General features: G+C 35.7%; 19 protein-coding genes, 1 long non-coding RNA gene and 1 other non-coding gene across 51 annotated transcripts; 7 read left to right on the forward strand and 14 right to left on the reverse strand.

Annotated features, from left to right (window-relative positions):
- Nucleotides 1-2,824: 2,824 nt before the first annotated feature.
- LOC122274717 lies at nt 2,825-3,817 on the forward strand. Its single transcript, XM_043083726.1, has one exon. The coding sequence runs from the start codon at nt 2,825-2,827 to the stop codon at nt 3,815-3,817; it is 993 nt and encodes a 330-aa protein (XP_042939660.1).
- Nucleotides 3,818-4,374: 557 nt separating this feature from the next.
- On the reverse strand, nt 4,375-12,426 carry LOC122318989. Of its 19 annotated transcripts, none has more exons than XR_006244975.1 (11): nt 12,126-12,423; nt 11,622-11,708; nt 11,401-11,478; nt 11,216-11,289; nt 10,332-10,390; nt 9,607-10,233; nt 9,241-9,329; nt 8,666-8,822; nt 8,402-8,477; nt 6,128-6,180; nt 4,375-5,091 (listed from the first exon to the last, which is right to left on the reverse strand). It is a non-coding gene; the product is annotated as an uncharacterized LOC122318989 (long non-coding RNA). The 19 variants fall into 19 exon arrangements; XR_006244973.1 differs by having other exon boundaries at nt 11,216-11,276; nt 11,396-11,478; XR_006244976.1 differs by having other exon boundaries at nt 11,396-11,478.
- Nucleotides 12,427-13,750: 1,324 nt separating this feature from the next.
- LOC122318893 (thiol-disulfide oxidoreductase LTO1) lies at nt 13,751-17,608 on the forward strand. The gene is made up of 6 exons (XM_043136627.1): nt 13,751-14,174; nt 14,468-14,724; nt 14,830-14,942; nt 16,105-16,252; nt 17,002-17,139; nt 17,292-17,608. The coding sequence occupies exons 1-6, from the start codon at nt 13,796-13,798 to the stop codon at nt 17,370-17,372; spliced, it is 1,116 nt and encodes a 371-aa protein (XP_042992561.1). The 5' UTR covers nt 13,751-13,795; the 3' UTR covers nt 17,373-17,608.
- Nucleotides 17,609-17,684: 76 nt separating this feature from the next.
- On the reverse strand, nt 17,685-17,838 carry LOC122274863. The gene has a single exon (XR_006228403.1). It is a non-coding gene; the product is annotated as a U4 spliceosomal RNA (small nuclear RNA).
- A 1,512-nt stretch (nt 17,839-19,350) lies between these two features.
- On the forward strand, nt 19,351-20,798 carry LOC122318892 (F-box protein At2g26160-like). The gene has a single exon (XM_043136626.1). It carries the CDS (start codon nt 19,471-19,473, stop codon nt 20,635-20,637), a length of 1,167 nt encoding a protein of 388 aa, XP_042992560.1. The 5' UTR covers nt 19,351-19,470; the 3' UTR covers nt 20,638-20,798.
- A 3,454-nt stretch (nt 20,799-24,252) lies between these two features.
- Nucleotides 24,253-31,387, forward strand: LOC122318318 (protein S-acyltransferase 10-like). Of its 2 annotated transcripts, none has more exons than XM_043135562.1 (11): nt 24,253-24,770; nt 24,908-25,022; nt 25,982-26,056; nt 26,176-26,247; nt 26,368-26,505; nt 27,387-27,420; nt 28,605-28,714; nt 29,443-29,529; nt 29,820-29,903; nt 30,430-30,495; nt 30,902-31,387. In XM_043135562.1, the coding sequence occupies exons 1-11, from the start codon at nt 24,713-24,715 to the stop codon at nt 31,074-31,076; spliced, it is 1,014 nt and encodes a 337-aa protein (XP_042991496.1). In that variant the 5' UTR covers nt 24,253-24,712; the 3' UTR covers nt 31,077-31,387. The 2 variants fall into 2 exon arrangements, with proteins under 2 accessions (XP_042991496.1, XP_042991495.1); XM_043135561.1 differs by having other exon boundaries at nt 24,256-24,747.
- Nucleotides 31,388-31,947: 560 nt separating this feature from the next.
- Nucleotides 31,948-34,968, reverse strand: LOC122318316 (lysine histidine transporter-like 8). The gene is made up of 5 exons (XM_043135557.1): nt 34,452-34,968; nt 34,199-34,335; nt 33,610-34,034; nt 32,769-32,900; nt 31,948-32,675 (listed from the first exon to the last, which is right to left on the reverse strand). The coding sequence occupies exons 1-5, from the start codon at nt 34,874-34,876 to the stop codon at nt 32,190-32,192; spliced, it is 1,605 nt and encodes a 534-aa protein (XP_042991491.1). The 5' UTR covers nt 34,877-34,968; the 3' UTR covers nt 31,948-32,189.
- A 1,188-nt stretch (nt 34,969-36,156) lies between these two features.
- LOC122318317 lies at nt 36,157-41,198 on the reverse strand. Of its 3 annotated transcripts, none has more exons than XM_043135558.1 (7): nt 40,287-41,198; nt 39,943-40,075; nt 37,844-37,947; nt 37,595-37,766; nt 37,309-37,449; nt 37,067-37,155; nt 36,157-36,980 (listed from the first exon to the last, which is right to left on the reverse strand). In XM_043135558.1, the coding sequence occupies exons 1-7, from the start codon at nt 40,376-40,378 to the stop codon at nt 36,341-36,343; spliced, it is 1,371 nt and encodes a 456-aa protein (XP_042991492.1). In that variant the 5' UTR covers nt 40,379-41,198; the 3' UTR covers nt 36,157-36,340. The 3 variants fall into 3 exon arrangements, with proteins under 3 accessions (XP_042991492.1, XP_042991493.1, XP_042991494.1); XM_043135559.1 differs by having other exon boundaries at nt 36,157-36,965; nt 40,287-40,752; XM_043135560.1 differs by lacking the exons at nt 39,943-40,075; nt 40,287-41,198 and adding an exon at nt 38,220-39,907.
- Nucleotides 41,199-41,787: 589 nt separating this feature from the next.
- LOC122318319 lies at nt 41,788-43,032 on the reverse strand. Its single transcript, XM_043135564.1, has one exon. It carries the CDS (start codon nt 42,850-42,852, stop codon nt 41,911-41,913), a length of 942 nt encoding a protein of 313 aa, XP_042991498.1. The 5' UTR covers nt 42,853-43,032; the 3' UTR covers nt 41,788-41,910.
- A 2,360-nt stretch (nt 43,033-45,392) lies between these two features.
- LOC122319206 lies at nt 45,393-46,881 on the reverse strand. Its single transcript, XM_043137162.1, has one exon. It carries the CDS (start codon nt 46,462-46,464, stop codon nt 45,583-45,585), a length of 882 nt encoding a protein of 293 aa, XP_042993096.1. The 5' UTR covers nt 46,465-46,881; the 3' UTR covers nt 45,393-45,582.
- Nucleotides 46,882-51,695: 4,814 nt separating this feature from the next.
- On the reverse strand, nt 51,696-53,750 carry LOC122318253 (squamosa promoter-binding protein 1-like). The gene is made up of 2 exons (XM_043135465.1): nt 53,193-53,750; nt 51,696-52,193 (listed from the first exon to the last, which is right to left on the reverse strand). Exons 1-2 carry the CDS (start codon nt 53,624-53,626, stop codon nt 51,962-51,964), a joined length of 666 nt encoding a protein of 221 aa, XP_042991399.1. The 5' UTR covers nt 53,627-53,750; the 3' UTR covers nt 51,696-51,961.
- A 2,040-nt stretch (nt 53,751-55,790) lies between these two features.
- Nucleotides 55,791-59,059, forward strand: LOC122318907 (isovalerate--CoA ligase CCL2-like). The gene is made up of 2 exons (XM_043136652.1): nt 55,791-56,271; nt 57,063-59,059. The coding sequence occupies exons 1-2, from the start codon at nt 55,942-55,944 to the stop codon at nt 58,503-58,505; spliced, it is 1,773 nt and encodes a 590-aa protein (XP_042992586.1). The 5' UTR covers nt 55,791-55,941; the 3' UTR covers nt 58,506-59,059.
- LOC122318908 (protein STRICTOSIDINE SYNTHASE-LIKE 5-like) lies at nt 58,654-61,279 on the reverse strand. The gene is made up of 4 exons (XM_043136654.1): nt 60,611-61,279; nt 59,532-59,839; nt 59,199-59,331; nt 58,654-59,008 (listed from the first exon to the last, which is right to left on the reverse strand). Exons 1-4 carry the CDS (start codon nt 61,064-61,066, stop codon nt 58,739-58,741), a joined length of 1,167 nt encoding a protein of 388 aa, XP_042992588.1. The 5' UTR covers nt 61,067-61,279; the 3' UTR covers nt 58,654-58,738.
- Nucleotides 61,280-64,314: 3,035 nt separating this feature from the next.
- Nucleotides 64,315-65,992, reverse strand: LOC122319270 (phosphoserine aminotransferase 1, chloroplastic-like). The gene has a single exon (XM_043137261.1). It carries the CDS (start codon nt 65,904-65,906, stop codon nt 64,632-64,634), a length of 1,275 nt encoding a protein of 424 aa, XP_042993195.1. The 5' UTR covers nt 65,907-65,992; the 3' UTR covers nt 64,315-64,631.
- Nucleotides 65,993-67,374: 1,382 nt separating this feature from the next.
- LOC122318010 (G2/mitotic-specific cyclin-2-like) lies at nt 67,375-71,191 on the reverse strand. 2 transcript variants are annotated; one of them, XM_043135129.1, is made up of 11 exons: nt 70,898-71,191; nt 70,670-70,802; nt 70,500-70,556; nt 70,223-70,268; nt 69,939-70,085; nt 69,735-69,860; nt 68,689-68,778; nt 68,359-68,568; nt 68,166-68,264; nt 67,896-68,074; nt 67,375-67,797 (listed from the first exon to the last, which is right to left on the reverse strand). In XM_043135129.1, the coding sequence occupies exons 1-11, from the start codon at nt 70,950-70,952 to the stop codon at nt 67,653-67,655; spliced, it is 1,287 nt and encodes a 428-aa protein (XP_042991063.1). In that variant the 5' UTR covers nt 70,953-71,191; the 3' UTR covers nt 67,375-67,652. The 2 variants fall into 2 exon arrangements, with proteins under 2 accessions (XP_042991063.1, XP_042991062.1); XM_043135128.1 differs by having other exon boundaries at nt 68,347-68,568; nt 70,898-71,183.
- A 5,798-nt stretch (nt 71,192-76,989) lies between these two features.
- Nucleotides 76,990-78,285, forward strand: LOC122274718. Its single transcript, XM_043083727.1, has one exon. It carries the CDS (start codon nt 76,990-76,992, stop codon nt 78,283-78,285), a length of 1,296 nt encoding a protein of 431 aa, XP_042939661.1.
- A 5,825-nt stretch (nt 78,286-84,110) lies between these two features.
- On the forward strand, nt 84,111-98,132 carry LOC122317771 (phosphoinositide phosphatase SAC6). Its single transcript, XM_043134764.1, has 21 exons — nt 84,111-84,332; nt 84,521-84,697; nt 84,819-84,902; nt 85,108-85,235; nt 85,304-85,395; nt 86,028-86,085; nt 86,476-86,532; nt 86,641-86,674; nt 86,790-86,870; nt 87,940-88,046; nt 90,311-90,397; nt 90,489-90,566; nt 94,212-94,282; nt 94,374-94,472; nt 95,380-95,479; nt 95,873-95,981; nt 96,146-96,218; nt 96,361-96,454; nt 96,798-96,890; nt 97,381-97,447; nt 97,705-98,132. The coding sequence occupies exons 2-21, from the start codon at nt 84,550-84,552 to the stop codon at nt 97,830-97,832; spliced, it is 1,788 nt and encodes a 595-aa protein (XP_042990698.1). The 5' UTR covers nt 84,111-84,332; nt 84,521-84,549; the 3' UTR covers nt 97,833-98,132.
- Nucleotides 98,133-98,468: 336 nt separating this feature from the next.
- LOC122317773 (dirigent protein 19-like) lies at nt 98,469-99,315 on the reverse strand. The gene has a single exon (XM_043134775.1). The coding sequence runs from the start codon at nt 99,193-99,195 to the stop codon at nt 98,623-98,625; it is 573 nt and encodes a 190-aa protein (XP_042990709.1). The 5' UTR covers nt 99,196-99,315; the 3' UTR covers nt 98,469-98,622.
- Nucleotides 99,316-99,986: 671 nt separating this feature from the next.
- LOC122317772 (dehydrodolichyl diphosphate synthase CPT3-like) lies at nt 99,987-116,279 on the reverse strand. Of its 9 annotated transcripts, none has more exons than XM_043134769.1 (5): nt 116,143-116,273; nt 103,042-103,163; nt 102,766-102,926; nt 102,379-102,474; nt 99,987-101,411 (listed from the first exon to the last, which is right to left on the reverse strand). In XM_043134769.1, the coding sequence occupies exon 5, from the start codon at nt 101,386-101,388 to the stop codon at nt 100,288-100,290; it is 1,101 nt and encodes a 366-aa protein (XP_042990703.1). In that variant the 5' UTR covers nt 101,389-101,411; nt 102,379-102,474; nt 102,766-102,926; nt 103,042-103,163; nt 116,143-116,273; the 3' UTR covers nt 99,987-100,287. The 9 variants fall into 9 exon arrangements, with proteins under 9 accessions (XP_042990703.1, XP_042990702.1, XP_042990701.1 ...); XM_043134768.1 differs by lacking the exon at nt 116,143-116,273 and adding an exon at nt 104,869-105,106; XM_043134767.1 differs by lacking the exon at nt 116,143-116,273 and adding an exon at nt 103,649-105,106.
- A 1,557-nt stretch (nt 116,280-117,836) lies between these two features.
- LOC122274169 (probable serine/threonine-protein kinase PIX13) lies at nt 117,837-121,890 on the reverse strand. The gene is made up of 6 exons (XM_043083153.1): nt 121,535-121,890; nt 121,062-121,432; nt 119,825-119,960; nt 119,597-119,739; nt 118,724-118,847; nt 117,837-118,507 (listed from the first exon to the last, which is right to left on the reverse strand). The coding sequence occupies exons 1-6, from the start codon at nt 121,602-121,604 to the stop codon at nt 118,092-118,094; spliced, it is 1,260 nt and encodes a 419-aa protein (XP_042939087.1). The 5' UTR covers nt 121,605-121,890; the 3' UTR covers nt 117,837-118,091.
- Nucleotides 121,891-124,045: 2,155 nt separating this feature from the next.
- On the reverse strand, nt 124,046-126,413 carry LOC122319088 (heterogeneous nuclear ribonucleoprotein H2-like). Its single transcript, XM_043136979.1, has 2 exons — nt 126,256-126,413; nt 124,046-125,037 (listed from the first exon to the last, which is right to left on the reverse strand). Exons 1-2 carry the CDS (start codon nt 126,270-126,272, stop codon nt 124,260-124,262), a joined length of 795 nt encoding a protein of 264 aa, XP_042992913.1. The 5' UTR covers nt 126,273-126,413; the 3' UTR covers nt 124,046-124,259.
- Between the last annotated feature and the right edge of the window lie 2,545 nt (nt 126,414-128,958).

Raw genomic sequence — 128,958 nt, forward strand, 5'->3', positions numbered from 1 at the left:
TTTATATTTATTGTTATTTCATATTTTGTTTATATTTTATATTATATATTTGATTTATAATTGTTATTTTTTTAATACAACTCAATTCACCCCCCTCTTGTGTTAGTCATCTGGGCAACACTTTCCAAAGAGTTAAGATGGCATGCAGTACAACAATCTCACATAAATCTGGAAAGAGAACAGGGTATAATGCGTTTTACAATACATTTTTTTTTCTACAAATACTCAACAATTTAAAAGTTCTTAAATCTCAGCTATTCGAAAACTCTCATAAAATTGCCAAACTTTTTACAAGTCCCACAGCTGAATTTAAGAGACTGCAACAGAGGGCATAAAAGATCCACCAAAGATTGAAATTGGCTAGAGATAGAAATTAAGAGAGAGAGTAAACTGTGATGGATTAGAGTATGAGAGAGTGGGGCAGATCTAGACCTCGTGGAGAAGCAACAGAGGGGATGAATTGCAACTACGAGCTGTGACGACCTACGGTGACCATGAACTGTGATGACGAACGGTGACGAAGAACGAAGATGACGAATGGAGAGGCTAGGCTTTGGGGAGGAGACCTGGAGAAGTTGATTCAAAACGTTATTCGGTTTATCGGTTTCGACCGATATTAGGTGACGCCAACCCGTTATTGCAACTTGATCCGATGAACTCGACTTTTGTCGGGTGGGCCACTTTCGGGCCTTGCGGACGAATCAACCCAAGGTCATTTATGCACAGGCCTAGTCCTAGCTAGCTAGCTTAGATAATTTACTTTAATAATAATGGAAACATGCATGAGTCTGCAAATAAAAAGGTAAGACTGCGTGCATCCATGGAGCTGCCCTCTTTCATATGCTTAGACCAACTTTTCATTATATATGTGTGTGTATATATATATGTGTGTGTATGTATGTATGTGTATATATATATGTATAAAAGGAGCGCAGATCATATATGACCTTCAAGAATTATTGGTGGAAAATCAAAGATTTAAGTTGAAATTAAGGTGATAATCATTCATACACACACAACTACCAAACTTAATTCATGTGTTCATCTTTAATTTATTAATTATTAGAAAAATAAAGAAAATTTAAATATTACGTGCTCTGAATGTTGTCAAGAAAACTGATCGAGCAAATAAATTGATTAAAGTCCAAAAGTAAGTAGGGCCAAAGCTAAATATAAAAAATTGAATATGATTGGCTCTCGAAATTCAGCCAAAGGACAAAAAAGAAGGAAAAAAAAAAAGCCAAACTTTCGTAAGAAGTCTAAATTCATTAAAGAGACTGACTTGATGATCAGCATAAAACAAAAATAAATAGAAAACTGTGGGCTAGCTTCTGATTCCTGGCTTAATTTGTTGCCTGTTTTGTCACACCTCTCTCTCTCTCTCTCTCTCTCTCTCTCTCTCTCTCTCTCTCTCTCTCTATATATATATATATATACACATATACACACATGCACAATCCAACGGGCAAAGTCGAGACACAGAACTACACTACCAAGAAGTTCTCTGGCCAAATAAATTCAGTAGATGACCGACGTAGTGATCAAGAGCAACCCTACAAAAGTAGTTGGGGGCTCTCCTTTTCCCAAGGACCCATCTTCCATACCCTTTTGCCACGGCAATATTTGAAAATAAGGAAATATATATTGAAAAAAGGTTACAGTACTCTATATTATATAGATGCCCTTACATATATATATTATTCATGTTTTATATTATCCTTATCTTATGATAAAAGTACAAGTATTAAAATAAACAGAGTTTGTGTCAGTATATTTTTATAAGCTTGTGAAGTAAGTACCAATTGTTGACTAGAAAAGTCCTAAATGGTACAACCCAGCTCACTCCCATATGATATGAGCTGAGACAGACAGAGAGAGTGAGTAATTAATTAGAGACCCTTTCAAAAGCGCAAATCAAGGAATTAAGAAGCCAACGCAACATGAAAGAACTACTATTGTATGTTGCTATCATGACTGACTCAGCAACTGGCCTGTGCTGATGATTGCATGTCATAATCGATCATTCAGATCAGCATATATACTCACCCTTTTTCCACCACCTAGATCGATCATTCAAAGCCAAGATACCCTACCTCATCTGAAACCAACACATAAGGAATGAAAATTAGCAAATTTCTTAATAAATTAAATAAATAAATGAAACCATATACCCCACCAAAAGATAGAGTACTGAGACTCTGAGAAATTGGTCGTTTAAAGTTGCAAAAAAAAAAAAAATGTGATGAACTCTGTTTGATCCGAAGATGAGACATACATATATTATACCAAGTCGATCTATGATATACTCTAATGTCAGTATTTCTATGAACTTTAATTTATTCACTCAAAGTTATGAAATTGTGATGAACATTGTTAAGATTGAGATTAATGGAGTACACATGCATGCCACAAGATCAGGGTAATGCTATAGAAAACCTTGGAGCAAAAATCTTAATTTATTTGCAAACTAATTTCCCCAATAGATTTCACAATATTTATTATTCTTTTAAGAATCAATATTTTAAAAATAGATGATGAATATATATATATATATATATTTTTAATAAATATTCTCAAATCCAACCAGAGATTATCCACTCAAAAGACCAAAGTCAAGTCTGCTCCAAAGAAAGGAAATTAAAAAACAAAAAAAGAAAAAAGAAAAACAAACCAAAGCGCTCCCAAGCCCCCATTCACATTTCACACTCATGACTTCCCTCGTCCGTCATGTCTCTCTCTCATGTCTCATCTCTTTTAACCTTTCTTCAATTGATCTTGAATTGTATTTTCTGAAAAACAAACGCGAGATCAAAGTTCAGACATTATGATTCCAGCATGTTTCAGCCAACCCAGCACGCTCTCGAGCAATACATCTCAAGAGGTGCCTCAGAACCTCATAACCTGCATATTCCAAACTCAGCTATGTGGCTCTCCAACTTATCTCACACTCACATGGTCCAGAACCCTCTTCTCTCATTCCCTCACCATCCACGCCACCGACTTTTTCTCCATCACCGTTTCTCTCCACCCATCAACCTTCTCATTCTTCCGAACTCGACCAGGCTCCAAATCTATTTACCTCACCCGCGGACGTCACAGGAGGATCAAGCTTTACTGGGACTTCACTCGCGCTGAGTTCATCCGTAACTCCGCCGAGCCCGAGTCCTGCTTCTACATCGCCATCTCATGCAATGCTAAGCTCGAGTTCTTTCTTGGTGATCTTTTCGACGAGTTGACTCGGCGGTCCGGGTTGATCATGACACGCCAACTCAGCGAGCCAGCTCTGTTGTCCAGGCGGGAGCACGTGTTTGGACGCAGGAATTATGTTTCCCGAGCTCAGTTCTTGGGAAGCAAACACAATTTTGGAATTGAGTGTAGTGGGGGAGCGCTCAGAGTAAAAGTGGATGGAGAAATAAGCCTTGTTATCAAGAGGCTTGCGTGGAAATTTAGAGGGAACGAGAAATTTTTCCTTGGAGGCAATGAAGTCGAATTCTTTTGGGATGTATTTAATTGGGTCAATGGCAATGGTGGAAATGGGTATGGTGTGTTTGTTTTTCAAGTTGGTGACGGTGGAGTGTGGCCAGAAATGGTAGGTCCAGAGAAGAGATTGATGGGGAAGAGTTTATCATTGTTGCCGGCGTCCGGTAAGATGCTGTCGATGATATCATCGTTGCCGCCAACGCCATCATGTTCAAGTGTGCTGCAATGGGCAGAGGAAAACAGTGATGGTGGGAGGAGCTCATCTTCTTCATCTACTAGGTCATGTGGGAGCAATGGGGGGTTCTCTTTGGCGTTGTATGCTTGGAGGAAGGATTAGGTTGAAATTTGGTTGAAAAAACAGTTTGATTTTGTGGTAATTAATTAATGGAATTGAAGGTGGGAAAAGGAAGGTTTTAATTCGGAGATCATTCTTTTATTAATCACCTGAGTGTTGCAATTTGTTTTATTTCATGTAAATTCAGCTACTTTGTACTTCTTCACCTCTAGCGTTCCCCGCGGCTCACTGTCGTTATGAATGCCAAGTTATGAGTATTCAGAAGTTTGAAACATTCAGTCATTTTTATTCTTCTCTCTCGTTATTTCATGGATCCTTTTACCTTTTAATTTCAATGAAACTTAAATGAAATGCTTGCAGAGAATTATTAAATATATATATTATAGTTTTGATTTTGTAAATAAAAAAGTATATTAGTAAATTTTCAACCATTACCCCATACTAATATAGTTTGGTTTGTTACCAAACCATAGTATACATAGGCAGAGAATTCCAAATGAAAATCTCGTTACAATTATTATACTTGTGCGAATAAGAACAATAAAAATATTGCAAAAATAAGTCAATATTGAGAAGAAACCGAAATGTGATAAATCATGTTAAGAAAAATATAAATAATTAAATATACTTATTCACCCTGACTTGAACTTTTGAAATAAGTGATAATTTTACATTATCTCAAAGCATAAGTCATAATTTCGAATCCTAACTCAACACTTCACTTATTTAATTAAATGTTCAAAGTTCTGATTTCACAAATCATGCTGCAAACATTGTATGGACGAGTTTGGTTGCGTGATCCTCACACAAATGACTCATGCTTCACATAATCTCGTCATATTCCACACAAAGAACAAGCGTATTCCTGCGCAAGCGACCACCTACTCTCCACAATTGAGGTGGACTCAGAAAAATGCTAGACTCAGCTCATGAGCAATGTTGGCAGCCTCCGCTTTTTCTTGGGATTGTATAGCAGCAAGCTTCTTCCGCAAAGCCAAGTCTTCCCCCTCATCACATATATATGCAGATGCTTGCCTACCTGCAGGTAAAGTTGGCCCCTCCATGCTGTCTATGTAATCCCGTAGCAGGTAGAACCACTAATTATTACACTTATATACAAGTTTCTTTAATCATCTCTTTTGTGACAATCAGCTGCCTCATGTCGTATGGATTTCGTTTCGAGGTAAGGTCTCATCGGTGCAGCCACTGGCACCTCCTTATGGAGTTGTTCAGAATATATTATGGACACCTTAGGTAAACATAGAAATAACATCTTCCATGCGAGACATTGTCAGAACCAGTCATCAGCCAGGCACCTTGGGAAAAAGAAAAAGAATCCTAGTTTAGCTCAAAAGAGCTGCTTTTACTCGATTATTTTGGTTAATCCCAGGAAAATATTTAAAAATTCACATTTAACAAAGGTTTATATAGATACATATTTAATTTACCTCCGATTCTTCCATCCCTATACGCTAATTCTAACTAGAAATAAAAGTTGGGCAGATTTTAATGTAATCAGAAAAATACATGGATTTGATATGATGCTTGGAAATTATAGATGGAGCATACAGAGGAAAAGGATTTGATACGTAAAACAAAAAGAATGAAAATGCAGAGAAAGAAAAGGGGCTAGCTTCATCTAAACACGAAACAATCAACCACCAAAAGATATAGAGACATTAAACCGCTGTCCTAGTAATTAACTAAAAAACATTTTCTGTGACCATGTTATTCTCTAGTTCTCTAATGCATCATTACCAATCCTAGATGATTTACATGTTTGAGATTACGGTAGGAAATATAGCTTATAATTTTAGGATTTATAACTTATAACTTAAGTAATAAGTTCTACTATTAAAAAGTTATTTACTGTTTGGTAATCATATGTTTAAAACACTTTCAAACATATTGCGTCTGTTTGAAAACAAATTAAAAAAGTACTTTCTGAAGTAGAAATGACAAGTTTTTAAATTTTAAAAAATTATGACTATATCCTTGGAATTTGAAAAATTGTAATTACCTTAAAGTTGTATGGGTATTTTCATCCATTAACAGTATTTTTAAAATTCAAATTACGTTCCGCATTATCCGAAAAAGCATGTTTCAGGAAAAAATTTTCTCATGCACTTTCTAGCTTATTTAAGATTAAAAGCACTTTAATAGGTAATACTCAAACAACTTAATTTTTTCATTAATGAGCTTTTAAGGCTATTTAATCACTTTTAAAGACTCCTACCGCAATCCCAAACAGGTCCATAACCCTTTCTGAAGGAGATGCTATCACAAATGTTCTACAATTTTATGCAAGTAACAACCAACATTATGTGAGAGATTCAGGGGCTGTAAAGTTACCCGTCTTGTATATGAGCCAGCAAGGAAGAAATTTTTGGGAATAAAGCCAAAACCTGATACCAAAACAACCATGAGGAAATAACAAGGCAATAACTTTTTATTGCAGTTACACTCATAAGACGATAAAAAAAAAACACTTTTCTTTGACAGGGCTTAGGACCAAGAATATGTGGTCAGAAGCTCTGTGGTCAAGTACAGTACATAAAGACCAATTGCATGTTCTGAAAGTAATCATTTTTTCATGATATCCACAGAACAAAAAACAAAAGAACACTGCTAATGTTATCTAAACCATGCCATATGCTATATAATGTGAGTTTTGTCTTGTAAAATCAAGCAATAGTTGTGTCAAGAGTAAAGAAGTCATAAGATTTGATTTGGTTGAGAGCACAGATGTTGGTATACAAAGCCAAGCTCACAACGTGTATGTGCATATCGAATAAGGACAAGCATTCATAAAAACAAGTGTGAAGTAAAACATGCACTCAATTTTACAAGCTTGTTCTCTTTAGGGAACCTTTTGTATTATCTACCCCATGCCAAAGTCGTAACCATCTGCTTCTTTTCTGACCAACTTTTTAATAAACCAAAAACAAATTCGGAAACAAGAAAAGTGGACTGGAGAAAAGTGTAAAATCACCACTTGTTCCAAAAGTTTAAAATGATGGAAAAAAGTAGATTTTATTTTATATCTTAACATTTCCCCCCACGTACAGGCTAAACTCCCCCTCAATGAGTGGGCCCAACATGTAAACTATTTAATTAAATGAGGCAGAGTGTAGAGTCATAGTTCGAACTTAGGACCTATGCTCAAATACCATATAAAATCATCACTTATCCCAAACGTTCAAGCTGATGGAAAGAGGTAGACTTTATTTTATATCTTAACAAAAAGCAATCTGCCCACAGGTTTCACTTGCCTCCAGGTTTCTTTTGAAATTATTTGAGAGTCACTTTTTCTGAAAGTACTAACATGCTTTGCCACTCTTGCTATAATGTCATCATTAGGCAAGGGCATGTATGGGTCACCTGGTGTCAGAACACATCTAACAGGAATTGCTCTTTGACATGGTAGGTGAACAGAAAAGGAAACATTAATAATGGAAACATAAAAACATGAGAAAATCAATTCCAAATTACATGCATACAAAGAGGCACTGCAGCTTAATATAAGGGCTTGCCAAGTTTCAATATTATTTTTTATAAGTAACAAAGTTAGCCAGTCATCAAATGAAATATTTATATAAACCTATGCAAATGTAAGAGATTTCAGCATTGGAAAATGATATAGCCAACAATGAATCCCACTGACAAAAGCTACCAAAATGTGTGTATTTTTTCAGCTTTTGTGTTTGTTTATTTTTCAGTATTGTGTTTAATACTTTTTTGTATGATAAAAAAAAATACACAATAAAATGCTGTAAGAAAAACAAAAAAAGAAAAAAATGCTTTAACACTATTGATACAAAAGCTCAGCTTTTTCGGTGGATGTAGCAGTGTCCTTCAGCATTATAATACAGAAACAAATGGAAAGGTATGATACATACAGATCAATTTATCCATTCCCAAGCATAGGGATCTGATGAAGATGAAAAGATCAAGTAGCAGGCAAGCAAAACAGCCACATGCATTTTTTGGCAAGTTTTTTGGTAGTTTTTCATGTCCTCTGATACCTTTTCCCAAAAGTACATTTTCTTTTCAATATTCGATCGTTGTATTGAAAGCCTTACTCATTTGTTTAGAAACTTGCATGCACTATATTTACTCTATCTCACATTCATTTCCCTAGGATTCTTAGAGAATAATTGAAGCCTAAAAAGAAAATGGTAATACATGCATTCAGACAGACAATACTAGCAGTTTTACAGGCATAAACCTTGGCAACTAGAAAGACCAAACGTAAGATATTTGCATGGGGATCATAAAGATTCATGAGTAAAACAGTTATGTTGATCCTGAGATCAACATTAATACACTGGTTCAGAAACTACCCTGTGGCAACAGACATAGTTGACAATGATTGAGGTAGAAGGGTTGAAGGGTCTACCACATCAGCACAATAAATGTCATTTTAGTCCCAAAAAATGAGTACACAAAGAAAGGCACAAGAAAACCCAATCATTTGATTAATATGCAGCTTAGAACTACAAAAATATGAAAGCAATCCAGTAATGATCATGAATTATTACTACCCTAGTGATTGGAACATGTTGGCAGATCAATAATTCCACAATTTAATGCACAAAATGACAATGATAAGAGCATTTTCCTTACTGGAGCAATGAACCTTGTCCCTCAATGTAGTAATCTTCTAGAGATGCAAGAGCTAGGTCTGCAAAGAAAGAGAAATCTGCATCCAGAGTATAAAGAAAATTATCTAGCCCTGCTGCTTGTCTCAATTGGCTACCAGTCATAAAGTAACTTTTCACAAAGAAATAAAGCAACAAAGCCTTAGACATTCAGAAAGTGAAACAGAAACATATTCTACTATGGTCCTCAAGTTTCCATTTCAATAACATGGATAGCTGAGATAATTACCTCGACCATTGCAGATCCTGCAACTCCGTGACCCAACCACTGTATCTTAGTTGCACTGTGACAACAGGCACTCCTACTAGTTTGTAATTATTATTGCAAATCTCAAATTCCCTCCATTGGGTCGAAAGTAATCTTTTGATTCCACGGACATCATATGCTGCCATGAAAAGAATAGCCCTGGGCATTACACAAAATATACCTGACATAGATAAATAAACATGTACATGCAGACTCCAAGGACAAGCATACCACAAAACTGCAACATAAGCATAAGCTTTCACAATTTGCTTATTGGTAGCATGGGATAAAAAGCACATATTAGTCATTAACTGTTGAAGAAAAACCCAAAAGTCTGAAAGACATGCCTCATAGATAAAAATCCCAGAGTGGCACGGGACATGGAAGCACCTCAGCAGCATTAGTGATAGGCGTATCCAATTCATAAATTGTCAACTAGATTTAAAAGATTTAACCCCCAAGTAACTCATTCTTAGTAATGCCTATAAGGCTATATGCAAGAATGGCCAGAAAACTTCATAAAAATTTTCAAAGCAGCAAGATGAAAAGTAGATCACCTTTGACATTGCAAGTCCCATGACATATGTGTCTCCATGGGCGGATTTATCAAACACATATTTGTCTACATCCCCACCTAAGATGGAATCTGTTCTAGCATAGGAGAGGAATAAATCAATAATATAGGAGAAAGCAAGTTTAGATTCTCAAATATTTTAGGGGGTATTCTTAAATTCTTTTCTTAAATTTTTAATTGAATGGTTCACCAACTCAGCGGTCACCCACTTTAGATGATCCTCGATTTTCAAGAGAGAACTCTGACCTCAAATGTTGGTAAGTTTTCATTAATAGGTTTGCAACTTTGGAAGAGAAAAGTGGAATAAATGTGACCGACTCTATTTTGCCTGGAGTCTTTGCATACATACCATTAGGCCATAGTTGTACAATAGGAAGCCCCCGAGCAAAAAGATCCAACCTCAAATGTTTGCATCTTTGCTTCCAACAGGGTTGCAACTTGGAAGATCAAACTGGCACAAATATGACAGACTATGCTTGGCCCAAAGACGGGGGCATACAAACCACAACGCAAAGATGGTACTATAGGAAGCCACTGAGTGAAAAACTATAAGTTTGCAACTTTGCTCTCAACAGTTTTGCATCTTTGGAAGAACAAAGTGGCAGAAATGCGACCAATTATGTTTGGCCCAGGGATGGGGCATGCATACCGTTAGGCTATGGTACTACCACAGGAAGCCCCTAACCGAAAAGACCCAACCTCAACTTTTCTCTTAATAGGTTTGACACTTCAGAAGAACAAAAGTGATATAAAAGTGACCTACTCCATTAAGCTTGGGATGTGCATAGAAAACAAAACCTCGAGGATGCTAATCAAGGAGGATCAAATAGTCAATGAATCATTATTCCAAAATAGACATATAAAGTTCTCATATTCTACAAATCATACCTGCCCCCTTTGTCTGTGATATACTTTCTGATAGGACCACACAAGTAAACATCTGGAGAACCCTTGAGTCTGCGTAGTAGGGAAGCCTCTGTCTTAGTGGCAAACAATGAGAAAATAGTTAGTATACAACATGCACTGATATTATCACAATCAATAAAGCCAAGGGCATAGGTGACAGGATCCCACATTCTCTGAATACTCATCTGTGTGCCACCTTTTGACAAGAACCAATCAGACAAGCTGATCTGTTAAAAATAAATGAAATGTTCAGAATAATAGAACCATAAAAAAAAAAAAAAAAAAGAAAAAAATTAGACAGACGAAGTGTGAGAATAAAAACAAAATCCACAAAAAGCTAAAAAGGCCAACCTGAGACAGAAAAATACTACAGAAAGGTATAGGTTAATGGGAAAAATCTCTACATGAGAACTGACCACCTCTCTCCAGGAAATTTCATTTTCAGATCTCTTCCAGGGAATATTAGTCGAATCTTAGAGAAAGATGTAAAGGACGTTACTGCTCCACAGATGTGTTCAGGCCAGGGTTCGTCTATTTCGATACAAAAACCATGACTGTGTCTAGTTTGCGGGACTAGGGTGTCCATTGGTAATCAAAAAATAAAAACAAGAAAAAATAGAGGCAATTTATCTGATGTATCCCAAATAGGAAAGGACTCGTACATAACCAGACAATAAAATCTCTCTTTCTTTGATAAATGGTGATAAATATAACTCTTAAACTGTCCAAATCCCATATGTCACTCATTGCACCATCTGGTTCAACAAGGGCCCTCACAACTGGACTCATGGCAAGAGCCACAGCATTTCTTGCTTTATCATAAGTCTGCACATTAACAAAATTTGAAAACTAAGTAGATTATACCATCTACATTTTTGCCTTTTTGTTCCTTTCAATGCCCCACAAAAGTCAAAGTTAAGCTGGACAGACTGATAACCCAAACAATAGAATGCCTCAATGGACTGGAAACGGTGCCTGTGAAGGATAATAATTGGCCATGGCATGAACATATGGTGCAATAAAGGCAATAACAACTGCATAGTATGCACTACCTTAAGCTGATTCGTAGATAAAAATGCACAAATCCCATGTAATGGTGCTCCAATTGGAAATCTGAAATCAAGTTCTGCAGTTGTTAGTAAAGTTATTAGCAAGACTGATCATCACCAAAAGCATTTTGTAGATAGGCGATTTTTAGTTAGTAAAATTTAATTTGAGAAAAAACCTCAAACCTCACCACCAATTTGACCCCCTATGTTTACAAAAGTGTGTGTATGTAATGATCCTTCACAAGTAAATTTTTATCTGCACCCACCTACATCCAAGTATAGATGCAAGAAAACCTATCAGAGATAAAAAAAAAACTGCTTGATACTATTAACTCAACGGAGTTTTTAAATTATTAGAGTTTTTAAGTATTAAAAAAAAATAAAGAAAGCAGACTAGGGGAGAAAAAACCATTTGTTTTAAGAATTCTCATGACTGCACAAAGTCCTACATGTCCTGGAATTTGATCCCAATACCTCCGGCCGAAGTACAATGCTTCTAATCCAATACAACAGAGACCCTTCATAAGTGAACAGAAGTTCAAGTAAACTTTGAAAGATACAACTGTTTCGGGGAAAACAATAAATTGGTAGTCCAGAAAAGATGGAGTCGTTACTTTGCAAGATAGAATATTTATTTTCGTTCTTCATACCGAACTCATAAGTCATAAGATCAAAGCCTACTTAGCAAACAAACTTTCGAATAAATGAACAACCAATTGCAAAAAAACTGCGTCAAAACCTCATCATCCAAACATACCCTTCGAACCACCAACCCCCTCAAACTAAGTGAAAACTTGTTCAACCAGTCAATCAGAAAAAAGGAAATTCATCACCAAACAACAAAATACTAAGTTCAGAAAGCCAAAAAGCGAGCATTTTCCAACAAAAGAATGAAATTGAAATGAACGATTACCATTATACTCATGTCAGAGACTTTGGTTTCCAAAGAGTCCAAGGAGCAGCAAACGGAGGCCCCCTGGCTCTTTACTCGGGCCACCGAACGCCTACCCAAGAATAAGAACCCAGCCGTATCGCAGCGGGGTCCGGTGACAGAACTCCCCGGGAAAAGAGTCCAAAGGTGGAAAACTAGAAATTTTCGTCTGTCTTTTGTCTCTACACTAACTAGCGTTGAGTGAAGTAAGTTTGTACGGAAGGAAAGGAAATAAAATTGCACAAGACGACGCGTGAGAGAGAGAGAATCTCTAAGGTACGAGACAAGAGAGTCGCTCTACGGGCGTAAGTTTGGATAGTAGATGAAAATTAAATAAAATATTATTAAAATATTATTTTTTAATATTATTATTAATTTAAAATTTAAAAAATTAAATTATTTATTATATTTTATATTAAAAATTAAAAAAATTATAATAATTAGATGAGATTAATTCGACAACTAAACGTAATCTTAAACTCAATTTCGTTGCAAATACGAGATAAAATGAGATAAAATATTTTTTTAAAATTAAATAAAATATTATTATAGTATATTTTTTAATATTAATTTTATTTTAAAATTTAAAAAATTTATTATATTAAAATAAAATAAGATGAGATATTTTAGATAAACAAACGGAGCCTTGTTAAAGCCCGTTTAGTTTTTATAATTTTGGTTAAATTTGAGCTAAAATTCACATTTTCTATCATTTTTTAAAATTTTATACATCTTTAAAAAATCACGTACATCTTATTCTCTATTATTTATCTATTTTATTAAAATAATATTTTTTATTCTTTTTTTATTATTATTTTTACTACTTTATTTCTACATCTTTAATAATTTCATATAAAATATATATAAAAATTGATTTAACAGATTAACAATGACTTCTTAAATATAGGGAGTCACTGATTATATCTTAAACCTATACATTAAAATAAGAAATCAGATAAAATATTTATTTTATCAAAAAGTTAAGTTGATTTCCTAAAATTTAACAATTTAAAAAATATAGAAAACTGAATGAAAATACTCTTAGCTATACGACGATTGAAATGGTGGTTCTGCTCAACGATAAGAGGAAAGCTATCATTCCACACTACACGTTTCATATATTTTAAAATTAGTTATTATTATTTTATTTTATTAAATTAATTGAATTATTCTACTTATTATTTATACATCACATATTTATTATAAAAAAATAAAAATAAAAATAAATATAATGTATGGAAATGATGTGTAAAATTAATATTGCTCCAAAATCTGGATAGAGAAAATAAAGTTTTTATTTCTTGATTTATTTACGTGGATATAATAAAAAATGATAGTTATAATTGTAAAATATGCAGATGTCATGCACTTTTTTTAAAGAAAATATGGTAAATATAAGAATTATATAAAAAAAAATTATTTTTTTAATAATAAATTTTATTTTCAAAAAAAAATAAATATAATATTTGAACATTTTACGACTATACAGAATATTAGTCGGATATAATATGCATCAAAGACGGACCAAAGTTATTTGGGCCTGAATGGGCTAAACTGACGTTGGGCTACCACTCAAGTCATCGGGCTGACTTCAATGGCCATCTTATTCAGATCTGTGCGAACCGCCACTGAGCTCTAACTTCCATTCAGCAATGGTGGCGAGCATGCTGAGCTTATCGGCTCCTCCGTTCTTGTCTCGATGTCCGCTTCGTTCCGCTTCCTGTTTCTCCCATGGCAGAATTGATTTCTCCAAGCACCGTTGGGGTCCTCGGAGGCTGCTTGTTCTTCCCGTCAAGTGCTTATCTTCGGGGCCGAATCAAGATGCCGAATCGGAAGCTGAAACGACGACGTCTGCTCCTTCTTCTTCTTCGAGTAATTTGACGTACAAATGGTGTGTGGGGCTTGGAGCTATAGGTTTTGTTGAGACAGCGTACTTGACGTACCTCAAGCTCACCAATTCCGATGCATTTTGCCCGATTGGAGGCGGCACTTGCGGCGACATCCTCAATAGCGATTATGCCGTAATTTTTGGTATGCTTTTTCCATTGTTTTGAGATTATTATCCACCTTTTCTGTAGAGCATACTTGTCTTTCATTCAATCTGATAATTATATGAACTCAATCGAATGGGTTTACTCGTTTTGTGTTGATGGTGAGCAACCAAATAAGTTGAAGAGTTAACTATAACTGACTGAGATTTTCTTTGCGAATGAAATCTCATTTTTTGTATTGAGATGATGCTTTATTTGACTGGATAACTGCATATGGAATACATTGCAGGTTATATGTTTGACAGAGAGTTTCAATCCTTTTGCATTTTCCAGGTGTTCCTCTTCCACTGATAGGGATGGTTGCATATGGATTAGTTGCATCACTCGGTCTACTGTTGACAAGAAAGAACTTGCCCTTTGGAATGGACGAATCTAATGGTCGTTTAATCTTACTTGGAAGCACTACCTCCATGGCAGCTGCCAGTGCATATTTCTTGTACCTTCTGGGCACAAAGTTTTCAGGAGTATCATGCTCATACTGTCTAATGTCAGCATTATTGTCGTTCAGCTTATTTTTTATCACTCTAAAGGTGTGTCCTTATATACCTTTCTTTTCCGTTTCATTACTTTCCTTATTTGGTTGCTGAAATTACTAGTAAAAAAATAATAGCATGTTGTGACGGTTTGTTTTGCAGGACTTTAGATTGGAAGAAATACAAAAAGTGGTGGGTTTACAGCTATGTATAGCTAGCTTGGTATTTGTTACGCTGAACACTTCATACAGTGCTTCTCCACCTATCTCCTCAAGGTGATAATTTTCTTTAAATATTTCAGGCATGTTTTATTAATTAAATGAGCAGGTTTGGTCCCTTTATTTTCTTTTTCTGTTCCCTCAATTCTTGGAGCTGCAATGAGTACATTTTGTACTCAGTCAGAAATATCATGAGAAGAACTAGCAAATTGGCGGCTTCTTTTTTTCTATCTTCTCTTTTTTCTTTTTCTTTTTTTTTAATTGGTAAACAAAATTTTATTGATCATAAAATAGACAAAGTTCCGAGTATATCTCCTCTTCAGTACCATCTACCCATATTTTATTCTTTTGTTTCTTTTAACCCCTTTAACTGCGTGAGATGTCAAGAATCCAGTTGCTTTAGACAAAGGGCAAGTGGGTTCTTTTTTTCCATGGACTTCTATTCCCAAATTGGTAGTTGTTTGTCCTCTTTAAACTGCATTGCCAAAAATATGTTTCATTGCAGATGTTGAATCATGACTATGAGGCCATCCTATGTTGTTTGGGCCAATTCTTAATAAACTTGTTGAATCCGACATTGCAGTCTTATGTGAGCCTTCTACTGGTAAATTGAAATTTTGTCATCGTAAAAGAAAGATATGCCTCACGCTTATAAATTTAAAAAAGAAAAACAGAAAGATATGGCACAAAAGGATCCATGTAGCTGAACCTAATCAGTCGGGATTAACTTGGTTGGGTTGTGAAAAAGGTTGAATTGTGGAACAGAACTGATGTCTTGAGTGATAGTTCCACATTTTATCATTTATATAAAGGAAAGAGATTCTATTCAAAAGTACTCGGTGAAAACAATAAGGTGTGGAAACGGTTCTTGTGGCAGTCTTACTGTTTTTTTATGTAGGTGACTGCATCCCCTCTTTGATTGCCACCCGGTGCCAATAAAAAAAAAAAAAAAAATTTACTTGTTATCTAGCCTAGTATATCAAGAATACTTAATTTCTGTAGTCAAGACGTCAGCTATTAATTGTAGGATCTGTGTGTCTGAAGTGCTTGCTTTTACTGGGTGATTACAAGTTGTACGGATTTGTTGTCACTTGTTTCCTTGTTCAGATGTTTAACTATTATTAAGTACATGAATTAAAATGCATGTTCTCCCCTTGTCCAGATAAAGTACTTGCTCTAATTTTTTTATTTTTTGTTTTGTTTATATCTACATTTACAGCCTGGGTGAAATTGACCTGCCATACTTTTCAACTGAGATCACAACAACATCGAGTCCTTTTGCTCTTTCTCTTGCAAAGCATCTGCACTCCATAGGTGCTAAAATGTATGGGGCTTTCTGGTGTTCACATTGTTTAGAACAAAAACAGGTAAATTTAGCTTCATTTTTTATTTAGCAAAAACTCAAGTTGAAATGCAGGATCTTGTTGTAAAAGGGTGTTAAAGAATATTAGGGCTTCCCCTTCAGCCTCTCTCCCGGGTTATCTAGAATTTTGAAAGAAATTATTGAGCATTTAATGTAGATCCTCAGTGCTAATTTTAAAAGTCCAAAAAGGATTGCTAATGGTTTCCCTCAACAAGTCCTCGTGGTGGCTAATTTTTCCTTTCTATATTTTTTCGAGTGTCAAGTTCTCCTTATGGATACAATGAGAATTTTTTTGTAGGGAGGGCATTTTTGAAATCACTGCTTGATTCTGAGTCTTCAAAACTCAGACCTGTAGGATTGTAAAAACTTAAGAATCAAAATAATCAATGCATGTCTCATTTCTTTGTGAAATTCTTCTTCCCTCTCCTACCAACCTCTCTCAGTTTCCTCAAACGGCACTGGGTACTTGTCCATCACCCTGGCTTTCTGTGATTGACTTTACTTTAGTGAACTTGAATCCCACTTCTGATTCAGGTAGCAGAATGGATCTCATTAGTTTAGTGGGATATCCAGATTGGTAATGCTTATTTTAGGAAGAACTAGGAATGAATGATGTTTGCAGAAACAGAATCACCTTTGGTCTGCCACCAATCAGTTTTGCATGTCTTTGCACTTATCTGCCATACTTTTTGATTTGAATGACAATATGTTAACTTTGTTACTTGTATCGTTTGCTTTGTGTGATTCATACAGATGTTTGGATTGGAGGCAGCAAAGCTGTTGGACTATGTGGAATGTTTCCCTGATGGATATAGGAAAGGAACAAAAATGATCAAGGCATGTTCAGATGCTGGAATTGAAGGTTTCCCGATGTGGGTGATTAATGGTCAGGTGAGGAAGCCTGTTTATTGAGTCAATTGATTCATGGGGTATTAACAAAAGGAAAATTCTATACACCATACTATATTTTGTGACTAGCATCACATTTCGGTCAAATTTCACTTTTAATTTTTCACTCAGCAAAACATATATTTTGTCTGCAGGTTTTGAGTGGTGAACAAGAATTGTTAGAGCTGGCCCGGGAATCAGGGTTCAAGTTTGATAATTCTAGTCAACTCACTTAGATCAATGGATTGTGGTTGTATTGTAGCACTTGTACAGCATATAGATGACTTGTCACTACAAAATATACATGGCCTCTATTGAATACGACCTCAGGGGGGGGCCATAAATGACAGATCTTAGAAGAATAATCTTCTACTTGCTATTTCTTTCAAATTCTGTACAAAAGAAAGCCCTGAGTGGGGACCGAAGACCCTGAAAATGGCCTAACTTAAATTATTGAGAATATGTTTTTGTATCCGGCGTTATCTAATAATTTTGCTTTGATATATAACCAACCATCAAAGAAGGTAAACTTGGACTGAAATTTGTAGGGCTTTACCCCCAATGGGGGAGCCCTTCCAGAAATTCTCGAAGGCCTGGGCCAAACCCAGGCCTAAGAGGGGGTTTGGAAATAGTTTTCAACCAGCAATAGACGCGCCTCGGTTAGAACCTCACTAGCTGCGTCATTGCCCCAAGCGCAAAGATATTCTTCTCTCTAACCTTAGCTTTGATTTTGTATCCAACTCGGCCATCACCTGGTTTCCCTCATTTTCCATGTGGGACTCTTAACTAAAAACGTACGCGTCTTCCACTTCCCAACTTCCAAGTACTGTCGTCCTCTTCCGCTATGTTTCTACCAAAAATTCTTTGTTTGTCAAAGCAAGCACCTTGAAACAATCTTTGCAGAAAAATCCTAGGCATTTGGACGAGAAGGTGCATCCCAGATTGGGGGGAAAACTGGAAAAGGCCATTCTCTGTAGTGTACATACAATCATCTACGAGGGAATTCTTTGGATATTAGTTTTGTCTACGCCCCTTTCTTCCTCCACTTTTGGTCGACTTCTCTTCAAGTGAGGGTAATGGCTCTACAAAATATACTTACATGGATCACAAAAGAGATTATTTAGCAAATACAAACAGAAAGAATACATTGGGAGGACAATCTTGATGCCCCCAATATCAGAGCCTCCTTTTCAGAACTTGGTTGTTGAGTAATAACATCTGTCCTTTTAATCTCCATTTAGTTTTAAGAAATATATATATTTTTCAATCCGTATTTTAATCTCATTTTTAGTGTCCGTATCCACAGTTCCTTCGAATAGTATGAATGCATAATAGTCTAGACAGGGGCGTATGAAAAGAAAGAAATACATTTTTAGTGTCCGTATCCATAGTTCCTTGGAATGGTATGAATGCATGAAAGTCTCGACGGGGGTGTATGAAAAAGAAAGAAAAATACATGTTGTACACGTTCACTGCATGAGACCCTATATTCCAATCACGACTTCTTCTAGTCATCATCCCTATACCATATTTTTTATTTCATTCTATTCATGTTAAACTAGAAACAATTTTCTACTTATTGTGTGTGTATGATGATGGGTAGAATTTTTCTTTTAATCACAGCCCAATATAGACATTCTATGATGAAAAATTTTAATTATCATCCCACATCACATATAATTTTTAAATTTTTTTCTTATTAAATATGCAGTCTATGTATGATGAGTAGAATCAATTAGTTTAAAAAGAATAAAAAAAAAATTGTGATGTATAATATATGGAATGATGATTAACAAAACATTTCTACGATAAAACCTCGAACACCAAATCCACTCTAGTAAGAGTATTGTTATTGGATTATACATATGTAAATGACAATTTTGATAAATGTAAGATAGATTTGAATTTTGACTATTTTATTTACATAAATCTCTACATTGGAATAATTATTTTTTTATTATATAACAATAAAATAATATAAAATTCATCTGCTTTGTAGTTTTTTTTTTTTAAAGCTCATATGCTTTATAGTTTTTTTAATTCATGCTCATATGCTTTGTTTTTCTCTTTTAGTTTACTGTAGCTGAAAGTTAAAAAATTTAATTATAAATAATTCAATGCAAGTGACTTTCCTCTAGTTAGAAAGTTGAATTATTTTTGGATATGGATAATTGAATAACAATGCTGTAATAGGAAAATATAAAATTGAAAAAGAAAAGTCAAAATAAGAGTCGGAAAAAACAGCACAAAGCGAAGAAGAAGGAGAAGAAGTAGAAAGGACTTACCTAATTGGTGGTTACTGCGTCGACATAATCAGTCAAGCTTGCAGAGATTATGGGGGAGAGAGTGGTGGACTGGTCGGATTTTCCAAAGGAACTATGGTCACCGATCGGCAAAAGCCTCGACACCGGCATCGATGTTCTCCGATTTCGCAGCGTCTGTAGCTCATGGCGTGCCTCTATCCCTCCCTCTCACCCCAGCTCTCCTCGCTTCCCTCTTCAATTCCCTCACCCTTACGATGCCTTTCCAACTTATATCTGCCAGAGTACTATATACTGTATTCAACCGCTAGATTCTTCTTCAACTTCAACTGCTGCAACTTCTTCGCATATTAAGGGCGACTTGATCAAGGTTCAGGAGTCGGCTTCAGGCAAGTTGCGTCTTCTAGAGCCACTCGCCAGCTGTGCTATCCATTCGTATCCTCGTAGTGCAAAGACTTTAAATTTGCTCAACTTTCGGATCGTCGAGATAACTAAAGCGTACACGCTTCGATTTGGTTCTGTCGGACGCGCCATGGTCGAAGACGAAAGAAGAGATATCCTCAGTTACAGATCTGTTCCTGGCGTGAATAAAGTAGTGATGTTCCCCAACTCCGCATGGACTAATGCAGAAGGGTGTGCAATTTTTGTGATTTTTCTCGATGGGAAGTTGGGCTTTGCAAAATATGGGGAGGACAAGCTGACCCTTGTTGATGATCAAACATCTGACTACGATGATATAATTGTTTATAAGGGCCAATTCTATGTTGTGGATAGATTGGGAGTAGTCTTTTGGATTGAATGCTCGTCTCTGAAGTTGGTACAGTTCTCACCTCCGCTTTGTGGATTGGGTAGCCGGAAGCATTTGGTGGAGTCATGTGGAGCTCTTTACGTTGTTGACGAATACTTAGACAGGGAACGAGGTAGAATGGAGGGTAATAGATCTTATTTTAACAGGCGACGGGAACTTCACAATACAATTGATTTCAAAGTGTACAAGTTGGATGAAGAGTGGGGTCAATGGGTTTTGGTGAAATGCTTGGGCGACAGAGCATTTATTCTGGGTAGTGATTGTAATTTCTCTGTTTCAGCTCAAGAATTTGTTGGATGTAAACGGAATCGCATCTACTTCATGGAGCTTGAAGAAAGTCGTGCTTTCAATCTAGAGGATCACCGCATTTGTGATTTAGCATTTTCCCCAGATCCCCCAAGTTGGCTTTACGCTACTAATCCATTAATGTAAGTAGGTATGAAGCTGTGTGTGTAACGTCTGCTCTGGATTAATTTACTTGCACTGCTGTAATGTTCTTCTTGGACTCCCCCTTCTACGAGGGATCGCATTTTCTTTTCCCTTCTTCATGAGGATATATATATATATAAATGATCCTATCCTTCAACTCCATACATACATTCTGTCAATTGGTGTGATTTGTATGTATGTATGTTGTGATTTATCCTTTTGTCTCATGCATCACATGGTTTTGGTGACAGTGGTTTTAAGCACATAACAGCCCATGATGGTGGTTTGTATATTTAGAGACAGAAAGTTCAATCATCCATGTTAGATAGGACGAAGATTAAATCTTGGTTTCAAGTCGAACCTTGTATAAATCTAGCTACTTTTGACCTTAAAATCCAAATCATTTCCTGTTCTGGGTAGAAATGTCGGATAGGCAAACACTTGTGTGTTGCAAAACAATTAGAGATGGGGGAATTATTTTGTGTTGGATTCTATATTGAGGGGTCTAGAGTCTAGACGTACTCCCCCTCTAGGGAGAAAGTTCAAATGGATGAAAATCATGGAACTCCTAACTAGGAATGTTATATACAGTTACTTATCCGTTCATTCATTTTAAAAAACAGTAGGTCCATCATTAAAAATTAATTTTTTAAAAGAAATGCTTGACACTTGAATTTTATGCACTTTATAACTTCAAATATTATTTTTCTTTTTTCTTTAGCCCAAAGGGTTTGTGTTGTTGTTGGTATTTGTATGCATGACTGTAAAGTAGATGACAGTAGCCAAATTTTGGAGCGTTTTGGGTGTCAAATGTGCAAGAAATCGCTGAATTTGTTTGATAAATTATAGGACGATTAACTCCACTTACCATTAGTAGGAGAAACATGCAGGGAGTCCTTCGATGGGTATATGTCCACTATTTTAACAACCCAACTCAAACTTCATCAAAGACAATTAAACAGAGACAACTAGACAAGTAGTAGCTAGCGGGTGGCCAAAATATTTTGAAACAGTCTGCGAAAAGATGCTAACATCCCAGACTCACGATCCTTCCGTCCTCCATGCTTGACAAGAAAATGCCTCTGCTACTTGATCCAGAATCCAGGAAATTCCTGAGCCGAAACAAAGGAAGAAAGGTCTACATCCACCTTACAAAACTTGATCTCTCAATCACCACGGCATCATTATTATAATCAGACATCCCTCAAGCTTTGACATTCTATATATTATGTGTTGTTGCTTGCAAACGAAGAGGCCTAAAATCGTCCCAACATGTCAATGCCATACCCCTAAGGCCCTAAGCTTATTATTATTTGATGCTGGACAGGCTTCAACAATTTTTATGTTTTTTTTCCACCAAGCAAGTACTTAGGAAAGAAATGTTCGAGTTATCAAACGGTCCTCAAAAAATAAATGAGTTAATAGAATAAAAGATAGTGTAAAAAAAAGAAGCGTTCTAGCGATAGTGGAATTTTATAGGGGAAGAAACCTTAGTTAGATTAGTCATTGTTTATGCACTTAAATTTGTCTACTCCAAGAATAATTATTAAGTACTTCCGGAGTACAAACGCGTAGTATTTTCATCTTATTATAAAATGTTATGTCAATTAAAATTAATTTAATTACATGATATGTTGTTATAGGATGAAAGTATCACATCATCTGTAATCTATTACAATAGTTGACCATGGAAAAAACATACACCCTAGTTTAAAGAATAGAAGGAGAAACAATTTTAAAAATACCCAAGTTACTAGCTCCACTGTTTTAGGATCACTAGAGGTTTACTTAACTTTTAATTTCAAGATCTCGTGGGATTAGTTGAGGTGCATGCAAATTGGTCTAGACATCTGTTGTCTAGATGACTAACATTAGAGGGGGGGTGAATTGAGTTGTATTAAAAAAATAACAATTATAAATCAAATATATAATATAAAATATAAAAAAAATATATGAAATAACAATAAATATAAAGAGTAAGGGTAAGAGAGAAGCAAACTCAGTATGTTAACGAGGTTCGACCCCACTGCCTACGTCCTCGCCTCAAGCTACCCCTTGAGGATTCCCAAATTCACTATTCAACCTCCTTCAGGTGGAGATAGAAACCTATTACACCTTTGAACAACACCACTACAAAGGATCCGTGTAGAACACCCTATACACTTCCAATCACCTTACACGTGGTGATTTAACTATTCCCCGTGTAGAATACTTTCTACACGCACAAGGGTTATACACACCATTTTTCTGATACAAAAACTGATAGTGGGTAGGTTATCAGAAAACATCCCTCAATGAGTGAAATAAGAACAATACAGCGCAAACTATATCTCTCAAAATGAACAAGGATTAAGGCTCAACGCTTAGAGAAGAGAGAATGAAAGCTTTGAATGAATATTGTATGCTCTTGGTGTTGTGAATGTGAAACTCTCAAATGATCTATTTATAAGCATATGAGAGTTCATATTCAAATTTAAAAAGATTCACATGTCAAAGACAACATCATTCACTTTTTCAAAAAATTCAAATAAAAGGTTCTTCTTTTTCAATTGTCAAAGACAACATTATTCACTTTTTCAAAAAAATCAAACCTAATCTTTTACTTTTGGCATATGACAAAATGAGCACACTTTCCTTTTCAAAAAATTCAAACCTAATCTTTTACTTTTTGTATATGACAAAAGGAGCACACTTTACTTTTCAAATTTTTCAAACAAAATCATCTACCTTTTATATAAGTCCAAAAAAGCATCAATCACTTTTGAAAATATTCAAATAAAACATGCACATGTCAAAGATGATAATTAATCATCTTTAATATTTTCAAAATTCAACCCTTTAATCAAGGCATTCACATGTAAAAGATGACAATCAATCATCTTTCAAAATTTTCAAATTTAATTTTCAAAAATATTCATGCACATGTGAAAAATGTATTTTAATGCTTTATGATAAAATATTAATTTTGAGCATTAATCCTAATTTCAAATTTTGAAGAGATTTACAACATTACTCTATAATTTTAATGTGAACTTGTTTCCTTCTTGCTCATACTTGTTTCCTTGATGTGCTTGATTTCATTGTGTAGACAACTTGAGTTTGAGACTTCTTTATTCTTTGAATTCATTTGTTATCATCAAAATCTATGTGTAAATATATAATTACACAAAACTTGAAATCTTAGGTTCAACAACATCGATAGATATATAGAAAAAGAAAAAGAAAAAAGGGAATAAAGTTATATAGGTATGACATGACTTTATTATCAACCCGCACCATTAGAATAAGAGCAATGCTATACAACCTTTCAACCTCCACACACCACTTTTTTATCAAATTTTTAATTTTTTTTAGTTTATTTTTTTTAAAATTAATTCAATTATTCTATTCATTGTTCATATATTAAATATTTGATAAAATAAAAAATAATAAAAATTAAAAAAAATATAGTGTGTAAAAATTATGTAAATAGTAAGAGATTGTATAGATTTTTTCTTAGAATAACAATATCCAATATGAATAAATTTTGTCTAAATTTTTTCTTAGAATAACAATATCGAATATGAATAAATTTTAGAGTTACAAGATGAAAGATGGGCTGTTGTGGAATGGATAAGGGCGCCCATGGGTCCGATCGGTGCCGTAGGGTCCATATTTGACGTTTTCGTAGACCGGCGAACGACGTCAGTGCTATATTTCGCCTGCTATGCGCAACGCGCGCATCATCCCCCGCACACAATTTCCCAGCTGCGTTTTGCTTTTTGAGTCCTTTGCAATTGCAACTCGATCTTTCTTTCTCTCTATCTGTCTCTCTAAACATCTCGTAGCTGTAATTGCACTTCCCAGTTTGGTGTTTCCCTACTAAGAAAAATAAAGTTTGGTGCTTCCCTAATAAGAAAAAAAAGTTTGGTGCTTTCCCGTCATTTTTCTCGGGAAAGTCTCATCTTCCAAACCGTCGAACTTCCTAGGCAGAAGAGACAGTTACTTATGTTTCGGATACAACTTTCATTCTTTTCTTAATGGTAATAGAGGGGGTTTGCCTCCCCATCCGAGATACCTGGGATCAAGCTATGGACCGATGTTACCGTCTCTTTCCTTGTCTTTCCGATCCTGGTGCGTAAGCTCCCCAATTATCTGTAATTTTCTTTCCATTTTTCAACAAGACAAGCATATCTTTTGAATCTTAACCAACCCCCCCCCCCCCCCCCCCCGGCGGCGCCCCCCCGGGGGGGGGCTCTTTTCATGGATTCTGATATCTGGGAAGTGTTTTCAGCGCAGAGATCTTCGCTGGGTCTGAAATTGGCGATGGTGATGGTGCATCTGGTGTACGCTGGCATTCTTTTTCTGTTTGATGAAGATTTAATAGAAAAGACGAAAAGAGAGCCATGGTATGTTGGTGTCTCTTTCCTCAAACAAATTTGGAATTGGGTCTTTAAGATCTCCTCAAATTCTTTGGTGAAAAGCTATTTCTTTAGTTTAAGTCTATGATAGCATCATACAATTTCACAAAATTGTATCTAGCTCGTATGAGCAAAAAAAAAAAAAAAAAAACTTGTGACTTGCTGAATCGTATGCTTTTCGTTGATTAGTGTCGCTGCTCCGAAGGGGAAAGATATGTATGGTCTGAACTATGCTTACCAAATCTAAAACTTCAAGTTTGAGGAAATTATTATGAGGCATTGCTGAAGACGTATTACCCGTGGATTGTTTAATGTGATCTGTGAAAACATTGGTAAGAGAAAATAAAATAAAAAGAAGAGATGTGACAAAATTGGTTTCTTGAAAATGAGATTATAATATCATTGATTGCACACGAGTAGTCAACATTATATTCTGATTGAAGAGCCATTTCGGGCACAATAGGAAAGCCAAGAGGCGCTGCTGACCTGTCGTCAAGCATGGAGCTTTGTTATCATTTGTGTAGAATTTATCACTGTTGGTTTAAATTTCAATCGCCTCCTTGGACTTGGCACGCTTCTGACCAGCGAAAGTGTTTGTTCACGTTCTGCAAGCAACAACTTGTAAATGCAGTAAGCAAAATATTTGTTGTTGCTATATCCCCCCAAGATTTGCATCCCATTTCCAGCGTCCATTTTCCCTTCCCAGCATGTCAACATGATTTTTGCTTCTACATACTTTCCTTTTGGAGTCGGAGAACTGATTCTAGGCCCCTAGGGTTAAACTAGAAGTGGAATTTAGTATTGGTCTTTTGAGATAAAAATATAATTTTCAAGATCTGACTATAGATGAATGTATACATATGCACAAGTGATCTTTTCATAATATTTAAACTGCTTTTATGATTCTTTTATTTCTCTAACTTTCCTAATAATTGCTTTGTTTTCAGGTACATTGCTTTATATTTGTTGTTGTTTTTTGCCACGCTGGTTCAATACTTTATTGCCTCCTGTTCCTCTCCTGGGTAAATATCAATTCTAATTGCCTCAAGACTGAGATTCTGGGTTGTGCTTATAACACATGATATCTATAATTTATTTTAGTTTAACATGATTCCCTTTTTTTCTGTTATTTTATTTTCAGCTATGTCATTGATGTGATGAGAGCTGTTAATGAGAAATATTCAATATTTCAAACGACATCAGTGGCCTCAAAGTAAGCGATAATTTGAAAAAAGTTTTGGTTTACCATTAAAAATGAGGAACTTAAAATAATTGAAGTTTACAATTTATGCTCATCTTACGATTTATTTTATTTTTAAATGTTTAAGCAAAGACAACCTGCTTCAAGCAAAAACAGAAGCTTGGTTGTTACTGTGGATGGAAGTCAGTTGGGAAGAAATCTTCTAGGAAGTAACACTACATCGTGGTCAAAGCTTGTTATGGACTTGTATCCCCCTGGAACATCTGCAAGGTAGGCATCTATTCTACAGGTTTCTGAAGTGTATTTATAGGTGAAACCTCTCTGAAGAACTTATTTTATACATTCATATTTATTTGTAAAGACAGCATTAATGGGGTCGTAAAGGACAAAAGATTGTACTAACTACATGTTTGGGTACAAGAAATTTTCATAAATTTTAGAAAAAGATTTCAACTTCAATCTAAACATCTTTAAATCTAAAACAAAAAATCAATTTCTCAAAAAAATAAAAAAAATCCAATCATATGCCTTGTAAAATAAAAAAACACATAAACAAAAACAACCATAAAAAAATCATATTCAAACAAATTTTCAAATCTACTGACCCGCTTTCACAAAACTCAAGACAAAACATATTTTTAAAAAACTCTATACAAATTTTCCTGTCTACTTTCACAAAACCCAAAATAAAAAACATCAAAACTTTTTGTAAAAGTTCTCAAACTATTGTGAATTTTTAGCTATCAACTTGTGATCTTTTATATGACATGAATAATTTGTTTTTCTTGCATTACATTAACTAGATCAATAACTTTTGTTTAAATTCACATAACTTTCATTTCGTTTTTGCATTATATGTAGAAATAGAGAAATTAAAAAGCCATATTTGGAAAATTCTTAAATAAAATTAATAATATTGATTTTTTTTGCTAGTCAGATTAGTCAACATATATATGTTAATGAAAAAGCCATATTTGATTTTATTTATTTTTTAAATAAAACTAATAATATTCATTTTTTTAAAAGTAAAAACTTATTGATATCAGTAGGCGAAGCCAATACACTGGATGCCTACAAGAGATAACACCTATCTTGGAAGATGAAATAGATGCAAGGAAATCATACTAACTACTTCCTTTTGGTTCTTGCAGAACTTGGACTTGCTCCTATTGTAATGTTGAACAGGTAGTACCATCTGAGTTAAGATTAAATCATGTATCTCTTGCCTATCTCTAGAATGCTTGTTCTTCTAAAATTTTGCATCCTTATCCTTACGTTTGAGTTGCCTTTTTAGTCCTACGGTGTCATTAGCGATAAGAGCCCTGATATATGCTTATTTGTTAGTAATAAGCTTGGGAACTTATATTGTTCTATAGTTTATAACCTGATAGACTAGGGCTAACCTTAACAATATTCTGACAGAAAGTGATTCTTCAAGACTCATTTTTTCGTACTAAAATCCAAAAGATTTTTTCCCCTTTATGCTCGCATCTATTTATCAACAAATAGATGAAAAAAGGAACACAATAAAGTTATCATCAAGGAAGTTGGAAGATCAAGAACGGTCAATGGTTGAGTTTAAAAGTGTCTTTTTTAACACTTTATTCCATTTGTAGGTAGTAATAGATTTCAATAGGCTGAACTTCCATGAATTCTTGTATCTCTAGATAATAATTCTTAGGTGTCGATCTATGGAGGAACTAAAAGCTTTCTTTTTTAGAACTCTTTGTACATGGGCCATTGCAGTTAATTTTAATGGCCAAAATTTCCATGATTTTCTTGTATCTATTGAGCCTACGTGGTAGGGCATTCATTGTACTGAACATGGCTTTTGCCTATTCTTTTCATTAATATACTTTGATTTTACTTATCAAAAAAAATTCTTAGCTGTCACTCTTGTATATGTCCTGTGTACTTGGGCTATGCCTATTGTCATCAATAAAATTCTTGTTTACCAATAAAAAAAAATAAAATCATCTAGGAAATGAAAGGATACCGGTAACAAAAACACTGCTCAGCATAGAAGGTGATTGAGAAACTTTAACTATTTCTCGTCTGGATGCTTATAAATAAACAACCATATTTCATTGGGATGCTTGGAATAAACTAGATTCCAACAGCAGAAGTGTTTGAATAGTCAGAGATAAGATTCTATTCTTTAGTTGTTTAGATTTTATCTGTTAGACATTCTACTTTTTTCCTTCTCTTGGGTTATGTTTCAAAATATTATATCATTTATTGTCCATATTTCATTGCATATGGTTACTGAAATAGATATGTACTTTGTTGCAAACTAGCTGACATTTTTGGTGTTTATTACTTAGATCTCTGTCCACCTTGCTTATGGTGATTATTTCTCTTATATGCAGCCTCCACGGGCTAAGCATTGTCATGACTGCGATAGATGCGTTCTTCAGTTTGATCATCATTGTGCTTGGCTTGGAACCTGCATTGGCCAGGGCAACCATTGTCGATTTTGGTAAGTTTATGCCCTTGCTGAAGAGTTCTTTCTCTTGCTGAAGAGTTCTTTCTGGTCATTGATGTCAGTCTTCACCAGCATTAAATCCATGTTTATAGTGATGCTTTTTTATGAATGTGGAAATGCACATCTCAGATGTTAATCATCGTGTCTTTAGATCATCAATGTTCTGTCTCTATGTATTTCTGATATTATTCTCTTTCTGTGTTTCGCGTAGAATTCATATGGTTAGACTGCTATATTTTATGTTGTTTTCGAATTTGAAAGTTATATCTTTTATATTCACCTAGTATGTTTCGAACCTACGACCTTGTCCTCCACCTTGTTCTTACAAGAGGATGAAGCATCCTTTGAGCGATAGCTTATTGACTAAAATTGGAAGTAATATGATTGGAAGTTACTTTACTTATAAACAAATGATTGGAAGTTAGGTTGCTTCTGCATTACCATCTGATGTTGGTTGAACAGTTATGCTTGTGCATGGCTGTAGTATTGATAATTGGTAATCTAAAGCTTGCCTCACATCATCAAATTGATGCTTATTTTCCATAGAGGGCTCTGTAGCTGTTGACTGATCAACAAAAGAAATATATGCTCTATATTCTATAATTCAACCTTCTAAAGAAGGAATGTAAATGATATAAATGCATTACTAAGTTTTACTTATATACATATCAAAAGTATATTTTCAGCTAAGGATATCTTTGCTTTTTGTCTCAAAACCTCAGGTGGTACATTTGTGGAGAGATGGCACTGTGTATCTGGACGGGCATTTTGTACATATCATACCTGAAGGCTAATATATCACGGGCTTGGTATGTTCTTTTTTTTTTTTTCGTTTTTTAGCTTCTTATTTTATGATAAAGTCTCAGTTTCTTATCTAACTCTTGATGGACTTAATGTCTATAGTGTTGTTCTGTTAAGATCACTACCTAGAGTGTAAGTGAGAAAAGTGGGAAGGTGAAAAATAGTCAGTAGTTTGAACAGTTGTGGTTAGTGGTGTTGTTTTCTGTATTATAGCCATCTATGGGTTAAATTTTAGTTCTCGTAAGTTATTGTGTTAAATTGAATCTGAAATTGGATCTGGGAATGATGTCATTATCAGGTGGAAGGATGCGATCATGATACTGCTTTTGATTGCTTTGTCAATCGTCCTCATCTTTCTTATGCTTCTTCTCCTATTTCATAGGTATGCATTGTTTGTATACAATTTTAGTTATTTCCTGCATGAGATTTCTTATGTTCATTTGCCTCCTGCATCTGCCTGTGAATATATTCATAATTTGATGTTTTTCTAGAAACTCATAATGCTTTCACCTGATACAAGATTGGAAATATTGATGGAGCCAACTTACCTAGGATAATCCAGAGCCAAAATAGCATCACCAACGCAGTGTTTATAAGAACATTATCCAGCCTAGGGAATCAGTGACCTGAAAATTAGAAAATGAATTCATGCTAGGTATTGATGATCTGTCATGGTTAAGGTCCTGAGTCTAATATAGTTGGCTTGTTGTGTTACTTACCTGTTAGCATAAATTGATTTCAATTTCGTTTGGTCCAGACCATAGTACATGGCTGAAAATGAATATATGGAGTTTTATTAGTAATATGTACGCTTGGAGTGAGCAAGTAGCTATTGGTCTTGATAACATCAAACATCCATAATGATTGGGTAGCTTGTATCATTTGGTTTGGACTTTGTTTTGCCGCAGTTATCTTATTTTGACAAATCAGACTACCTATGAACTCGTGAGACGCAGACGCATCCCATATCTAAGGTTAGTTGATTCATTTTTCACTCTTCTAGCCTATATTATTTGTTTAAAGTTGTTTGTTCCTTCCAAGATAAGTCACTTCGTCAGGCTGTGATATGTGTACTGAGTTGCAATTGGATGTTCTTTTTATTTGTCATTACATGGTTTAAAGTGCTAGAACAAGTTGTGTGATGGAAAGAGAGAATAAAAAGCAAGTGAAAAAGAACGTACGCGTACATTGTTGTCATGAATCCTGCTTAGATGGTTGGACAATCTGTTGAATAAGAGTTATCTGAATCAAGTTGATATATTCAACCCAAGTATGTGATTAATGGGTTGGAGACATCTGAGATAAATTAAAAAAATAACAGGGTTACCACACATCTTTTATTTCTTAGCTTATTCACTTAATAGTCTGTGTTCACTGCAGGAGTATTCCTGAAAGAGTATATCCTTTTAGTAAAGGAATTTGCAAAAATTTGTATGGCTTCTGCTGTGTTCGAAGCAGCATGTACAGCATGGAACCGCTACCCACACCTCAGGAAATTGAAGAAAAGTTGAGGCCATACACTTGTGTTGAGGTTGTGACCTGTCGATGCTGCTGACCTTGCTTAACCGTACAATGAACCTGACATTCGCATTGTGACCTTTTTGAAGAATTGTGCCTCTGTATTCATTGTGATCTTCATGAATGTTATCCTCAAGCTCTTTGTTGGATATTATGCTTCTTTTTTTCTTTTGTTTTTATTTTTCGAGTTTGTAGGTTTTGTTAGTGATATTTTGTGGTGATATGGTCCTTGCGAGTGAAAGATTGTGATACCGGTAATAATGAAACAGCCAACAAGAGTGAGATATGGTTAAAGGATGAGAACCACCTGTATTTGTGGAGATAAAATTTCGTAAAGTTTTTGTTTTAGTGTAGACCCAATTGTCTTCTATTTGAAGGTTCATTCCATGCCAAAACCCTAATGTTTATTCTTCACACTTTGAGATTGCAGCTTTAAGATGTTAGCTTTAGATCAAATTTCAAACAAACGATAAGTAGTGGCCAAAAGCAGAAGCCCTTTATTTTTTGAAGAAACCACTTGCTGTTAAGAAATCCTTTTCTTATTACAAACAGGTAGAGTTGTGGCGGTAGGTATCATTAAACTTGTCCATGCTCAGAAATTATTTTCAAATGTGATTTATTCAAACCTAGTGTGCCCAAGAGTTGTCACCCTATCACAAGTGTCCAACCCCCCGACTAACAGCAAATGCATAGTTTTATTTGGCATGCCATCAAGAAATTTTGGTGCATTTCAATCTGTCAAAGATTCAAGATCTCTGCCCCTTTTTGTAGTTCACCTACCAAGTACCCATAGAAGAGCAGCCCCACGTCTAAAACCAGATGACAGCTTGGACTACGGAATGAGTGACATTAATATTAAATGCGGGAAAAAAAAAACTTAATTAAAGTTAATTGATAGAGAGAGATTGTTTAATTGAAATAATAATCAATATGATATTTTACCTGCACCTTTAGACTTCTTTGTCATCTTACCACACAAAAAGGGAGAAACATAAAGAAAATAAATGAGGTTGTGTCGCCTTTCCCTTGGAGGTATGCAGCACAACAGCAAACTACCACTACGTATAAATCAACTGCGTATATATATATATATATTAAAAAAAAAAAAGTAGCTCTGGTTGGCTTCAACTTGATTGGATTCTGTAACCGATTACTGAGGCTTGAAGAAACTGGCTTCAATACCAGTGTCAATGACAACATAAACCCCAGCAGCAACCAATGTACCACTTAGAGCCATCCCCAAGACCCCTAGTACCCAATTGAGCCACCACATTCCGCTATACATCTTAGGCTTCTTAATCTTGAGCCACATGAAGCATGGGTACGCCAGTGTTACCGGCAGTGCTAGTCCTCCAATCAAACCAGCTAGGCTTCCCAAAAAGGGAACTGCCACCGCCAGGAAGAAGCAACCATACCCGAACATAGCCCGGAAAACTGCACGTAGCCACCATGGACACGGCTCCTTCTTTCTGATAGTGTAATTGGACTCCATGTAATCAAACATTGGCATGGCATAGATTTGGAATGAGCTTACTGCATTAACTATGACAAACAAGCTAGTCAGTCCTAGCACCGCCCGTGACACATCTCGTGAATGGAATGCATAGAGTGCTGAAAGCACTCCACTTTCTGGGATCTGTCAAGACAAAGATTCTCTTGCTTTAGGATAAACATGATACAAATAACTAGGTCATTTAATTTGGTTTATGAGGGTGCAATATATATATACCAGCTGCCCATAAGCCCAATAGCCACCAACTGCAAGAGGAAACAGGCATGCAGCTATGATTGTATAGGAAACCCTGACTCCTTTCCACATTGGTACGCTCGAGGGATGCTTCTCATCTGATGGCATAGTGGCCTGCAACATACGGATATTGAATTGTTGAATGTGAACATAAGACTAAGACATGATGGGTTTGAATTTAAAAATAATAATAATTAATTAAAAAGGTGTGCCATAATTATATAATAGTTGTGTCCATATCATTTCGTTTACTCAGAGCCTATAAGAGGAATTGTCTACAACAGATCTACAATTTTGACAAGTTGATTAACTACAGTGAGCTTTGGAACTAGGAGGTTTCAAGAAGTCAACGTGCGCCCTCTTCTTCTTCTTACATTCTAGTTAACAGTTCCTTTTTTCATCAAAGAAAAGTAAAGAGTAGAGAAAAGTAAAACGTGAAATATTGACAGAGGACTTACGGTTAGAGGATTCAACAACCAGGCTTGAACAAGGTGATTCGAGGGTTAAAGAAAAATTCTACTCATTATCTTTTACACTATACATCATACATAAATTTTTAATTTTTTCTCTTACCAAATATGTGGTGTATGGATAATAAGTAGAATAATTCAATTAGTTTAGGAAGAATAAAACTAGAACTTAAAAAAAAAATGAATAAATAAAAATAAGTATAGTGTACTGGGATGATGAGTAACAAGGATCCAGAGGATTAATTAAGCTCGGGGTTGGTCCTTTTCATTTTTCATTTTGAATGTCGTACGTGTTTATTTCTAAAATTTCCAGAAGCACAAACATGTGAGAGGGAATTGGTAGCATATAATACCTGAATCTCAAGAATAAGATTGTGGCCCCTAAAAGCAAAAGCAATGATCCCAAGTGCATTAAGCACACCAAAAGAATGTTTAATCTCGGTGTTTCCCCTCACGGGATCATAGGACACCCCCGAAAGCCTGCCCTCTGCCACTGACACTACCCATATCAAAGTGCAATACGCAACCGCCGTGACGGCTCCGATCAATGACACACCGGCTATTGAATTCAAGTTTGGCAGCTGTGATAGTAACACTGCTGCGCAGGTAAACACCAAGTACCATTCCACGGTGGTTAGCGGCTGGGAGCATGTGGGCCCGCATACAATCTGGTAGAATTGTTTAGTGGTTGATCCACCAATAATGATCAGAGCCATACAAGTACCACCCGAGAGATACATGATTGGGAACATAGCCAGCCACGTTCCAAGCTTTTCACCTTCAACATTGGAGACAGATTGCAACCCCAATAGTTAATAATATATCTAGACATCTCATCCGAGAGAAGAACAATAGAGTAATTGTTGAGTTTTTCGAGTGTAGAATCGAATCAAGCAGAATCAATAAGAGTCATGAGTTGTTTGTTAAAGACATCAATCATACCAAAGGTAGCACAGGAGAGTTGTTGGTATCGGCTGTAGCGCATCCCAGTTTCAGTTGATTCGTGGAGCTGCACGAGTACCCATAGGGTGTAAAGCTGCCAGATGAATGCTAGGGTCAAACCAATTATCCCCCATGTCCTGCAAAAACAATCACAAAGTTATATATAGAAACTTAAAAGCCATGCATTGAGCTGATAAGAAGCAACTTCAATGAAAATACGATTTCAGTTCTGATGGAGTTTTGAGTGACTTACCAGCCAAGGATCTTGAAAGCCACAGGAAGCACAAGAGCCTGAACTCCAATCCCAGAACAGAGAGTGTGAAACGCAGCATAGTATTGGTTACCATTTCTGGACTCGGTGATGGGAAGCCAAGCGTCCTGGGGATCAAGCTTGGTCATCCTGAGAGCCTTCCTCATTGGGCTTCCAAGAGGAGTAATGAACCTTGGAGTTAGAGAGAGTCTTAATGGGGTTCTTGGGGTTTTGGGTGTCTTGTTTCGAGGGACTCCTGCTGCACCTGCTTGCTTCCCATGAAGCAGCGGCGACCTTGACAAAGATGGTGAGTGGAACTGAGAGGGTGGACATGACACAGGCGGAGTTAACACAACCGGAGGTGTTGGGGCAGCTGATCGTGGTCTCGGCGTTAATGGTGCCGATCTAATCTCGTTCGGCTCACTCATTTTTTAACGTCGCTCTCCTTTGGTTATTGAATCATGCAATTTGCAAGCTGCCCCCTCCCTCTCAGTGTTGCACAAAATGTTATCAAGTCTAGCACGTTATATATAAAAGCATCTAGCTAGGTAGGTTGAAGGAAAGAGTAGGTGGGAGCTTTTGATGACCAGCTTGTGGAACCTTTTAGAATAATTTTAAGGCATTTATTGCTGGACAATTTTGGCTGGCTCTGTCTTTGAATTGTCGAAGAAATACGAGAAACTAACCTTATTGCGGCGGACGTTGCACCTTGTTTTCGAGGAGTTTGCCCGTTTGTCAAACTAGGTGTCCTTACAAAGTGATGATAGTCCACGGTCACCGGTAGGCCATGAAGAAAACATGGTTAATGATTTTCATTCAACTATATATATATATATATATCACATGATGGCTACGTATAAAGAGAGAGACCATAAGATTCAAAATTAATAGTAGTATTGCTATAATCTAGAATACATTAATTCTTCCAAAAACAGACCTTTAAAACACAATTATAATCCTAATTTAGAAAAAAAAAAGGGGTATATTGTAAAACTGATTTGAGAGTTTGACTCTTGCAAAAAGTTCTTTACATTTTTTCAACTTTTGTAAAAAATTCTTTACATTTTTTCAACTTTTGTACATCATCTCTGGATTTTAACAAACTTGTATTCATCTTTCTGTCAATCTCTAATTAGCCTTTCAACAACAGAATCATTTTGTGAGAGAATTAGCATGTAACATAAAGATATTACCTGTTAGAAATTGCAACATGTCAACCAATCAAAAATGGACATGTGACATTGAGGTGCGTAGCCAAATATTCGATTACAAATCGTAGAGAAATCTCTTTCAATGCATATATCATTTTCCCTTTTTTAAAAAAGAAAAGAAAAAATAATAATGAAAATAGCAAACCATGAAAAACATTTCTAACGAAGTAAAGGAAATGATTTTTGCAATTTTAAAAGTCTCCCGTTTTTCTTTTTTGAAAAAAATAGGCATATTGGAGACTAAAAAACTTGTTAATGGTGTGTCCTACTTTTCAAAGGGCGGGACTCTGAGATTTGAGAATGTATATATCTAGCATTAGTCATTACAATTAATCAAATGAGTGTCAAACCTACCACCCTGAACGAAACAGAAAAAGGTGAATTGAGTCCAAAGATGTGGGCTAGAATTTTAGTTGCTTCCTTTGATGACCAAAATCTGATTTCAGTCTCCGACCAGAAACAGTTCTTTTTGTATATGTGGGAGGGGGTGAAGTATATCCGTTAAATAATCACACAATTTACATATTCTATGACAGTAAAGTTGACAAATGACACTCCCCTTACAAATTTAATAATTCTCGCATATGCGTAATTTAGCATCTATGAGATACAATTGCATACATAGACCATCTGAATATGATTATAAAAGCAAACAAAATTTATATCCAAGAAATCTATGTTTTATTTAGGTAGTGATTTGCGATACTTCAGTGCTTCAAAGCGAGCAGCAAGTGCATCATAATCTGGCAATTTGGGATGCACGCGAAGGGCTGGATCTTGTTTATCATGATATGAAGGTACCAAAGGTGGAGGCCGCTCGGGCGGTGGACAAATGCCACTGGGAGGTTCTTCCATCTCAATTTCTTCATCACAGTCTGATTCATCAAACTTTATGTCTGAATGTCCAGAAGGTGTATTGTTGTAGCTGTGCCTCCTATAAACCTTTCCACCATTCATATTGGTAGTCAGTGTCTCCTCACTGCTTACACAATGAGACCTTCCAAAACTCTCCGACTCATATTTGCTCCCTGTAGCATTTAGCTGATGATCCATATTCTGTAGGTTAACTGCAGAATGGTCATTTGGCATAAAGGAGCCAGTAGATTTGCCCGAAAGGGTATCAAAGGCATGGTTGATATTTGAGTCATTCAACTTGTTAGCAAGGCTAGATGCTCGAGTGGCTGGATTGAAGTCTCTGTTTGCCAAATAGGCAGCAGCTTGGGCAGCAGCAATTGCTTTCTTGGCAGATTCCGCAGCTGCTTCAGCAGCTGACACTGTGTCCTCAAAATGCATATTGCCATTTTCTCTACAACATGTTGATCTAGGTAAATAACAAGAATAGAATACATTTAAAACTAAGATTTTTATGGTGAATCAGAGGTGAGAATAACATATTGGGTGACATACCTGGTAGTTGGCTTATTTGACCCAGCAGACTGAGTCGGTTCAGGCTTCAGGGGTAAGCTGGTAGCACTAACGAAAGTGTTTGGTCCTTCCTGATCAGTGAAAGAAAAAACAGAATTTTGGAGGAAAACAATAAAAAGTCGAATTTAACAAATGTGTGCAGCCACAGAGAGAGAGAGAGAGAGAGAGAGAGAGAGAGAGAGAGAGAGAGAGAGAGAGAGAGAGAGAGAGTACGAGGTACATACTATATGCTCTTCTGGAGCCTTGAGAAGCTCCAACTCAGATTCTGTTGTATCCCATTGAATATTGTGTTCTTTTGCTATTTCCTTCATGATTTTAAACTTCACTTCACCAGTAGGGGTTCTGACAGATAGCTTGTCTATTAACTACGAGAATTTGGAGGGAAAAATGTTACAAGAGAACATGACATTCAGAGTTCAACAGGAAATATAACTAATGTTTGACTCACATATAAGCTAATCAATGAGTTTTTGCATGACTTATGATTAACAAAAGGAAGATGGTAATTACCATGCGGTTTACACCACTGTTAGGTCGCAGATCAGTAGCTGCAGATACAAAATCTTTCCCATATTTTTTCTCAAAAATATTCCTAATTGCCACTAGTTCTGGAATTTCTGAACACCTTGGGGCAGCAAATATTAAACTAGCAATCCCTTCTTTGAGATCTGCTGGGCATTCCCTGAAATAATTAGATGCATATCAGAATTCCATGTATTCAAGCTTTACAAAGTATTAAGGATAATTCAATTCTTTCACCTTTGCTTGGCAATGATCGGAAGTCTGGACACAACCAATTCACAGAAGAGCTCAATGAACTCATTTGCAGCCAAAACATTCTGTTCTCTGATAACATGTTCAACCTGACAGTGAAATTATTGGTGGTTATGAGAATTAGTGGTCACAATGTTTGGCGAATGTAAATAAGCCTGACAGTGAAATTATTGGTGGTTATGAAAATTAGTGGTCACAATGTTTGGCGAATGTAAATAAACCTGATAGTGAAATTAGTTTTTACTTATTTATCAACATTCTCTTCCTTTCTGAAAATCCTTAATTACAAATAGGAAAAAATAAAAAAGAGCACTGGTAACATGGAATTTAAGAAATAGAACCATCTCAGGCGAATGCTCACTGATAAAAGTAGCTCCCAGGTCCTTTCTTCGAAACCTTTTGAGTCATAATTACATGTACACACACCAAGTTTAATGAAACTTTGCACTTTGACATCAAAAGGCTGATCCAAACCTCTGATAGCAGTTGTTTGACCTTGTTTTCTCTTCTGATCCAAGCTCGGCCTAATCATAGTTTTATTTATGAAGTTTTTTGAGTCTCTGGGAACAGATCGCAGAGGCTGCCTCTGAGGAGAATTCTGGAGGATCCACAAGTAGATCTTTCAATTTATATTGTATGGTGTGTTGGGGAAATATCTGACAGAGTTTGAAGGGTTATTCTTGATAGGGTGTGCAAATTGTAATACTCATCTTTTGATAATGGATACTTGCAAAAGTGCATCATCCATGGATGTAGGTTTTCAAAGCTCATTAATCTCTGGTGTCTTCAGGCTTTTTCCCCTATGTTTTGTTTAGAACTTTCACATAAAATACATTTTTATACTAATAAAATTTCATCAATACGAGCAAAAGGCACACCCATGTATATGAGAGAGTCGTCTATCTAGATACAAGAAAATCATGAAAAGGGATCCCCTCAAAGTCTCTAGACTTGTGCAAAACATACTAATTCTAAAAAACCACAACATAGTGGACCATCCATGAACTTGGTAAAAGTTGTTAGTATGCCCTTAGTAAAATACAGCTTGCATAATGAGGAGAAAAAAGGAAAAGAAAAGAGAAAACATGATACGCCATTTCCATTAAGGAATACATTAGAAAAATGCCTTAAACAGAAAGCACAAGTGAGGTGCCAATTAGAAATGGTTTGTATATAAAGCCAGACAACAAATCACTTTTTTTTTTTTCAATTTAGATATGATCTTCCAATAACTGCAAAGACAGTAAGGCATAACCTATACTAGTTTTGGCAGTACAACTGCACAAACCAGTGCGCAAAAAAAAAAAAAAATCTCTGTAGATGAAATAGAAACAGAACTTTGAGGACCGGAAGAATGATTTCAAGTTAATTATTAGGTGTGAAAGAATTTTTCTTGTAAGGATGAAACTGAATTAGGGTAAGTCCATCCCCTTCTAACAACTCCTGTAATATTTTCAAAAGACACTGCATCTTAGCAAAGCATCAGAACGACCATAAACCTACAAATGCTTTACTCACTAGTCCCTACCTTACAGAAAGTTATCACGAAATTCAAGGGCGTGGCCACTCTGGCAACGTTAAAGTGAAAGTAAGTCCTCATACCAACTAATTGCAGCCAGCAAAGTCAGTGGACTCCTTTGAAATTCTCTAAAAGGTCAAAACCACCAACTCATTCAATACCAGATGTCCAACTACCATAAACAACCCAATATAAATCCAACCAGTTCCATTCCCCTTTTTACGATGCTTAAAAGACAAATTTTATTTCCTCTCATAGTAGTGTTCTCATTCTATTGCAGACTTTCAGCAAACATAATATATTTTGCTGATAGTGACCCCGAGGAAATGTAATAAAAAAATTCAAGAGCAATATCTTAGCACCAACGTGGCAACACCAATATAAAAATAGACGATAAACAAGATTCTACCACGCCCCAAAGCCAAAATAATATCAATGCGGGCCCCATTGGAAAAACCGCCCAAAACGCATTTATCCGCAAATACTGAGTCTTTAACGCTCGGTTTGTTTCATCTCAAAGTTCTGTGTAACACCCAAAATAGAAACTTTTAAGTTTGACAATTACCCGGATGCGAGCAGTGGCATCTTGACCGGACTGTAGAAGCAACGCAATGTCTCGCCGCATCTGCTTCACCACCACCTGTCTCTTGTTCCTCAGCAGCTTTATCCTCGCCACCGCCATCTTCGCCGCTGTCATGCTGTTATGCATTTTCCATTTTATTCCAAAGGAAAAGAATAAAGAAATAAATAAAACACTAGCCTCTGCTCCCAAGGAACTCAGTACCCAGAATCAATCACAGGAAAAAAAATAAAAGGAAAATTTTTTACACATTTTCTTGGCAACCAAACAAAAAAGGGTGTGATCAACTGGGAAAAGAAAAGCAAAAATCCCCAGAGAGAGAAATGTACCATTTGGAGGAGTTGAAGCCACGGCGGAAGAGAGAAAGGCTGAGCTTCATGAGATTCCTGGCGTGGGTCGTGGCTATCCTTGTGGCGGTCATGGTCGAGAGTATGAGAGTGAGCGACGTTGTTTTAGGCCTTCTTCAAGAAGTGAACGGTCGCCTGAGTTGTAAAGTGGATCTGTTCGGCTCTTGCTAGGATCCGATGGTTCCACTTTAGGCACCGACTTTTCCCTATTCTTTTTTATTATTATTATAAAGGTTGGTTTGTCTTGAATCTTGGAGGATATCTATAATCTATTCTATACCATCTTCGTTCGTGTCGCAAAGGAAAAATGTAGCCGTTATGAGGATTGACACGTGGAAGAATAAGGGGAGGATTTGATGATTGTGAAGGAGCAGGGTATCCGATGCTCATTGAATGGGCCTTTGGACCTCGGGTGGGGAGGGGAAGTACTAGCAACTTGTAACACTAAAAACACTAGCAATTAGCATTGTTTGAAATATAGCTTGTGGGATTGTTTGAAATAAGGGGAGGATTTGATGATTGTGAAGGAGCAGGGTATCCGATGCTCATTGAATGGGCCTTTGGACCTCAGGGGTGGGGAGGGGAAGTACTAGCAACTTGTAACACTAAAAACACTAGCAATTAGCATTGTTTGAAATATAGCTTGTGGGATATTGGGTTGATTTTGGCACTACGTTCAACCCTCTATACGGGGTGCTGATTATGAGGATCCATGGTCTGATAATGTACCATGTTTTTTGTTATCTATGGATGGTTTGGGGGATTCCATCCTCGAGTGACTTGGAGGCCCCGAAGGTGGTTCGTGAACAATAGGGGGCTGTGATTTTTTGGGAGTTTGGAGAATGGAGATCCCGCAGAAGCATCATTTTGGGGGTGTGGGGTGCCTCCATTTATGCTCAGCTCATGCTTGTAATTTTCTTTCAGCCTATTTGGTTATTGAGAAAATCCAACAAGGGATCAGGGAACAAAAAAAAAGTGGGCTGAACCGGCTAAATAAGAGGCCATAATATGGTCGAGTCAGAATATCCAAAGAACATGAAACATGAGTTTTATGCCCGATGGATGCGCTAACATAAGAAGCAGACAAACTGACAGAAAATCAAAAAACCTGGCCGACCATACACAAATAGCCGACCCACATAGCAGTTTGCACAACATTAACTACAAAAATGCCATTCAATTGTCGGCCACATAATCTGGACGCCAAAAGTGGATGCAATGTCTTCAGTCTATATACACAAGGTTACACGACCGTGAGACAAGGGTTAGTTTCATAAAAGGTAAAGGGGTGCAGGAATCCTCACATACTTTTCCTAAACGTTTCCTATAGATTTTCAGGTCCCAATGAGCAATTGATAAAATCACAATTCAGTCTGATCCATTATTGTATTCTTGTGTTTTGTTGATAGCATCAAGTAGATATATAAAATTAACTTGATTGTTTAAACAAGAAGGGCAAAAGAAAAGGTAATAAAACAAGGGCTGATCGAGCAAGAACAATGCAAATCATATTAAAATTGCGATGTGTTTCTTTACATTTTGATTCATGTACATGGATAAACATTTGAGAAGGTGATAAAAGGCTAAAGCCAGAGTATGGGATCACCTAGTTAGAAATTATATTTAGGATCAATACTCTTGCTTGGATCAAGCGCCTAAACAAGCATTCCAAACCTTTCTCAAGGCCTTCCATGCTAACATCCAAAGCACCCAACCTAATCTGTGCAGATTGTATCTTTTGTGCCTCCATATCTTGGCTTGAATTGTGCATCAAGAGGTTGCCAACTGCTGTATCCACCCTCTCTAACTCATTCATGTTTCCGGCCTGTTGGTCTTTGCCTGCAAGTACACCTTTCTGCAATTGTTTGAAAACCAATGACCACCTGCTACTGCTAGGCTTTGGTTTAAACACTGGCACCGAAAGGAATAACAACAGCGAGTGAAAGATTGAAATAGTACTCAAGTTTGTTTCTGCAAGCACTCTGACCACTGCGGGGAGGGGATCATCTTGATCTGACATGGGGAGATCCCCGAATTGATTATCTATCGGCTTCAAGGATGCTAGAGACTTGGCAATCTCCTTTTTCATCAATCTTCTTGAGCAAGTATAAGAAGTGACAATGCTTTCAACACTCAAGTCTCCTGCCCTTTTTCGGCGAAGAGCTGATTGAAGTTCTCGAATGGCTTCTTGCATTGAGAGAATAGCATCCCTGGTTTTGCCACACACATCCAAGTATCCCAAGGAACCTTCAAGCAAGTCATTGACCCATTTCTGGTGTTTCTGTGGGGCAAGAGCTTGTTGGGTCAATGGCAAATTCAGAAGATCATCTATGCATCTATACAATTCGCCTAGCAGGGATAGACCGAGGCATATTGTTTCTACCCTTTTTGATGAAGAAGTTGATGCCTCCCAAGATTTAATCTTGTTTAGCTGTTCTTCAACTCTTAATGTGCTCGGATGAGATCTAGCTGGCAAGCTAATGGATCGAAGGCTATAGCGTTTAGATGGCTTGGGGGAAGAGGAAGCCATTGTTGATCTCTTCACCATGGAAAAGTTCAAAATTTAAGATGGACTCAGTGAGTCCTACGATTCATTCATAACATGCTTATACAAAAGCATTTAGGGAATCTGGGAAGGGACAAAAAAACAAAACCCTATAGGTCCTCAAAGTCAATGTGATCAACATGTGGAGGCAGCGTGGGCTCTCTCTTTATGGAGTGGATTATGTTCTCACGTAAACCAAGACACTTTTTTTCAATACAATCTTAAGGTATATTTCATCGCAAGAAATGTTGGGTCTACAAAAGTAATCATAAAATACTATTTTGTAATTTCAAATACAAATACTTCTTTATATAGATAAATATATTATAAAGTAGATATATATGACGGTCACTTTGCTTGCACCAAAGACTAGATTCATTCGGCTTTTCTTCTACCGTGACCCACCACTGCCAACATATGCTTATCATGATTCAACGTCATTGTAGCCATATATAGAGAAGTGTAGCCGGCCAAGGTCCTCTGGATGTCAAGAACCTTGGGCCTGCAGAAATCAAGATCTTCAGGGATGCTGAACCATATTAATTTATCAAGGATGGGGGTTGAAATAACATATAAACGTTATATTATTATATGGGTGCACGAGTGGCATGCTGACAACATGTTCCCCTTAAGGTTGCCTCCTGATATTGCTATTGTGAGGCACAGATCACATGCATGTTTAGTTTTTAGTCCATGAATCCTCCTAATATTTTCCATGATGATCTTCACCTTGTTGATGTGAGAGATCAGGAAATGGAGGCTCACAAATGCGTAGGAGGCTAATCAATTTCTATGAGAATGGAATCTGAGGAGAATAGATGCCATTTTTGTCTCTGTCCTGAATTGTCGTGCTTAGTTCTTTGACTTCATTGTCTTCCTTTTCTGGGTATTAATGTAGGTAGGAAAATGACTTGTACCGGAAGGATAGGATCCTAGCTGTTGCAGGTTCTGAGACGTTGAAAGTCGGGAGCTAGAATGGAGATAAATCTTTGGTAAATAAGGCCCAGCTTTTAGTGTAAAAAGACGAATATTTCGAGTTCCTTCCAACTGACTTTCAAACTTCCATGGGGCCAAGCTTGGAGTGAATTCAAAATTTCAAAGAATAGGATTGAGATTAAATAAAAGTTGGAGATGATACAGTAGCTAGAAGATAAAAAAAAAAAAAGGGAGCTCACATGCAGAATTCAAGATCTTAAAGAATTATTTACATCATAAGTTAAAAGAATTGCGGGGGGCAAGAAAAGAAAGAAAAACACTTGGTTGCTTTCAAATCAAATATTCAAAGATAAAGTTGCTCTATATATGTAGCCAAAGAGAAAGGAGGCTTGATTCTCGGCGTGAGATATGATAGAATCTGATGATGATGGCGTAAAGAGTAATAAAACAACCCACAAACAAACAACTCATCATCAGCTTTTTTTAAGGATTTGGACTCAGATTTTGTCTCCTCAAAGATATTTTTATTTTTTTAATAATTAAATAAGTGGTTATTAGTGAAATTATTTATTTTTTATTTTTAAAAATATATAAAATTTAAAAAATTAAAAAATGTAATTTACAGTACTAGTGGTAAATTTGAGGGAGTAAACTCATGGGATTGAATAGTAGCACTCATTTTTTAATCATTTAATTGGTTTCCATCATGAATCAGCCAATTTGTAAAAGAAAATATCACTTAACCACTCCAATGTAACTTAGTTACCGTTTGATTATTTTAATTTTTTTATTTAATAGTTAAGGAAATAACTAAAAGTAAAGTTATAATTTTTTTAATAATTAAAATATTAAAAAATATATATTTTTGGATTGGATTGGGAAGTAATTTCACCTCATCTCATCTCATATTATTTCATCTCATTATTACAACATTTCTAAATTTCTACACAAAATATAATAAATAATTCAACTTTTTCAAATCACAATTCAACCTTTTTAAATATTAAAATAATAATAATATTTTATTTAACTTCTATTTTTCTTTTAAAATCATTTCATCTCATCTCCGAATGCATGCCAAACCAAAAGACACATCCAACTATACATACTGAGCAGCCCCAGCATTATCCATTTGTAAAAGGAATAACTATTAGTACTGAACACTAATTAAGGAAGGAGGAAGGGGGTAAGCCTGCCCATCAAAGGATTACTCACCATGGATCCAAGCTTGGACCACTCCACGTCTTAATTTGATTAAATGGCAATGATGGAGTATTATTAATTTTAAATGTCAGTAGTGTTTAATATAATAAAGAATGGTAAGGAAGGATTTACCCATTGATCATCATCCCTCCCTCATTTTGCAAAATAAACAAGTATATGAACATGTAGATTATGCATAACCAAATTGGCACTTCCAATGCAAAGTGTCGTTTTGTGTGTGTTCAGTATTCAATTGAAGGCCATTTTTGAAGTTTCATTGCCTGTGCTGGTTGTCTTTCTGTTTTTTTATGCATCGATACTCGAGAAATTTGGAGTCTAGGAAAGTACAACTTGAATGTAAAAGCAACGGATAAAAAATAAGAAAAGAAAATAAAGCCAGAATGTAGAGCTTGAATTTTCTGTTTATATTCATTCTATAGCAATCCATATTGCACATGTACATAGTTGTTGATCAATAGGAAAATATCAATCCTTTGACACGTACATCCTCTAAAATTTGGATGTCCTGCACCTATGATCATGGAGATCAGACAAAAATGGCCTTTTTATTTTTTTATTTTTGGTGATTCTGATCTATTGAGAGATTATGTTCAAAAGAGAGGCTCTTGTTTTGATCAAGCGCCTAAACACACACTCCAAACCATTCTCCAACTCTTCAATGCTAATCTCCAAATCCTCCAACCTTTTCTGTGCACTTTGCGCCTTCTCAGAATCAACCCCCTTACTTGAGGCATAACTGCATAGGGTGCTTAGTGCAGCATCAACAACTTCCATTTCATTCACTTTCTCTTGCTTTTCTTCGCATGCTATTGCGCCTTTGTGCATCAACTTTGAGACCAGTGACCACCCACTAATTGGCTTTGACACTGGAGTTGTCAAGAACATCAAGAGGGATTGAAAGATTGAAACATTCATTAAACAAACTTCTCTAAGCACTCGAATCACCGCAGATAGATGGTGATCTAGATCTAAGATTGGTGATGCCCCACATTTGCTTTCCATTTGCTTTAAAGCCGCGATCAACTTCTTGGCATCCTTCTTCATTTTCTTTCTGAAGCAAATATAGCCGTTGATGCTGCTTTCGATGCTTGAATCGCCCTTTCGCCTTCGGAGAGCAGATTGAAGAACTTGAACATGTTCCCTAATCTGCAACATGGCATCCCTTGTAATGCCGCAGATATCCAAAAGCCTTACAGATCCATCCAACAACTCCTCGACGTATTTCTCATGTTGAAGTTGGGATAGGACTTGTTGGGTCGATGCCATATTGAGAAGATCATCCACGCATCTGTACAACTCTTCTAGACCAGCTAGACCCTTGCAAATCGACTCTGATGTTAATGTTGATGTTTCCTCTCGGATTTTGAGCCTGTTCAGCACTTCTTCGAGTCTGACAGTGCTGGGATGGGATCTGGAAGGCAAGCTTATAGATCGAACATTATATTTCCCGGCCATGGCTGCTTTTGTTTTTCTTCTTTTTCCCAGAAAACGCTTAACGTTGAGATGCTTCTACTAATTCTATGATTCTCTATATATAGGAACGTGCACACAGAGATGAAATAGAGACATGACTGTTCAAGTTAATGCGATCAACATGTGGTGCCAGAGTGGGGTTTTCCTTTGTATTCGGTCGCCTGTCACAGCTTTGGCCAGCATTGGCTTCAATGATTTGTTAATTATTTAGGTCACGATGTTTGGCAAATGGTGATGAGGTGAACTACTATTTTTGTCATCTTGTGAGCTGTGATGCGCAAGTAACAAGAAGAGTCATCAGTGCCACATTACCCTCAATTGTTAGAGTTTAATATTCAATCTGCCTCACCTTCACAGAGTGCCCTGTCTGGGATGTCTCAACTACCACAACCTTGCTCTGCACAATTCATTAAACAAAAGCTTTAGAGAGATCGAGATCCAGATCTGTGGCGTTTAATTAAGAAAATGAAAAAAAAAAATTGATAAATTGGTAGATATAATGATAAGAATTCCAAGATCAGTACACATATCATAGCTAGCTCAATTATCAATACTAACCTTTACCTTGTTTATTATGTGCACGAGTGGCCTGCTCTGCATATGTCTCCATTGCATACCTCTATTAACTAAATTTCTTTTATTGTCCATCCTCGAGATTCTCAGTAAAGGAAAGGTACGCATAGGTAGGACACGTATCATGCTGGTTATGGTTATGCGTGTACTGATGCTGACAATATTCTTTAGATATTATGGGGCATCAGAGCAGCAGGATTTGGCATGTGGCTGCTGAGACATAAGGGCCCTCTCAGAGAAGGATGTGGCTTGCAGTTGAAGCATGCAAGAGACACCAGGCATCGAAACCACTTCAATCATTCCAGAAATGCACCCATTTTGCCTTTTTAGCAGAGATCAATCATGAACTTGAAACATTAATGGCTGAGAGAGAGAGAGAGAGAGAGAGAGAGAGAGAGAGAGAGAGCATATTTCGAGGAACTCTTGAAATCTGTTTTTTAATGGCAAAGAGAACATCATCATGAAACTCAATTCGTCAAGGTTTTGAGCTGACGATGAGAAGTCAGAATTAAATGTTAGTGCAAGCAGAACCATATTTATTTATTTATCAACCTGCTGTAACCATGCATCAGGGCACATTTGTTTCTCATAGGCATCAACAAAGTGGCAATTGGCTAGCATGAATGTTAGGGTGCTCCTCCACCCTCCAAGCACAAGTCTTTGGGCACAAAGTAGGAGACTGAATCAAGTTTTAATGTCATGAGGATGTGGGGTAGTACTCGCTTCTGGAATAAGTTGTGGTTTGGCGATCATTGACACTTCTGGTTTTGAGGACTTACGCAAGGAGTTTTATAAAGTCGATATCTATAGATGTAGAGCCTCGTATATATGAAAGGGATCGAGAGACTTTTTGTTAATATATACGTATATATTTGAATTTTTAGTCCCACGTACGTACGTACTCAACATTAACAAAGAAGGATAACGACGGTCGAGTGGTACTTAATTGATATATATGATCTAAACCTAGGTTTGATTGGCACTACTGATCATCGATCAACACCTTAAATATTTTTTTTATAAAGTCATGACATTTTAGATACAAAAAAGTACTACTAGTACCGTCTCGTCATTTTAATCGCCTATATATGGTCGGGAGATCACGGGGGAACGTATGCATGCCTTCGGTAATTATTGTATTTGGAATAATTGATCTGAACATGATGTATAGTACTGGGTACAGCTAGGCCTGCCATTGTACGTCTTGGCCCGTTACCAGTCTCTTAAATAAACATCAACATTTAGAACTATTCTTTGAATTATCATTTGTAATATATAATAAAGATCAAGTACTTAAATTCCCATACTCAAAGTTCGTGACTCGTCATGTCTTATTTCAATGAACCATGCATGCATATAATATATATACAAGAATTATATATGACTCGTATTCTATCCTGGGGCCGAGAATCTGGTCGTGATGACATGCAGTACTACAGTAGTTGGTGTCCTCGGGAGACAAGGAAAAACATAATTAGGAAGTAAACATTTGGTGTACCAGCTTGGATCGAAATTCATCATGTTAGCCTAGCACAAACATATATTTACTGGGCGCATATATATATATATGCATTCACAAATATGTATTTAACATATATATATACATATATATATATATATGAATGAGTTCATAATTCTCCTTGTCCCCTACATGAGCATTCTACATCACTGATCAAGTCACTGCACTATCATCAAGCGCAATTCACGATATATATCTGGTGTGTAGGCTGGCCTGGATAATATTAATATCACAATATCTTCCAATATCTGGCATTGGAATTAAGGTAGCATCGCCTTCCACGTTACAAAAACCATGATAATTTTGCCCGCATGCATGCATATATATTGACGAATCCAGTACATATTATATATTGGTTAACGTGATCATAAAAGTTCATGATCATGCGTCGACCATATTAATACACGTAATGGGCGAGCTACTTTAATTTTTGTTTTTGGGGGTTTTTGTTTTTAATGGTCAAATTAAGAGAATCAAAATAATTGATCGAATCTGGCGCATATACACGTCGTAAGCCTTAATTTGTAGGTTTATGGACGCCACCCATGCACTGCGCGCAGATTAAGCTAGCCAGCTTCCACGTACAATTGCTGTTGTTTTGAAATTGCTCAAAGTGTGATACTTTGGAGGACAGCTGCCGAGTCCTCCTCGATCACAATACGTTTGTATTTGTATTATTGTACGTGTCCGGCCAACTACAGCGTACCAACTGCGACCAAAGTGTCGTTTCTCTAATTTCGATCATGGCAATCATGAGATCGGCTACGTTTACAGCTTCCACATATTTTAGGTAGTGATGACATCGATCATGAGTATGCCTCCAGCTTGCCTTTGCCTCCCCCAATCATTATTAATTGCTACTCTTCTCTTGACAAAACTTAATTGTATTTCGTCTTTAAATTGTTTATAAACAAAAAAGGCTGGAAATTAGGCATCATCATGATTGCCTTATATATGTATAGTTCAAATAACCAAAAGAAAAGTAAAACGACATATCTCAGACAAGATTTAGCATAACACTAGACCTTCAGACCAATAATCTAGCTTTGCAATCGAGAAAATAAAATAGCCGATCTGAAGTTGGCCAGTGAATTCCGTATAGGCCTGTACCATACGGCATCATTGGATGGTTAGATCTTTAATTCCCATCTCTTGAAGAAACAAAACATGACGTAATAGGGTAAAGCAAACATTAATATTGGTGAAAATTGGAATAGCCTAATGTACATGAGGAAGCCCATGATTATCCCTGTCTACTCATGTTTACTACTACACTACTACTATTACTTCTGTATTCGTAAAAGATCGACCTCAATCGACATAATGCTAATTAAATATTGAAACACTATATTTACACGAAATTAGTGGGGGTGGCCGGATGCATGCAAGCATTTCTCCTGTGCCTTGCCTTCATGGGTGTTGCTGACTGATCGAACACGATCCTCACTCCTGCATACATTGGCCTCGTGTTTGAATAATTTCATAGCTCTTTGATTTGACTCCTAGCTAGCTTCGAATACACTTATTTATAATATGGTTCTCTCTTAAATTATATATGTTGATGTGTAAGATTACAATATATAACAATCAAAACTCAAAGAATTGCATGCAATAAACCAATTTAATTTGGACCACATGCATCCATTACATATGCAAATTAGTAATCATATAATTTGTTCAATCTCTTACCCTTGGTATCTCATTCAATATCTAATTCAAACCCAAATCCTTCTCATTCAAACGTATAATTTGTTCAGCTTTAGCTTTCTTCAGCCATTTAAGTGTACCTTCCCATGTTGTGTAAGCAGCAACATCTAGAAGAATTGCCCTCAAAACCTTGTAATCAAACACCTTGTAAGCTTCTGCTATATATCCTCGATCCCTTCCCTACAAACCTCAAAAAGCAGGTATTTTAAAAAACGAAAAAAAATAATGGAACGACAAGAAGAATTGTCCTGGTTGAAATATTATTTTGCTGATTATGTTCCATGCAGGGGTAATCTTGAAGGAAATGTCAAGGACCGACCATGCAATCTTTGAGCAAGGCGCATCAGCAGGGAATGTGGGCAATGAGAAAGCTGTGGAACAAAAGAAAGCAAACCAAATACTTGTCAGGTTTGTGGAGCATGGATTTGTTAGTTTGTCAGCCCGATTTGATGACCCAACCCGATAAGGCCGACACATTGTAATTTTTGGTAAATTTTCAAGGAGGCTTGGGCTGATACCTCATGAGGATTCGGGGGTAACGCCTCAAAAAAGTTTTTGAGCACTATTTGCAATCAGAAAAAGCACTAGATAGAAAGTTCGCTTGACAATTGTTCATCATGTTGCTCGAGCAAAATTAGGATAGAGAGTTCACTCGATACGCGCTCTACACTCATATCAAGTGAATACTGTAGAAAAGTAAAAATTAGATTTTCTACCGTATGATACTATAAATATATACTTAATGAACAGTTTAGCACAATATTCTAAATGTTCTGAACAATATGATTTCACCCCAAAGTATATTTTGTGATTTCTCAATATAATAAAATTCTCTACAACTCTGTGGACCTAGGCACGTTATCGAATCACGTTGATTTTGTGTCGTGTGATTGATTTGTTTATATTTGCTTTGCTTTGTTTGTCCTCGTTGTTTTCACAACGGTAGTACTGAGTTGCAAGAAAAGAGGGTTCGTCTGTTGATCTGATTCCTTATATCAAGTATGTTGGAGAATAAATTCTGTGCCCTTCCTATTACATTTACAATCTAATGAAATAAAAATTCAGAGCTGAGTATTGAACCGCAGCAAGGATGAACTGGGGACTAAAGGGCTGTGTTTGGGGCCTTGCTCTGCGGATACCATTTTGCATCCATAGTTTAATGATTCATCTATTTAATACATATCTTTTAGACATTGATTTGCACATGGACAAGGGGGAAATACAAAATGGGATTGATGCTCTTAGCACAGCTTGTTGATTGTAAAATCCAGTCTTTCAGGCAGGGACAAGTCAAGATGAGAGCTAGAAATCAGAAATACACAGTGATGCAAAGATTTTAGTTGTTTTTACCAAACACAGATAGGCATGAAGTTTCACATATAGTAACTCTGGCCTCTTGCCATGTGGAAGAAGGTAAATAAATGGATCTCTCTTAAACCAACTATATTATCAACTACACATTAATGAATAACCCCTGATACCAAAATAAAATCACTTCTGTACAGGACTCAGTAACATGACAGATAAGAAGCTAAAATTATCCCATGCTACTAAAATTAATAACCCTTTGACTTGGGCTGTTATCACTAGATTGCTCAAGGCATATAGGAATCTTTCCTGTCAAAGATAATACATAAGAAGTTATAAATGTTCTAAACAAAGTTGTAGGCCAACTTGCAGTTATTTAATTCGAGAATGCTTCATATTGGGGCTTCCTCGAAGATCACTCATTTCACCAAAATTTGAATTTCTCGTGGCTTTCAGCAAGCTTCCATTCATTCTGCACTCTGATGGCTTCTGTTCATCCTCTGCTTTAACTTTCGAATGGGTTTTCCTCCGACGCTCATTATGACCAGCCAACCTTTCCCGGCAACTCTTTTTGTTATCATCAAACTCTGAAATTTCATGAAACCTGCACCACATATTCATATCCCAACCAAATACTTCAGCAGAGACCATATGGAAATAAAATGAGGATGCATCAATTCTGGCACATGAACAAAAGCGTTTACAAAAAATTATTCATACATACGACTTCCACTGCATGGAAAGCAAAAGTACTATGGCAACTAAGAACACAAATACACTACCCCCGCAATGTACATGATAAACAATTAGAAAACTGACGATTTCTAATGTCAATATTTCTACTTGGTGACCACAACTGAGCTATTCCCACCCCACGAAATAAAATGATAGCAGAAGTTCTTGAATTGCATAATAATGTCATAAAATGATCATGAAAAATACAATACGGATTTCCAGTCGATTGCAATTTGTGGCAGAAAAGCTAACTTCTACTTACCAAATTGTTATCTGCAATATGAGGGAGGAGCTCCCAATGAAAGTACATATAAATTTATTGAATTAAGGTTTACTTGTTAATACAAAGTAGAAAATAATTCGTAGAAGCAAATCCATAGATATCTTTATTCTCAATGCTTCAGTTTTGAATGCAAGTGTACTACACATTGTGAAGCCCAGGAGCTGGTTCAAATTAGGTCCGGTAAGAAGACAACACTATGACACAAGGTAAACAACTTAGATAAAGACACCAAAGATGCATGACTTGCCTAATTTTGAAAAATCAGACCCCACTGCTCGCCCATAACTAAACTTGCAAGTTGCAAGCTCTTTGGTCAATTACAGAAAGGCTAGTTCACAGTTACCCGCAGATTAATTCAGTTATAATAAAAACAAATAGAGCATGAAATCACGCAAACCTTTCTTTTCCTCCTTGTAACTCAACCAGAAAAGGCACTGGAAATAAACAGTCGAACATATTTTGGGCAAAAGAGAACACCCAATTCACTTGCTATCCATAATTAGACAAAAGAAGAAAAATCACAAACACCCATTTGCGTTACAAAATTATATAAGCTCTTCTAACACAAAAGAAGAAGTTAAATACTTGCTACACTGCTGGCAAAACCTCTGGCCGACGCCGCTGACTAAAACGACTGCGGCCCTAGAGTGGCGCTCGCAAACCTTATGTCGCTTGTGATACGTCTTCCCCATTCTCAAGTCCACACCACATTGATCAGCCTGGCAACGTAATGAGCCAATGTCACTGATATTGTTACCACTACTACTACTACCATTAATAAAGGGTACCATAGCACTAAGCCTCTGTCCAGCTGACACTACCCTTATCATCACCTTCTTCCTTCCATACTCTAGTCCCAGCTCATCCTCCTTTTCAACTTCTTCTTCTCCCTCATTACCCTCATCGACATGGTCTTCTTCATCTTCGTCATTATCATGATGATCATCATAACTTTCAGTATCTTCTTCTTCCTGCTCTTCTTCTTCTTCTTCTTCTTTCTTGAAAGATCTTTCGGCCATCGAAAACTTACGAGGAGATACAGAAAGAGAGTTTCTGGGGCTCTATAGGAGAGAGAAACTTCTGAGAAAATTGGGAGTTTTGGATGCGAGAGCAAGAGGGTAATGACAATGGGTTGGATCCATGGAGAGGTTGGGACAACGAGGTGATTGATGTCGTAGCAATATGTACGGCGAAGGCCCATTGGACTCTTGCAAAAGAGGGAAAATGGATTAACTTTTTCACCCCAAGCATTTCCTAACAGATAGTACAAATGCTCTTGGATCGGGTAAAGTTTCTATATTTAGAGCACTTCGGATAAATTTTTTATCCAATCTTTTAAAATATATTATTAAATTTTATTTTTTATTTTACATATTAATTTTTATAATATATTATACATCAGCTTATCTATTTTTTTTATATTATTTTAATATTATATCTTTTAATATTTTATGAGAGAAAAAATACAATAAAGAAAATTAATTTTAGAAAAAAATATAAGAAAAGATAGAAAATAAATAAAAATATATTTACATTTTTATACAGTCGCTTCTACGTCAACACTGTACACAAATATAAAATAGAAATAAAATGAAGCATCCGTTGGATGCACGTTTTAGATCATTTTTTTTTTTAAATTTTACATAACAAACTCATTGTGAGTGCAATTAAATAAATCTTTTTATATATATTTTAAATTATTAAAAATATTTAGATAAAAATATTATGAAAAATAATTTAATCAGAATGCATATATTGAGTCTCACAAAAACAAATTACTCATAACATTAAATTATTAGAAAATATATTTATTAATTACTTATCTGAATTCACATCATAAAATGATAATAAATAAATAAATATTAATTAAGGGGCGGCTCTACAGCTATCTAGGGCTCCCAACAGTGCATTTCATTTTTATTTTATTTTATTTGTATTTAAGTATTTTTTAATATATTTTTTTTAAATCGCAATATCATTAAAAAATGATATGATGGAGCGTGGAGGTGGAGGTTGACAAAATGGCATTGATTACACATTTCCAGTAGATGATCGATCGAACCTTCAACTGTTGGGCAGCAAAGTGTTTATCTGATCCAAACAGAGAAGCTACTTTATCTTCAATTATAAAAATGTCATGATTATTGTTTATATTTTGTGATGTTGATTACAAATCTTATATTAATTAAAATAATTTTCTAATTAGAGGTTGGGAAAACTTGGGTATCTATCCATCTATGTGGAGATTATTACTTGTCTGTCTCTAAAGTCTGTCTGTATGTTTGTGTCTTGGTTATATAAAATTAAATTATATTATTTTATATAATTATTATAATATTTTTAAATTTTTACACAAAATTTAATAAATAATTCAATTTTTTTTAATTTTAACATAAAATTAATATTAAAAAATTATATTATAATAATATTTTATTTAACTTTTAACAAAATATATAACCGGATTGAACTGTCTCCACGATAATCCTACTAAAAGCATTCTTTAATCTTTAATTGGCATCCTTAAAAAAGCCAAAGAGAGCGTGACGCTACAGTAACGAAGTTGAATCAGATCAAACTTAGCAACAGAATCAATTCAAACATCCCAAAGATAAGGATAAGAAGTTGAAGGCAAAACATCAAACCGAATCACGACAGAATGATGACTGTAATTATTTAGATAAAGATTAACATGCATTGTGATAAATTCTTGTACATATTCATCTGTAAATATACAACGACACTCCTCAGCAATCAATTGAGGAAGACCATTCAAATAATTGATGATATTATATTCTTTACGTTGTTGGTTTCCGAGACAGGATGAAAGTAATTAAGCAGTCTTGTAGGAGTAATATCTGTGGATCATACATTCATCTAAAAACTTTCATTAATTTGATATTTTCAATTTCAAGTATTTAACTCATCATATCCTTCTTTTGAGTTTTGTTATGCTTTCAGATTCATGTATTTGTAGTTTAAGGTTCAAGGAAAAATCATCTGTCGTGCATCTCTTCTTCTCATCGGAACACTTGACATTGAGTTTCATATGAAAAATCCATCCATGTGTTTTTTTTTTTTTTTCTACTATATATTATATGCATTTCTCGAGAGAAACAACGAAAATTTCACCAGAGTAGAATTTTATGCTTACAAGAAAAGAAAATTAAAAAGACAAAAAGGATGACTTCAGCAACTATTATTTGGATTTTCCCCTCAGAATCGTGGTTGTCAATCCTTTGAACACGAGCAGTTTTCAGTCCGACACACAAACCAATAATTACTTATCATATTATCTCCCCAAACTTCGCTGTCGAGTCTCTGTTCCTCCGCCACCATGAACCACCTGTTCCGGAACTCCTGGACTCGCTTCGTTTGTAGTTTCAATCGCTTTCAATTTTCTATCGCTCAAAATTCTAGTAAATTCTCTCACTTTTCCGGGAGGTTCGAGCCAGAGTCATGGAGATCGATGGAGGGTCTGGTTCATTGCTCAGCAAATCACGTTCCTTTGTCTCCCATAAGCTTCTTAGACCGAGCGGCAAAGGCTTTCAGAGACAGAACCTCAGTTGTGTATGGTTCTGTGAAATATACATGGGGTGAAACTCATGAACGATGTCTGAGACTGGCCTCTGCTCTGACACAGCTGGGAATTTCTCCGGGGGATGTGGTGAGTTAATTTATTTAACATGCATTTCTTTTTGTCAAGGTTTAGTGGCCTTGATCATTGTTTTCTGGAGTCCTTTATTTATTTATGTATTTATTTTTATTTTTTTGCGACTTCGTACTTGCTGCGGTTCCTTGATTTATATCCAGTGATCCATATCCTCTGAATTTATGTTTATTTTTTGTGGTATTTATGGGTGTTATAAACTTTGTTTGAGGTGAGGATTCAGGAATCAGGATTAATACAAAAAACAGAAAAAGAAAACAATAAAACAAAAAACAGTAGGATGCACGCACAATTTCTATGTTCTCGTAGTCTCAACTAGTTCCTCTTTCCACCGTATGTGGATTTCTATCAAGTGATCTGGTTTGGTATAGAATGATTTTTTCTAGCAAGCACATATATTATTTCTTCCGTATTGAAGGGCCCCTAAACAAGAATGAGAAATACAAAATATCTTTTCTGTTGTGCTGGGTTATTTTGTTGTGGTCAAAGAAGATATATATTTTGTCTTATGTTCCCTTGTATAGTTGATTTCTTGATGCTTGGTTTCATTTTTGAAAAATTAACTGAGAGCTACCTGCAAAATTTATCATTAACTTGGTCTACCGTGAGGTTTTGAGCCTTGAGATAGAGAGAAATGGAGTTTTTCCTTTAGGATACAATAAATATGTTTGTCTTTATCCAGTAAATTCTATGGAAATTGTTCTTACTCAAATATGCTTTACCCACATGGTCCTGACATTCAGTTCTATCCCTTTTTCCACATTTGTAACTCTAGCTTACTTTCACAGGTTGCAATCCTGGCCCCTAATGTCCCGGCAATGCATGAGCTACATTTTGCAGTTCCAATGACAGGGGCAGTTCTCTGTACGCTTAATGCACGCTATGATTCAGCAATGTTGTCATCCCTACTAACACATTCAGAAGCAAAGATCATTTTTGTAGACTACCAGTTACTTGAAATTGCTCGTGGAGCATTCCAGCTTCATGAAAAGACAGGAGCAGAGCCGCCACTCCTAGTGTTGATATCTGAATCTGATGGCCAATGTCCCATTGACATTACATCTAACACTTATGAATATGAGAGTCTTCTGGAAAATGGACAGAATGGATTCCAGATAAGACGTCCAAATTGTGAATGGGATCCTATCAGCCTAAATTACACCTCCGGCACAACATCTAGACCAAAAGGAGTCGTATATAATCACAGAGGTGCATATCTCAATTCATTGGCAACAGTTCTTCTTCATGGAATAGGCTCAATGCCAGTTTACCTTTGGACCGTGCCTATGTTTCATTGCAATGGGTGGTGCCTCATTTGGGGGCTGGCGGCTCAGGGAGGCACCAATATATGCCTTAGAAAAGTTACTCCAAGGGGTATATTTGACAGCATCGCTAGGCACGGTGTCACACACATGGGAGGGGCACCAACTGTCCTGAACATGATTGTGAATTCCCCGGTCAGTGACCGAAGTCCACTTCCTCACAAGGTGGAAGTGATGACAGGCGGTGCACCACCACCTCCACAGATTCTTTCCAAAATGGAAGAGCTGGGTTTTGGTGTGTCCCACTTGTATGGCCTCACTGAGACATATGGCCCAGGGACCTCTTGCATATGGAAACCCGAGTGGGATTCTTTACCTCTTGATGAAAGATCTAAACTGAAAGCCCGACAAGGGGTGCATCATCTTGGTTTGGAGGAGGTTGACATAAGAGATCCTGTCACACTGGCAAGCGTTCCGGCTGATGGTAAAACTATGGGTGAGATCATGTTTAGAGGCAATACTGTAATGAGTGGATACCTCAAAGATTTGAAAGCCACAGAAGAAGCTTTCAGTGGTGGATGGTTTCGAAGTGGGGATCTTGCAGTGAAACATCCTGATAATTATATAGAAGTGAAGGACCGCTTGAAGGATATAGTAATTTCTGGTGGGGAGAACATAAGCACAGTTGAGGTAGAAACAGTTTTGTTTGGTCATCCAGCAGTTCTTGAGGCTGCAGTTGTTCCGCGGCCGGATGATCACTGGGGCCAGACGCCTTGTGCATTTGTGAAGTTAAAAGAAGGATATGATCATGTCAGTGATCAAGAAATAATCAAGTTTTGTCGGGATCATTTACCACATTACATGGCTCCTCGGACTGTAATTTTTGAGGATTTGCCAAAAACTTCGACCGGAAAGACACAAAAGTTTATTTTGAGAGAGAAAGCAAAGACTATGGGCAGCCTTTCTTGACCAAAAGTTTAACAACATGTTGAAGCAAGCCAATTTCTCTTAAATATTATTATTTTTTTCTTTGTTATTCTGTAATTCAAGAACAAACAGCCATCAGGTTCCCTAATTCATTATCTAGTCTCCAAACCACGTCCAAACACATGCACCGAGAGCCAGAACCATGTGTAGTTACAGGTTGATCAAGAGCGATTATTGTCAAGGTGCCAACTAGCAAGAAGTACAATATCTTGTTTTTATACGGCAGGATATTGTTTCAGGTTGAGGCTGATAATGTAGGGGGCAACAAGGGAACCGCAATACAAATGATCTCCTATCTTCATCGCACTTGTGAGCAGAGGCAGTTCAGGATCATAGTAGTGAGCCATTGGTTTTCCTGCCAAGTCAACGACCAGAACCCCTCCAGACCTCCCCAAATATAGTCGCCCTGTGTACTTTAGCGCAATTGATGCAAACTTTCTGATGAGAGGATATTTGAATGTTAAATGCCATGAAAGTGTATGTTCCTGCCAGCATTGCACAAAAAGTGACTCGTTAGAATAATGTGCAGAGTTCTAGTATCGTACACCAAAGGAATTGTATTCATAAAATCTTTTGATCGAATTCCATCAGTGGAGTGGATAACAAAGAAGTAATAAACAAGATAGAAAAAGCAGGACAACTTATATATTAAAGGGAAATTTAGAACCAAACTACCCGTGCCAGTGCAATCCAGTAGTGGCCTTCTCCATCATATCGGATGTTATCAGGCATGCCCGGTAGATTTTCTATGAACTTATCGACTTTTCCTTTTTCATTGCCACTAATATGATATTTTCTACACCTTCTCCTGCACCCATTATTGGAATCATCAAAACCTTGCCAATTCTCTACAAGGTTAACTGGAGGACTAACAAAACAGGAACGGAACAAGATTTCTTGAAGTTTTCTGAACTCGAGAGCTTTTAAGTGAGAGAGGAATAGATATATTAAATAATAATCTTTTTCCAGCAAAATATGTATGCAAAGAAGGGGAATCAGCAAACATACGCTGTGGTTTCGCAAAAGATGACATAATTTTGATCAGGGGAGACAGCAACTCCATTAGCAAAGTAGAGGTTGGGGAGCAGCACCTGGGTGGCTTTGGTAGCTGGATCATAACTCAGAAGTCTGCCATGGGGCTTACCCTCCAATATATCCCAATCCAATTCATCTGAACTATATTTGTAGGAAGCATCACTAAAATAAACCATGCCATTCTGTGCAACATCTACAGCATCTGTGGTTCTAAACTTTTGTCCCTCAGCCTCATCTGTCAACACCTCCACTGTGCCCTCTGCCGTCACCTTCAGTAGGCCCTATTATTTTGTTTTATATACACACACCAAGCCAGATTTCATTAAACATATTTCAACCCCAAGCATGCATAGAAAAAAACACGTTTCCAAACAAGTCATTGCCCTGATATTTTGTAATTTGATAAATTTCAGAACAGATAATATGGCGTGATGGCATCGAATGTCTTTCAAAATATCTTCCTGACCAGGTCAGTAGGGTCATCCCAATCTCAAGTACTGGAACTTTTTGTCTTCTTCATTTTGGATTTTTCACTCTCTCTCCAATAATAGATAGTTACAAGTAGATAGTTATCTTAGGAAGTATGCAGTGAAGGCTATGAGTAAAACTTTTAATAGGAATAAAATAATTAAAATAAAAAATATGTGTGATGTAAATTATGATAAGAAAAATTAAAAATAAATTAAAAATCATGTATAGATATATTAAAATGAATAAAATATATTAAAATAGATAAATCATATATAAATATAATATTTAAATAATATAAAAAATAGATAAATTAATATATAATATATTTTAAAAATCAATATGTAATAAATGTGTCTACCAAATGTAGACACTAGTATAAATAATTTTTTTTTATTTTTTTCTTTAAGCATATTTTAAACATCTTTAATTCAGAAAAAATAAAAAATATATATATAAATTTCACTTTCTTATCTATTAAGAAAAATATATAAATATATAAAAAAATATAAATATATGAATGACTCATGCTGTCATTTTCCTTCGTAATACTATTAACTGTACCAAAGCTATGCGAACTTTACCCTTTTTGGATCGGCAACGACAACTTCCTGTTTAAGTTCGTCGACAGCTATTCCTAAAGGTCTGCCGCCGATGTTGATCCACTTCTGCACCTCCGAGTCGTTCACGTTGACTCGGCTTATCCAGCCGTCAGCACAGCCCGTGTAGATGACTCCGGAACTGCGATCATAAGCAACATCTTCTGGTCCCTCCAAGTTCCCCACGCCCACCAGCTCCGCTCCGCGGAGCATGTGCTTGTTGATTGCCGGCGCGACTATGGCGTGCCGAGTCAACAGGTCGGGGGGCAGTGGAGCCGGGTCGAACGAGTCGAGGTTGTACAGAATGGTCGCCACCACAACGGGGACCAGTACTACAGTCAAGAAAGGGTGGAAAAGCCATGAACATGAGGTTTTGCTGTTGGAAGTAATACGAGAAGCGTTGGGAGTGGAAGCTGAGTCAGGGTTCTTTGACTCAGACATGGTGGGGTACTGAGAGTGAGGGGCGTTAGTCAGTGTAGAGATCGACTCGGTATCAGGAAAGGATGATTATGGCGGATTAACAGCGCTAATTAACGAGAGCAATATATATGTATAGAGAGAGAGAGAGAGAGAGAGAGAGAGCATATCCTTGAATAGGTACTGTTGATGATATTTTTCGACATGGCCGACGGCCGAGTCCAAAAATACGGTCATAGTCCTCGATGATGGTATGGTAATTGATACATGTCTCATGTCTGCATGCTTATCTACGTAAATCTTAAATAAAGAGACTTATTTAGGTGGTTTTGCATGAAAGTCTCCCTCGAGTCATTTGGAGTGAAGTCCATTAGTTTTTTATGATAGTGCACTTTTTCACGTGAATACAAAAAAAATAATAAATAAATAAAAAAGAGAAGAAGAAGAAAGAAAGATCGAAGATGTTATCCCGTAGAAATCTAGGGAGAGAGAGGGGATCTGAACAGAAGTGCCTAGGTTTGTGAAGATTTTTTCTTTGTATTTATAGAGGTCTCTGCTGTGTTTAGTTATCAGATTCATTTCGACTCATTTAATTTAATTATTACAGTATTTTTAATTTTTAATATAAAATATAATAAATAATTTAATTTTTTTAAATTTTAAAATAATAATAATATTAAAAAATAATATTTTATTCAACTTTTAACTTTCATTCAACTCAACTCACTGTTCAAATCGGCTAGACTCTTTCATGCTAAGTAGTTATTTTATTTTATTTTTTCATTTCATCCTAAGTAGTTGTATCTTACTTGTTAAGTCATTTTTACCTGTTAAGAGTACTCTTTACCTATTGCTTTTATACCCGGCAATGGGCTTTCAATGAGATAAATATTAATACCTTATTTAGTTATACAAATAAAATAATATGAAAATTAAATAAAATATTATTTTTATTTTAAAATTTAAAAAATTTAAATTATTTATTATATTTTATTTAAAAATTTATAAAAATTATAATGATTAATATCTTATCATGATGATAGCTGGAATAGCAGCAAAGGTGATTGGATATGCAGATAATCAAAATCCATTAATATTGACCATGAAACATGGTATGTGTTAGTGAAATACATAATAATATAATAAAAATTACAATAAAATTAACATTCAAACGAAACCAGTTTGAACTAAAGTACGGAAATTTTTGTAAAGAGATTTAAGTCATCTACAGTATATAAAGTCTCATATTAACCGATACAGTAAAATTCTTCTTGACTCTTTCAAAATATAACATTTTAACTGATTGTCTTATTGTTCAAACTAACTCTACACAAGTGATTGAGCTCAATCTATTAAAAAAACACATTTATTTTATTTGAAAATACTCTCAAAATTATTTAGGTGCAATTCTCTTTTATTCTCTCTACCAATTTTTGTCTACACTGTATTGTATAGATAGACAACACCACGCTCAAAAACAGAAAATTGACACAAGACGGACGCCACCTTCTTTTCAAAAAGTTAAACCATTCAAAATAAAAGGGTAGTAGACTTTAATCTGGCAACTGAGCAATAAATACTAAATAGAATTAAGGCAGCGTTAAGCAATAAACCTCACAACGTCCAAGAACTTGAAAGCTTAAAACCGCTTGAGAGAATTTATCCAATTCTACGGAACGTTGAAGACCATAAATGGTAGGAATACAATTCCAAAAATGAATGATGCGTATAAGTCTTTCTCCAACGGTAAAACAAATGCTGGAAATAAAAACATGTTGTAAAAGTTTTCTTCAAGAATTCAAGAAGAATAAAAAATTAAAAAAAAAAAAACTGAAAGTTAATGACAAAAGGAACGGTAATGATAAAACGTTAATAATAAATATTATTTATTAAAAAATACCAACAGTATGTCATGCATATGAACAGATCCTGCAAATAAGAATCTTTTCCATTTAGCTTGGGACTTGCTTTTGTTTCTCATTTAACTGGAAAACAGCGATAGTACTGTCCTTTAGAAAAGCAGCCATGAATCAGCTTAGAGGAAGGATGAACCTTAAATTAATTAAACCCAAGTTGGATCGGAATCATGTAAAGCTTGATGATCAGTTGGGTTGAATGTCCGTCCTGCTTGTATAAAATTAATCCTTTGTACTCAAATTTAACATCTTATATGTACTTATGTGGTGGTATTCATTATCATGCTTCTTGCTATGTGCAGATGCTACCAAAGAATTTTCAAACCTGCAGCTGCTAGTTTCAAATATGGTAGGAAGATCCACTGGTTAGCATTATTATATGAGAACTACAACAAATATAAAGAGATTATATAAAATAAACTCACAAATTAATGTAGCTTTCTAGAATCTGTTGAATCTGCTTGATAATAAAAATAACTTTACAATTTAACGTATTATATCAAGTCACATAAATTTATAGATTTACTTTTATGTAATCCTTTGACTAACATATTTTCCTTACTATATATCATTTTCTTTTCTTTTTTTGTAATTCATTTTCTGGAAAAGTGAAAGTTGAAGTCGGATTATAGAGTCTAGACCCCCAAGCTGTATGGATGCCGGGCGCTACTTAGCTAAAGGTCGGTGGCCATTATTAATTTGATTTGGATGTGTTCAGGTTTTGTTGGTGTTAATCTTAGGATAGCAAAACCAAGGGTGCTTTATCGCTTTATCGTAACTTCATATAATCTGTTAAATATATTTTATAATAAAATAATCTTATAATCTTATAATCTAATCAATCATACGAAATTATGTCATTTTATAATATTATTTTTATAATCTGACATTGGAGGCTCCCCAAACCACCCTGAGCCGCCCCTTTTCTCTTCTTTAGTGTTTGCAAGTGACCCGGCCCGAGTCTGAACCTTGTCCAGGCATACAAATACAACGTTATCAACTTAACAGCTCAGATCTAACACTTTCAGATCAACAAAAGTATATGATATATAGATCAATCTTAATGGTAAGTTCTTGATTGATGGTGTAAATTGATTGTTATTGGAGAGTTTCCTTTCCTCCTCTAGCTGGGGCCAATAATTTTTTACTCGACCTTTGAACTCAAGACAAATACAATACAAAATAATAGGATTAGAGTCGATCTTAATTAGGTTTGAATTAACTGATAATTTGGTGGTCATTTTCAAAATCAAAACCCTGTAACCTTCTTGAAATACCAACAAATAACAAGAATGGAATTGCAAGAATGTAAAAAAGCTTTCTTTATTTAATCATTAAAAAAAAAAAAAAAACAGATATTCAAACAAATGCTTTGCAATTCACTAATTCACGTAACAAGAGATTCAAACTCATCAACTTTATGAATTTGCATTTTGCAGGACATAGTAATAATCTAAAAACCCATAGTAATAATCTAATAACCTAAAATATTACAATTTCTCTTGCTGGACATGAACATCAAGATGGAAAACAGACCTGAAATTCAACAGAAACACAGACCAGCCCAGTCACCTTCAATCAACAACATACAAAATAGCAAACGAAACAAGAAGACAAAAATTGCTACAATGTCTAATAGTCGTCAGCCTCACCCAAAAAGCCATGTAAATCAATCAAGCATGCCTTGCCTGAAAATCCTTCATGAAAGCAACCAATTTCTCAACCCCAGCCAATGGCATAGCATTATATATGGAAGCACGCATACCTCCAACCGACCTATGCCCCTTGAGCTGAATCATCTTCTCCTTAGCTGCCTCCTTCACAAAGTCAGCCTCCAACTCCGGCTTCTCCAACGTGAACGGTACGTTCATCAACGACCTCACCGACTTCTCAACCGGGCACCTGTAGAATCCATTGCTCAAATCGATCGCACTGTACAGAAGTTCGGCCTTCTTCTTGTTCTTCTTCTCCACCTCCTCCAACCCCCCTTGCGCCAACAAGTCCTCGAACACCAATCCGCACATGTAGATGCAGTAACAAGGAGGTGTGTTATAGAGCGAGTTGTTGTCTGCGTGGATCTTGTAGTCCAGCATAATGGGTGTAATCTCCTGAGCATTCCCAATCAGATCCTTCCGGACGATCACAATGGTCACCCCAGATGGCCCCACGTTCTTCTGAGCCCCAGCGTATATGATCCCGAATTTCGACACGTCGACAGGCTTCGAACAGAAGTTCGAAGACATGTCGGCGATAAGTATACCATTCTTTGGAGTTGGGTAATTCTTGAACTCGACCCCATGAATGGTTTCGTTGGCGCATATATGCAAATACTTGGCGTCCGGGCGCTGCTCCAACCCCTCGAAGGAAGGAATTCTCGTGTAGTTGTCCGATTTGCCGGACCAGATCACCTTGGCTTTGCTGAACTTCTTTGACTCCTTAAAGGCCTTGTCCCCCCACGACCCGGTGACCAGGTAATCCACTGGGTCGTTGGGTTTAACCAGATTTAAAGGGATCGCAGCGAACTGCGTGGTGGCGCCGCCTTGGAGGAAGAGGATCGCGTATTCGGAGGGGATATTCAGAAGGGTACGGAGATCGGACTCGGCCTTCTGGATAATGGAGAGGAACTCCTTGCCTCGGTGGCTCATTTCCATGACGCTCATGCCGGATCCCCGCCAATTGTAAAGCTCCGACTGAGCCTTGAGGAGAACGTTCTCCGGGAGGGTGGCAGGCCCGGCAGCGAAGTTGAATACTCGATCTTGGGATTGGGTCTGGGTCAGTGGGAGCTGATCCTGCGTTTGGGTCGGAGCGGCGCATCTGATCGAAATGGGTTTAGTGGGGAGCTTGAGGCTGTTGAGGTGGGTGGTTGTGGGGAAGATGGGTGGTGAAGAGGTTTTGAGGAAGGGGCGGTTAGGGTTCCGGAGGAGGATAGAGTGGGGTGAGGCTGCCATAGCTATGGCGGCTCAGATTTGGGATCTCAGTGGAAGAGAGCTTTTGAAAAGCGTATGCATTTAACAGATTTGGAAAGTTTGGTGGGATTTACAAATAGAGAGGACGAGGGATTTTTTTTTATTTTTTTATTTCTTGCAAGAAGGATTTATTTGATAATATTAAGTATGAGAAATGATATTTATAATTGTAATTGTGTAAATGACATGCAGTTGTTTTGAAAAAAATGAATTAATATGAAATTTACATAAAAAAAAAAGTAACTTTTTAATCGTAAATTCTAATCTTTTTCAAAGCGATTGCGCGGTATTTATAATTTTACGACTATATATAACATTGCTCATTACATATTTAGCACTAGTTTCACTCAAGTTGAGGTTGGTGGTAGGTTTGATTTTTGTGAGATGATGGTTACAATTTTGATTACGTAAGTAATGTATAATCATTTTAAAAAATATGAATATATAGAAGATTCATATTAAAAAAAATTAATTTTTTAACAATAAATCTAATTATTTTTTAAAGTAATTACATAATATTTACATACTTCACAATTATTAGTAATATTACACTTGATTTTTAGAAATTACGTCCCTTTTCTAGTTTGTTGACTTGTCTTTTAATTTTGTTTATATTAAACATTAATTTTGTCATTAAGTTTTGCTATATACAAGTAAATTCACGTACAATTTGTATATCGATATTGTTGTTTTCATATTCAAAATTCAAAGTGACACAATTTTCATTAAAGTTTGGTTTTCTGACCAATTACATTGGATGGATACGATTATTAGTGCACAAAATCGCTTACAATCAGATTTTTTTTTAGTAATAATACATCAAAAATTATATATGCAATCACTGTTACGTACTCTTTTATGCACTCCACTAATGTGATTGATTGTGTATTAAAAAAGAATTAATCCAATCAATCATATCAGTAAAGTGCTCAGGAAGTATATAAGAGTGACTGTATAACATTACTCAAATGTTGGTTTAGGTGGTGATGTTAGGATGAAATTGAGGCAGCATTTGATTCCTGAGGTTGTCCTGCTTATCCACTCTACCCTCACTAGATAGTTCAAAGAAGATACGATATATAACTTGTTTGCCTAGAACTGAAGCAACGTGTTAACTTTTCTGTGTGTTGGAATTCTCTATTAGCTTCCAACAATAGGGGAAGATTTGAAGAAAATGGGGAAAATATTTGATCAACTTTACTACAAAAGCCGTACAATCTGGCTTATCAACCTTGTAAGACTTGTTCTAATAAAATTGATAGTCCCCCTAGCACATTGAAAACTAAAGATTTTGGATTTTGATGACCGGGTTAAAATAAGGTAGCATCCTACAATTTAGACGAGTTTAAGTATCATTTTTCCTTTGATTTTCTTGACATATGATTGCTTAACGATCTATACAATCATATCACCAATTGCAGTGTTCTCCAGGTGAAGCATTCATCCCATGTGAAGATAACTATTTTAATAAAAATTGAAATATGATATTGTCATTACATTATTGTTCAAAGGGAACAACAATAGAAGTACAATTTGAAGGGGGAAACAGATGAGTAAGTTCAATTAGAACTTGGGAAAACAACCATGGCTGTGTGCAATTAACAACCGAGGTTGGAAAGCAATCCCCAGTGCAACCCACGTTGCTGTGTTATGATGAGTATTCATTCCCCATCTCCAATCAACCCAATTACAAAGTCATGTAATGAGTTAGTAGCTGTACATGGTCTGCTATAGTTGGGTATCCAAAAGAAAATGAGCTGGTTCAGATTTTGCAGTATAGCCAAACTTAGATGTAGAGTATTTCCTATGTACCCCTGTGAGTTTCCCTGTTGCTGCCTTTTGATGGAAACCTACCATTAGTCTTGAGCAGTCCCTGTGAGTAAGCAGAGCAATGTGCATCTCTCATCAATGAAAATTTTGTGTACTCTGTTAGTATTGTGATTCGTGAAGTTAAAATGGTAGGAAACTCACAATAGCTTATCTTCTGAGTAGCTGGTATGCCATTCACAGGTCTTACTCCACTGCTTGAACCCGTTAAGAGTACATTGAGCAGTATAGATGGCAGCAGCTGCTAATAAAGATGGTGGGAACCTGAGCATCTCATACTCCACAAACGAAAGCTCAATTAAGAAGAAGGACAGTTGCTCAAGCTGTTTCATAAAGTCATGAGAAGTAGTTATTTTAGCAAATATTTGCTGATACAGAAAGCATGCTGAAGTATTTTCACAGAAGACTACCGACCGTTTTGTCCGATTGAGCAGCCTTGAGGAACCTTCGCATGAAAACATATGGGGTTGGAACTGACATGTTGAACTGCAATGTGTTTAGCATCAAGCTCTCCTGCAGGTTTATTAAGACCAGAAAGTCATTTATCGGTTGGAAGGATATATTATAGCTTAATCACAACAAAAGAAAAAAGTACCATATCCAGAACCTCCTTCCTTGTGTAAGCTTTGTCTGATATAAGAATCAAATCCCCAACTATAGGAACAGAAACCTCCTCGTACTTGCATGCCAAGAGCATGGCAACCAAACCAACCAACTGAAGTTTCTTTCTTACCACTGTTTGCTGGGATAAAAATCTGTCTATAATGTTAACTGTTAGGAACAATGTCTCGTTCATGAGTTCAAACTTGTCGTGTACCTGTTGATTTGAACAAGCAGAAATATGACTCAAAATTGAAATCAATTAGGAATAACAAGCAATCAAGCTAAATTTTGAACCGGAAGCCCAATTTATTACCACTTTAGGCATTGTGTATACCTCAATAAGCCAATCAATCAGTATGGATCTCATCCTCTCATTAATGTCACATTGTTGTGCCATATAGTTTGGTGAGACGCAACTAAAACTCTGCATCAAATTATTGGAACTTAGTAACCAACCTTGAGTAGAATTTGATGCTTTCCTTTTTCAGTTACCACATTTGTAATCAAAACGGATTTCGAAAATTTAAAACACAACGTAAAATCTTGCTAAAGCAGTAAGTGAATAAATTCTGTCTGGAAATTTGATAATTTGAAATTATATGGTGGTATCCCAACCTTGCATGGGAAATAAATTATGGAAAACATTAGTAAGGCAAACGTTTCAAGATATCCAGATTTAAAGTAATTGCCGACTTCTTACCACCGCATCAACTTAACCTGTGTCCATAACTACAAATGTGAGGTGCTTAACACATGTAGCTAATGAGGTAAATGCTGCCTTGTGGACGCGTGTAGATAATGAAACCCACAAAATACAATTTAACATGTAATATATGTGGATGATCGAATTTTATTTTATTTTATGTGGATGATTTAATAGTAATAAATTATGTGTGCTTAATTTCATGCACTTGACTTAAACACACTACGTATCTAATAAACCTGACAATTACAGTCAAGCAATTAAAACTTTCTTAATTTAGGGAGCTTGAATAGTACCAAATGGTCCAAATCTGCAAGGGCGCCAATTACATGACAGATGTGTGTTTCTAGATGAAGTTTATTCAATAATGACATAAAAGTTGAGGTGTACACTCTATTTTTGGCAGGTAAAATAATGAGCCTGGTTGGTCATACCTCACCAATCGCATTTGTTTTAAAAAATTAAAAAATTATTAAAAATAAATAAATAAAACTCGTGCGGCTCACACATCCATTATGGGTGGAACCTTAGACCTCCCTTCCTATGAAGGCATAGATTGAGAAGTACTACAACTGTACATGACCATTCTACTAAAAGCATGTTACTTCAAACTGAAAATCTAGTTAGGGAACTTCTTCTTCGAGTGTCAAGAAGTATAAACTAAATTTTCAATTTACCTCCATTTTTCTGTAATAGGCATACAGATCTTCAATATAGTCCACAACTGCAAGTGGATTCTTCGCATCGCAGCTGTCAATATCCATGAACGGGTCCTCAGCTATATCCTCCATTTCAACCTCCTCCTAGCAATTTAGCAAGTTTTTTAAAATTTTGAAAATCGATCTACAAAAGTTTCAATAGCTGTTAAGAAAGAAGGATACCGTCTCATCAGTTTCACTAGGCATTGCTTCCGTTTGTTCTAAAAACATGGGCACTGGTTGGTCTTCTTTATGTGAGTTGTGTTCCTCGTCTACAAAGATGGAGGCTCCAAATCCATTCGAGGCTGATTGGTTCGCTTTCTTGGTTTCCTATCCATAGTTAGAGAAAATAAATAAATCCGAACAAGACCCAAAAATTAGAGCACAGATATAGGTCTAGATCCATATTTTCGAGAGAGAGAGAGAGAGAGAGAGCTAAGGAGGGAGGTAGAGAAGAATAATGATACCGGGGGACAAGCTGGCTGCGTATTTGCAATTTGTGCGGCGAACTTCCTAGCGAACACAACAGATCAAAACCAGGGTATGAGAATTTGAAGAGAAGCATTGATGAAAATAGCAAAAACAATAAGATCTTTTATTTAGTCAAAAGGTTTTTTTTGTCCCAAAAGCTATCAAAAGATATCATATTCAAATTTTGAATTTTATTTCCTCCTACGACCTTCAGTCAGCAGCCAAAAACATTAAAAAAAATGAAATTACAGGACTACATTCCAAGTTCCAGACCTCGTAATCGGTCGATGCACTGGATCAGACTGCTTTTTTCCGCAGATTTCATGTTTTCTAAAACAGGAGCAAAAACACACAAATCAATTCCAGAAACCAAGAAAAAAAAATACTACAAAACAAGAAACAAAAATGCATTATAACTTCAGATTGAGAATCAATAACATTACTCTGACAAGGCTCTTTTGTTGACTACATAAGGGTATGCTCGACCTCCCACTAAACCCTGATTAATGACATTTAAAGCCCTTCTGTTCTGGATAATCTCCTGACCGAACTTTCTATTACCCATCTCTATCCCTCCTACCATTAAAAAAAAAAGACAAAAGAACCATGTCAGATCTTTTGGTTTTACAACCGAAGTCAGTCTTGAATTGTCAAAAAAATCTCAAAATTACCTTGAAGATTGGTGGGCTTGTTCAAATCGGGATTGTTCTCGTCAGTAATAACCATTCTCTTCGATTATCAGAAAGAACAATCACCACCAGAGAACAAAACTCCTGGATACAAGAGAACAAACTCCTGGATCCCCAGACCCACCCCACCCTAAAACGTTAGAACATCTAAGGACTGAGCCCTCCCGAGAAAATACGAACAAAGGTACAGAGAAATATAGAGCCCAAAAAACGCAAACGAGGGGGAATCGGTGTGTAAAGTGGTCGCGGTTTCGCCTTTTTTCAAACGCAACGGCTACTGAAATATGGCCGTTGGATGAGAGGGGGGTTTTTGAGAAATGAGACTTGCACCATGTGTTTGTCCGAACAACGGTCAGTCGGTCGGCATGTCATGTGGAGTGCTGCATCTGATTTCAAATTAAATTAATTTCTTTTTATATTATTTTTGTTTTTATTTACGGTAGGTGAAAAATTGAAATCCTCTCCTTTCCCATCACTCTCTCCTCCGGGGTCGGGCCTCTCCTAAACGCCAACTTGGATTGTGTTTGACCAATTAAAGACTGACAAATCAGCATTTAAGGAATTTTATGCAGCTTTGGTTAGTACAGCATCACTCCGATTTTATGAGAGAGAAAGAGAGATATAGTCCTGTTTTGGATTGTAATGAAGTTTTAAATTCAATTTATAAAGAAAGGGGTTTTTATGTATTTATATATGAAAAAGCAACGCCCATTTTATTGAGTGATAAAATTGATATTGGTACATTAATGATTCTCCCAAAGGACTCTGATGATCAAGGGGGACCAATAAATCAGCCATTGAACGATCCTCATCCCCATCACACACACACACACATACACATATACATATAAGAAAACATTAGAGCTATAAAGAAATCTCACATAATTACGTGACAAGTCAGTTTTTATTTATTTATTTTCTTTGATCTCCCCTCCCCTACTCTCTATTTCCAGACAGTTCTAATTTCTTTTTTCTCCTTCTCCTACTGTTCTCCCTCTTTCCCCCGCTGCTATCTCTTCCTCCCCCGACTGCTTTCCCTTCCCATCTCTCTCCTCTCTTTCTTTTTCAAACCCCGTTGCCGTTGCTGCCACCCACAATGAGGATGATGAAACTTAATTATGTATTGTGGTTGAAACGAGGATGATGGATGAATTGATGAAACTGATCTGTGTAGTGATAGGTTGGCTAAATAGGATAACAATGAGCGATGGAAGCAAGAATACAAGGGTGGCACACAAAGTTGTTATGTTTTCAGCCTTCTCACAAACAAATACTCAAAGAACTAAATTAATGTAATTGGTTGTAATATGCAATTAATTTGAACAAGAGACAACCAAAACTTCAAGAAAATATATGATTAACTTGATCAGTTTAGTTTTCTATTTTAAACACTTTAGAAATCCGAAATCACAGTATATACTCATGCAAGATCAAAATAAAAGCAAGAATAATAAAAGAAATGTGAAATCAACACAAGAAATTACGTGGTTCGACCCTAATGGTTTACATCCACGGCAGGAACAGTCTATGAGTATTTATTATTGAAGAATGCATCAAAATAGAGTTTTACAATCACTTACAATCATTTCTCACCACAAAATAGGGAGTGGCTTTCTCGTATTATCCTCTAATGAAACCACACATTTCTTGCATTTGATGTTCACCTTAAGTGCTAATTTAATCTTGATGAAACTAGGATTTGAAAACTCTTTGTTTCTCTCCAGGATGATGGCGGCTCCAAGAACGTAAAGTAAAAATTTCGGACTCTACCCTTCACGAAAGGCACACTTGCCTTTATATATAAAACTACATAATTACAAGTTTGCCATTTAACCAATATTATAAAAATGCCATTAATGAAATAAAAATACATGAAAAAAGGGCAAGTTGTTGAGGTAAAAACTTGGCATATCTTCAACAAATCTCCACCTTGTCAAGTTTTTTATTCTTACAAAGTGATCTTCTTCTTCCTCTAGACTGTTCCTGCAAAGTAATCCGAACTCTAATAGCTCCTCATATTAATCAAATTTAGGCAATGCCTAAACTTGGTAGCTGGTAGGGATTTTGTCATCATATCATAAGGGTTTTCCTCAGTTGAAACTTTTTCTACTTTAACCTCTCCAGATGCTATTACATCCATTACAAAATGAAATCGAATGTCTATGTGTTTAGACCTTTTGTGGTATACTGAATTTTTGGCAAGATATATAGTGCTTTGGTTGATAACCCCTATAAATATGCCTAACTCATGTGAAAAGCCATTTAACCACATAGACTCTTGTATTGCTTCTGTCATAGCAATATATTCAACTTCAGTTGTTGATAAAAACAACTACAAATTGTAAATTAGCTTTCCAACTGATAGCCCCTCCAAATGCTGTAAATACATACACAGACAAAGACTTTCTGGCATCCAAATTAGCAGCATAGTCAGATTCCACAAAACCCTCTAACTCACTCTCCTGTTGCACATTCCCTTCAAAACTCAAACCTAAACACTGTGTTCTAATTAAGTACTGTAATACCCACTTTATAGCATGCCAATGTGGCTTCTCATGGTTACTCATAAACCTACTTACCATGCTAATAGCATAGGTTAAGTCAAGTCTAGAGCACACCATAGTATACATGATACTTCCCACCATACTTACATAGGGTATACCTTGCATAAATCTAATGTCTTCCTCGGTTTTAGGGGCTTGACTTATGAATAGTTTAAATGGTGTCCTATTAGTGTGCTAACAGGTTTTAAATTAGACATTCTAAACCTATTGAGGATCTTGGTGATATAGTTTTTCTGAGATAGATAGAGAAGTCTTCTTTTCCTATCTCTAACTATTTTCATATCTAATATCATCTTAGCTGGCCCAAGTTCCTTCATCTCAAATTTTGTTTTCAATATACACTTGACTTCTTCAATTAGATTGGCATCCCTACATGCCAATCTATATACAAAAGAGTAGGTAGATAATGTGGTTCCCAGAATGCCTAAAATACACACAGCTATAATAATGACTCATTTTAAATCCATTGTCCAACATATGAGAGTTAAATCTTTTGTACCATTGCCTTGGGGACTGTTTAAGTCCATACAATAATTTTTTAAGTAAACAGACATGATCAGTGTTGGACTCATTTACATAACCCTCAGGGGGTTGCATGTAAATAGTCTCATCTAGTTCATTGTGCAAGAAAGCTGTTTTTACATCTAATTGCTCCAAGTGTAAATTTTCATAAGCAGTACAGAATAGAATTAACCTTATTGAACTATGTTTAACAACAGCTGAAAAAATTTCATTAAAATCTATCAATTCCCTTTGAGTGAATCTCTTTGCTACCAACTTAGCCTTATACCTAGGACCGGCAACTCTTGTTATGCCCTCTTTCCTTTTGTAGATCCATTTAGACTCTACCAGCTTAGCATTTTCAGGCTTAATAACCATTTTCCAAGTATGATTTTTTTTCAAAGAATCCATTTTCTCATCCATAGCCTGTTCCCATTTATGAGACTCAATACTTTCCATGACTTCCTTGTAGGATCTAGGATCCATTTCTACAACTTCATCTGTTACGGTCAAAGCAAAAGTAGTCAACTCAGCTTGACCATACCTCTTGGTGGGTTTTATAACCCTCTTTTTTCTATCCCTGACCAAGTTGTATGAACTAATTCCACCTTGGTCCTCATCATCTAATGTGGAAGTTTGGGTCTTGGCGTCCTGGCCTTCTAATTTCTTCAAATTATTGTCAGGTTGCTCCACCTCAAGATATATCTTCTCCGGGTTAGTATCCTGAGTGGGTTCAAGTCTTTTAGTTTTAACCCAAGCCATTTCATGTTCATTAAATAGCACATCTCTACTAATGATACATTTTTGTATCCCTGGCTCATCAATTCATAATTTGTACCATTTTACTCTCTCAAGATGGTATACTACAAACAGGGGCGGAACTAGATGCATGCTAGCCCCCCCAAATTTTTTTTAAAATGTAAAATAGTATATAAATAAGTATAATTTTTCTTAAGTTTTAAAATTTTTACTGCAAGTAGCCCCCCAATACTTAAGATTTCAAAATTTTAACTGAAATTATTTTTCAAATCTCAAATTTTATTTTAACTTATCGCATTACTTACACTCAAATATTCTACGTTGCTTACCAATACACCTTTAAGATGAAAATACTCAAACTAGCTCTTCGTGAATAGACTTTTCTCCTTTAGCACAACTGCACCTTTACGTGATTTGACTTTCTCCTTTAGCACACTGCACCTACAAGAGCAGCACGCCAGCACCTCTGCTTGATTAGATTTTTTCAGACTTTCAGTACACCGCACGCTACATACCTTTCTCCTTCAGCATACTAGTGTGGCCTATACGCAAATAGAGGGATTTTTTTTCATTGAGGAACTAAGGAAGTGCAATTTCAAGATAGAAACAGAGGTAGAGAAAAAAGAATCAAAGATTGCCTATTTGCCTTGGTCGTCCGTAGTTGGTTTCAAAGGAAGAGTGTGTACTGTGTGTGGGTCATGGCTTTTACGGAGATAGAGAGATGAATCACTTGAGGACCTGAGGTTAGCTTTCAAAGATAAAAGAGAGTTTTTTTCAATAGCCCAGGTGGCAGGTAGGCTCTGGCTCTCTATGTACTACTAGCAAGTTCTTTATTTTTTTATTTTTAATTTTTTTGTGTTGATGCATTATGCAATGATGTTGCCGTTGGTTTTGGTAAATTGCCTTTTTTTTTTTTTTGTCATTTGGATTTGGTGAATTGCTTCTGTTGGATATGTTATTGTCGTTTGTTTCTAATTTTTTTTTCACTTAGTAATAAATACAAACTATGCAAAAAAATCTAACAACTCTATATCATTACTTATTAGGTACTTTTAGGTTTATTCTTGATCTATAAAGTTTTCTTAAAATATAGAAAAATATGAACAAACCAAGAACAATTGATTCTTTTTTTTAAAAGAAAGACGTGGACAATTCGGAGAGTAATATACATTCAGAGAGCTTGGTAACAACGGAACGTGATACTTCTACCACTAACAAGTGTCCTTCTAAAACTTCAAGAATCCAATCTGAAGAGATGGATGCTACATCTTTGGAACGTGATCCAGGATTACGTCCACAAATATGAAAATTTCCTTCTAACCTACAAGACGAGATTTGACGTGCCTATCTTAAAGCTAGTCCATATCAACCTAAACTTTTAGAATATCCATTTTCAGGAATAGGCAATCAACGTCGTCGATTTCAATTTTCTTGGTTTCAAAGATATTCAAATTGGTTGGAGTACTCGCCATCGAAGAATGCTATATTTTGTCTTCCATGCTACATTTTTTCTACGAAATCAACAGGCCGTCCAGGATTAGATGCATTTACCAATAAAGGTTTTGACAATTGGAAAAAAGTGAATGATAGAATGAATTTTCTTTTAATAGGATATGTCGGGAGAGATCCAAATTCACCACATAAAAATGCTGTAAAATGTTGTGAGGATCTAATGAATCAATCAAGACATATTGACAAGTTAGTTGAAAAATAAGTATCACAAGAGATGGAGAATAATTGGTTGCGGCTCAAAACTTCGATAGAAAGTGTTCAATGACTTACGTTCCAAGCTTGTGCCTTTAGAGGTCATGATGAAATTAAGCTCTGACTCAAAAAATCAAGGTAACTTCATTGAACTGATAAAAGCTTTTGGTAAGTTATAATGATCAAGTTAATTGAGTTGTCATGGAAAATGTTCAACAGAATGCCTAATATACATCACCCACAATTCAAAAGGAAATATTGCATATATTTGCAAATAAAGTGCGAAATGTGATTCGCAAAGACATCGGAGATGCCAAATTTTGTATTCTTGTTGACAAAGCTCGGGATGAGTCTAAAAGAGAACAAATGGCTATCATTTTGAGGTTTATTGATAAAGATGGTTTTATTATAGAGCGATTTTTTCATATTGTGCATGTCAAAGATACTATGGCACTAACTTTAAAAAATGAGATATGTGTTCTTCTTTCTCGTTACAACCTTCAAATTGAGAATATTCGAGATTAGGGATATGATGGAGGAAGTAATATGCGCGGTGAATGGAATGAATTACAAACTTTATTTCTTAAATATTGTCCCTATGCATATCATTTGCATTGTTGGGCTTATAAACTACAATTAGCTTTAGTAGCAACCTCTAGAGAAGCCAAACATGTTCATCAATCTTTTGTCCATTTGACATCCATTATCAATATTGTTATTGGTTCTTCTAAACGCCATGATGAATTACAATCTGCTCAAGCTGCTGAAACTGAAAGTTTGATTACTTCTAATGAGATTGAGACTGGGAAAGGGGCAAATCAAATTGGCACGCTACAACAAGCTGGAGATACTAGATGGGGATCTCATTTTCAATATGTTTGTAGCTTGATGAGGATGTTCAATGTTATTTGCTCAATTATCAATACTATTTCAAATGAGGGATCAAATTATTCTCAACGTGGTGATGCTGAAGCGACTTATATGGTATTAACATCTTTTGAATTTATTCTGATATTACATATGATGAAAAAAATCATGGGAATCACTAATGCACTTTGCCAATCTTTGCAACAAAATTTTCAATATATTTTGAATGCCATGAGCCTAGTTTCAACCACAAAAGTGCTCATTCAAAATCTGAGAGATGATAAGTGGGAGTCTTTGCTTACTAATGTTAAATCATTTTGTGAAAAACACCAAATTGATATTCCTGATATGAATGACCAGTATACTAGAGTTCGAGGCAAATCTCGTCGTCAAGTTGACAAGTCAATGGAGTATCATTTTAGGATTAATATATTTACTGCTACAATAGACTTCAAGTTACAAGAATTGAATAATAGATTTAACGACCATACAATGGAACTTCTCATTCTTAGTGCTGCTTTAAACCCTAAAGGTGCATACAAATCATTTAAAATTGATGATATATGCAAATTGGTTGAGAAGTTTTATCCACAGGATTTTACTGAACAAGAAAAATTTCTTTTGAGAATTCAATTGCAGCATTATGAGCTTGATGTACCGATGCATTTAGATTTTCAATATATGTCTACATTATTTGAGCTATGCAGAGGACTAGCAATTTCAGAAAAGTCGAAGATTTATTATTTGATTGACAGGTTAATTCGTCTAATATTAACTCTTCCTGTTTCTACTGCTACTACTGAGCGAGCATTTTCTACCATGAAACTTATAAAGACTAGATTGCATACTCGAATGGAAGATGAGTTTCTTGCAGATCATTTGTTAGTTTATATTGAGAAAGAAATTGTCAAAAATTTCATTTCAGAGATGATAATAGATGAATTTTATTCCATAAAAGATCGTTGTCGAGCTTAATTTGAAGGAGAAATCCTAAATTAATATTTCATTTTCTTTTCTTTTTGTAATGGTCTCTAGCAAACTATGGAAATATTTTTGTAATGATCTCTAGAAAACTATGGAAATCTTAAGGAAAATTATCTTATAAGATGATTTATAGGCATGTATTTTCTGTATACAATTTTATGACATATGATTATTGTTTTTTATATAGTCAGGTGCAAAAAATACATATTACTTATACTCACACATACCACACACTTTCTCAATCGCCCCCCAAATACTAAATCATAGTTCCGCCCCTGCCTACGAAGATACATTTCATAGCTCTTGGTTCCAGTTTGTTAGTTCGGGTATGAGCATATGCAACACATCCAAACACCCTTAAGTAGTCATAGTTAGAAGGTTTTCCAGTCCACATTTCTTGAGGAGTCTTAAACCCCATGGCTGATGAAAGACTCCTCTTAATTAAATGGACTGCAGTTGTGGCAGCTTTAGCCCAAAATGACTTAGGGAGTCCCGAGTTTGACAATAAGCATCTAACCCTCTCCAATATGGTCCTATTCATCCTCTCGGCTAGACCATTCTGTTGAGGGGTTTCCCTTACTGTTTTATGCCTAGCCAAACCCTCCTTCTTACAGAACTAATTGAATTTACTTGAGAGATACTCAAGCCCATTATCAGTTCTTAATTTCTTAACCTTCTTTCCTACTTGAGTTTTTAGCAATTTCTTCAATTTCTTGAATTTCTCAAAAGTATCACTCTTATTTTTAAGAATGTAAAGCCACACTTTTCTAGAATAGTCATCAATTATAGAGAGGAAATAACTTTCCATCCATGTGAATTGACCCGAGCTGGACCCCAAAGGTCTGAGTGCACACAGTCCAGGGTTTGTTTTGTAGTGTGAGTGGCTATTTTTAAGCTTACATTTTTAGCTTTCCCAACGATGCAATCCTCACAAAAAGGTAAATTTTTCAGTTTTTTCTCACCTAACAACCTCTGTTTATGGAGTTCTAATAGTCCTTGTGACTCACGTGACCTAACCTTTTGTGCCATAGAATAACCCTATCCTCACCCTTCTTTAGGATAGAAGAAACCTCACCTATAACCATTTTCCCAATGAGGGTGTACAAGTCATTTTTAATGACTCCTTTCATCACGATAAGTGAACCCTTAGCAAGCTTTAAAGATCTAGATTCAGATATAAAAGTGTACCCGGATAGGTTTAACATACCTAGTGAGATTAGGTTCCTTTTTAATTCAGGTATATATCTAACCCCAGTTAAGAGTCTTTCAATACCATCATGAAGCCTTAGTCTCATCAATCCTATGCCCTGGATTTTACAAGACTTATTGTTAACAAGCATCACAAACCCCCCATCTAAACTAGTGAAAGTTTCATACCATATTTTATTAGGACACATGTGAAAAGAACATCCTGAATCAAGGATCCATTCTTTTCCTGAATCAACATCGGATACATTTAGAACCTCGACATTCTCATACACATCACTCACAACCGAGGCATCCCCCTCCTCTTTAGACCTATTTCCTTTGTTAGATCTCTTATCAGGGCAATATCTTTTGAAATGCCCATCTTTGTGACACATGAGCATTTTAATTGCTTCCCTTTAGATTTAGACCTACCCCTCACATTGTTTTTATTATTCTTTCCCTTTTGACCTCTTTTTTCAGCTCTCCCCCTCACAGTCAAGCCCTTCCCAGCTTCAGATTTTAGTTCAAACATGGCTTGTAATTCCTTGGAGTGTAATACGGCCTAAACCTCATCTAAGGTTAGTGTTTCCCTCCCATACATCATGGTCTCTTTCAAACTAGCATAAGAATTATCTAAAGAACTCAACAATAAAATTGTTTGATCTTCATCATCACTTTTAATATCAATATTAGCAAAATCTAAAATAATTTTATTAAAAGAATCGATATACCTGCAGACATCTTGAATGTGTAGAGCTTTATTTTCTTTCTTGTACAGTCGGTTGGCCAGAGATTTTGTCATGTAGAGGCTCTCTAATTTCAACCAGATTCTAGCAGCGGTGTCTTCGTTGGCTACCTCCCTCAGAACTTTGTCTCTGAGAGAAAGAATGAGTGCGCTGTGAGCCTTCCTCAAGATTTCTTTCTTATTCTTTTCTTCAACAAATTCCATTTTCTTTTCTGCAAGAAGAGCTTCTTGGAGACCCTGTTGAGTGAGAAGGGCTTTCATCTTAATCCTCCATAGCCCAAATTCATTTTTTCAATCAAACTTTTCGATATCGAATCTCGCAGTCCCCATCAAACCAAGCTCTTGATACCACTTGTTATGTTTTCAGTCCTCTAAAAAACAAATACTCAAAGAACCAAATTAATGTAATTGATTGTAATATGCAATTAATTTGAAAAAGAGACAACCAAAACTTTAAGAAAATATATGATTAACATGATCAGTTTAGTTTTCTATTTTAAACACTTTAAAAATCTGAAATCACAGTATATACTCATGCAAGATCAAAATAAAAGCAAGAATAATAAAAGAAATGCGAAATCAACATAAGAAATTCTTAAACTAATTCAAATTTGCTATTTATTATTCATATACCAAATATTTTATAAAAAAAACTTAAAAAAATTGAAAAAATAATTGGTGTGTGGTGTATGGGCTTATGAATAGAATTTTTCTATATATATATATATAAAAGATAGATAAGAGGTAGGAGGGGATTAATTAAAGAAAAGAAAAGAAAAAGGAAATGAAAGTTAGATTTCAAAATACTCGGGAATGCCAGTAAAAGTAGAAAGATCCAATCCTTGCAACCATCATATCCTATGATCCAAAAATATAATGGGAGCGACTGAGAGTTAGATTAGGTGAAAAATAGAATTTTATACCATTCAATCATAATTTGACACGTATGGATTTCAAGAAGTGTAAAATAAAATGGTTTGTAGGAAAAATAGAATTAGTTGCAGTGTTTCTCCCCTTCTTTTGATTTCCATCTATCTCTCTCTCTCTCTCTCTGAGAGACCAAAATGAGAAAGCTCACCCTTTAATCAATCTCCCTCTCATCCTTCACTAAATCATAGGTACATGCATTGAGCCTAGCTATGGCTGCCAAATGCTAGCTGCAACCTATACTCATGGAGCACATCTTTGTGCATATATATTAAAAATAATGTGAACTGAAAAAGGATTAAGAAAAATAAGTGAGTGTTCATTTAGGCCTCGTTTGGATTTGGAACCATTCTCAACTCATTATCTCATTTCATTTCATTTATATATATATATATATATATTTAGACTGAAATTCACATGACCCATGTCGCCTAGTAACTAATTATTTCTGACAATTTAAGATTTTACAAAGATGGATTACGGGTTGGAGATGAGAGAGAGAGAGAGAGTGAAAGGAAAAGGTAACCAAAAGAAAAAAAAACATATTGAATGTAGAGTGTTAACCAACCTAAATCTGAGCATATCTCGATATATATTGAAGATGAGGATCCTTCTATTGTGGACTATGTTGTCGCTGTTATTGAAGATAAATCCTCATCCAAAGCTACATTTGAACTCAAGTTTATATGAGATCATATTCTGTTGTACTTATCTTTAATGTTTATCTTTATCTGTATAATTCAAACTCAAGTGTATTCTACTATTATAATTATAAGATATATCCTATGGGTTGATTATTATTGATCACCCCTCATTTTGCAAACTCTTTCAACGAGGATTGTGAAGATTGTGGGGAATGAGACAGAACATATGGTAATATTATACAATCATACTCATAATAAACAATTTCAACTTATCTCATCTAATCTAATTATTAAAAGTTTCTTGAATTTCTAAATAAAATACAATAAACCATTCAACTTTTTCAAATTTTAAAAATAATATTAAAAAATAATTTTTTAACAATAATTTTTTAACTTTTATCTCATCTCAACTCGCTACTCAAACCTCTTTCACATCTTTCACAATTATTGATCTATATATAATATATTATAGTTTACAAAATATTGATCTTTCCAACCACAACAAATTGTTGAGGAGCGAGCATATAAATTATAAAAGCGTCGTATCACTTCAAGACTATATATTTGTCAATAATTACCCCCAACAAACTTTAGAATAAAAGAGTCTTATTATTCATTATCTCCATACACCACATAATATATATATATATATATATATATATATATTTTTTTTAATTTTTTAGTTTTTTTAAAATACTTTTTTGATTTTATTCTTCTTAAACTAGTTGAATTTTTCTACTTATCATTCATATATTATATATTTGGTAAGAGAAAAAAATATAAAAAAAATATAATATGTGGTGTGTGAAAATGATGAATAGAATTTTTCAAAATGAAATTGATCCTATTGTATTTTTTTTAATTCATATATTCTTTTATGCCTGTAACAATGCATTTGGTTTCTCCAACCTTAGAATAAAAGACCCTAAAATTGTGTACAATTTTTTTTTCTTTCTTCTGCTTTCACTAATTTTATACCAAATTATTTGGTGTATATATATTTTTTATGAACTTTTTGTTAGGCAAATTGGGTGAGAAAGGTAAGACTACTCACCAAGATATGGATTCAGGTACTTAGGTATATTCAGACCCGAACCCCGAGTGTCTAATGCGACCTAAGTACCCACCTGGATTAACTTGGGCCACTAATTGGAAGAATCCACATTTTTTAAATTCGAAAACCCGAGTATCCAGGTTGTATCTGGATGGACCAACTTTTGCAAAAAAACTAACATTTTTTAAGATTTAAAAAATAGAAAATTCTAAATACGCAGATTGAGTATAACTTTTTTTTTTTTTAAAGTAAACCTAAGTTGAAGATATCAAATTTTAAATCCAATATCCACTTCATAACCCGTATCCACTCTCAAATATAAGTGGGTGGGTAATCCGATTATCGACCCAGATGAACTGTTCTAACTAGGGGATTGAAGAAGAACCCTCAATCATGGACTTTATCTTCTGTCATTAAGGATGAAGAGTTTTGACACTCATCATCCCTAGACATCACATTTATTTTTATTTTTTAAATTTTTTAATATTGTTTTTAGTTTTATTTTTCTTGAACTAATTGAATTTTTCTACTTTTATTATTATTATTATTATTATTATTTTATGTTTTGAATTCTTCTACTTATAATTTATAAACTGCAGATTTGGTAAGAAAAAAAAATTAAAAAATCATGTATGGTATGTGGTATGAGGATGGTGAGTAGAGTTTTTCTCGAAGATAATACAATGTTCATGTTTTATAATTTTATGTAAGATAATATTATTTTTATAAATTATTTTACCAAAATGTCTTTTATTTAAAACATGATTATATAGATGATTGTAAAAGGAGTTGTATATGTATAAATTTTCCATGTTTAAATAGACATGCCAAATATAATTTATGACATGGCCCAAAATACCCATAACCATAAGTAGTTGTTTTATTTTTAGGACTTGCAAATGTTAAAATTATGAGTTTTGCTACATACAAGTACAGTCACGTACTAATCTGTGTACCAATACTGATTTATTCATATTTAAAATTTAAATTAACAACGTTTTTAATAAAATTTACTTTTTGATTAATCACATTACATTAGTGCACAGATTAGTACACAATTATATTTATAATTATATTTTTCCTAAAGTTATATACATGGACCTCAAAGGGGAACACAAATTGTAAATGTTCCATTAAAAATGTGCAAAAAATTACTTTACTTTGGATAATTATTGAATCTTGAAGTTGTTTTGTGTTTTGACTGAATTAATTGTTTTTTGTTTTGTTTTTAAGACTGAATTTATTTGTAAAAAGCATGTTTAGGAAGGATTTAGAACATGTGGACGTTTATCATCACCCATCCCCCGAAATACTGGATCACCAGCAATTTCGTCCACCACTCCGTTGCCAATTGATGCGTTTGGTACACACGCAAATACGTACTTAAGCTTTAATTGCATTTTTTTCGTTCTTCTTTAAGAGTGCTGTTGGATCTCGTTCTTCTTCTCCAGCTATTTTTGTCGCGTGATCCTCCCATCTGGTAAACCTCGTCAACTTTATATTTTTCTCAGTTTTTTCTTTTTATGATCAAGGATTGAAATTTTTGATGTCGAATGTTGTTTCCACTCTGTTGGTGGCCAAACGGGAATCGAAAATGAAATTGGGTTTGAATATCTTAATGTAAATATGTGGAAAATTTTTAACGTTTATTGTTGTTGTTGTTCCCAGGTTGGCCTTTTGCCCCTTTCGTTTCAATAATGATGGAGAGGGCTGATTCGAGTCAAAAGCTATATACATCTATGCGGCTATGGGAATTCCCAGATCAGTATGTTGTTGAGCCCACGGATGGCTCTTCTGGTTCCTTCTTGGCAATCAGTCGTAATGACGGCTCGATGAATCTGATTGGTGGGCTGATTCTTCTTGCTGTTTTGTTTGTATATATTTATGTTCTCTTAGTTTTGTATTGCCGAGTGGGATTAATGGAAAATGTTCTTCTTCATCGGTGTTTCTTTGTTTTGTGCTGCAGATGAACTTCCAGAATGCAACTCTGTTAGGGTTCCTAGAATTCTGACAATTTTTGGAGTAGTAGGGATGCTGAAGCTCTTGGCAGGTAAAAAGTCTTGTCAGACAGTTAAAAAAACCATATTCTTTCATGTTTGATCATGTTGAACCATGACTTATTACATGCTTATCTTTATTCCCCCGCCCAGTAGGTAGTCGAGCTATTCCCCTTTTCGGCTCATGATAAATAAGATACACGAATCATCTGCTGTTTGATTATATTGATTTTTGTTTATATTCTACCATGCTTGTAGGGTCATATTTAATAGTGATTACAGAGCGTGAATGCGTTGGATCTTACTTGGGGCATCCCATCTTTAAAGTTTCATCCCTAAAGATTTTTCCCTGCAATTATTCTCTTGAAAATTCCCCCGTAGAACAGGTAAGCTGTTGCTTTACCATCTGTTTGGTATGGAAATTGAACTCTAATTGTTCTGTGGACTTTGGCAGAAAAGGATGGAGACTGAGTTTTCCGGGCTGCTAAACATTGCAGAGAGGACCTCTGGTCTGTATTTCTCATATGACAACAATTTAACACTGAGGTGAGCATTTTTTCCACAGTAGCGGCATCTGTCCATTCTCAATGGTGGTTGGAATTCAAACAAACAAATGTACTTTCATGAATTGGTTGAGTAACAATAGGGCCCTGACCCTTTCTCAGAAAAAACGGTATTGTTATTTGAGTTATGCTATTTACAAGTTTGGCGTGTAACACACTACATACTGCGGCACCTGCATAAAAGAGGCAAAGTACCAATATTTCTAAGTAAGCTAATATGGCAAGCTTTCATATCAGCCTTGTATTTAGTGTGTCCCAAAGATGTTCGCAAATAGATTTATTCTTATTATTTATACTTGCACAGAAGCTTTATTCTAAAATTCACTCCTAGTATTATAGCAGCAGAAGCATGTTTCATTGTTCCACGAAATTTGACCACAGGATGGAAGAAAGAGAGGTTTAGTGTTAGGCAGAAAAGGCGAGCCAGATCAATGTACAAGCTATTTAAACGGGGTTTCAACTTACAACCAAGAACATTTTAATTTAAACTGATGGAGACATCAAATCACCATATAACATTGGACATTTATAAATGCAACCTTAACTAATCATTAGTGATATTCATTTGTTTTTTATAAGTTATATATAAGCCATTATCGTATATTTGTGGCACAGTGCACATCGATTACACGATCTGGGTGACGAGTCTAAATTGCTTCCACTTTGGAGACAGGTAAGCCTTGATTTTAGAAGTAGTTACTTTTAATATATATTTTATTTTTATCTTCTATCTAAGCAAGCCCTAAATCTCTGATAGAGAGAATACTCTATTAGAGAGGTTAGAGATCTAGGCTTCTTTGGATAGAACATTTTTCTGGAAATTTCTGAAATCTTTGAGAAAATTTTTTAAAGAATGTTTTGTGAAAGTGGCGGGGCCCATAGAAACTATGTTTGGATAGAAAAGTCTTTCAGATATGTTTTTGTTGGAGTAAAATATGTTTGGATTGAAGGTGAAATTTTATTGTTTGTGATTTACGGTTTTCAATTCATTGATGTTTACTTGTAATTTTATATTTCCAGTAAATAGAGAGTTTTGCTAATGTTGGCAATCGGTTTGTCACAGGCAGAACCTAGATTTCTTTGGAACAACTATATGTTAGAATTGCTCATTGATAAAAAGGTCAGTTTGATGCCAAAGCTATTGTTACCGCTACGTGCTTCATTTTCTTATATTTTTAATGTGTATTTTACTGTGACTGCTGAACATTTATGTGGTTTCCTTTTGCAGCTTGATCCATTCTTGCTACCTGTTGTCCAAGGGAATATCCTTATCGCATTGTTGATTTCAGTTTTTCATGATAACGGATTTTAAATATTAAATGGTGGTTGGGTATATCATATGTCTCCATTTGAAGTTTTTCCTTAACTGACCATCAAGCTTTCATAACTTTCAAGCAGCCATTGAGAAAGATATCATTGATGTTACTCTGATTGCTAGAAGATGCTCAAGGAGAAATGGTATTTAAAGCTTGCATTACCTGTTTAATTTGTTATTCTGTCAGTCTGTTTATTTTTAATTTTCATTTGCTTTTTCAACAATACTAGTTCAGAATTATACTTTTTTGGGAAGAAACTAAGGAAATGAGCAATTCACTAATGATTATATATATATGTATGTATGTATATATATATTTTGATAAGTAAAGAATTTTATTAACAGAAACTAGGCAAAGCCTGAATACATGGAAAGGATGAGAGAGAGAGAGAGAGAGAGAGAGAGAGAGAGAGACACACACACACACACACACACACACACACACACACACACACACAGAGACGCACACAAGGATCAATGATTAATTTATTGTTCAACATTTGACTGGCATTCTTCATTTGAAGCACCCAACTGACAGGGAATGAGTATATCAGTTCGAATTATAAATGGGCTAAAAATATGTTAGGATGGTTTTAATTCTAGTGTTGTTTGTGAAGCTTTGTTCAGGATCATTTGTAAATTCTTTCTTGACGGGCAAAGGGAGAAAAATCTGAATTTATATGTAAATTACTTACCTAGAAGTTAATTCAATTCTAAAACAATGTAATCTAGCAACTACAGCAGGAACTGACACAAGTTTATTAACTATAATGGGGCCTGATAAGTGTGCTTTTCAATTTTTTCCACTACATATTTGGTTGTCTTCATGATCATTATGGAGAACACAACCTGGGAAGTGGTTACAATATTTATCAGAATAGAAACTCGTAGAAAGGCCCATTACAAATAAATTTGAGAGATACATGCTTCATGGTTTGATGTGGCATAGATGATCTGCTCTCCAAAGAAGTCTTGAATTATAAGTCTTAACATGCTGACTGATTTTTTCTACTACTTTTAACAGATTCTGGCTGACTGCACAGTATTATGATTGAAAAATGACCATAGGAGTATGCTAGAAAAAGAAGCACCTAGCCTTATCCTGCATAGTTGCACTGTAAATTGCATATCACTGTATTCTCTGTCAAGGTGGCGTTATGCTGCCTTAGTTTATCCTTTAGTCTACTTGATACTAGTTACATTTCTTGCAAGGCACTCGGATGTGGAGAAGAGGAGCTGATTCCGATGGTTATGTTGCTAATTTTGTGGAAACTGAGCAAATTTTACAATTTAATGGGATTTCAGCATCATTTGTTCAGGTAATATTTGTACATGCCTAAATAGGAGAACAGTCATGTTATAAATCTGGTGTCTAGTTTTTAGTTTCTTCCCTTTTTTTGCCCATGTGAATACCCATTCAAATATGAAAGGCTAAGGCCATACATAAAGACTAAGCAATATTTTGCATAAGGCACTGTGGAAATTATATTTTGTGAATGTTGGAGCGATTGCATGGCTGACATACCGGCGCCAATTTTGTGGAGGAAGCAATTCTTGTGTTGTTAAATTCCATGGAACGGAATAAAAAGGGAGTACCATGTTAAAGATGTACTTTAACAATCTCTGTGAGAAAAGATATTTGCAATTTGCCAATAAATTGAAGAATGTGATCAAGTATTGAGAACTGAGTGCTACCAAAATTACAGGTCATTGATTCTTTGCAGGCAAGTGGTTGTAAGTTCATTTAACAATGCCTTAGTGATCTCTCCAAGGTTTTGAAAGACCCTTAATTTCTTCACTTTCAGATTGCCAAAAGAAGCATGAGTTGGCTGAATTTGCTTCCATGTTTTGTGATGCTAAGACTTCAATATTTATGTGACAAATGCAGAGAGGCCTGAATATCCCCAGCGAGACAGATGATAGTTCCAAGCACAATGAGAACATGTGGGTAGTGAAAATGTAACTACCCAAGGAAAGTGTTAGCCACATCTGCACTATGACTCTAAAAAGGCTAGTCCATTTTAAGCGTCCTTAGAATCACTTATAAAACCCAATTTCAGCTAGTATCTAGTCAACATAGGATTTAGCACCCATGACTACATTTATAACCTATCCACTCCATGTGGGTTTTTCATATTTTAAATGTGGCTTTGGGTATTACAAGTTCCCCCACTTAAATTCCTGACATCCTTATCAGAGCCAACTCATACAATCCTCTACTATCATATAGTTGGCCTTACTACGTGGCTCTAATATCATATGAAACCATTCCAGTAAAGCACTAGGTTTACTTGAGAGAAGAATGGGAGTGGGCGTGTGGCAACTTGCATCTAAGTTTATATTTTTCAAATTTATACTTAGTTATATGCAACCGGGCAGACGGGTGGGGTACTCACCAACTGATTACATGTGTTTAATCTACTAATCCCTCGAGTGAGTGCGAGTGATGGGAAGGGTGGGCTGGTTACGGGGTGGGTCCAACTTTTTTTTAGGGTGTAGCTTAGTGGTCAAGGGCGGGCCTAGAATGAATTGTTGATATGGTTGGCAATTTTTTGACATGACCAGTGAACAAGATCTAAATCCAACACGAAATTTGCAGGTTAGGGTTGAACAATTTGACCCTTTTAATTCAATGGGTTGGGTTAGGATTGACTCATATATGACTTGAACTCAATTTGACACGACTTGAACCTGGCATGTGACATTCAGAGCTGACCATTTGTCTCACAACCTGTGAACTCGACACAAAATTAGCCAGTTAGGGTTGCTGGAGTTGACATGTTTAGTTAAGTGCCAGGATAGATTTGGTTAATATATGACACGGACATAATTTGACAAATCTGAACTCCACACAACAATACAAATTGCCAGCTTAGCCATAGACACAAACATCCTGGGTTCTATTCCACACAAGGAGTTACCTTGCTTAACTTTTGATACATGGTTCTGGTGCATGGGGTCATGTAACTAGGGTTTACTCCCTAGAGGAGGGTCCAAGACACTACAATTTTTTTTTAATAGTTAATCAAGAAGTTTTATTCATAAGAGAAATAGGCATAGCCCAATTACACATGAAGTATACATGAGAAGTACCTAACTAGGGTTTACAACCGGAAGTAGAAAATGGACATTTAGTCCATTAAAATCAATAACCCCCACTCATAAGAAAAAAGTTTTAAAAAAGAGAACTTTAAGCTCATCCATTGTCCTATCGTGATAATCGAAGCTTCTATCATTTCTTTCCTGCCAAATGCACCAACACATACAATTTTTTATTTTTATTTTTTATAAGTAAACAAATTTTATTGATCAATGAATAGGCATAGCCGAGTACAATACAAAAGTATGCCCTAACTATGTAGGCGCAATAGTTAGGGTACCAACTCATACATATTGGAGGTATTTTTCAAATGCACCGACACATACATATAGGCATAGCCCAAAGGCACTGCATTTGTACAGAATGAATAGTTTTGCCTATGGGTAAATGGTAAAAATGTTGTTGGGGATTAGTACTGTATTGTGCTTAGATGTTTTATTTGAGCTGTCTCATGTTATTTTTCCCTTTAATTTCCTCTTGCAGGTTCGGGGGTCAATTCCATTTCTTTGGGAGCAAATTGTTGATTTGACATATAAGCCCAAGTTTGAAATTGTGAGACTTGAGGAAGCTGTGAGTGTTATAGTTATTTGCTCGTTGATGGCATTGTTTGATTGTAAATCAAATGCTCTACTTGTTTCTGACTATATTACATGATATGTAGCCTCGAGTAGTTGAGCGGCATTTTTTGGATTTGAGAAAGAAATATGGGGCTGTGTTAGCTGTTGATCTTGTCAACAAGGTACATATTTTCTTCCCTTGGGTAATGAATATTGTTGATGTAAGCAAGCAAGAGGGATAGGCTAGAAAGGATGAAGTAAGGGGCTTTCTAGGATAACTTATCTGGTTTCAACAACTATTGTTTTACATAATTTCTACACCTCATTGAAAGCATAAAGGAATGTTATGTGCTACGACATTCTATCCATGCACATTTATCTATATGAATGCTTGTGAGTGCATCTTTGATTTGAATTTGGTGGACTTACCACTAGCAGGGGGCGCTTGCACGTGGTCCAATAATCAGACATGGTCTAGATTGGATAGATTCCTTATTTCACCAGAGTGGGAATGTCATTTCCCAGATGTGTGGCAAAAGACATTGCCTCGTTTGTGCTCGGATCACTGGTCTATTATGTTGGATTGTGGAGGAGTTCTAAGGAGACGTAAGTACTTCAAATTTGAAAACACGTGGCTAAAGGCAGATGGTTTTGAGGAAATGGTCAGGCAATGGTGGGCATCATATCAATTTCAAGGAACCCCTAGCTTTATTTTTGCGGGTAAATTGAAAACTCTAAAAAAAGACTTAATGGAGTGGAATAGGCAGTCTTTTGGTGATATAGGGGAGCGCAAAAAAAGTAAGGAAATGGAGATTCAAGACCTTTAACTCAGGAAGAAATAGCTGTAAAATTGGGGCTGGAAGCGGAATTGGAAAGAATTATAGTTTTAGAAGAGACTTCTTGGCGGCAAAAGTCTAGAACATTATGGTTGAAGGAAAGGGACCGAAGCACTAAATTCTTTCACAGAATAGCCAACTCACATAGGAGATACAACAACATTGCGATGCTGAAAATAGAACGAGTGGAATGCCAGGAAGAACTAGTGATAAACAACTATGTAGTTGAGTTTTTTGAGCAATTACTTTTTGAGCAGGTGGGATGGCGGCCTAAACTTGAGGGGCTTGGTTTTGAGTCCATTGAACTTAATGAGGTAGGTCGACTGGAGAGGCCATTTGAGGAGATGGAGGTTTATGAAGTCGTGAGAAAAATGGCTAAAGATAAGGCACCGGGTCCTAACGGTTTTTCGATGGGTTTCTTTCAAACTTGCTGGGCTGTTTTAAAAGATCTTATGAAAGTGTTTTAGGAGTTCTACTCAGAGGGGAGGTTTGAAAAAAGCCTTAACGCTACTTTTCTAGCACTAATACCAAAGAAGGTGGGGGCTGATGAGGTTAAGGAGTTCCGGCCTATTAGCCTAGTAAATGGGGTATACAAGATATTATCTAAGGTATTAGCGAATCGTTTAAGTAAGGTAGTGGGAAAACTAATTTCGAAACCTCAAAATGCACTTGTAAAGGATAGACAAATCCCAGATGCGGTTCTTATTGCTAATGAATGCATTGATAGTCATTATTGGTGAGGCAGGAATCATGTGCAAGTTAGATATAGAGAAGGCGTATGATCATGTAAACTGAGACTTCTTTCTTGATCTGTTGGGGAAATGTGGTTTTGGGGAGAGATGGTGTTTGTGGATTAGGTGGTGCATAACAACGGTAAAATTTTCCGTCTTGATAAACGGAAGCCCAATTGGATTTTTCCGTAGCACACGAGGCTTAAGACAAGGAGATCCACTATCCCTATTACTTTTTGTTATTGTGATGGAGGCGTTGAGTAGAATGTCCTCGGCCTTGGTTGCAAATGGTTTGGTGGCTGGTTTCAAGATTGGCTCTCCAAATAGGGGACCTGTTAACATATCTCATTTGTTGTTTGCAGATGATACTCTTTTCTTTTGCGAACCAGATCCTTACCAGATTCGAGTTCTTAAGGCCCTCCTCCTTTGCTTTGAAGCAACTTCCGGACTGAAGGTTAACTTGCAAAAATCAGAGATGGTGCCCATTGGAGGAGTTCGACGTATCAAACAATTGACTAGTATTTTGGGATGTACGACCGCGGTGTTACTTATGACCTATCTGGGGCTTCTGTTGGGGGCAGCATCGAGAGCGGCTCCAATATGGGATTCGGTTATTGAGAAAGTGGAAAGTTGTCTAGCCAGTTGGAAGAGATTGTACTTGTCAAAAGGCGGAAAGATTACACTGATCAAGAGTACTCTACCTAATCTCCCTACCTATTTTTTGTCATTGTTTTCAGCAAAGGTGGCAATCCGATTGGAGAAACTTCAAAGGGATTTCTTGTGGGGTGGATTGGGATAGGAACACAAATTTCACCTGGTTAAGTGGGAAAATGTATACAGCCCTATCTCGAACGGGGGGTTGGGCATTAAAAATATGAAAACCTTCAACTGGGCGTTGTTAGGTAAATGGTTGTGGAGGTATCATAAGGAACCTGAAGCCCTTTGGAAGACGGTAATAGAGAGCAAATATGAGGAACTATGGGGAGTTGGTGCACAAAAGAAGTGAGAGGAGCAAACAGAGTGGGTTTGTGGAAACATATAAGAAGAGGATGGGAGGTGTTCTCACGCCATACTCGATTCTGTCTAGGAGAAAGAAATCGTATTAAGTTCTGGTATGACACTTGGTGTGACCATGTTGCTCTAAAGGAATATTTTCCCTCATTATTTAGAGTAGCAAGAGATATTGATGCCTCAGTAGCAGATGTAAGGGTAAGATCAGGGGAGCAAATCCAATGGAACATCATCTTCAGTAGGGCAGCACAAGATTGGGAGATGAGTAGTTTTGAAGCCTTTTATAGCCTCCTGTATTCTTGTGAAGCGGGTAATTCACAGGATAGTCTATGGTGGATACCTGCAGCTAAAGGCACTTTCTCGGTACACTCTTTTTATAAGTCTCTTACTCAAGAGACACGTATCCAGTTCCCTTGGAGAAAGTTATGGAGACATAAGGTACCTCCCAAAGCTGTGTTCTTTGTGTGGACAACATCCCTAGGCAAGATTCCTACTACTGATAATTTGAGGAAGCATAGGGTGATCATCGCATATTGGTGTTGTATGTGCAGGAAGGGGGGCGAATCGGTGGACCACCTCTTAATACATTGCCAGATTGCAAGAGGGCTATGGAATGAGGTTCTGGGCAGAATTGACTTGGCTTGGGTTATGCCTGAGAATGTGGTAGGAGTAGTGGCTAGTTGGAAAATTTTGAGAGGCAACCAACAGATAAAAGAGGTGTGGAAGATGATACCCATATGCATCATGTGGTGTTTATGGCAAGAACGCAATGCAAGGACCTTCGAAGACAGAGAGATCGATGGAGGAACTGAAAGTTTTCTTTTTTAGAACTCTTTGTAATTGGACCATAGCGGCTGATTTTAATGGCTTAGAGCTACATGATTTTCTGACGTCCATTGCTCATACCTAGCTATGGAAACTATACATTGTACTGGGCTTTTGCCTATTCTTTGATAATATAATTTATTTACTTATAAAAAAAATATGCTTGTGAGTGGATTTGGCATGTGTTGGTGTGTGGACCTTTCTAAATATTTAGCTATTGTTTTACATCATTTCTACACCTCATTGAAAGCAAAAAGGAATGTTTATGTGCTACGATTTACCTACAAAAAAAAAAAAATTTATGTGCTATGACATTCTATACATGCACAGTTATCTATATGAATACTTGGGAGTGGATTTGGTATGTGTAGGTGTGTGGACCTTTTAAAATATTTATTCTTACACCACCTTTGTTGTTTTGCAGCATGGAGGTGAAGGACGCTTGAGTGAAAAATTTGCAAATGCAATGCAGCATATTGTTAGTGACGATGTAAGGTAAGATTTTTTTCATAGAACCTTATAAATATGCAAATATGTATTGTATTTTTTCCTCGCATTCCATACTAAGACCTATTTGATTTTATAGATATCTGCACTTTGATTTTCATCGTATCTGTGGGCATGTTCATTTTGAGCGCCTTTCAATCCTTTATGAGCAAATTTCGGATTTCCTCGAGAGAAATGGGTATGTTTTCCTGCAGATGGTAACACATATCGAACTTGGTCTTGATAGATGCATTATGTATTTTTGGTTTCAATTCGTTTGGGGACAGTTTAGTTTTTCAGTTTTCTATATTTGTATTGAATAGACATTCAGCTTAAATTTTTTTTTTTTTTTTGATTGGCACCGGGTGCTAGAGAACAAGGTCCCGACTAATCTCGAGGATGCATGGGCTCTTGGCAAGGAGTTTTCCGTGAGTACACCTTGGGTAATTCAAGGAAAAGTTCCCCCAGTCCGATGGCCCCTAGAAATTGTTTACATCCAAGAGAATTTGAACTTTAGACCTAGAGGGAGCATACTACCAAGACAAAGACCTTTACCATTTGAGCTTATACATTGCTCTATGGAAGGGTGTGAGGAGTCATTTATTAAAGACTCAAACAGTGTGTTCTTTTTATGCAGTATATAGCATTTGATATATACATATAGTCTCTAAACATTAATATTTTGTGCTTAGTTTTGCTGAACTAGCACGCGTAGGCGATGCTCTTGTATATTTCCTGTATACTTGAGTTCTTGCCTATTCTTATGATCAATAAATTTTGTTTACCAATCAAAAAAATAATCTGTACTTAAGTTATCTTTTTCGTTTCCTTAGAGTTGCAAACATGAATCACTGAACAATACAAGAATAGTTGGCAAGCATCGCTGGAATTTCTTATTTATACAATGAGCAATTTTGTTCCTTGTGGGTATTGAGATATACTATTTCAGTTATTTGCTGGACATTTTTTTATCAGCAAAGTTATTTGCTAGACTTGGTTGTGAAAATGTGTGAAGCATCATTTTTCATTGCTCACACTTTATGTAATCTAGCGAAGCAATCTTGTGTAATTTATTCCTGAGTTGCTTGGTTGTTAACATTTGGTAGGTACTTTTTGTTAAATGAAAAGGGTGACAAATTGAAGGAGCAACTTGGAGTCATGAGGACAAATTGTATTGATTGCTTGGACCGTACAAATGTTACCCAGGTAGGTTAACATTAATCACATAGATAACTGCTAAAAACTACAGACTATGCCTTTCTGAACCTTGCATAGGTAGACTATGGCAGTCTGGCTTCTGTTCACTGCAAGAGGAGATCTTATAATAGTCATGAAAACTCTACTCTTTACCCAAGCTAAGTCTCTTGAAATTAGAGGAAAAGAATTGATCACCAAAAATATGTTGAGTTGCCTAGTTAATTATCTTTTTCCTCTTTGGGTTTTCACATTGCAGTCAAGGCATGCACTTCCTTATCCCTAGTGGTCTTTTTGTTATTGTTCTTCTGACTCTTTTCAAGTTTTAGTATGATGGACAAAGGACCATGTTGTTCTTTTCATATTGATATTCTAATTCTAGACAAATTAACTCTATTATTGCAGAGCATGATCGGCCGAAAAATGTTGGAATGCCAACTAAGAAGACTTGGTGTTTTTGGTGCTGAAGAAACTATTAGCTCACATCCAAATTTTGATGAGAAGTTTAGAATTTGTGAGAATATTCTTTTTTCTTTTTGTAAATAATTTTATCTAAAAAATGATTATGTTGCTTACATGGTGATTGTGGTCACCTGGGATACATAATCATAATGCTGTTTATGTTTCTGCTTCATCATGAAGTTGGGATTGTACTGACAATTGTTTTTGTATCTCAAGTGTGGGCTAACCATGGGGATGACATAAGCATTCAATATTCCGGCACTCCTGCTTTGAAAGGAGATTTTGTTAGGTACTTTTCCATGGATATACTCAGAAACCTTTTTTCTTCTTGTTTTTTACCATGCGTGTATATTACCCTGGACATCACATAGAGACTCATATTTTCCCCCTTCTTCTGAGGAGTAATATGGCTCTATTTCTTCTGTTTATAGATATGGCCAAAGAACAGTCCAAGGGATCCTTAAAGATGGATGGAGTGCCCTTACACGCTATTATTTGAATAACTTTCGTGATGGGACAAAGCAGGTTAGTATGCTTCTTCCTGCATTCAAAATATAGACTCAAGTAGTATTCTAGAAATACTAGGTTACCGGCAAGTTTTCTTGGTTTGTCTCAACTAGGGAAGAAAATATTTTTTGACCCAGAGATTTTCTAACTTGCTTAGTTATTTTTTGGATCAAGACTGTTGAACCATGCATAACCAATTACATTTATATGTCAGATAGTTGACATGTTTTTAATTTTTTAATTTTTTGCATTGTTCTTTTAATTTGAAAATTGCCTTATACATGAAGGGGTTATCATTCATTCTGTGACTTTGTCAGAATCAAAGCTGACTTTTTGTTCTCTTGTTGGCATATATCTGAAGGATGCAATTGATCTCCTACAAGGACACTACATTGTTTCTGTCAGCCGAGATCTAACTCCTCCATCCCAGAAAAGAGGCCTTGAGGCTGTAGCTGTGAGTACAAGCCAAATGGCAACTGTTTTGTGCTTATAACTTGAAGGATACACGCACACATCTGATTTTCATTTTCAGCTGAATATACATTAGTTTTCGAGTTATCTCACTTAAGTTAATGAGCTTTACTATTCATAAACTCCACCTACCATACACCACACAATTTTTTATTTTTTTATTTTTAATTTTATTTAGTTTTATTCTTCTTAAAATAATTAAATTTTTCTACTAATCATCCATATACCACACATTTGGTAAGAGAAAACAATTAAAAAAATAACAAAAAGAGTGGTGTGGGGTGTATGAGGTTTATGAATAGAATTTTTCTAAGTTAATATATCCACCAAATTGAACTCTGGGTGCTATTGCTGGATATCAAAAGATACTCTGTTATTGGTCCCAAGGACAATTTTATGTCTCTTCTAGTTTTGGTTCTATTCCCGTTTGTTATCCGTCTCAGACTCTGACCTCCGAATATTTCTTCATGTAGTCTTTTCCGCTCGCTTTATCGTTGGTTTTAACTGGGTTCCTTTTGACGACCATGTCGCTGAGGCAAGGTGAGTTCTTTTTTGTTTGTCTAATGTGAAGCGATAGTGTAGCCGTCAGAATAAACAATTGCACTAATTTGAAGTATGTTTGCATCTGTGGTTCATTTGAGAGGATTTGGAAAAATTCATATACAGGGCTCCTAAATTGGAAATTGCGAGGCCAAAAGGAAACTATACATACATACATACGTAGACAAATACTCCTTTCATTAGTATGGGCTAAATCTGTTATTTTGAACGTCATCTTGTCTTCATCTTTTCCGCAGCTCGCTACGATCTTCAGCACTTGTTCTTTTCATTTATGTGGGCTAGTGCGAGCATAGCAATAGCATCATTTGTGAGGGCCAATGGCAGGATTTTCTGTAATCGGCCTAATCTGCACAAGCCTCGTTGATTCTGTGTTTGACACTGAATTTTTGTGAATGTCACGGCTCACTAGTTCTTATATCTATTTATTCATACTAATTTTTTGTTTTTGTAGTCAATTTGTTATGAACGCTTGGTTGGTTCTATCAGTAAGTTTCCAGATACAACATTTAAGAAGTTGCGGATGTCCGGGTCTTGTCATTATTTTTTTTCGTTTGTATAATTTGAATCATTTTGTAAGAGGATACTTTGTATCTGCCCTACCAACAAGTTGTATCACTATTTTTTGTCTTTTGTATAGTCTCAGAAGTCAAACGTTTGACGCTCACTTTTGAATGTGGTAGCACGTGTACAGTGTACCACCAATTCCACTTGCTACTCTCTCTCCCTCTCTCTCTACACGAAGAGGAGAAAGAAAAAAGAAAAGTTATTTGCTTTTGCCCTTGATGGGTATGAAAATGAAAGATCACACAATTCCCATTCATAATGGAAAAAGAGTAGTAGTAAAGATTGGTGGGTGGGTTTAAGGAAGTAGGGAAGCGAGGTAGCTTCTTTGATTGATTGTTCTAAGTTGTTAGATTTTATAACTCCAATGAGTCATCTCGTACTTTAAAAATGAGGAAAATAAAGGGATAGAACGACTCATGAAACATGAGACATCACATTCAAAAGAAAAGCCAAAAAGACTGCATTAAAGGTGAAACATCAGGTTCAAAAGAAATGAGGAGAGGATACCCTCACGACCGAGATAACATGAAAACCTCGACCATTATTCTTAAAATATTGATTAGAATTCATTTGGACATAGGCTAAGCTGTTCAGGAAAGAGAAGTTTGAGAAGCATATGGAGGCCAGTAGAGGTGAAATTCTATCTTGTAGACGACAGTGAGGCCCTTGAGACTTACTGGAGACGATGTCACATATCCCTGCACAAACAGAAAGTCGCCGGTGCCTCCCACGACTGGGTGATCGGAAGGCTTTATATTGTGCGTGCCTCCGACAATCGAAACAGAACCTTTGTGATGTTTCAAACTCAAAGTGATCTTAGCAATAGAAATGCTCCGAAGCCCATCCAGACCAGAAGTAATGGAAGTTCCCTCGGCAATCCCTACAAGTTTTGAAGAGCGTTTGGGTGTGACAGTCATTGGATCCTGGAAAGCAAATAAGGTGCCAAAAGGGGTGGTGGTTTGACTAATTCCTGGTCCTGCCACACCATTCACTATGATGTACCCAGTTTTGTTTATCGTTTCATGTTGAAAGAGAGTAAAGTGGATGGACTTGAGCCCATGATGGTGGTGGTGGTGGTGGTGGTGAGAGCTGGAGGTGGGCTTCAATGAAAGGAGAGCAAAGAGTAGAGTAGCAAGGACTTTGTTCAACAAAGAGAGAGCCATGGCAGTGTTTGTTTGCAGCAGAGTTTACAAGGTTTTGAGAAAGGTTTTGAGAAATTGGAGTGGCAGGACATGCACTGATGCAGTACATTTTTCTGTCTTTCTTATGTGCGGTTCTTATAGACCTTTAAATGACTTGTCACGGGCGGCATAAGGCTCCAGTTGGTGAGGTTTCAAGAAACTTGTACGACTGAATACGTTTCTCAGCCGATGACACATTTTTCTACCGTCCATTGTTGATTGTATTGATCGTTACATGAAAGGCAGGGCAGATTGACTGGAAAAGGAGTCTCCACCAACCGATATAATAATAATAGTAATAATTATAACAATTATAAAGAAATGAAAAAAGAAGATAAAGGATAGTGCTCGAAAAGTCAAGAGTAGGTAGGAATTATCTTCAAAAGGCATGGGTGCCATTTACTGTACAAAATGCAAATTGCAGTTGATGGAGAAATCAGTGTCCAATCTGGAAGGAATCTCACTTGCGTCTCTATTGTTTCCTCGTTCGTCTTATGTGCTTACTATGTGGTGGTCCAAAAAGTTGTCTTGATCATTCCCTGCCCCCCTACGACTACTAGATAGTCAAAGGTTGGACTGAGGGAATTCCAGAGGCTCATCTACTCTCATTTGAGAAATTACTGAGTTTTTAACGTTTTCGTTTTAATTGAATAAAGTGCCACAGTACTCTGAATGGTTGTCTTTTTGAAGAATGATGCTGTCTCTCTCTCTCTCTCTCTCTCTCTCAATAAAGAAGAGTAAAACTTTATTAATAGGAATAGGTATAGCCCAAGTACACAGGAAAATATTAACTTATAAATAAGATAGCTAATTTAGCAGCCCCGAGCATCAGAGACTGATGCTTAAGAGCCATAGGTACTTCCAATACAAATTCACTAGCAATCAAATTCTAAAATGGGAAGAACATGAGTACAAACCAGCAGGCTTGGCCACTTAAAACAATCCAAAGTAGGTACCAAAATCAGACTTGTGGAGTCCATTGCTCAAGTTTCCAAACTTCCCAGAGGATCCCTATATTGTAATTCATTATTACGAAATAATCTATAACGTATTGGTTATGTCGCCTTAAGAATGTTATAACTGCTTCTTTTTCTTCTCGAAATATTGATAGCTCCGCTGGAAGTTCAGCACCGCCCACACCAGATGCCATAAACCTATCTCTGGCCATAGTGCAGTTGGAGAGTACAATGGACAGTTAGTAGTCTGCCAAAGAAGAAAATTGCTGAGGCGGGTCTCCCCAGAAGTTCGGATCAGAATATCAGGCTCGGGCGCCACTGACATGTACATGTGCTTCTCAACATCTAGCAGCTTTATAGGAGGCAACACCCATTGCTTCTTCATGCTCTCTTCAACTCCTTCGATCAAAACATTGCAAGCTCTACTTGCAGCTTCATCCCATTTAATTTTGCATGATCCCCCAACAGCATTCACAACAACTTCATTTTTCTTTTCATCTCGAGTTACACTATCGCAAACTCTACTTGTGTTCAACACCTGAAATTTATTGGAGCTATTTTCACAATATCCTTGAACATTATGCATAATGACACCATGTATTTCATCAACCTCTTCAGCACCTTCAGTCACACCATTGCTAACTTTACTTACATTCCGTTCTTCAATCTCGTTCCTTTTAATCTTGCAGGATTCTTGAACAGCATGCAGGATTTCATCATAAGAAGTGTAGGCTACACAGATCAAAAGAACAGTCTTGGTATTGGTGGCAGTGGCTGCCATTGCCTTCTCAGCTGCAACCCTGACAGGCTCGCTCAAAAGATTTAGGTTACCTATAAAGTATATTCTGATACCATATTGGTTTACAATACTTTCTTCCCTTAACAATTCTTCAATCTTTTCTAGCATTAGATTCATCAAGGATTGAACCTCTTCAGGACGCCTTTTGAAATTGTCAATGCTGAAGGCATAGACTGTTGCATATTTCACCCCCAGTTCATAGCAGTAACAAAGCATCTTCATGAGAGCCAGATAGCCAGCCTTGTGGCCAGCCCCTTCTGCCATGTTGTGCTTCTTTGCATACCTTCGGTTTCCATCCATTATGAAGGCGATGTGATTGGGAAGTGGACCCACTGAAAGAATACTAAAAAGGCACTTTCTCAAAAAACTACCCAGACCCCCAGACAATTGGCTTGAACTATCACCTATATCTTTCGCCATTATATGACCAGTGGCAAAATAAGCTGTTCAAGAGGAATACGAGTTTTTTTTTTTTAGTAAGAGGAATACAAATCTATATCGGTAGAAAAACCACAGGCAGCAACAGAGATAAGAGTGTAAAGCAAATAATCAGGATGTTTGGAGGAAAATGTGAATATCAATTCCAGTGTAAAAATAGAAAATTTTCAATGTGATAGCTCAGTCAGTGATGTTACAGCATGAAGAAGTTAGATTCTTACAGGAAACTCTAGAACCAAAAGAACCAGGATTATAATAGTATCATAGCAAAGTACCCCACCCCCCAACCCAACCAAGAAAAACAACAAAAACAACAACAACAACAACAAAGCACTCACAACTAGTGTTTTGGCGCATTAAAAGAGCTACTTCTGGTGGGTGTGTGATAAAATTGACTTCTATTACCAATCGAGTAATGTCTTTTTGAGTGGCTCACGGATACTAGGTTAACTAATCAGCAGGTTGGGCAAAGATTTCCTATGAGACTATCTCTGTGTTTTCTGGCCACTTTTGTAAAAAATGACATGCACACATGAAACGGTCAAAGATGAGACTAAAAAGTAGATAGATAGCTACATTAAACATATGCATCAATTCATCAAAAAGAGATGAGGACATCCCAAGTCACCCAGATGCAGGGATTTTCTTTTTCAGATCTCATTCTAAAGCATCATGCTTGGACCATAACTTTAAGTTTTCAAGCTTTTAAGATTAAATATGATGATATAGCTACACTGAGGGATTGAAACTTCCTTATTTACTCATTCTCTTTCGTTCTAGGCTGAAGTTCCATTTAAGCTGCACTTGCCATAATCGAATATATCTTTCTTTTACTTTTTTTCCGTTTTCCTTTTATTTGGATTTCCGAGCAACCACAAAATTACCAAGACAACATACATGGGCAAGTACGCAAAGCCATTACATATCTATGAAATAGGAAATGACTTACATGAAAAAAAAAAAAGGACTTACATGAATAATCAAGTCACTATTACAGTTCCAAGATCAAAGCAAAAATGACCATGAGCATCTGGATCACCCACGATTCACAAGAAAGAGACTAGAAGCCTGCCATATTTTCATCGAATACAAAGCTCATGGTTAGTGCTGTGCCACTCATTCATATATATAGAGGAACCGATGTCTAATGATATTTTGAAGAATGAAACATGAATAGAACTGAAGAAAATAAAGTACCTCTTACGAAAAAAAATACAGTACACAAGTTACCCTCAAACGAATGGGACATCGGTTTGAAAAATTTGAAAAAAAAGTGGTGTGTGGAGGTTGGGTAGCATTGCTCTATTTCAATTCAAAGAAAGATCAGTGGAAAGTTGAAACCAGAGTCAGCCGCCCCACCTTTTAAAACTCCCTCACACTGTTTCCCTGTTTAGAAGAGACAGTAGCGGAGTGACGGAGGACGACATGGGAAGAACCGAACCGCACAAAAACACAAGGAAACGACAATGTGCTTATAAACTAAACAGTTCCTCTTCTGGGCGGTCACGCCGTTCTCCCCACTTTAGCAGCAACAAATAAGAGCATGACACGTCATTGATCCCCATCTAAATTCTGTGAACCAGACTACAGGAGATAGCAAAATCAGATTTGTCAAACAGAGAGAAAATCAGATACCACACTACGCGGTTCTCTCAATCCCGTCGCAGCCTTCACTTCAGCCCGTTGCAGCCTTCACTTCCACCTCTTCAGCCCGTCGCACAGTTCAGCCATTCAGCCCGTTGCACATGGTTGGCTTACTGTCCAATAAATTCTTGTTTTCAGATTGTGAACCTCTTGTTTTGAGTAGGAGATCTGTTAAATTCTTGTTTTGAGTAATTTTGAGTTTTGGGTTTAACTTCGTATGATATGATGATGTTCTGGCAAAGACATTTTTTTTTTCATGATATGGAGTTTGCAAAACTGAAAATTTGTGAGATGGGAAAGGTGCTACTAGATCTTTAAATTTAACACTTGATAAGCCATTTGCCAGTTCTCATTTTAATTCAAATTTAACAATGATGCTGCACTGAACAGGATTTCAAAGTCCACCATTGAACTTAAACAGAGCAAGCAAAGCAAGATCTTAATACAAATCAACCCATAGGCAAAGCAAGATCCTATGCAAAGCAAAGCAGTACACGCCAAAATCAACCCACAAACAATCCAATGACATCGAACCACTATCAAACCCATAATCAAACCCACTCTCAAAACCAAAATCATATTAGCTTAAAAGGCATACCAGGAGCAATGGAAAGCCATGCTGGTCAGGAGCAATGCCAGGAGCAACGACGGAGAGAGTGGCGGAGAGGATGGCAGAGAGGGTTGGGTCGCGGCAAAATTGGACAGAGAGAGACGGGAGGGACGCAGGGGTGGGTGGCTAGGGCTCGATGGAAGGGAAGGAGGGAGGGAGTGGTGGGGCAGGGGCAAGGGCTCGGGCTCGACGGAAGATATTCAGGAGTGGTGGGGCTCAGGTCTCATGTCGAGAGAGAGAGAGAGAGAGGGAGGGAGATGAAAACCAGATGCCCGAATTCGGAGGGAGCGAGGGAGGGAGGGAGATGAAAACCAGATCCTCTGTCGTGCGGTCACAAGTTTTGAAAATGAAGTGTCTACGTGGCATATTGCAATTGAATGCCGTTTTTGAGGGAGTCCAGGTTACGCCTGTTAGAAGATATTCTCTAAACTAAAATAAAAAGAGTCAACAACACGCGTCAATATGTAAAGCGCAACGTGAAGTAGAGCTAAACAGGAAGAGTAGGCTTACCTGTGCGAATATTCTCTCTAGACTACCTTTAAATATTTAATTGAATTGAAAAATTAAATGTTAAATAAAATATTATTAAAATATTATTTTTAATATTATTATTGATTAAAAGAAAAAGAATTGGGAGAAGTTGAAGTTGATTGAAATCCAAACTGGCCTTAACTTATGGCACCGTCCACGCTGGAAGACTGAAATGACAGCAAAGTCCCGGTAAAACAATTGAAAGACACGAGCTCTTATATACCCGTGACGCCTTGACCTCCTTCCCCCTTCAGCACCGACCTCTGCTTCCCTTTCCCCTCTGCTTGCTTCCCTTCCCCGTTTCTCGCCGGCGTGTGTTTACAACTTACAAGAGGTAAAGTTTAGTTGTAAAATCGGAGATGTGTTTCTCCTAACATTTACGCTATTGTCTGGGGAAGCGTCACTTTATCTTCTGTGAAATTTCTGCATCTAACTAGGCCACTTCAAATTGGAATGATTTGCATGCTTAGAAGAGGAGAAGCCGAAATCCAGATCTGGAATATCCAAACCTTCTATTTCGTTACCCCATCTGTGGAGATTATGATTTGAGACAGCATACTCATTCCAAACTCCTAGAAAAATCTCATCTTTATATCACTAATGTATTAAATATTGAAATTCTAACAAGCCAACGTCGTGTCCTTCGACCATCTACTGAGTTAAGCTGGAAGGCATACCCCAGTCTTCATCGGCGCCAATACTGTGGCTGGAAATTCTGTGGGACTTGGGCGAGGTGTGAATCGGTGGACTTGGGCGAGGTGGAAGTCGGTGGACCTGTTCTCCGCTAACCCTAGCTTGGTTGGGGCAGGTAAAGAAGCACGGTTGGGGGGAGGTGAGCAACAGTGAAACCCGATTCACGTTTACCATATCTCTTTCTCTATTTGTTATTTTGTTTGGTCAAGTATGGTGCATGCCACCTCATCTTGGCCGGTATGAGATTATCCCAAAAGAATAATTTTTTTATATATTTTTTTAAATAGGTTAGAGATATAATTTATATAAACTGTCTTTCTTTATGTTTTATCTATTCTATTTTAGAGATATTGGTACCTTAAATTATTTATATATTAATTAAAATAACAATAAATTATTATTAATTTAATATTTTCATAATTTTTTTATTTAATTTATTTTTCTCATATTTAATAATTTAAATATATTATAAATTGTATGAACTCAAACACTTATACATATAAATAATAATTGATGATACAACTATTTAGTAGCAAAAAAAGGAGATAGAAATTAATATAAATTATTGTATCTAGTAAATAAAATATTTATTCTAACTTAAAAAATCTGTTAAGAGCACTCATAGATGCTCTATAATATATATATTTTTAAAAAAAATATATGATGAAAATTGTTCAAAAGTCACTTATGTAAAACATTTTTAATTTGTTTCTCTCTTCTTGTTTAATTTTTTTCAAAAATATTTTATCTTCATTTCAGACTCTTTCTCATTCCTGCTCTACTATTACTAGTCGAGAGACTAGGAGTGTAACCGGTCCGGTTTGATCCGATTTTGGATAAAATTTAAAACCGAACCGGTATGTACTGGTTTTGTATTTTTCAAAACCGATTATGCACCGGTTACCCTCTTAAACAGGTACTCTGGTTTTACCGGTTTTCGGTCCCGTCTGGTCCGATTTTACCGGTTTTAATATAATATATTATATTATATAATATAATATAGTATACTATAGTGATAATTGATGGCTTGCAAAATTTTATATTGCAGATTTTACAAGTTCGCTCGAGCGGAGGCTTTTGGCCGCTCGAGCAGATTCAGGCAGATTCAAACGCTCGACTGCCGCTCAACAAGGAGCTCGAGCAGGTTGCTAAAAAACGAAGATCGCTCGAGCGGAGACATTGGCCGCTCGAGCGAAATCAGGCAGAGTCGAACGCTCGACGCGCACTCGACACCCCGCTCGAGCGAACATCGTATTTTGACAGATTTTAGGTTTTCCGCCGTGGGACCATATAAAAGGCTGTTGCCCAGATGACTAACACAAGAGGGGGGGTGAATTGAGTTGTATTAAAAAAAAATAACAATTATAAATCAAATATATAATATAAAATATAAACAAAATATGAAATAACAATAAATATAAAGAGTAAGGGTAAGAGAGAAGCAAACTCAGTATGTTAACGAGGTTCGGCCCCACTGCCTACGTCCTCGCCTCAAGCTACCCCTTGATGATTCCCAAATTCACTATTCAACCTCCTTCAGGTGAAGATAGAAACCTATTACACCTTTGAACAACACCGCTACAAAGGATCCGTGTAGAACACCCTCTACACTTGCAATCACCTTACACGTGGTGATTCAACTATTCCCCGTGTAGAATACTTTCTACACACACAAGGGTTATACACACCCTTTTTCTGATACAAAAGCTGATAGTGGGTAGGTTATCAGAAAACACTCATCAACGAGTGAAATAAGAACAATACAGCGCAAACTATATCTCTCAAAATGAACAAGGATTAAGGCTCAATGTTTAGAGAAGAGAGAATGAAAGCTTTGAATGAATGTTGTATGCTCTTGGAGTTTTTAAATGTGAAGCTCTCAAATGATCTATTTATAGGCATATGAGACTTCATATTCAAATTTAAAAAGATTCACATGTCAAAGACAACATCATTCACTTTTTCAAAAAATTCAAATAAAAGGTTATTCTTTTTCAATTGTCAAAGACAACATCGTTCACTTTTTCAAAGAATTCAAATAAAAGGTTCTTCTTTTTCAATTGTCAAAGACAACATCATTCACTTTTTCAAAAAAAATCAAACCTAATCTTTTACTTTTGGCATATGACAAAATGGACACACTTTCATTTTCAAAAAATTCAAACCTAATCTTTTACTTTTTGTATAAGTCTAAAAAAGCATCAATCACTTTTGAAAAAATTCAAATAAAACATGCACATGTGAAAGATGATAATCAATCATCTTTAATATTTTCAAAGTTCAACCCTTTAATCAAGGCATGCACATGTAAAAGATGACAATCAATCATCTTTAATATTTTCAAAGTTTAACCCTTTAATCAAGGCATGCACATGTAAAAGATGACAATCAATCATCTTTCAAAATTTTTAAATTTAATTTTCAAAAATATTCATGCACATGTGGAAAATGTATTTTAATGCTTTATGATAAAATATTAATTTTGAGCATTAATCCTAATTTCGAATTTTGAAGAGATTTACAACATTACTCTATAACTTTAATGTGAACTTGTTCCCTTCTTGCTCATGCTTGTTTCCTTGATGTGCTTGACTCCATTGTGTAGACAACTTGAGTTTGAGACTTCTTTATTCTTTGAATTCATTTGTTATCATCAAAATTCATGTGTAGATATATAATTACACAAAACTTGAAACCTTAGGTTCAACAATCTCCCCCTTTTTGATGATGACAAATACTTGATAGAACCTGAAGTCTGTATTGATACTTAAGCTCCCCCTGAGAATGTGCGTTAGTTTTTCAAGCAAAAGTATAAATATAATTCCAAATATATATAATAAGTTTAGCAATTCAAACGATGTTAATGTTCTAGTCTAACACTTCTCCCCCTTTTGGCATCATTAAAAAGGATCCGCAACAAGTAAATGGACTGAAGAAAACGATGGGTTTAATAGTCACTGTAGATAGTTGAAAAATGGAGTCGTCCTTGACCCGACAAGTGCTGCAAAGCCTCGAGGCCTAACTCTATGAATTTAATACGGCTAAAGATTTAAACAATCGCCTGATGTTGTTGACAAACGGGATTGAAGGCTCCGAGTTTCTATAAAAAAATGATCATTTTCATCTATCGGATGCCAAAAAAATAATCACTTCTTGACCTGAGTTCTGTTTTTCCACAACGATAGAATGGCTGAGCAATTTTCTTCCACTAATGTTCCAGACTTGAATCAGGAACCCTTGACGCATCAATCATCAATCTTCTCTCCTGAGGCCGTCAATACCATGATAGGAGCAGTGAACCGTTTTTCTAGTAAGGCTGATTCTGAGATTATTGCAGAATCAAGAATGCTCAGTAATCAATATGCTGCCTCTGTTACGATCATGTCTCGAAGGTTAATGGCGAGGGTGAGTGAGATTGATCATCTTAATATGCAAATATCTGAGTTACGACAGAAGCTTGCTAATAAGGATAGTGAGAATAAAAGGCTAAAGCAAGAAAACCAAGAGTTGAAAAAATTTGCAGATTGGTATGCTCATGATCTGCAACCACGAATAGAGGAGCTGGAACGAGAAAGGGTTCAGATACAAGGTCAACATCGGTAGATAACAGCAGAGGTTCATCGTTTACTAGAAAAATAGGGACAATCTACTGTTAATCTCGCTGGCTTAGTAAGAAAACTTTTGACAATGTGTGTCCAGCATATCTTGTATTTCTTTTGACTAAATAAGATTTGAAGAGAAAATAGTTTGTCTTATTCTTTATGCTATCTCTATAAAATCAGTCCTGAAGTTCATCCAATCCGCATCAAGTTTTCATCTCATCTCTATAACTCATCTGCATTCCTTCAGCATTCTCGTTTTAAGCCTTCTATTCTTTTCTCAATGGCTCATTCTTCTAACATTTCTCTAGATTCATCCATGAGGCATTCTGCATCTCAACCTCCTGTTCTTTCTGCAGCTACCATTGGTGCCATGTTGCAGCAAGAAAATAATAATCTGACTAATAAATCAGATTCTGATGCTATTTATGACTTGGTGAGTCTTGGGACTCGCTACTCTTTCTCTATTGTGGCTTTTTCTCAGCGGCTACAAGCCAAAAATCACGAAGTTGAAAAGCTCAAAGAACAAATTGTTGTACTTCAACAAATTGTTCAAGAGTCTCACACAAGGGAAGGAATCATTCGGCAGAAGAATAAACAGTTGAAATCTTTATTAGATTCTTCATTCCGCTTGCCGGTTCCCATGAATAAGAATGACATGATATTGTATGAAGAGAATGAGCGTCTCAAACATGAGGCTAAGAATCTCAAATTTATGTAAAAGTATTAAAAAAAATTCTATCTCTATTTTTATTGATTCTGGTCTATCTTTTAAGAGATATTCATAGCATGCATCATACCTATTTCTCTTCTGATCATACATAATCTATCTTCTGGTAAAGGTTTTGTGAAAATATCTGCTAACTGATCGTGTGTGTTTGTAAACTCTAACATTATATCACCTTTTTGCACATGATCTCGAAGAAAATGATACCTTATTTCAATATGCTTAGTTCTAGAATATTGTATTGGGTTCTTTGAAAGATTTATAGTACTTGTATTATCACATTTGATTGGAATGTGATTATACATGAGTTTAAAATCTTCAAGTTGTTGCTTCATGTAGAGAACTTGAGCACAACAACTACCCGCAGCAACATATTCTGCCTCAGCAATAGATAGTGCAACAGAATTTTGTTTTTTACTAAACTAGGAAACTAATGCATGACCTAAGAAATGGCATGCTCCACTAGTGCTTTTTCGATCTATTTTACAGCCAGCATAATCTGCATCTGTGTAGCTGATTAGATCGAAAGATGTGTGCTTAAGGTACCATAACCCTAGGTTAATTGTACCACTAAGATATCTAAGAATGCGCTTAACTGCAATTAAATGTGATTCTTTTGGAGATGATTGAAAACGTGCACATAAGCACACACTAAACATAATATCTGGTCTACTGGCTGTTAAATATAATAAGCTACCAATCATACCTCGATATATCTTCGAGTCAACTGGCTTACCGGATTCATCTTTATCAAGTTTAGTTGATGGGCTCATTGGTGTTCCAATTTCCTTAGCATTTTCCATCCCAAACTTTTTCAGTAATTCCTTAATATATTTTGATTGATTGATGAATGTCCCACTTTTTGCTTGCTTAATTTGCAATCCGAGAAAGAATGTAAGTTCACCCATCATGCTCATCTCAAATTCTTCCTGCATAGTCTTAGCAAAAACTTGACACATATTTTCATTAGTAGCACCGAATATTATATCATCAACATAAATCTGAATCAAAAGAATATCATCATTTTCATATTTAATGAAAAGAGTTGTGTCGATTTTTCCTCTTGAAAAACCTTTTTCAATCAAGAAACCACTGAGTCTCTCGTACCAAGCTCTAGGAGCTTGTTTAAGTCCATATAGTGCTTTTGTGAGTTTGAAAACATGATTTGGGGAAATATGATTTTCAAAACCTGGAGGTTGCTCAACATATACCTCTTCATTTATAAAACCATTTAAGAAAGCACTTTTAACATCCATTTGAAAAAGTTTGAAATCTTTATAACAAGCATATGCAAGTAGCATTCGAATAGCTTCTAATCTTGCGACAGGTGCATATGTCTCATCATAATCGATTCCTTCTTCTTGATTAAAACCTTGGGCTACAAGTCGAGCCTTATTTCTAGTAATGACTCCAGACTCATCTTTCTTGTTTCTAAAAACCCATTTTGTTCCAATAATAGTATAATTTTTAGGTCTAGGAACAAGTGTCTAAGCATCATTTCTTTCAAATTGATTCAACTCTTCTTGCATAGCTAGAATCCAAGATTCATCAAGAAGTGCGTCATCAATATTTTTGGGTTCAATTTGAGATAGAAAAGCAGTATGATTACAAATATTTCTAAGAGATGATCGAGTACTTACACCTTGTGAAGGTTCTCCCAAAATTTGTTCCACTGGATGATCTTTCACAAATTTCCACTGTTTGGTTGCATCTTGTATTAAATTTTGATGATCTTTCCTGATGGCTCCATGTTGAACTTCCTCTATTGCTTTCTCTTTGTTGAGATTGAGACTTTCTGTGTTATTTATACCTTCTGTTTCTTCATCAATAGATTTCTTGGAGAGTGGAGAATTAGATTCATCAAATACTACATGCATAGATTCTTGTACAGTCAAAATCTTTTTGTTGAATACTCTATAAGCTTTACTATTAGTAGAATACCCGAGAAAAATACCTTCATCAGATTTTGCATCAAACTTGCCTAAATTATCTCTGTCATTCAAAATAAAACATTTGCATCCAAATACATGAAAGTAACCAATGTTGGGCTTTTTCTCATTCCAAAGCTCATAGGGGGTTTTATCTAATTTAGACCTTAACATAACTCTATTTATAACATAACATGCAGTACTTACCGCTTCGGCCCAAAAATAACTAGGCAAGTTGTTCTCATTGAGCATTGTTCTTGCCATCTCTTGAAGAGATTTATTTTTCCTCTCTACTACCCCATTTTGTTGAGGAGTTCGAGGAGCAGAAAAATTATGAATAAAACCGTTTTCATCACAAAATGTTTCAATATTTTTATTAACAAACTCTTTTCCCCTATCACTTCGGATACTTGAAATAGTATAGCTCTTTTCATTTTGAATTCTCTTGCATAACTTGGTAAAGGCATTATGTGCCTCATCTTTATGAGCAAGAAAGATGACCCAAGTATATCTAGAGAAATCATCAACAATAACAAATGCATAATATAACAAATGCATAACAAATAGCATGTGACATATATGAAAAACTTGAATGATTATAATAATATCCTTTTTCGACAAAATTATTTTTATGAAAAGAATTTTGAATATTAGTCTTTGAGGTAGAATGATTATCAAAGAAATTTTTATAAGGTTTGTATTTTTGTTTTGGCATATATCCCAAACCTGCCTTGTCAAAAACACATCTTTGACTACCAAGAAGTTTTTCAAAATTTCTTTTTCCATTCGTAAAGTTTTCAACAATATTTTCTAAATCGGTTTTCTTCTTATTCAATTCAAGATTTTCATCTTTCAAAATGATACTTTCTTTTCTTAAAATTTCAATTTCGTTTGTTAAAGAAGAATTTTTCTTTTTCAAAGCAGTATACTTGATACCCAATTTTTCAAATTCCTCATAAATCTCTTCTAAAACATTTTGCAATTCTTCATATGAAGGATTTTCAATATTATCAAGATTTGTTACCTCAATGTCATCTTTAGCCATAAGACAAAGATTTGCTGATTCTTCATTGCTTGCTTCACTATCTGAGCTACTTGAATCATCATCCCATGTAGCTTTCATTGCTTTCTTGCCCTTGTTTCGATCTTTCTTTAGCAGAGGACAATCTGGCTTGATATGACCAGGTTTATTGCATTTATAACAAATTAAAGTGTCGTTTTTACCTGAATCTTTCTTTGAAAACTTTTTGAAAGATTTCCTCGGAGGAGTTCTATTTTTCTTCAAGAACCTCTGAATTCTTCTTATTATCATCGCAACTTCTTCATCTTTATCGTCATTTTTCTCATCTTCATCACTTTCACTTTCATGAGGAACAGCTTTAAGTGCTAAGCTCTTCTTTGGCTTTCCTTCTTCTTCTCCTCTTTTCAATGTGTACTCATGGGTGATAAGTGACCCGATGAGTTCATTGACTTTGAGCTTCTTGAGGTCTCTAGCTTCAAGAATCGCTGTAACTTTTGATTCCCAACGTTTTGGTAAAGAGTTGAGAATTTTTCTTACTATCTCCACCTTGGAATAAACTTTGCCAAGAGCTGTCAAGCTGTTTATGATGTTAGTAAAACGAGTGTGCATACTAGAAATAGATTCATCATCATTCATCTTAAACATTTCATATTCATGAGTAAGAATATAAATTTTTGATTCCTTGACTTGCAAAGTTCCTTCATAAGTTACTTCCGAGTTATCCCAAATTTCCTTTGCCGTAGCGCAATTCATTATTCTATTAAACTCATTTCCATTAAGAGCATTATATAATAAATTCATAGCAGTTAAATTTAAAGTATAAAGTCTATCGTCTTCACGATCAAACTCTTCTTCTTCCTTTTTGACCTTTACTCCACCAACCACTTTTGTTGGAATATAAGGTCCATTTACAATACATTTCCATATTTCTCTACCTTGAGCTTGAAGAAATATTCTCATTCTAACTTTCCAGAATGAGTAATTATCTCCACAAAAGAGTGGAGGCCGACTATTAGATTGACCTTCACCAAATGAAGCTGCAATGTTAGCCATAAGATCTTAACTCAAAAGATAGTTAATCTTATAATAGAGCTCTTAGCTCTGATACCAATTGTTGCCCAGATGACTAACACAAGAGGGGGGTGAATTGAGTTGTATTAAAAAAAAATAACAATTATAAATCAAATATATAATATAAAATATAAACAAAATATGAAATAACAATAAATATAAAGAGTAAGGGTAAGAGAGAAGCAAACTCAGTATGTTAACGAGGTTCGGCCCCACTGCCTACGTCCTCGCCTCAAGCTACCCCTTGAGGATTCCCAAATTCACTATTCAACCTCCTTCAGGTGGAAATAGAAACCTATTACACCTTTGAACAACACCGCTACAAAGGATCCGTGTAGAACACCCTCTACACTTGCAATCACCTTACACGTGGTGATTCAACTATTCCCCGTATAGAATACTTTCTACACACACAAGGGTTATACACACCCTTTACCTAATCTTTTACTTTTGGCATATGAGAAAATGAGCACACTTTCATTTTCAAAAAATTCAAACCTAATCTTTTACTTTTTGTATAAGTCTAAAAAAGCATCAATCACTTTTGAAAAAATTCAAATAAAACATGCACATGTGAAAGATGATAATCAATCATCTTTAATATTTTCAAAGTTCAACCCTTTAATCAAGGCATGCACATGTAAAAGATGACAATCAATCATCTTTAATATTTTCAAAGTTTAACCCTTTAATCAAGGCATGCACATGTAAAAGATGACAATCAATCATCTTTCAAAATTTTTAAATTTAATTTTCAAAAATATTCATGCACATGTGGAAAATGTATTTTAATGCTTTATGATAAAATATTAATTTTGAGCATTAATCCTAATTTCGAATTTTGAAGAGATTTACAACATTACTCTATAACTTTAATGTGAACTTGTTCCCTTCTTGCTCATGCTTGTTTCCTTGATGTGCTTGACTCCATTGTGTAGACAACTTGAGCTTGAGACTTCTTTATTCTTTGAATTCATTTGTTATCATCAAAATTCATGTGTAGATATATAATTACACAAAACTTGAAACCTTAGGTTCAACAAAGGCCATTCTTCACTCTAGAGCCGCGAGTCTTGACTGGAGAACACTTCTTGGGAGAGAAAAACATAGCTAGAGGGATTCAAATCATTTGTTTTGAAGACGGAATTCCAATTTATTGCACGTACGTTGGATTCATACACGAGCACGAACGGGAGAAAGGCGTTGAATTGTTCCCTTGAGCTTTTGACGACCAGTTGAGGCTGCAAGGAGGATTTTTTAGTGTTTATTTTCTTCTTCCCATCTTCTCAGAACAATTATGGTGAATTCGTTTATGTTGAATTCCAATTCTAGCATGAGCTAAATTTTCTTCTTTCTAGGAAAACGATGTAACCTAATTCCGAACTATGCTTGTTTGTCCATGCTAATTTAATGCAATTCTCTCTTTGTTTATCTGATTTATTCTGAGTTTAATGCTTCTAATTAACTGGCCATTGATTAGATGATTATTAATCTTGTGATTTGCTATCGAAAGAGGGAATCATATGGTAGATCTTGGATATTTCAGCATAGGTAAGTATAGAGATCGAAAGACTTGTATGAACCTGTGTAGTAATTAAATTATTGGTCTTATTGCGTTCTTGATTATTTAATTTGCATACTCTTGTGTGAATTGATAAACTAGAATCACTTCCAATTGACTATCGAAAGAGGCTTTTGGATGAATTAGAGATTTGCTAATAGACAAAAGAGGTTTAAGTTAAATTAGCTGGATGAGAAAAGCATAGTGAAGAATTATGGTGAAATCAATTTCCTAGAAGTTTTCTTCCCTATTGAATTTGATCTTTGAAAGTCAGTTTTATTTTCTTTGCTTATTTCTCTTTGAGTTGATCTAGTTTTATTTGCAACTACAAAAACCTTAGCGATTCCTCTAGATAAAATTGAGATTAGTATAATTTTGGTATTTGGCAAGAGTAAGGTACCAATCCCTGAGGACGATACTCTTCTTATTACTTTACTATAAAACTACGATACTGTGCACTTGCAGTTTTGCACCGGTCAATAATATATTATAGTATATTATAATATATATTATAATTGTAGTATAGACTATAATGATATATTACAATATATAATATAATAATATATTATAGTATATTATAATATATAGTGATATAGTCTTAGTATAATTATTAATATGTACTATATAATATTAGTATAACTATTATTACAATAAACAAAATTATATAAGATTTTAAAATTTAATATTATATTAATTAATAATTTATCATATAATACAAAACTATTTTATATATAGTTACATATTATATATAAATATTATATACAATATAAAAATTTAAAATATATATAAATCGGTTCGGTCCGGTTTTAAAAATAGAAAAATTAAAACCCGGATCGATTTTGACCGGTTTTAAGAAAATTAAAACTGGTACCGAATTGAATCAACCTCGGCATCGAGCTACCGGTTTGGTCCAATCCAGTCCGATTTATCAATTTATCGGTTATTTTTTACACCTCTACGAGAGACCCTTCTCGAGACTAGAGAAACAAGGTCAGGTGTTTGTGAATTTGGGTCTTGATAAAATATATTACCATTGTATACTAAATTGGATATAAATTGACTTTTAAATGCATAAATACAGAAATAATTATATCTCAGAGTGCTTTTGCAATTTGATTATGATATGTCCTCAGTAAGTGCCCTGTCTTATCATTCATTGAATGACAATTATCCTATAATTTATTAATAAAATTTGCAAAATCATAGGAAACGTGGGATTTGAAGTTGTAAAACTTATACATTTCACATGCCAATCGAAAAGAAGGTGTACAGATATTATCTATCGAATAAAAAACTAGAAACTGTAAAGACAATAAGAAGAAGGGATTTTGGGGAGGAACATATGACAAACCTGTGAGAATTAGGATTTGAGGGTCGTGGCTTCGATTTCTCTCTACCTGTAAAGCGTGTTTGAAGCGACGATGATAGAAGAAAAGCACTGAAAATCCTAAGAATCGCAAAACGGAAGGAAGAGAAATGGGAGGAAAAGAGAGAGGGGCAGTTGGACGGAAAGAATAAAATAAAATAAAGGCTTGGTACTTGTACAGTGCCTTGCCAAGTGTGAGTAGGGAGAGGAATTTACTGTAGCTCAATGTCAAGAAAATATCTCTTTGGCTAGTAAATTTTAACTTTAAAAAATGTAAGATTTAAGAGCTCACCGACATTTCTAAGATATCATATATTTGACTGATCTCGTCTTTAATACTGCAATTTCCATAACTAATTGCTACCCTCCAAGGCTTGATTACTATTTCCCTGCTTACATTTTTGCTTTTATATTATTGCCTATTGTAAATAAATAAATAGGCATTGCCCAAATACTGTTAGATGTTTAATAACTACAGTCTGCTTCCTCCAACAATAGCAGCAACATTATTATAAAAGTTGGTGGGTCAAAATCTAACTAAGAATTTGGCTTAGTTATGAATATGATAGATAGACAATTGGTTCAGCTGAGCATTAACTTTCTATAGGTTGGTCCATGTTTATAATAACCTATAATATGCTCCCTCCATACAACAAGTTGGACAAAAATCAGGGGTAATCCAATTGATAAAGGTTAGGGGATCGTTCTTTCCTCCCTTACCCGAGGTGACAAGTTAGAGACAGCTTATCTTAATAAAACTTGTGAACCAAAGTCTTGGGAGCCTTTGTATGCTGGCATTTTGATAGAGTTGCAGTGACGAGCTGCTCCACCCAAAATTAATAGTTATGACTCAAACTAAACATGCATAAGTATGGGCCTTTATGATCATGACAAGAAATTATAGTGGCTACCCATTCCCACCCTTTTAAGGAAAAAAGGCAAAAAAGTTGGGCAAGAGAAAGGTAACATAAATCACATTAATTGTACTAATATCATTAATTGTCCATGTTTCCCACCCTTTTTCGCCCAGAGGCCGCCGAAAAAGTTGGAAATTGTACAGGCAACTATGCTCAGGCAACTGCTTTTAGACACCAGAGACATTTATGGCAACATCGATTCCATTCGGCAGGAAATATAATGAGTTATAAGAACAAAACTATGAACCATTCCATAGAAGAACAAAATCTGTAATGGTCCAAAGGAATAAATTTCATGCCACAAAAAAGAATCGGAAGTTTTGATTGATCTGGAACTATGTTGGGAAGCGCTAACTGCTAAGTTTACAATTTTTTTTTTTTTCAAAAAGGAAGTCCACAAATAAATTTATAATTAATGTGATTAAGTGTTATACGTTAAGTCTAATTTACATTAATAACTACTACACCTTAAAAAAAAAAATCCTCCATGAACCACAACAAAGAGAACAGAAAACCAATTGAATTAAGCCTTACAATTTTTACTGTATTCAGTATTTTATTATTAGAGTATTACAACAAAATTACCCCCATTGAAGAGAGATGGTTGGTTGTACTGAAACTATTCAGCCCATTGCACCAGCTCAGCCCACAATGGAATGCACTGCCAATACTGCACTCGAAGAATGTCCAAAGAAAGCATGCCATCTGTCTGTAATTCCAGAGCATTCTGTAATAACAAACTGAGTGATGTGAGCCGTAGGATTTATTCCTTTGATCGAATTCTGTTATGTAAACGTGTATAATTATTCTGCCATTACTGTACAAATGATTCAAGAAGGGAAATATTTCTTATACAGAGAAGAAATGCTATTCTGGGTAGTCTCTTTACATTCGTCAAGCACCTCTCGTGCATTACTTTGTTTTGTTTGAATAAGTTGCAACAACTAAATTTGTTGAATCCAAAGAATAAAAAAACCAGGCTACTTCACGTTGCTTTTATGTGAATATCTGTATGTATCAAATTCCAGCACCATGGTGCCCTGCATGAAAGGGAGAACGACGATGAATAGGTTGTTGGCCATGAGCTGCAGCGGTAGACTCGATTTTTGAATCCTTTGGTTTTCCCTTTCTTGCTTCAATACGCTCCAAAGCTGCCGCCACTTCTTCCATGGATGGGCGGCTTTTAGGTTCTGATGCCAGGCATTTCAGAGCGAGTTCTGCTGCCTGTGTTGCTGCCATTGGAGTGTATTGGCCCTCCATCCTCGTATCCATTATGGATTTCAACTTTCTTTTATTAGAAAGAGATGGCTTAAGCCATTCAACCAAAGATTGCTGCCCACTAGGCCTCTTCGTATCAAGTGCTCGTAACCCTGTAAGCAACTCGAGCAGTACCACACCAAAGCCATATACATCACTCTTCACGTACAAATGACCTGTTGAAATATGAAGCAATGGCAGCATTCACTGTTAAAGTTATCGCTCAAAGTATCGGTCTTGAATGGACATATTTTTTGGTTCTCTTTATATCTTTTATCAATTCACTCGGCAGAAGCATACTGATCTCATTCATGCAATTAAATGGCAAGACTTCCTTATGTAGTAATCTTCTTTTTCCCAAAAGTTATAGGATCTACTTAAGATAGCATTACCCGTTGCTATATATTCTGGAGCAGCATAACCATATGTGCCCATAATTCTGGTTGTCACATGTGAGTCACCACCAGAAGGTCCCAATTTTGCCAAGCCAAAATCTGATATTTTTGCATTGTAGTCCTGCAGAAGTTGGGAGGAAAGAAAAAAAAAAAAAAAGGACTGTAAATAAAATATTGATAGTCACTGTCTGTCCTACATGCAATGTTAAATACTTTAGCCACAAAGGGATTACACAAAAGTAATCGCACAAACTGATGTAGTTTAATGTGGTTTGTCAGATTGTAAAGTTACTTTTATTAGAAAACAGATCTAACGGATCAGATGAAACCACATCAGTTTGTGGGATTATTTTTGTGTGATTCCTTTGTGGATGTAGTGGTGCTCTTTTGATAATATAGGTAATGAGTACCTTCCTGAATCCTGTCCCATAGAAACACCCCAATATTTTGGGATAAAACCAGATTGGATCTATATGTGTGTGAGGGAGATAATCAAGAGAGATTCTTCAACATGTTTTCAAGTCTAGTTATACTAATGATCTATTTGATTCTTCAAAAGTCTCGTGCATTAAAATATCAGTTACAGGAATACTCCAAACCATAAACTACTGCTAAAAAATAGATTCAAATATCTTCTCTAGCGTCTTCTCATCAATCAAAAGGACCAAACTGCTGCATTTTGTAGCCAAAACACTTGGAAGGGAACACAAACACAAAGGAATTTTGGAGCAGTGAGATACTTCCATGCATTTCAAAATAGAAGCTACCTTCCTATCTGGTTTTCAGTTCCTATGTTATCATAAACAGATTTAAGCATTAAACACCAAAACTAGAGGCAGAAAAAAAGACATGGATCGCAGAAAGAGAGACCCCATCAAGCAGTATATTTGAGGCCTTAAAATCTCTATATATGACTTTCTTTTCTGAAGTGTGTAGGAAAGCCAGGCCCCGTGCTGCTCCAATGGCTATTTTGAGCCGTATGTCCCAAGAAAGCGGCTCAACATTAGAACTCCCTGCTCCACCAAAAAATTCGTTTAGTAAATACATTAATCCAGCAAAAGCAATTCTATTTTCACAAATTTCTCCTCAAACTCGTACTTCTAAAAAGATGATTCTCCAGGCTTCCCCTCTGCATGAATTCATACACAAGGAGCAGCTCTTTATCCTCCCAACAGTATCCGAATAGTTTGACCAGGTTTGGATGAGATAGTCTTCCAAGAAAATTTACTTCTGACTACACAATCAAATTCAAAGGGAAAATAAATTTAGTGGCCGCAGAAGTGATTATACCCGAAAGGCATAGAAATGTAGGAAACTGGTTAAGCACATAGCCGGAGGCCCGAACTGTATCATTATTAGGGTAGTAAACAGAATCCCATATGTCCTTTCCTATTACACAGCCTGGCTTTTGAATTACAAAATATGTAAGATGTCAATGCATTGCTTTCATGTTGATTGGGCCTTCAGTAACAAACTGACAATTGAGAAGTAGAGAGAAACTAAAATCCCAAAAGGCTTTCAGTGAAATGATTATTTTACACATCAAGTTGACCAGAAGCAGATATAGACTTACATTGAATTGCAAACTACGGCACTTGACTAGACTTAACATTGATTATATGGATAGCAAGATTCAATCCTTGAAATCAACGAAGACTAGTGATATTTATCGTTATTGGTCTGGACTCTGGCCTACAATTTAAATGGCGTTGACCAAGACAGGAGGCGTTTATTGGTTAAGCAACGTGCCCCGTAGTGTGCGCGTTGTGGTGATCGTAAAAGCCACATCTCTTTCTCACCATTGGTGGACTAAATCAATAGCAGCAGAGCGTGTGAATACAGGTGGGACCCTAATCCATATCCTGGATTCCACAGTGGGATATGAGGATGTAATAAACCCAAACATGATTGTAGCCAATAATGACTAGCTCTTCTTCATCCTTGTGTTGTCTAACAATTCGTGCAAAGAAATGTAAGAAGATATGGGCTGCAGAAAATAGAAAAACAATATATATCTATATATATATATATATATATGGAAAAAAAAAAAAAAACTAAATGCTTACTAAACACTTTGTTAATTATATTTAGAGTGGAAATTAAATATTGGATTTTCTATATGCCGGATTCCATAAATGGAATATGAACTGCAATCTAGCCCAAACATCACTGCAGTCTGCAACCACCAATAGAACTAGCTCTTTTCTCTCCCATTTTTGTTTTCTCTTTTCTTATATAAACTGTCCATAAAAAAACAAAATATGACGTTTTCTGCAGAATATAGAAATAACAGTGAATTGAATGCCTAACAAAAGACTTTTGTTGAAATTAACACCTGCCACTCTTGGAAACCTTGCATGCTTTCTGATTTCAATTTCTTGATAGCAACCACCATGCCAGTGCCAAACTTTGAGGGCGTGAGCGTCTTCCCATCCATCCAACCCTTGAAAACTTTCCCAAAGCCTCCCTCTCCCAACAAAGAATCCGTCTTGAAATTCTTAGTCGCGGTCTTTAAATCCGAAAAGCTGAATTCTTTCAAGTTGGGTGTCTCCAAGATTTTTCCATTAGGATATGACTCCTCTGAACTTCTACTTACTCCTGAAAACTGACTCTTCCCGTTACTGCTGCTTATTGCTGATGAAAACTGACTCTTCCCGTTACTGCTGCTTATTGCTGATGATTCTATGTTCTTGCTGCTTGATGTCCCTAAGAAGAGGAAAAGAACATGATCCAACCTAAAAATTAGCAGAAACAGAAAAAATAAAGATGATCATGAACATGTGTCTAAGATTTAATTTGGAATGCAACCTGGAGTAGGTGGTGAAGTGGCGGTGGTAGGATCAGGCTGATGAGCGGGAGATCCTAAGCAAAGTCCCATATCAACCTATGATTACTAGGCCAGGCCAACAAGATGAGATTAACTTGCTTATAGCAAAGTCCAAGGAGACAATGGAAAGCTGAAGTAGAGGGAGAAAGGGCTCAATGAGAAAGTGGAGCTGAAATATATTAAAAAAAAAAACATATGGTGGCTTTTTCTTCTGTTGTAAGACTTTTTTCGCGCAGTTTCCATGAATCCACTAAGGTTTTTCCATTGTAAGGTCCAGTACTTTATAGGCAACCACTATGTTTGAAGTAGAGTCTTAGTCAACCAAAACTAATGACCGAGTTCTGTTCTGCCCAATACTCCTCCTACCTTCAGCAAAAGAGGATTATTGGGAGTCATAAAATTAACTTTTGGATTTGATTCTCTAATTCCAAATTCTTTATTTAGTTCGTTATCAACTCTATCTGCACTATTTGTTTTTTTTTTTTTTCATCTTATTGACAGGATTTATTACCATCATTGAGGTCAACCATGTATGTACTTTTGGAGTCCGTCAGAGTTGGCCTAGACACAGAAAAAATCTGCAAGCACTCTCTCTGAGGTAATAGTCTGTCCTCTCCCCAATAAGTATGCTTATGAAAACTCACACTCAACACATTCAACAAGGAAAATAAACACAGAAGCGATTGGTGTAGACGGACCAATGCAAAGTCAACAGTGTACTACTTTTTTCCTAGCTGGATGGATTCCTTAAGATCAAAAGAAAACGTCTATATGGTAAGAATGAATAATAAAAAAATAAATTGTTTTTATGTGACTGTATGTTATTATCTATCAAATATTTGGACCAACTTTTATTTGTTTCCCTTCGCACGGGGAATGTTAAACTTAATAGAGAAGACTCCTTCGGGCTTACATAATGTTGGTGTCTTAAAGGCACCCCCTTGGCCTTAGGTTAGGTTCTTCCGTTTTCGATTTCTCTCTTCATCTAGGAATAGGCAATCTGGCACTCATGAATCTGATTCAATCTTTAGCTATAAAATGGCAGAAGACCAATTCTCAACCGTTATGGAAATATCTCAAACATATGGGATGACGTTTTCCATTTGGCTTGAAAAGGAGGGAAATATTAATTTAGCTGGCGGCTTTGTGACACATAGAGCATTGAGTAATACAAGTTGCTTCATTATTCTATATTAACTCCTAAAATATATGCTTGCTAGGCATTCACACCATTAACAAAGCAGGTGTTCCACGTTTTCGTCATTGATAATTTCATATTAGCTTTTTTTTTTTATTATTATTATCCTTTGTTGACAAGTCCGTTTCCTTCTCTTGCTTATAAAGTTATTTTACTTTGATAACAGAGATTTGTCTTACTATGGCATAGGTTTCTATGAATTCTGTCTTTATATATATATATATATATAGAAAATTGGTTTTTGGGATTTTCTTTTAATCCCAAGCTTCTTTTTATACGTCAAAATTGAGACCTCTACATGGAATTGGAGTTGCTGAGTGAGAGCATGCGACCAAAAGATATATGCAAGATGCTCTCAAACAGAAGGCATAGAGCTAGAGATTTTAGAAACCATGGCCTAACAATCTCAATCAATGAGGTAGTAGAAACCAATGTTTTGAATTTACGGCCGAAATATTACGTATCGGTACAGTAGGTGGTATAATTAAAGACAGTATTTCGTACGGATTAAAATGGTCATATCAGCTGGTACAAAATATAAGATCTGAAATTCTCAGAACGAAAGCAGCTCAGGTAAATCAATAAATTTGTTATACAGCCTGTACTTCCTCCTGTTGAAAACGTTAGCATGTTTCACAGTTTCGTCCTTTCACTTTTCTCCACTTTAGCATGTTTCATAGTTTCGTCGTTTCACTTTTCTCCACTTTAATCAGTAAATGTGTTGTACTAACCCACTCCGTCCTTTACAGTTTAACTTTTGTCTAATTTTTAAACTTTTCTTCATCCATGAATTATTTTATAATTCACAAATAAAATTCTAATCTTTTCATTATTCAAAAGTTTTGTCTCGTTTATACTCTTGTTTTATTTCTATTTTCTAATAATAATTCTACTCTTTTCATTATATATATGGTATAAGAATAATAAATAAAAAAATTCAAATAATTTAACTCTTTTTTAGATTTAATATAATTTATTTATATATAAACTATTTCTAAACGATATTGGTACTGAAATATCTCGTTCAAATGCTTCAACCGAAACAGCATTGATAAACAGCATTAGGAAGAAGTAATCAATCACATGGAAGTTGTATAAAAAGTTTGACCTCTTCATTACTACAGTTTTGCTTCTCATTGTGACCTTTCAACTCTCTTTCTATCAGCTTTTAAAGCTCAATTCTTTTTTTCTTCTGTTTCAATGCGTTGGTTTAACGTTGAGTTGAACCTGGTCAACTGGTCAAGCATCCCGCATACTGACCGGACCATTTGCCAATGGATCTGATTTTGAGATATTGCCAAATAAACATAATTTCGATTCATCGCACCTTTGAATTAAGTAAAATCCAAAAGTTAAAAGCATAACAAGATCAATGTTCCAGGAACACAACCTAAAAGGAAGAAAGTTGTAGCACCAACACACGCCTACAGATTGTAAGAAACATGCACATCTCATTGGAACACCAAAAAATAAACCATAATATTCAAAATGCTGATCACAGGGCCCGATCACTGTCTTGACCTCGATTCAGCCCTTCTTGCTTCATCTGGTGTTGAAGGAAACAGCTCCACATATCTGGACCCAATTGTCATCTTGTCTTTGCTCATCGCTCTCTTAGCCTCCTCCGCAGATGCAAACTCTACATACGCCTCTCCGGTAGCTTTCCCATCAGGGCGACATGCAATGTGTATCCTTTCTTCTACCAGCTTGAAATCCCGGAAAAATTCACCAATTTCAGTTTTCTTCACAGAAAAGGGGAGGCCGCGCATCTTCAATATTTCAGTGTACTCCAGCTGGTCCTTATCACTGAACCTCTTTGATCGAGCTGGAGGTGGGCTTCCATGGTAGTCATTATCGTAAATTCCTTCATAGTTTACCTCCGCTGCTACAGCACTATAATAATCCTGCCTCTTGCATCTGAAAACTTCCACATACCTCCGACCCATGTTCTGCCTGTCTCTCTGTAAAGCAAACTCTACTTGAATTGATCCTGCAAACACCACAAAGGCTTCTCCTGAAAACCGTCCATTCTTATTGACCAGCAAAACGTCAACAATGTCCAGTCCAGCAAAGAACTTGAAAATCTCAACATCGGTGCAGTTGAAGGGAAGCCCCCGGAGTCGGACCACTGGAAAGGGAGGGGGGTGAAAGCCACCACCATAGCCATAAGGTTGAAAGCCACTTGTGCTGCTGCTCACTGCGAAGTAGGGATTGGATTCCATCATTCTTTGTCTCTTTGAGCCGACCTCGTACCCGTCCGAAAACCCCCCGCTTCCCAACATTGCCCTTCAATTATATATACCCAAAAAGAAAAGAAAAAAAAAATCCCCCACTCAACCAGTTAATAAAACCAAACCCAACCCACTATTCCCTGACACCCAACTCTTTATCACTACATTATTCATCCTAAATAGTATTATGCTAGCCCTCTTTAAAGCAACCAACATATAAACCCCAGACAAACCAAAACATACTTTGCATAAGCAAGGAAAACACTAAATATTAACAATAAATTCTTAGCAGTGATAACCATCATCATCAAAGCATGAAATATGGGCATTCAACATGATGACTAGAATTATACCTTGTAGAGAACAAAGGTGATACAATAATAATAATAATAGAAATAATCAGTCTGGGTACAAGAAGTTTATCTTCAAAATTAATCAACTCCAACAATTTGCTTTTAGTGTATCAACTTCAACTTGGAAGTTTTTTGCACACTCAAACAGGAAATTGTCCAAGCATCATTGGAATTAAAAAAAAATAAACATATAGCACACTTGAACCATTATAGGAAGTTCTGCTTTATACCTATCAAAAAATAAAGTTCTGCTTCAAAACTAGGCAATCAGTCTGTCACAAATTCCTCACGAAAAGGATGTTACCGGAAGAAAGATTGGCTCCCACATCAAGAACCGAAGCATTAACATTATTGATTATTTTCACTTGCTGTAGCATATCATAAACTGTTTTTTCTACCAATAACAAATTTTCAGCGTACAAGATAATTAATAAATTCATTGATACCTAAGGCTTCTAAAAATAACACATTACTCGATGAGTTAATGGTATTTGATTATAAAAAAAAAATATATATATATATACATATAAATTTTAGAGTCTTAAGACTGGTAAAGCTAATTTATGCAGCCTTTTTTTTGGGCAACTTTTCATGACTTTTATCTACCCAATACCAATCGATTAAAAAGGGAAAAAACTTCTCCTCTTTTATCAGGCAAATCAAAACAGCCAAAGATCTATATTCCCGTAGATTTGGTTTCAAATTCATAAGGAAAAAAAAAAAAAAAAAGGAAAGACAGGGCAGAAGACCACAAGCCCTAAATCCTATCTATCATCATATCAGAATAAAATAAGCTCAAAATCAATTAATCGATTCTCAATTATGCCATACAAAACAACAGGAAATAAAAAAAAAATCAGCATAACAAATAGAAAATTTAAGAAAAGAAGCATGGAGGAGATTAAAGTCTATCAACTTACCCTCTCTGTCCGTACATGGCTACGAGGCTTTTGTTCGAGCCTTCAGCACGAGTGCGCAATTGAGAGAGAAGGCAGAACCCTAACAGAACGTCGTCGTGGAAGAAGGAGAAAGAAAACGAGGCTGGCCCTTCGTCGATACGATACGAGTCCCCTTGTGCGGTATGTAAATTCATTATATATAGTGTTATAAAATTACAAAAATAAAATTATATATCCCGTCATTTTTGTGCATTTTTTTTTTAAATATTTTACTAATTTGATTTATTAAAATAATAATTTTATATTAAAAAAAGTGACGTAGCTAATCACATTAATAAAGTGTTAAAAAATTATGTAAAATTTACTACACATAAAATTTTTGTAAAAAAGATCATTAAATATATGAGTAATACTACATACAATCTTAGAATATGCAAGCCTACGTATTCTTTTTGAAAAAAAAGTAAGGCTCACTTTTAAAAAAATAATTTTTTTACGTGATCTTATATTTAACTACTTTTTTCAAAAATAATATACGAGACTTGTACATTTTAAAATTAAAAATATTATTTATATATATATAATGAGTAGAAAAATTCTTTTATTTTTCATATGTATATATATTTATATATATATCTATGTTATGCCAACGGTATGCTCAGTTGTTACAGTTGAGCGATCACTAGTTCATTTCAATTTTTTTAATATTTTTTAATATCTTTAATTATTAAAAAAAAATACACGACTGTTCTAATAATTATTTTCTTAACCATTAAGTAAAATGGAAATTAATTAATTAATTAAAATATTCAAATAGTAACTTTGAACATTATCTTTGAGGGGCTTGACTAGCATTTTCTTTTATATATATATATATATTATATATGTATGTATGTATATGCGTGAACATGTGCCCAGTTGTGGAAAGAGCAATACTACATATACTTACAACTTTATTCATACTTTTACTTACAATACTCATTTTATTAGTTTTCTTTTCAAATTAAAATTTTGAATTTATAATATTTAGCATATGAATAGTTGAAATAATGTTATACACCATATTTTCATCACACTATATAAGATGTGGCATATTTATCATGATACAGAGTCGTCTAAAAATAATCATCTAATGTGTTACATTTTATATAATGGGATGATAGTATGGTATGTAGAATTTCTTCAAGAGAAATATTTTAGTCATAAAAGAATTACATAAAAGTAAATCTAGAAACTGATGTGGTTTAAAGTGGTGCATTAGATTATAAAATTAATTTTATTATAAAATAAATCTAATAGATCTCATAAAATCATATCAGTTTCTAGATTTATTTTTTTATAATTTCTTTGTATCTAGATTTACTCATTTTAGAGGCACATATTGCACAATTATTTTTAGATGATAAATGTTTGGTCAAATAGTGAAATTCTATGAAATTAAGTTTATAAATTAATAAAATAAATTTAACGTTTCACGTTTAATCACGCTAATTTATAAATTTATTTTAAATTAGAATTCTTTATTTTTTCAAAAAATAACTTTAACTTATGTCCTGTCTTTAATAGTATTGGCAGTGGTATAGCCAATTAAGTTTAAAAGTGGTATGCATTTAAAGACTCCAACAGCCATTTGAGCTTTTAAACTAGTGGCTCAAGTTCAACATACATCGATGTACAATGACTCCCGCATCCACCTTTTTTAACAATCGATCAGTTTGCTTTAGAAATATAAGCAAAAAAATAATAATTTAATTAGAAAAAAAATATAACCGTTACATTATTAATTATAAAAATATCTATAAAACTTGCATTATAAATTATGATAATTAAAATAAAATATTTTATTTAGAGTTTAAATGTATAATTCAACATAGAATTAAGTTTTGAGTAGAATAAGCAAAAGACAAAAAGTGTAATAATAGACAAATTTTGCTTAACGAAATAACTAATCCAATGCTAATACTCTAATGAGTTATTCTATATTTTCAAAATTCTATATTATATATTATTAGTTTATTCCTACTATCTTGATATATTATGTGTAGGGTGATACTTCATGTTCAACTCATGAGTATTAGACTATGATAGTGTTACATGTATTTATAATTTTATTTACAAGACTCATTTGATTAGTTTTATTTTGAAATTCAAATTTTATAATTTTTAACATATCAATAACTGACACGTAGAAAAGTAAGTTTTTTCTACGTTTTTCTTAAGTACATTTAGTATTTTTCTTAGACTATATGAGTCAACTTAAACATGACCCATATAATTTATCGAGTTAGATCCTAAAATCCAAGACACACATAAATAACGGATAACCCGACACATCCCGCATAATCTGATTAATAATAAACTTTATTGGGTTAACTGGGCACGACTTATCTAATCCGTTTCAACCTCTTTAACCCATTTTATACAAATAGGTTGAGCTAACCTGCATATTTATTTTTTTAGACCAATTAATATAATTTCATATATAATACAAAGATAGCTAATTACAACTAGATTCATGTTAAAATATTTTATGATCAATATCCAAACCAATGATATATAAAATAAAATCAAGTTAGTATTTACATAAACTAAAATCACATATTAACAAATAAAAAATTAATAATTTGAGATATTAAATAGTCAAATACTATTATTAATATTTCATACAAACAACAATAAAGTGATATAAAACTAAACACTTTATAGAATTTAAAAATAGAATTT

The sequence above is a fragment of the Carya illinoinensis genome, chromosome 8 (genome assembly GCF_018687715.1).
Source record: "Carya illinoinensis cultivar Pawnee chromosome 8, C.illinoinensisPawnee_v1, whole genome shotgun sequence".
Lineage (NCBI taxonomy): Eukaryota > Viridiplantae > Streptophyta > Magnoliopsida > Fagales > Juglandaceae > Carya > Carya illinoinensis.

Coding starts and splice junctions, on each gene's coding strand:
- LOC122274717 (XM_043083726.1), top strand. CDS start 2,825: ATGATTCCAGCATGTTTCAGCCAACCCAGCACGCTCTCGAGCAATACA.
- LOC122318893 (XM_043136627.1), top strand. CDS start 13,796: ATGGTGGCGAGCATGCTGAGCTTATCGGCTCCTCCGTTCTTGTCTCGA. Junction 14,725..14,829: donor TATTTTTTATCACTCTAAAG/GTGTGTCCTTAT, acceptor TTTGTTTTGCAG/GACTTTAGATTGGAAGAAAT. Junction 17,140..17,291: donor TGTGGGTGATTAATGGTCAG/GTGAGGAAGCCT, acceptor TTTTGTCTGCAG/GTTTTGAGTGGTGAACAAGA.
- LOC122318892 (XM_043136626.1), top strand. CDS start 19,471: ATGGGGGAGAGAGTGGTGGACTGGTCGGATTTTCCAAAGGAACTATGG.
- LOC122318318 (XM_043135561.1), top strand. CDS start 24,654: ATGGTAATAGAGGGGGTTTGCCTCCCCATCCGAGATACCTGGGATCAA. Junction 26,057..26,175: donor GCCTCCTGTTCCTCTCCTGG/GTAAATATCAAT, acceptor TTTTATTTTCAG/CTATGTCATTGATGTGATGA. Junction 28,715..29,442: donor GGCAACCATTGTCGATTTTG/GTAAGTTTATGC, acceptor TCAAAACCTCAG/GTGGTACATTTGTGGAGAGA.
- LOC122318316 (XM_043135557.1), bottom strand. CDS start 34,876: ATGAGTGAGCCGAACGAGATTAGATCGGCACCATTAACGCCGAGACCA. Junction 34,035..34,198: donor ACTCTCCTGTGCTACCTTTG/GTATGATTGATG, acceptor CCAATGTTGAAG/GTGAAAAGCTTGGAACGTGG. Junction 32,901..33,609: donor ATCTTATTCTTGAGATTCAG/GTATTATATGCT, acceptor CGTATGTTGCAG/GCCACTATGCCATCAGATGA.
- LOC122318317 (XM_043135558.1), bottom strand. CDS start 40,378: ATGACCGCCACAAGGATAGCCACGACCCACGCCAGGAATCTCATGAAG. Junction 37,450..37,594: donor ACAGTGGTGTAAACCGCATG/GTAATTACCATC, acceptor AAATTCTCGTAG/TTAATAGACAAGCTATCTGT. Junction 37,156..37,308: donor AGGCTCCAGAAGAGCATATA/GTATGTACCTCG, acceptor TTCACTGATCAG/GAAGGACCAAACACTTTCGT.
- LOC122318319 (XM_043135564.1), bottom strand. CDS start 42,852: ATGGTGAAGAGATCAACAATGGCTTCCTCTTCCCCCAAGCCATCTAAA.
- LOC122319206 (XM_043137162.1), bottom strand. CDS start 46,464: ATGGCCGGGAAATATAATGTTCGATCTATAAGCTTGCCTTCCAGATCC.
- LOC122318253 (XM_043135465.1), bottom strand. CDS start 53,626: ATGGCCGAAAGATCTTTCAAGAAAGAAGAAGAAGAAGAAGAAGAGCAG. Junction 52,194..53,192: donor TTTTGCCAGCAGTGTAGCAA/GTATTTAACTTC, acceptor TATGTGGTGCAG/GTTTCATGAAATTTCAGAGT.
- LOC122318907 (XM_043136652.1), top strand. CDS start 55,942: ATGAACCACCTGTTCCGGAACTCCTGGACTCGCTTCGTTTGTAGTTTC. Junction 56,272..57,062: donor GAATTTCTCCGGGGGATGTG/GTGAGTTAATTT, acceptor TTACTTTCACAG/GTTGCAATCCTGGCCCCTAA.
- LOC122318908 (XM_043136654.1), bottom strand. CDS start 61,066: ATGTCTGAGTCAAAGAACCCTGACTCAGCTTCCACTCCCAACGCTTCT. Junction 59,840..60,610: donor TCGTTGCCGATCCAAAAAGG/GTAAAGTTCGCA, acceptor ACAAAATAATAG/GGCCTACTGAAGGTGACGGC. Junction 59,332..59,531: donor ATCTTTTGCGAAACCACAGC/GTATGTTTGCTG, acceptor TAATGGGTGCAG/GAGAAGGTGTAGAAAATATC.
- LOC122319270 (XM_043137261.1), bottom strand. CDS start 65,906: ATGGCAGCCTCACCCCACTCTATCCTCCTCCGGAACCCTAACCGCCCC.
- LOC122318010 (XM_043135128.1), bottom strand. CDS start 70,952: ATGGTTATTACTGACGAGAACAATCCCGATTTGAACAAGCCCACCAAT. Junction 70,557..70,669: donor AACAAAAGAGCCTTGTCAGA/GTAATGTTATTG, acceptor CTCCTGTTTTAG/AAAACATGAAATCTGCGGAA. Junction 69,861..69,938: donor CTAGTGAAACTGATGAGACG/GTATCCTTCTTT, acceptor CTAAATTGCTAG/GAGGAGGTTGAAATGGAGGA.
- LOC122274718 (XM_043083727.1), top strand. CDS start 76,990: ATGCGCGGTGAATGGAATGAATTACAAACTTTATTTCTTAAATATTGT.
- LOC122317771 (XM_043134764.1), top strand. CDS start 84,550: ATGATGGAGAGGGCTGATTCGAGTCAAAAGCTATATACATCTATGCGG. Junction 90,567..94,211: donor CTGTTGATCTTGTCAACAAG/GTACATATTTTC, acceptor GTTGTTTTGCAG/CATGGAGGTGAAGGACGCTT. Junction 96,455..96,797: donor TTCGTGATGGGACAAAGCAG/GTTAGTATGCTT, acceptor ATATATCTGAAG/GATGCAATTGATCTCCTACA.
- LOC122317773 (XM_043134775.1), bottom strand. CDS start 99,195: ATGGCTCTCTCTTTGTTGAACAAAGTCCTTGCTACTCTACTCTTTGCT.
- LOC122317772 (XM_043134774.1), bottom strand. CDS start 101,388: ATGGCGAAAGATATAGGTGATAGTTCAAGCCAATTGTCTGGGGGTCTG.
- LOC122274169 (XM_043083153.1), bottom strand. CDS start 121,604: ATGGGACTTTGCTTAGGATCTCCCGCTCATCAGCCTGATCCTACCACC. Junction 119,740..119,824: donor GGAGAATCATCTTTTTAGAA/GTACGAGTTTGA, acceptor TTGGTGGAGCAG/GGAGTTCTAATGTTGAGCCG. Junction 118,848..119,596: donor CAAATATACTGCTTGATGGG/GTCTCTCTTTCT, acceptor CAACTTCTGCAG/GACTACAATGCAAAAATATC.